The sequence below is a fragment of the Bidens hawaiensis genome, unplaced genomic scaffold, assembly GCF_021521415.1.
Source record: "Bidens hawaiensis isolate Kalapana, Puna unplaced genomic scaffold, B.hawaiensis_p1.1 tig00008796_1, whole genome shotgun sequence".
NCBI lineage: Eukaryota > Viridiplantae > Streptophyta > Magnoliopsida > Asterales > Asteraceae > Bidens > Bidens hawaiensis.
In genome coordinates this window covers 919,203-1,050,771 of record NW_027491634.1, presented here as the reverse complement: position 1 = coordinate 1,050,771, position 131,569 = coordinate 919,203, and the positions used below count along the sequence as shown (strand labels likewise).

Below are 131,569 nucleotides of genomic sequence, written 5' to 3'. Positions count from 1 at the left end.
AAATGGTCTTACTGGCATATTATTTTCAAAAAATGTAGGGCTAGCCTATTTGGTAGAGACATATGTCTTTTAAAAGAAAGTTCGTGTGTTCAGATTTAAATAAATTAATAGTTTAAGATTGTAAGTGTTAAATAGAGTTTGAGTTGCATTTGTCCTTCAGGAAAAAAATACAAAAACTATTAAGAATTGCATGATTCGGAGAAGGATAACAACGAAACAAAAAGTGAAGTTAACATGAATAAAACCTTGGTTGTTTTTATCAAAGTAAAACATTGATTGCCACTGGTTCAGCCAAACATCATTCTTTAAAAAAAAATTAACGTAGTTAATATATGAGATCACTGTCTGAAAAGATTGGTGTCAAGTGAAATTTTGGGATTAAATGCTCTATATACATTTGGTAGCTCCACCTCCCCCGATCACATAAAAACATATAATAATGCTTGCGGCTAGCTTGTTCCCATGATCTAGTGTCATAACCAATTGGTTAATCATATGACAGTTAACCGCCAATTATGGATTGATTTCGGTTAATATAGATTCCTTTGTTCTAGTTGGAATTAGTTTGGTTATGGTGTTCCGAACTTAATTATGGAGTTTCAAAGCTGAAATATGACGGTCCAAACTTTTGTTATGGTATTCAAAACTATGTTATAGATAGTTACAACAAAAATTTTAATGTTTGAAGTTAGATATAGAGGTGTAGAAGATTGAAATGAAGGTATAAATTTTGGGAAAAACTATAGACACGCAAGGTGTGGTTCCGTTAAAATCGGTAAACGAAGCCACATTAATCATAATCAAAGTCATCGGTTTTGTTTGATTATAGTTATTTCGGTTAACGGTTAATTCTCGGCTACAGTTGGGTTTTCTCACATCACGTAAACTTTATCACTTATAGGCTGCCAGCTTTAAACTTTGTTGGCCCAATTCATAAGCTCTTATTGCAACTCGGCCCGGCCCACACAGAAAATCATTTTTCGGCCCACTTCGGTTAACTTCTTGGCATGATAATGTAGTTAACTCAGTTAACAAAAGCAAGGGTCGGTTAACCTCTAGGCCCACACACGGTAAACATTTTCTGGCACACTTCACAAGTTCTTAGTAGCTTTTGCTAATTATTTTTTGATGTGTATACACGTTTTTGATTGTTACTCCATAGTACAAGCATAACTAGTGACGGTAAAATGATTATTTCTACTTAGGTCGGTAAACGAACGGCCGGAAGTTCGTTTATATATATTAATTTAATATGCAATTGTAACATGACCAAAAAGTTTGTGTTCATTTAGTAAAACAAACGAACATGAACACTTGTTTCGTTCGTTCATTATGTTTGTGAACGTTCACTTATTTTCGTTCGTATTTTATAAATTACATCACACTAATATGTTTTATATTTGTCCGTTGTGATCATTACGTGTGTTCATTTATTTTCTTTGTGTTTGTTTACGATGTTCATTTATGTTCGTTTAATCTTGTTCAATTATGCTCAATGAACATAAACAAACATGAACATGTTCATTTTTTAAACGAACGATTTGTGTTTGTTTAAAGTTAAATGATCGAACACAGACATGACATTGTTCATGTTCGTGTCAGTTCGTTTACAAGATATAATTCTACTAGTGTCACCTTTCAAAAATATATATATAATTGAATTCTGACACTTGAGAGTCAGATACAGTGACTACATACAAACGAATATATTAGATTATAACATTATAACATAGTAAACTTCTTTCCGATGCATGTATCATGTGATGCTTGACCCTTGTATCGTTCGTTGTATGTAGGTCACCTCGTCAAAACCGAATTTTAGCTTGAAAATCACTCACGACTTTGAATTGATAAAATGTTTGCTTTGTGAATGGAAAGACCGTTGAATCATGATACGTCTAAACTATTATACACCAATAAAGGTGGTTAACTGTCGTTGAATCGTGTCTAAAAATGTAACAGTGCTTTTCTAACTAAGTTTGAATGCAACAATCTCATTCTTAAAATACAAGATCAGAAAATACACTCTTTACATAATCATATTTATAGAAAAGTAATATGTTACATGTAATTACTATAAATAAGTGTATTTAATACAATATCAAGTAAAGTATAGTAAACACATGTAACATTCGAACTCTTTTGAAGTTGATCTATATAAATGTTTGATATAATTGTATATATTTGAACCAAAATATTAACAGTTTGTTGTATGAATATGTCAAATTGATCTATTTATATTCATATCCGAAAATGCATCTCGATTCGGTGTGGATAAGATAAAACATGTTAAAACAAAAAAACTTTTGATGAGAATTGTGGTGTCCATTATCGATTTATCGGGTTTGAAAACAGATTAAGCCAAAGATTAAACGAGATAGATAACCTAAATAAACCAAATAACTAATGATTGTTATGTAAGTTTTGTCATTTTGCCTAATCCACTTGCAATTTTAGCTTGATCTTGACCGAACTGGCATATTATAGTTTTATTATGTGGAAAACTTATATATTTCTTTTCGATTAAAACGGGAGTCCTTTTACAATTAGAAAATGTTGAAGATCAACCCTCAAAGCCGATTTCGCTATTGTTATTGAGCAACGATTGAATTGTTAACCAAAACCGATGAACCAAATTAATCGAAAATCGGTTTTCAGTTTTATTTTATTATTATTTTTTTGTATTTTATATCCACTATTTCATATAATTATATATCCATTTCATGTATTTCTAAGCATAATTTTAGACCAAGTTTAATCTTGGTCATTAACCGACCTGAATATAAAACCAACAAATTAACCGAATTAGCCGAACTTGTTTCTTAGGTGGATGGTTAATTCCGGTTTTGGTGGAGCGAAATAACCTAAGTGAACTGAACCAAATCAAACCAAACTGATATATGCTCACTCCTAGTCAGTGCTGTAAAAATCGCTAGTCACTAGTCGAGTGGTGAGGTCGAGACTAGCGATTAATCGGGATTAACTGGATCGAACTTTAATGTATATTTATCAGTTTTATATATACACGCACACATTCTTATATGTACGTTTCAGTTTAATGCATACAAAAACATATTTTGGCCGGAAATTGGCTGGAATCTCGCTGGAAACCGCTAGTTTTTGCTGGAATCTCACCAGAAATCACTGATTTGGTCGGAATCTCGTCAGAAACCGCTGATTTTGGTCGGAATTTCGCTGAAAACCACTGATTTTAGCCGAATTTGACAATCAACCGATTAATTAGCCGACTAGCCCAAAATTAATCAGTGAAGTGAGGATTATCGATTAATTGGAAATTAATCAATGCCTGGTAAAAATTTTTGCTACACTGCTTTTAGTTACATAAACGCATCAGAAGACATGCTGACAAGAGATGTGTTTCGGTTTGATTCTCTTTTTGTGTATTTCATTTTCAAAATGTATTTATTGTTTATTAAACAAATTTGGAAAAGTAGATATGAAAATGAATGGGACTTGGGATATAGGGTCGTAGGGGAGGATAAGTACAACTTTTTGTTGCAGGAGAGTACAAGTGATAGAATGCAGCATTAGCATTGTAGGCCAGGGCTAAATGGAAACAGAAGAAAGTATTTTTCTTGCATATATGAATATATGATACGACAGGCAGTCGGCCAAATCTGTAGAAAGTTTTGAGTAATAAAAATCATCTTGTATGTCAGCTAAAAAGCTAGTTAATTGGGGGCCTTTCTTGTACAACTCCCCATTTCCATTTCAGAACTCAGAACTAGCAAATCAAATCAAATATCAAATATATATAAAAATACTAAAAAAATAACACACCATTTCTAAACATGAATTAGAGTTTTATTTCACTTATTAAATGAGTAGTAAAGATTCCTCCAAAATAAAGATAAGTTGAATTAAACATCGATGCTTAAAATGATAGAAGTTGAAAAACTGGGTAAGAAATTGTCCCAAGGATGGTAGAACCTCACAAGGGTATACAGGTAAGAGTTTTATTCGGATACCATTTCCTTAGTAATAACGAAGAGGCGAACAGCCAAAAGAGTGCAAAGAGCCTTTACGTGCACACGCTATGATTGTAGACAAGGGGCATAATATGACGTTTGATAACACAATTTGCACTCTACACGCATCATCATTTGAGAATCGCCTTTGCATTAGCATTTAGATTGACATAGATAAGAACTTGTAGTTGGTAAAGGTGAAAAGGCGGTGTTCTTGCCGATGGTTGGCATGGATGATTGGATGGTAGGAACTTGTTTGGGGCTAAAGGTTTCTGCAGTTGCCTTGTTGGTTCGATCGTAGTTGCTGCTAAAAGTTGAAATCAAACCTGATTCAAATCAAATTTTGAATTGGACTCAAATTCGAATAATTGCTTTGGTTCATTCGAGTATTCGAACTCACGTATCATCTATTCATCACACATAATCAAAATACATACTTTTATAAATAATCAACGATGATACATGGCACGTACTTATGTAATATCTATAATGTCACATACATACACATCTAGCTTATATTTGTTAAGAACTTCAATCATCTTTTTGTTCCATCTATTTTTCACACTCAATTTTTCATCTATTTTAACATTTAAATGACCTATAATTCAAGTAAAAAAATATCAATAGGTAACCAATATCTAAATAACAATAACACTTTCAAAGAAAATGTTAAGCCATACAATTAAAAGGGGTCAAATTGCAATAATAAAGATTCTTCACAAAACACCACAACTTCTTCTTTCTTTGTTTTTTTTTTTACATTTTTCCGTTCATACCCGTTACTATTTTGGATCTTTTCTATTGATAGTAGTGCCAACAACATATTTTTGATAAACATAAACTAACTTCATTTTTTTTAAACTTTATTTTTTTTTTAATTTCTGACTATTCTACCCTCAGTTTAAACCAAAGAAAACCTCTAAACTACCATTTTTCACAGTTTCACAAACAGGACAAAACATCACTAGACCTTCACAATGTGTGCAACAACATAGATGCTTGCATGGCAACAATAGCACGCACGTTCTCCTCACGTGACACATCTTGCATACCATCTTCTCTTGTCTTTCTTTCCCATTATTAATATTATTATTATGATTATCACCATTACACACTGATTCTGCATCTTCATGTGTTCTTGCTCTAGCTTGTATAAGTTGTTTATTTAGGTCTGTCATGACTTTTTCACTTTCAATGGCCTTTTTCTCCCAAATCTTGGCTTCTTTTTCGGCCATCATTACATAATTTTGAAGCTTTTTTGCTCTTATTGTTGCGGCGTTTAAAACCTCGTCTTTTTTGTCGAATATCGCCTTCATCTTTGATTCATAATTATGCATCAAGATCAATTCTCGTTTTCTTGTTTCTTCATTTAAAACAGCCTTCAATTTCTCATTCTGCTTTAACAAAATCACAAGTTGTAAAAACACTTAAAAAAGAATTTTAAACATGCCCATAAATAAGGTTGTTCAAAAAGCTCGCGACTCACTTAAAACCATCTCGCTTATAACGAGTTGAGACAAGGACGGAGTCGTAGATGGTGTATAATAGATAAAAAAAATAACTTTGGGTCCCTCTTGGATATTAGAAAAATGTACTTTTTTATGTATATGCTAATAAGGAATAAGTTTTAAATTAATTATATGCATAATAAGTATAAAAGAAATTTTGGCCATCTTTAAAAATGGGTATTGTGCAGTCGTCCACCTGGCATGAGAGAGTCGAGCCGAGCCAACTCAATTTATAAACAAGCCTAGCTCGAGCCAAGGTAGACTCGTGGGTCGCTAGTTAGCCTGTCAGCTTAAATTAACACGTATAATATTTTTGACAGACATAATATAAAGAATATTGAAAATTGTCCTAGTATAGAAAATTTTAATATATAGAATCATGAGAAGAAAAAACCTAAACTTTAATATATATAAATTATAAATTGAATTTTTGTGTGTATAAATTATGAATTTTGTAGTTTACAAATTCTACATGTATGTTTTTTCATTTTATATACATGTGTTTCTAAAATTTAAAAAAGTTTAAATAATAAACAAGCCAAGTCAAGCTCAACATTTAAGCTTGTTAAAATAAACTCGACCTGGCTAGACTCGACTCATATACAGTTACTAAGAAAGAATAAAGAAACAAAGCCAACCTGCAAATGAAGAAAACAATTCATCTCCAACCTTTGTCTCTCAAGCTCAGAAGACAGATTTTGAAACCCAATGATCCCATTTCCTCTTGAATTCGATGTCGAAACAAGATTTCGATAACCCGAGTCATAATTCACAACCTTTTGAGAATCAAGCAACCCTTGGTCTTGTTGATGTTCATCTCCAAATCCAAAAACAGAAGAATTAGACATGTAACACCAATCTTGAGGCACATTAGAGCAACCCATGTTGTTATTATGATGATCAGAGTAAAACTGTGCTTGAACAGCCATAAGGTAATAGTAATAGTCTTTATTCAAATTCTGAATAATGGAAGAAGAGAGTAGGTTAAAAAAGCTAATAAGGTAGAAGAGTCATGCTCTTTATTTGTAGCATCAGAACAGAAGCATGATTTTCTCTCTCTAAAAAGCTATGAATTAATGGCAGAGGTTTAGTTAATAAGTTATTGTTTTGTTTTGCATTGCATTGCATTGCATTGCATTGCATTGGTATAGATGTGAAGGATGTTTTGTATGTATGTATGATGTATATATAAGGTTAAAAAAGAGAAAAGTGAAAAGGGTCAAAAGGGGACTTGGTGAAGAGTGGATTGTGCTTAGTTAATCAAATGGACTAAAAATAGTGGAGGGTAGAGAGAGCCTTTTGTTGTTTGTGGAACAATTGTCAAAAAGAGAAAAAGTCTATGGAGGAGAAGTCATGCATGTTTTGTGACATAAAGAAAGGCAAAATTGGTTGCATTGCATTCAATCAACATGGTAATATGAAATGGTCATAATCAATAACTTGTAAAGGACATGTTTTATGGTTATTGTTGGTTTAAATGAATGGGATATGTGTCATCATGCTGTGCTTTTTACTTATGTGTTACCAACAAATTATCTTTTTGTGATGAAATATTATAACACGCAACAACGATTCTCATAACAAATCAAAAATATATATGTAGTTCATACATATTAGGTTTTGATGCTAATTTGATCTATTTAATTTTGTGTTTTAGTTTTTTTTTATCTTTTTATAAATTCTAGATCTCTCATATTCTATAAGCATGTAATTAAAAAACATATTTTTCTATAATTATACATGTATCAACTTTCTTTTTATGGCGGAACATTGTGATACACGATAACAACTCACACAACATTTTCATGCATATAGTATATATTTATTAAGCTTTGACACTGTTTTGATTTACATATTTTTAATATTTCTAAAATTTTCATCTTTAAACTTTAACTAAAATTTATATAGTTATAAAAAAAAAGTGATGACTGTGAAACACAATTGTAACTAAGAACGAAAATCTCTAAAATTATAGTTTGTCTATACATTCTATTTCACTTATCTACTTTACTTGCGTACCATAGTTACTTTTTCCCAGTATTGACTTGTATGAACATGTGATACGTGACACCATATCTTGTATCAACTATTCATTTACGTGTTATTAACAAATTGTCTTTATGATGAAATATACATGACAACAACTGACCTATCAATTTCGCCTATGTAGTTCAAATTTATTAAGTTTTGATGCTATTTTGATTAACATGTATTTCATATTTCAAGTTTTTTTATATATAATTTTTATTACAAATACCCAAATCTCTATTCTATAAATATGTGAAAACGAAAATCTATATAATTATATCAAAATGATGGCAATTTATTGCAATTTTCAATATAACTACAATAAAAATTGACGACTTTTAGCAATGCTAAATGGGTAATTGGACTTTGCTTACATAGCACTAGGACGTAGGAAGTAGAAATAGGCACATTTATTTATAGTAATGTTTCATGACGTCATGAATCCCCAAATGGTTATCTTCTTCATTCTCCCCAACTTACAACTATTTTCTTCCCACTTTGCTATAAATATCCAATTCCATTTAAGAGTTTGAAAGATTTAGTTCGGCGGTCCTTAAAATTAATGTCCTAATATTTTATATGTTTTATATTCCATCAAGTTAGTCACCCATAACCATAAGGCTGTTTTATATGGTGGGGGCATTGAAGCCCCCATAATGTCATGTCATCGACACGTAGAAAATGGGGCTTCGAAGCTCTTCTTCATAACACCACGCTGTGGTTTAAAGTCTCTCGGGCGCCCAATACACACACACACAGGTATATGTATGTGTGTGTGAGAGATGGAGAGAGAGATGGCCCACCTTTACCCCTATTCCGCCCCGGTCGTTCCAAAGGCGCCCCCCCCCCCACCTATTGCGCCACTCGGCGGTGTTCCGCACCCTCCGCGCCCCATAGCATGGAGTCTGATTGGTCTAATGATTGACGGTTTCAAAGTGTTAGATACAACCATCTCATTCTATATGATTAAAGTTCAAATCTCGTGAGTGACAAAAAATGGAATATCTCATAAAATAGTAACTAACTTTTAAAAGTGTTCTAATTAGGTCACTGGTGCATATTTTTCCTAATTGTGTCACTAAATCTTCAAATCAAGTTTCACCGATATTTTTGTGCGTCCAGAAAGAATTGGATGATAAAATGTGGGGGTCGGAATTTGCAATATACGTAGTTAAATTAAAAAATTTTAAAAAACGTTAAGTATATTAAAATTTAAAAATAAAAAATAAAATTCATGTCGCCACTAGCGTCAACTTCAAAAAAAAAAAAGATAAAAAGATTTCCTGCGTGAAATAAAAAAGAAAAAAGGATAAAAAACATGTTAAAACCTTTAATTTAATAAAATATGAAAGTTGAGTGGCTTAATTGGAACACCTTTTAAAGTTAAGTGACCTAATTAAAACATTTTTGAAAGTTGGTTATTATTCTATGAAGTTGCACCTAGGGGTGAGCAATTCGCGGTTCGAAACCGCAAGAATCGGGGAACCGGAACCAAACCGCTAGATATGGATCTACTTTCTCATTACCATGTTCTATTTGTTCATTACTTAATTTATTATTACTAAAGTTATAAGTTATAGGTATTAATATAATAATATTTATCTTCTTCACAGATGAAGGCGTTTCTAAAAGGGGATGTTCTTTCATTTACATTTGGGCTAATGAAGAACTGGCATGAGTAGGTTAGGAGATAGTTGACCTGCACTGCAATTATCAAGTATTTTGCTTAAAGAACCTTGATACTTGATATGTTCTTTGGTAAATTAGCAAAATAGTGTTTGAAGAAACACTAAGTGACCCCGAGTAGATTATGGATAATCTGGGGGTTAAGTAATGTTTCCCACGAGGTTAGGTCCGGCAAAGAAGGATGTTCTTCAGATGACCTGCAAAACAGACACCGTGAGCTCGTCACTGAGAAGGGGGGGGGTTCCTCCTTGTGACCACCCTCCGGCGTGAGAATCAGACTAGATTGCTCTGAATATAAGTGTATATTGAGAGAAATAGCTAGTGAAGGTAAAATACAAGATGATCCTACCGTTCCAAGGTGTTGGAGTATTTATAGCCGAAGGTAGGTTTCCAAGCAGGTACAGCCAGCTGTATAATATTCATGTTCTACCAACTATGGGCTACGCACGTGCCATGCTGGTTGGTGGGTAGGCAGCGGCTGATAGTGACAAGGCCGGCTGTGTACTGTTCCCTTTCCACCAACGGCAGGCTATGTGCGTGCCACGACAAGGGTTGGTGAGTAGGCAGCGGCTAATAGTGACAAACAGTACTAGAGCATGCTCCTCGTACTGTTGTCGGTGAGCTGTCACCCTGTGATTGGTTCATGGGCTGCTTTGGTCAGATCTTGTCTATTTTGTCCATACCTTGGCAGGTATAGTACAAAAGATCTTCCAGAAGCATACGGACTGGCTCATTTGGGCGGGAGTATTCCCGCCTTGCTCATTCCTTCATGTGACACTGAATTATTGAGAGTTAGCGCCTTGTGCGTGTAGCCTTGCTATTAGTGTGGGTAGCCTTCCCTGATGGCTTGTATCCGCAGCTGCGGGGACAGGCGGGGTACTTCACCATTGGGAGGCTTTCCCTGCGGGAACAGCTGGGGTACTGCGCGTAAGGTCTTCATCTCTGAGCATGGTGGGTCCTGCGGAACCAGTTGGTCCTTGCGCAGACGTCCCTCTTCAAGGTGAGTCTTGCGGGTCCAACTGGGCTCTGCTGAGACCTACCTCTTCAGTGTTGGCGTTATAATACCAAAACTTGCCATAACGTGTTGCATTTTCTTTTGCTGTTATTCACTAAATGTAATGTTTTCAATGATTGTATCTAAGTTTTATTTCTTAATGAAAGAACATTATAATTACCCTCCCCGTCTCCTATGATCACAAAAAGTTTTTTTTTTTAAGTTGAACCATTTTGACTTGAACTTATTTTCAGTTGAACACCGTTTAATTCGAACACATTTTGACCCGACACCCAATCCAGCTCACTCGTCTTGATCCGAACTAGGTTGATTTTTTAAGTGGATCGTTTTCACCCAAACACACTCCCGAACCCATTTTAACCCAACACCGACCCAAACCCCTGCAGATCCAATTTATGTCGTGTTCCCGCTGCAACGCGCGGGCTGTTCTACTAGTATAGACACATGCATATACAAAACATTTCTTTTATAATCACATGTATCTTAAATTATGCATCATTAGTCTAAAAATATGGATTACTTGGCTCAAGTTATAACATAATACGAATCTTTGAACAATTATCAAAGACCTAAAATAAATCCAAAATAAGAGCCATTTAAGACAACTTCAAATGAATTTTTCTTCTTATTATTCATAATAGACACATTTACAAACAAACTTAAAAAAGGGAAGTAACATATTTTAAGATAAATAAAAGGCAAATCGGATTTTAATAATCTCATGTTTTGCAGTTAACTGATAAAAATTTCACATAGGAAAATAGATGCGTTGGTCTCACCTTTCACACTAACTATTTTCAATGAAGCTCCGTTAAAAAAAACTTAACGTTGTTATGTATTTTTTAAAATTTCAAATTGATATTTTTAAGGCTTTTGATCAGAGAGAGAACACGAATCAATTGATGTAAAACTTATCTCAAAACAGTACTGCAAACGACCTAGTTTTTGTTAATTGGAAGTTTAAATACCCGAATTGAAGCACTGTTTTGTCGTTTAGACTTTGGAGAATCATTTCGATGTAAGTTTATATCAATCGACTCGTATCTCCGTTCCGATCAAAAACCTTAAAACATCAATTTTAAATTTGGAAAACTTAATGACGTGAAGTTTTTTTTTAACGGAGGTCCAATAAAAACAATTAGCTAGTGTGAAATGTGGGACCGGGGCAGCTATTTTCTGAGTTAAGATTATTATCGGTTTAATTACAAAAATATGAGATTATTAAAATCCAATTTTTCTAAATAAAAATACGTTGGAATACACTATTTAGGGGCGGACCTACTTAGTAGGTTACGGGTTCACGGTAACCCATTGATTTTTGAGTTTTTAATAGAACACCTATATAAAAAAATGGAGTGAACTCACCTCACATATAAAAATGTACCCATAAACAAAGTGAATCATGGTCTAGTGGTCAAGACTCAGCGATAAAACCCATAGTCGATTCCCGTCCAAAGATTTGAATTTGATATTTTGATCGAATATGTTTGTTTATTTGTGGAAACTATAATGAATGAATCATGTTGAAATTATGGGTGCTCTTAGGTTTTTTTTTTAATCCAGGTAATCCGCTTATAAGTTAGCTGTTCGGGTCACATTCAGCAAATAAACGAGTCCAATGGGTTATGAGCCTATGATCAAAATTACCAAAATAAATTGATATTGGGCCGTGAAATGTTTGTGTATGCAAAATTCATGAGTTTTTTTTTTTTTTTTAAAACTAGTGTTGATGGAAAAACTATTTATCATTTTGGTGTTTATGAAAAACTATTCACCAAACTAGTATTATCCATTAGGGATGAGCAAAAATAGGTATGGTACCGATTGGTACCGGTAGGTTTTGAGTTTTCGGGACTGGTACGGTACCGGTACCCGTATTTCCTGAATTTTACCTTAAATACCGGTAACCGAACATTTCGGTACCAGATGTTCGGTTCGGTACGGGTACCAAAAATTTGTGATTTTCAGGATCGGGATTTTTGGTACCGGTACCGGTACGGTGCCGAGCTCATCCCTATATTCCATATATTTTTCACATTTTACTTTTAAATCAACATATTCATGTATTTTTATTTCTTATATTAGTTAATCGATTATCTAAGTCTATTTCATACTTCTTATATATTTTCATCTTATTAATCCGATGGCTTCTTTTTGATATATATATTTTTTTCATTCAACATTTTCTTATTTTTTCTAAATTTTTATTTTATTTTATTTTATTTCTTCTCTTATTTGTTTTCTTTTTGAGTTAATATATTTTCTTATCTTTATCTTTTTCTAAAAAATATATATTCATTTTACGGTATTTGTTTTTTGAGCTTAGTTCAGGTACTGTAACGAACCTAATTAATAAAGCTTTATTCGTGTCAAATAGTTCTCGAAACACATTGTTTTACCGATTTTTAGTTTTATTTTTTTAAATATGTTAATTTTATGATTTTATTTTTCGGATTTAGTTCCGGTACCGTGGAACCTAACCGATACCAACACGAATTCAATTCCATCATTAATGGCTAGGTTCGCTACAGTACCGGAATAAACCAAAAAATAAATTCGTAAAATATCATATTTAAAGAGAAAAAATAAGAAAAATACACCACGGGCGTTGGTAAAACCCAGGAATTGCAGCGACTATTCGACGCGAATTCGGTCAGCATCGGTTAGGTTATACGGTACCGGAACTAAACATGAAAACTAAATTTGTAAAATGAACATATTTAATATAAAAAATAACAACATAAATTGGTAAAACTCGGGTGTTGGTAAAACCCATACGTCGTGGCTACTATTCGACACAAATTCGATCGGAATTGGTTATGTTCGTTACGATACTAAATCTAAACCCGAAAAATAAAATTCATAAAATGATCAATATATTCTAAAAACAAAATGACAGAAAAAATTATATATTTAAAAAAATCATATAAAAGAAGTAATAAAAAAGAAAGATTTAGAATGAGTAAGTAAAGAAAAATACGAGAAGGTTGAATGAGAAAAAAAATGTATTGTATTGATCAAATGAAAATATATAAGAAAAATAAAATAAAAATAGATAATTAATTAACTAATAGAAGAAATAATTGGCTAGGAGAAACATTACGATAAGCTCTTTGGTTTGCCCAGCTTGTGGTAGTGAAGAGGAGTCGGTTGATCATGTTTTTATTTCGTGTGAAGTAGCTCAAAAAGTGTGGTGCTTGATTTCCCAATGGTGTAAGGTTCCCTCAATTTATGCCTTTAGTGTTCGGGATTTGGTGGAGTTACACGCATACTCATTATTTCGTAAAGACAAAGCTAAGGCGCTCCATGCGGTTTGCTTGGTTACGATGTGGTGTCTTTGGAAGAAGCAAAACGCATTAATCCATAATGGGACTCCGATTCAGATTCCTAGCTTGATGAAGAGATAAAGTCTATGGGATTCCTGTGGGTTAAAAATAGGTCCAAAAGGAAAGGGTTGACGTGGGAAGATTGGAGAAGGTTTCGGTTGTAATCTTTATGCTTTTGTCATTTGTTTGTTTTTGTTTCTTTGGTGGTGCCCTTTTGGGTTTTGTCGCCCGCGTGGTGACTAGGATGTATTGTATTTGGTGGTTCTAGCGTCTTGCTAGTTTTATTAAATAAATTTTTGTTAGCCGTTCAAAAAAAAAAAAAAACATTAATATGTTGATTTAAAAGTAAAAAGTGAAAAATAGGTGAAAACACTAGTTTGGTAAATAGTTTTCAATAAACACCAAAGTGATAAATAGTTTTTCCAATCAACTCTAGTTTGGAAAAACAAACTCCAAAATTCATATACACTTTAATGGGCACATTGTCTCAAACTGAAATAAAAATATACGATCTGGAATTTAATTCATACCCTTTAAATGCTTGTTAACTGGAAAGCGAGAAAAGTACTTAAAAATAAATTATACATATGAAAAATTGAAAATATTGAGTAACATTATAACAAACAGTTTTAATAAGTTCAAGGCTTGAACTTCAAATGGCTGTTGCAAATTAAGCCTAACAACCAACTAATAACGCATCATATAACATAGCAATAAATGTCAGGATTTTTAATAGGTTGTTAAGTTTCTTAGGTTAACTTGCAAATTGCATAAATCAACCCATAAACCAACTTGAAATTGCAGGCGGGTTCGGGTTGGCTTTCTGATAAAGGTTATTCGGGTCTTGGGTCTATTCGGCTCCAAAACTAAAACTAGTTACGATGTGGCAATTCAAATCAGGTTGGAACCGGTTTTGCTTGATCGGTTGATATCCGAACCCAGTTTCGGTTAAAAACCGGTTTTGGTTTGGGAAACTGTTTTTTATTTTGCTTATTGCCAACAGGGATATCTCCGAGAATCTCTTAAAATTTTAAGTTGTGGGACGAGCAAACAAAAGAGTCTCTGAAATCACATTTTTAATTATGTGATAAATAATTTGACAATTTTATTAATTGAGTTGAATACTTGAATTTCCAAAGCCTAACACGAACCTAAAATAACAAAAAATTACTTAAATAGCTTATATAGAACACACACAAAAAATATTTCATATAAACATAAAAACACCACCAATAAATAGAAATTGAACTCTAACATTTTATTCATAAACTGTTACTATCTTTAGTCATTTAGATTGTTCATGTTTTAAAAAAACAAAATTATATGTAAAACATGTATAATATTTTTTAAAAAATTTTAAGCCTATCGAGAAAATCGGCGTGGGTCCACCAATTTAAAGTAAACCAACAGGTCTGTTTGGTATGAGTTAATGAAATGAACGAATGAATGGAATGGACGAAGAAATGAAATGAATTATTACCATTCCATTATCTTGTTTGGTTACCATGTAATAATGAAATGAATAATCACTTTATTATTTTTTTTATTGATTAAAAAGTAAACTATACACACATATATTTCTGTTGGTTAATGAAAAATAATAATAATTATTTAAATTAATTCTGTTGGTTAATGGAACGGTAATAACATAACATTATATAATAATAAAAATATAATAATAATTATAATTTAATAATAGTTATATTACAACAAAATAATAATAATAATAATCATAATTGCTGATAATTTTCATTTAATTCGTTAGGAATGATTCATTCTATTATCATTATTTCATACAAAACACTATCTAAGGGTTATTCTAATTACACCCACTCTATTTTCCATTTGCACCGTAATCTACCATATTAATTATGTTTGACTAAAACAAACCAATAAACTAGCTTTAATGTCATTTAATCATCGATGATTAAAAATTAAATAAAACTTCGATTAAAAACTAAATGCATTCCAATAGTAATAAATTCTCTTCCTTTTTTACTATTATATTTAATTTACTAGATTTAATCCCCCTACGGGGGTTATTTTTATTTTTCATTTCTAATATTTATATATTTTTTTATTTTAATTTTTTATTGTAAGAGAGTTAATTATACACTTAGGGTTTGATAATAAAAGAGTTTCACAAATAAATAAGATGTTATAACCCGCTTAAAAGATATTTGGGTTTGATGAGACTCATGATCCGCCCCGTATTATGTGGGTTGTTTTATATTTTTAGTTTTTTAATATTTATGTTTTAGATTTTAATTTTCTTTATTGTAAGAAAGTTAATAATATATTTACGGGGTTGTTTTACATTTTTCGTTTTTTAATATTTATTTTTTGGATTTTAAATTTCTTAATTTTAAAAAAGTTAATAATATACTTAGGCCATGTTTGGCTTTACTTATTTGCACCTTCTTTTGACTTATATAAGATGTTTTCGATAAGTTACTCCCTTCAAACTTATCAAAACCTCCTTTTACCTTCTTTAAAAACTTAAAAAAGTCACATTATCCAACACCTTTTTAACTTATAAAAGTTAATAAGTTACAAGAAGGAAAAAATAAGGAATCCCAAACACCCCATTAGGGTTTGATGATAAAGGGTTTTAACAAATAAATGATATGTTATAATCCGTTTAAAAGCTATCTGGATTTGATGACCCATGGCCCGCTTATTTTTTTTACTATAAAATTGTTTATTGATTATAAATAATATCTTTTTAAAAAACATCCAATATTAATTTTTAGTATATTTCTATTTTATAGGATTTTCCGATCAAATATTTGGTAAGATTAATTTTTAATTTAATGAGATGTTATAACCCGTTTAAAAGCCATCTGGGTTTGGTGAGACCCATACCCGTGAATTCGGGTCAAATGCATGAGAAGCATCCATTTAAAAATCAAGCAATCTGGTGGCTTCCATAAAAGATGGGAGCGACCACATCGCGGCACGTAGGATTTTAAAGTTTTTTTTTTATATATTATATATTATAGATTGTTATTAAATATACATTCTTAAATACCATAAAAATTTATTCAACATAATAGCCTTTTAAAATGATTTCAGAAAAACTGTTTTTAGAAAAATAATTATGACGAGTGGCTAAAGATACATATCTAATGCAATGTAACAAAATAAATAAAAGGATATAAAAAATGAAAAGATATATAGGGGGATAAGATAAAGATACATATACATACGTGGGCCAGTTGACAAAAGTGCTATATGTACATGGCAGAATTTGAGCATGTCTACGTGTTGGTAGCCGCTTTGACTAAATATAGGAAATAACATAGCATAGCTTCCTCCGGCCGTTATAATACTTTGTATCAAAGACATTTGAAGGATGGAGAAACGTGTGCCTTACAAAAACCTCAAGCAGCTTGAAATGGTGAGTTTGGCCGAACAAGAATACCCACCACAACCACAAGCAAAAGTGCAAGAAGAGTGTAGTTTGATTACGTTGGTTTTGAGTTGTACCGTGGCTGCTGGTGTTCAATTTGGTTGGGCCTTGCAACTCTCCCTTCTTACACCTTATATCCAGGTAGAGGTGGACAACAAAACCGGTTCCTGGAACCGGTTCGGTGGAACCGAACCGGAACCGAACCGGTTCCTACCCGTTTTTCGTAGTAACCGGTTCGGTTCCGTTTCAACCCGACGATCCGGGACCGGTTTGACATTTTTGGAGGTGGACCGGGTAGGAATCGGAACCGAACCGGAACCGGTTCGACCGGAACCGGTTCGGAACCGGTTCTAGCCGTTGGAGTAGTTCTAGCCGTTGGGAAACGGTTTTATGGCCGTTTTTTGACCGTTGGGGTCAAAAATGGCCGTTTTTTGGCTCCCCAAACACCCCACTACTAGTATAAATAGGTATTTGGTGTAATGGGTTCATCACAACACTCAAAACGCAAACCCGAACGCAAAAAAATACAAAAAAACGCTATTACAACGTTCTGAGTTCTCTAATCTCTTGTTTTCTCTTCTTCTATATTCATATTTGTTGTTATGGCTGCCTCACAATCATCGGTTGGTCAAGGTTCCACCGCCGGACCAAGTTTCGTTCGTATTGTACCTCATAATCGTAATCAAGAGATAGGTGCAATTGGGATTTGGTTGAATTGAGTGACCATTCATTGAAGGCTCGGTGCAAGTTTTGTGGGATTTATTTAAACCCACTTTCGAATTCAAATTTGAAGAAACACATCGAAAGACCGTATTGCAGGGCGTTGAAACAGAACGTCGAGTCGCAACAAACGCAAATGGATAGTGAATGCGGAATATTTACATACCAAATTGATCGAGTTCAAGATCGTATGGCGAAGTTTGTGATTCAAGAAGCTTTGCCGTTTAGCCACTTCGACAACCCTCGCTTAACCGCCATGATTCAAGATACGCTTCAACCACAATACACTCACGTAAGTCGTCATACTCTTAAACGTTATTGTTTAAAATTGTGGAAGAAGGCCAAAGAGGTACTAATTGCATATTTTGAAAATATAAATACGGGAATAAACTTAACTAGTGATGTTTGGTCGGCTCCACATGGTCTACCCGAATCTTATCTTTGTGTCACCGCTCATTGGGTGGACCCGTCATCGTGGGAAATGATGAAACCGAGTTATGGCTTGGTGTTTTGGCTTGGTGGAAGGTAAAGGAAACCGAGTTTCCGATTCTTGCCACCATGGCCCGTGATTTACTAACCGCCCAAGCTTCTACGGTAGCTTCGGAATCTGCTTTTTCTCTTAGTGGCAGGGTAATATCGGTGAGAAGAACAAGACTGAATTCGGAGTCGGTGGAGATGTGCATTTGCTTGAAGGATCACTTGGACTCAATCGATCGTGTTCAACACGTAACCACTCTGGAAGACGAAACACCACTTGATGTTCGAGTGCACGACGAACAAGAAGGCGTTTCTACAAGTAATTCTGATGAATAAGTCGCCACTCAATAATTACGACGAACAAGAAGGCTTTTCTAGAAATAATATGTCACAACTTTATATTTATAAGTTTAATGTTTTGTTAGTTTGTTTTTGAATATTTTAAAACATGTAACCTTTTTTTTTTGAACTTCTTAAAGTAAATAAAATGAATTTTATGTTAATTGTTTTTTTTATTTAACATGTTATACAAATACGAATCGTATAACACCGCTCTTGATTATAATTCAGCATTTGACTTGCGTAAGCCAAAAGACTATAATACATAGCAAACTCAACAAATGTAACACGATACAGATTTAAGTTCACCATTACACGATACACGATACAGACTAATCAATTCAAACACGCTGACACTCATAGCATTAAGTTCAATATGTTGTTTACCATTGCTCTGTGGGTGAACAACAAAAGTAGCATGAGCCTCTTCAGAAATCAGAAGAACACAAATCATCACCTACACAAGCAGCGGAAACGAAAAACGAAAAAAAAAAATAATATTTTACACTGTAACCGGTTGGAACCGGTTACAGTGTAAGAACCGGTTTAGGAACCGGTCAGAACCGGTTCCACCGGTTCCGGGTCCGAGGGTTGGGGAACCGGTTCGGTTCCCTAACCGGTTCGACCATGGAACCGGTTTAAACAGTGATGTTGACTAATGGAACCGGTTCTGAACCGGTTCCGGTTCCTTTGACCAACCCGATTTGATCACCTATATATCCAGGTCACTATCATCATCTTACTTATAATTTCGTAGGGTAGGGTGTTTATGGTTCAGTTTTAGATCGGCATCTGTGTATTTTTATGGTCGTTTTTTTTTAATTTTGGTTGGTCGGTTTCAAAGTTTTTTCTTTAATTTTGGTCGGTTGGTTTCAAAGTTTTTAAAGTATAACAAACGGTTTGATATTTACGGTGCTATGTTTTTTGTTTTTGCCAGAAACCCATCTTATAAAAGCATACTGTTAAACAGTTGTAAGTTTTATAATATGCATTTTTAAATTTATTTGTTTTACCTATTTTGTAGTATAGTGTTTCTTTATATTTGTTTGTTTGTTTGTGTTTGGGAGTTGGGCTTTGCCCATTTTTAAATTGATTGTTAGTATTAGAGCTGATCCCATCGTATAAAAGCAAACTGTCGTATATAATATGTATTTTTAAATTTATTTATTTACATATTTTGTAGTATAGTGTTTATTTAAATTTGTTTGATTGTCTTTTGGGAGTTGGGCTTTGCCCATTTTTAAATTGATTCTTAGTATTAGAGCATATCAGCCGAACTTTTATTAGGTCTATATAATTACACTAAAATCAGCATATTTTCTTTTTTATTTTTAATTAAATAATATTTTTTTAATATATTTATAATATTATTTTTCTCTCCTCCATTCATCACTATTTCAAGAATATATTAGAAAATATACAGTATGATGTAAATGGTGAATTCTTTAAATAAATTTAACTTTTGTCACACATAACCTTTTCATTCTCCACTATTCACACCCACATTCTATAATTTACAAAACCACATTCTATAAAACGTGATGTGAATGTTCTAAGACTACTTATTTTCTAATGAAATATGTATCCCACAAATAAAGCTGGGGTAGCTTCTTTCCCCTAGATCATTACCGGTTCAATATTCATTCTTCTTTTAATTAGATTATATTCATCTATATTTTTCTATATAGATAGTTGGTTATTTTAAATAGTTCTTATTTTTGTATAACTTTCATTACTTATTTTACCCCATTTTTATAATGCTTTAACGGTCCTAAACCGTGAAACCAAACCGTTAATTAGTAACTGTGTTTCTATTTTTGATGGTCATAAACAGTTACTATAACGGCTTGATTAGTAGTCTTGACTAATTAACTTAATTAGCTAATTAAAGATTCTTTGTTGGATGCATGGATGCTACAGACACTTGGAATAGGGCATAAATTCTCTTCAATTATCTGGCTTTGTGGTCCTATCAGTGGTCTTGTTGTAAGTTATTATCTATTTAGAATTATTAATAATGTAATATGAAATGAATAATAATGTAATAATGTAATAATAATTTGTAGGTTCAACCTTGTGTTGGTATTTGGAGTGATAGATGCTGTTCAAAATATGGGAGAAGACGACCGTTTATTTTCGCTGGCTCTCTCCTCATATCGATCGCTGTGAGCAGAATCTATACATCATCTATTCTGTGAACCATATAATATTTGTAGAGTGTAACATTTAGCTTTTAAAAAAAATCTATGAATGATAATTCCTGCTTCCTAAACTATATCCATCTTTGCGTTTTAGGTTTTATTTATTGGCTTTTCTGTAGACATTGGATACTTGATTGGAGATACAAAGGAGCATTGCAGGTAGCTTTCTACTTAATTGTAAAAAAAAAAAAAAAAACTGAAATGATATTATAACAAGCCTAGTTAATTAGTAACACATACGCAGCACATTCAAAGGTACAAGGACAAGGGCAGCTATTGTCTTCACTATAGGATTTTGGTTGCTGGATCTTGCTAACAACACGGTTCAGGTAAGGTTTTCGTTAACTAAATTGTACGTACGCTTTCATGTATGTGTATGTCCAAATTTACAATTCTAGTCATTACTGTAGGGCCCGGCTCGAGCTCTTCTAGCTGATTTAGCAGGTTCATAAATCATAACCATACCTTCTTGTGAAATCTTTTTTATGCCTTCACTCACTTGATTACTTTTTTAAATTATTTGATAGGCCCTCATCAGCTAAACGCAGCGAATGCCATATTTTGCTCGTGGACAGCGGTTGGAAACGTTTTAGGCTATTTAGCTGGCTCATATGGAAGTTGGCACAGGTAATTAATGATATATGGAACCTATAATAAAAAGAAGGTTTTATAATTTACTATTAAAAAGGGCTTTTTAATGGTTGCATTTTTAATTTAGTTATCTCTTCTAAATTTTTATTCCTTCTCTTGGGATATATTTTTCTCATATATAGTCATTAAATGGCAGTTTGTTTCCCTTCTTGACAAGTAGAGCTTGTTGTGAGGCATGTGGAAATCTAAAGGCTGCTTTTTTGGTTGCGGTGGTAAGTTTATGATATCATATACTAGCTTTTATCCTCCGTATTACGCTGTCGTTTTACATTATTCGTTTCTAATATATATTTTTTTTGGATTTTAATTTTATTTATTGTAAGAAATTTAATAATATACTTAGTATTTGAGGATGAAAGGGTCTCACAAATAAATGAGTATTATAACCCGGTTTAAAAGCTATATGAGTTTGGTGAGACCCATGACCCGCTTATTTTCTTTTTACTATAAAATTATTTCTTGATTATAAATAATACCTTTTTATATAAAAATCGGATATCAATTTTTAGTATATCTCTATTTTATAGGATAGTGAGGTTAATTTTTAATTTAATGAGATGCTATAGCCCGTTTAAGGGATATCTGGTTTGGTGAGACCCATACCAATCGGGCCAAATGCATGAGTGGCTTGAGAGAATGTAAGCCAGAGAGCTTTTAAAGGTTTCGTTTATATATATTTAAGATTTAAGATATGAACAAGTGTAATAGTCCATGCATCTTTTAACTTCAGAAAATGATTCGCATGGTAGTTAAGCTTACATGTTGACTGCCCTATAGATAATCGATGTCCGATAAGATATATGCCTAAACAACGTTGATCCATTCAAGAGACCTTACACATCTTTTTATTTGTTATTTTCTAAGTATTCAGTTTTAAATCATTATCAAATCTTCATTTCCTAAAAACGAGACGTAGAATCATTTTGTTGATATAATAGTATTGTGTAGTACATGACACTTTCTACTGGTGGCAGATTTTTCTTAGTTTGTGCACACTGGTGTCACTCTACTTTGCAAAAGAGGTTGCATTAGCACCAAAGCAGCATCACCGATTATTGGATTCTGCTCGGCTTTTGGATGAGGCTGAGGAGTTGAAAGGGAAAACAGATTTTGAAACCGAGCATACTCCTACCCCTAACGAAGTGGCTGAGCAAGATGAAGTTGAAACTTTTAATGACAGTCCCGGAGCAATCTTGGTTAACGTAGTGACTAGCATACGGCATCTACCAATGGGGATGCACTCTGTGCTTATTGTAATGGCTCTTACGTGGGTGAGTTTAAAGCGCTTGGTTAACCATAACAATTTACAGTTATTCACTTATATTTATATTTTTAAACCCAAACGATTACAATAAAGTGGCAGACAGGTAAACTGACAACAAGCTGAGCCACGACCCCCCTTTTGAATAGCAAACCCGTTTTTTTCCTTTTTGACTTACTATTTACATGTGCGTGCAGTTTTCGTGGTTCCCGTTTTTTCTTTTTGACACGGATTGGATGGGCAGGGAGGTTTATCACGGCGACCCAGAAGGGACCGCTGCTGAAATTCACGCTTACGATCAAGGTGTTAGAGAAGGTGCATTTGGTTTGCTGCTGAATTCAGTAAGAACACAAATTTGACCGCTTTTATATTTGATATCATGCTAACGTCTTCCCACGTTAATTAATCTCATGTTGGCGAAGATTGTTCTCGGTATCAGTTCATTTATGATATAACCAATGTGTGACTGGATTGGTTCAAGATTAGTGTGGGCATTGGGCAACTTGATGTTGTTTGCTTGCATGGCAGCAACCGCTATCATTACCTTAATTTCCGTCAGACAATCTGCCGAACAAAGCATGCTTGCGATCAAGAATGCATCCTTGGTCATTTTCGCTATTCTCGGTCTTCCCCTTGCGGTAACTATCACCAATTCGGATTTACTTATTTACAACGCGTACTTTTGTTCATTGACCATCGTTTTATAGATGACTTCCATCGTTCCCTTCTCTATCACTGCAGAGTTGACTGCTGATACCGGAGGTGGTCAAGGTTCGTTCGCATGCGCAACTTTATATACTTATCAGTTTTCTTACCTTGATTATTATTTGTTAGTTTTTTGTTGCGTTCAGGATTGGCAATCGGAGTGCTAAATCTTGCGGTGGTTGTGCCTCAGGTACATTTTCTTTGCTTCATATACTATTATTGTTGTCATCGTGGTTATTAATATTATTATAATTATCATTCTAATTTCAAACATTGATTAGAAGTGTTTGATCTACAGATGGTGGTCTCACTTGGCGCGGGTCCATGGGATGCCTTATTTGGTGGAGGTAATGCACCAGCATTTATTCTCGCTTCCTTGAGCGCTCTTGCTGCTGGTGTCTACGCAGCTTTCAAGCTTCCAAAACCCTCCGCTGCTTGTTACAAACCAACAGCGTGGGTGACACATGCATACCACCTTTTAATCCATACAACCACAAGTGTTGGTTTACCAGACCACATTTAGTCAAACCATGTTAATGATTTTAAATTTTAATAACATGTAAATCAGTGTTTATAATTTGCTTAACCTGTGAGTCGAAGTTTAGCGGTCATAACACAATTAGTATAAGCTATGTTATGTTATTAAATGCCAGATTGTATTAAATGGAACTTGGTAACTACCAAGATGATGTGTCAAATAAGCAGGAGATTTTTAAAATATTAATAACGGGTTTAATTGCAAAAAAAAAAACTAGTTTATTCGTTTATACATATGATAGGTTTTAACCCACTGAGTTTCGGGTTTTGGATATGTTTTAGAATGCATATATAAAAAATTGGAACGAACACAGATAAAATTGTGGTAGGGGCTATGGGCTATGATCGAACTTTCCAAAATAAAATTGTGGTAGGGGCTATGGGCTATGATCGAACTGACCAACATAAAGTTGATATTAGGCCATGGATGTTAGCGTATGTAACACAAGCAAGGTTTCAAAAGTCGCCAGACGGACCCTAGGCAGCCAGCTAGGGGGTACTCAGTCTTAGCCTCTTAGGTGATGAGTATTAGGAGATGGCTTCCCGAGAACTCGGCCTAGGCGGGGATTACTCGTTGAGTACTTGGTGACTAGGCGCGATTTTTACAACAATGAACACAAGACATTGACCCGCACACATAATGGTTCGTGCCGGCGTTCCATCTGAGGGCTAAGGCATCAATGATATGCAGGTATGAATCGAGTGCATGATAATGAGAGCATGTACTGTAAAAAAATACTAGATTACAAATTCAACAAAATAGAGAATACATACATATATATATATCCACAAAAAACATCAAAACGAAACAATCTTACAAGCATCAGTAAATTTTCACTAGTCAAACAAGTCAAGAGTATCATAAATGTGTACCCTCCAAAAACATGTAAGAATCCAATCCAAGTCAAAAGGACTTGAACCAACAAACAATGGTTACTTCAACAGCAAAGCTCCTCAAAATCACCAAAACCATATAGCAAACTATACAAACAACCATTCATTAGCCAACCATCCAAAACCTCTCCTTTTCTCAAGCACCAGTATTTACCAAAAACTGCAAAATCTAATCAAAGTCAAAGAGTTGACTTTGACTAAATAGCCAAAAGTTTGACTTCACTCGCCATTAGCTATCGCTTGTTTTTCATTGGTGGGCGCAGCTTCCAACTTGAGCTTCTGAAACGAAGCTTCTTCGCCAAACACTTTACGTGGGACGCGTATCCATCTCCTCCAATCAGCCCGTCTCCTTATCTTGCCACCCTGCCATATCAAACCGCATTTTAGAATAATAATGTTTGCCAAAATAAAAACACTATAGGTACCTGAATCTCAACAGTATTTGAATATGCCAAAGATCTCAATATCATCTGCAAGTCATTTGTCAATTTTTTGACCTAAAACATGATAGAATAAAAAGTTAAAAATCCATTAATTAGTAAGGCAACAAAGTTATCTTAGTAATAGTATTACTTACTCTTTGAAAACCAGCTATTAAAGTAATAGGTACCCATCCTTCATCATACATATGTGATCTCAAAAAGGTATCTTTCACCAAATTTTCATCACTATAAACAAAGGAATCACATGAGACATTAATAAAAACAAAGTCCCATTTCAAACAAAATTTAAACAATAAAAGTTTAAAAACTCGCCTAAAATAATATTCAATTTGCTTAAGTATTGAACCATGCAAAGAAGACTCCCAATAAGGTACAGCTCCATGAGGAAAAAGAGGTACCGGGACATATACATACGACGCACCCGTTTCTGCAAAAACAATTCGATATCTAATGTTAATTTTATACAATAAACATTTAAAAAAACGGATAATATAAGAACTTACCATAACCTATATATGGTTGATAGGGAATAAAGGGTGGTGGAACAAATCCTCTAACAAGTGGGCCCGGTGGACCATGGTGATCGCGCCTTCCACTATATCCAATGTTTACGGGTCTAGACCCTAAGTTATTCCTTCGGGCCGGATTCTTATTCGATGATCTAGGTGACCAATTATTGGCCTTGAAAGAGGGTAGTGGGAATTCTGTAACTGCAGGGACCAAATTACCATAAATGTCAAAAAGTGGGAACGGTGGCGGCAATGGCGGCTGCAGTGGTGGTCGGTTGTAGTTTACAGATGCACCGCCGCGTCTGGTTGAACGCTGGCGGACATGGTTTGGATTCAAATTAGGCTTTACTTGTTTCTGAGGTGGTTGTGAAATTACAGGTGCCTATAATAAGCAATCAGCCAATCAACATACAATATTATAATTATAACAATATATTACACTTTACATATAACTTAATATAATGTTACTAAACAAGTAAACATGATAAACAAGAGTAAATAGATCAATCAAAACCCGAGAAACCCTAAAAACGAACCTGAGAGACAGTGGTTGGTTTAGACGATGACTCGGTAGAAACCGATAAAGCTTTAACTCCGGTCTGAGTTGACTCGGATAAAGCCGGCCATACCGAATCGTCCATCTCCGTAACACCATTATCCAAAGGTTTATTCCATACTGATCTCAATTCACCACCACCATTGCACCTATTACTACCATCAGATACCTCCGGCTGAGTCTCCACCGGCGCCGGAATATCCACTTCCGGCGACAGCTCCGGCAAAACTACCTCCGGCGAAATCACCGGAAAATCCACTTCTGCCAACGACGACCGCAAATCCGCAACCGGCGACTGAACCGGCGATATAACCGCCGGAGAATCCGCCGCCGTTACCGGATTAGTATAATCCGGCTGAATTCCACGGCGAACAACTTGTGTCCACGGAGTAAGTAACGTTGATCCGCCGGACGGACTACTGATGCTGCCGCCGGAGTGAGTAATGATGACGTCAGATGAATCGGCCGTCATAGAACTTAGGGTTTGAGTTGCTATAGAACAACAAACATAATTATTAATTGTGAAAACATTGCATGAATTAAAGGTAGACTGATCAAAAGAACAAAACTTATTAAACTAAAGTTAGATATTAGTATTTGTGAGCGTTACCGCCGTCACCATCACCGTCACTGTCGCCGTTAGCGTCGTTAACCACCAAAAGCTAACTTGTTCTCAGGCTTTGCACCAGGGTTTGAAGTTAAGAGAAAAGAGACATAAGAGAAGGTGGTTATATAGTTATACTCTTAGGCCCATTGTCTTTTTCTTACTGGGCCTGACCCAGATTATATCGTTGTTATTTTACTTTTTTTCAATTTATATTATTTAATTTAATGATAATATAGAATTGATTGTAAATTTAATGTGCATTGCTCTTTCCATTTATTGTTTTTGTTAATGTTATTAAATGAGAAATATAAAATTGATTGTAAGTTAATGTGCATGCCCTTTCCATTAAACGTTTAATACTTTTCTTGATGTTAATTGAATGAAAAATGGATTGATTTAATGCAAATTTCTCTTTCCATAAAATATTTATTTTCGTTAATACTGGAATAAATTTTGTTGTAGATTTATTTTCGCACATACATATACATAAATATACACACAGATACACCCATATATTTGCAAAGATAAGCCAATGTTGTATACATATAAGCTATATATATGCATACACAAATGCATATAGTTATACATACATACACAAAGTCAAACTAAGTCAACAAATGCATCTAGTTCTACATACTAAATTTACAAAAGGCCCTAATTAGTAGTTAAGTTAATACAAAATTCATGATTACCTGTCTAGGTCGTTACTAGTTAAGTTATTAATTAATATACAAACAATAAGCCACCAACTACTTAAACCCTACTCGATTTGATCCTAACCACCTGCTTGAAATTGAAAGTTGTAGATCCGGCATGGTCGGGTTTTCACCAAAACCACCAACTCAAGTTCCAGGTGGTCAAATCCATTCAAATCAAGGCTGTAAAAGCAATAACATAACCGTCTCAATTATAGAGCATCGACTTAAAACTTAAGTTAAGTAAAAATTGTGAATTCCACTAGTGAAAACCCTGGTATTAACGATTGCATCCAAAATCCAAGCCACTAGGAAGGCGTGCGTGATACGATGATGAGAGACGGTTGGGACGACGACGGGAGACGATAGCGGGAGACGAGATGATTGAATTAGGGTTGTAAGTTGCAAAGGTGAGGGGGTTTATATGGAGCCGAGGTAATTTAAGGGTGAAAATACGATGACACCCCTGAAACTAACGAACGTAACAACCGTTAGTTAACAGCTGGGCCCAATTGCAAAAAAATGCTGACCACAGGACCTAGGGTTGTTCAAAACCGGATATCCGGACCTTTCGGATAGTAGATTTCACTATCCGAGTCCAAAATTTCTGATATCCGATCGGATAGTGATTCGGATATCCGAAAGGAAAATTAAACACACATACACAATCAGTTTTAACTTTTAATCCAACAACCAAGTTTCCATTCCAACAACCTAAACAAGAAAATAGCATCTAGGTTTTCCAATCCAAGCAAATCCAAGAAAATAAGCAAATAAAATCAACATCAGGTTCATAATACAAACAAATAAGGAAATTTCGAACAATCCGTTGGAGCCGTGGTGGTGGAGCCGTGATGGATTTGATGCAGACTGAACAGTGAAGCGTCGAACGGTGGTGGTGACTGGTGACGGAAGAGTGCCGGAGGACGAAGATGGTGACCGGAGCATGGAGGTGGTGTAGAACAGCAGATGGATGGTGAAGGAGGAGCAAAGATGGAGATGAAATTGGGAAGGAAGCGGACAACTGGATGAAAGAATGAAGAATGAAATGGGTGTTTGTTTTGGAATGAGGGTTACATAACCACATCTAAGATATATAATAAAAATAAAAAAATAATAAATTTATATTTCGGATATCCGAACTATCCGAAAAATCCCAAAAGCAATTTCGGATATCCGAATCCGAAATTTCGGATAGTTCGGATACGGATAATCGGATAATTTGGATACAGATTCGGATTCAGATACTTTTGAACACCCCTAACATGACCCATATCTATAAAAATGGCACCATGGGGTTGAAACCTGCGCTTGGGGTACTACAACAGGGGCTATAGTTGCAAGTAACTCCTTTATTTTAATTGCGTTTTTTAAATAATATTATTATGTATATATTTAATACACAATATGTTTTCACATGTAGTTCAAACTCAAAGGGTTCCATTGTCTGATATTTCAAATAATACAAACTCCATGAATTATTAAGCTACACCAAATATTTGTTATGATGGGTATTCATATAACCACATGCCATATCGTTTTGTTGGTAATATTGTCCCAAGTATGTATTTTGTTTATTCCTTACATTGTAAATATAATTTAAGTTTGTTATTTTAACATTCACGTTTGTAATACAGGTTACACTAATACAATTGCTGGTACTTATAAATATAATATGCTTGGTGTTTCTCATATTCAAATTCAAATATGCATTTAACATATTCTTCATTCACCCCTTATGTCCATGTCATGTTTATTTTACATTTTTACATTTGTCGTTATAATTGAATTGCTAATAATCTATAAAAGTAAATCGGATGTTCAACACATTGCAAAATATTCCTATATCAAACAATGCTACATGGTCACAATCTGGTAAAGAGAATGTGTCTCCATCTATAGTATTAAATATCAAATCTACCACCTTAATTAACACCGATAAATTTTTAAAAACTTTTATATGCAAATTTTTGTAATACCAAGTATTCCTTAGAGATTACAAGTTTCTCTTTTAAGTATTTACTTTTTATTTTACCGTAAAAGTTATTTTTTTTTAAATATTTCTATGTCTTGAATATTGATTTTAGTAAGTATATGACAATACAATTTGGATGTTGATTTCACTATATCATTAAGTATATATTATCTTTATTTTAGTAAATATAACATTTACATTTTATTAATTGATATATATATATGTATGTTTGAAATATTTTTCATCTCTATGCAACACAAATCACTATTCTAGTTAAATAACCAAAGTCAACCAACTTAAAGATGGCTAAATCACTACCTAGGAGTACGTCTACACCCCATAATCAACACAACCCTCAACAGAGTAATGATGAAAACCATAATATGGGCACACATAAACATTATAATAGATAAAAAATTAAAAATCAAAGCTTTTCCTAAAACTAACAAAGTTTCATAATAAAGTCAATTGAATAATCAAGTAGAGTCAAATTCATCGAATAGCGAAATAGATTTAGCTACTCATGTCAACTAGATTGTCAACAAACTATAAATAACAAAGTTGATAACGAAATCGAAAGTAAAACTGGTTGTAATCAAACCACTCTTTACAATCTTCACTCCAAAACGTGTTGCTGAATCGAATGCTTTATAGTGAGTTAGAAGGTCTAAATGTTGAACTGCTCACAGCAACCGTCAAGTTGGATTAAATAACCCAAATCTACGGTTTCTCGACTTACCGTGATACAGATCGTACGATGTGATACAATATCACTACAACCGCCATTCACTTATGTTGTCCATCATTATCATAAAACCTCGTTTTAACTCTATATTCCACGTCTTATATGTTATAATCATACCTTACCAGCACACATCACTAAACCACACATCACCGCACTACCATTTTCCACAACCATTAACAAAACCCTAACTAATGTAACTTTATACCAAAATCTATGAAATGCTAAACAAAGGTTTGTAAATCCAAATGACTAAATGAGACCAAACCTATTAGGACCCCCATATTAAAGCTCTAAAACCAACCCATATAAGCGAAACACCACATTAAAATTGGAAAAGAAGAAGATTTGGGTTGATGTCAAGTTGAAACAAAAAGAGAGAATAAAGAGAGGGGAAGAGATGAATGTTCGTACTCCTTCGTAGTGTTACAGCGACAGTGACGAACGTATAATAGCTAAACACGTTTTTTACAATAGTCACGAGGGAATTTGATTAAAAAAGATAGCGTAAGATTAATTCGAATTTTCATTATCTTTTCAAATCTACCACATATTATCACATATAATTTTATTCAAAACTATCTATGTTGGTAATTTCCCTAAATAGATACAATTAATTGCAAGTCTAACTATGTCTAGTAACTAATGTGTACACATAAGTACATAACCACGTAATATACATTCCACCACCATATGTTTAGATTTTGATTTCTTGTTATTTGTTCACAACCACTAGTTTTTCAAGCATCTTCTTGATCAAGCTTTGTAGAGATAAATCCAAAAGAAAGGGGTAACGTGGCAATATCTTACGTTGATATTTCCTTGCACATATAAGTTATTGTACCTTGTAAACTTTCCTTTTCCACATGTATATAATAAATAACTTATGTTTGTGGATATAATAAAATCTTCTTACACAACTTTATAACAATTTCCATTTTCACTCATAAATCATGTAACGGTTTGTTAACTACCATCACCGACTTCATCTCTATCTAATATCTATCTCTGATCTATACACACTCTCTGGATATATGTACACGTATATATGTGTGTGTATGTAGGACTCTTTCTAGATATATATGCACGTATGTGTGTGAGACTCTCTTTCTCTTGATGCGATAACGTTGGAAGGAAGCAAACGTGTGACTAAACAAACTACTTTGGAACTTGTTATATTGTTGGAAGCCTATAAATACACAACATGCCTTTCAAGTCTAACCTTTCTTAATTTTCATGAACACGTTCGCATGTTGAATTCCTAAGTAAAAGATGAAGTTTTCCACGTTCAAGTTTCCTTCATTCAGAGTCGACGGTAAATGTTTATCCATTTCTTTTGTTATCAACATCATATCTGTTGAAATTTGTCTTCCTTCGCTTGGACATGTCTTGATACCACTTTGTTGGTGGCAGCTAGCATTATATCGATCATCAATGAATTAATTACACTGGTGTGAATTACTCATTGATGATCATAAGAGTTTTGACGGTTAGTTTTGGTGGCTGGCACCAATAACCGTTAAAAGGACCAAAAACAGTTACACAGTTAATCTACCAAAAACCATTAAAGTCTTAAATGCAACATAATATCTAAGAGGTTTTTATGTTTCTTTAGGTAAATATGATGAAGAGACCACAGGCAGCTTTATAAAAGAAACTGATATTAATGTTAACCAAGAATACAAGAACACCTTCAGGACACAATCCTACACAGATATATGCACCAAGGTTCAAACCCATATTCAGTTTGATGCTGAAACATCTTCATCATTGACTCATGATGGCTACATAGTTCATCTATGTGACATCCTGCTGGAACCACAAAGTGAAACCCTAGAAAACCTAACCAATACCTTCAATCTTCACTATCTACTTAATGACTTCTTTAAAGCCAGCCTACAATCATGGATGATATGTGAAGAGCTTCTTAAATCCATTTATCAAGTCAATGTCAACCATCAAAAAGTCAAACAGATTATCAAGCTAGCACAAATTAGGGTTTCAAATGGTATGAACATTTATGAAGAACTTGCTTCATATTCATCGTTAACGAATCCGTTATCTGAATTCGGTCCACAAAAGTTTCCCACATTACACATTAACCATAAAATGTTATTAAAGAAATTAACCACAAAACACTTGAGGATAAAAAGACGGCGAAAAATTATTAATTTTTTTAAAAAGGCAAGTGGTTGTGCACTTATAGCTTCATATACAGTTCTAGCAGTTGCGTTAGTGGTTCTCGCATGTCATGGTTTGGTTGTGACCGTGGCGGCTCCAGGGTTGATCCCGTGTTTGTTTGGGCTAATCAAGAATAATACAAGATTAGCCAAGAAAAAGGTTAAACCGAGTGAGCTTAAAAGGGTTGGTGCACAACTAGATGTGGCTGCAAAAGGGGTTTACACAATGATGAAAGATCTTGACACTATGGGTTGGCTTGTGAGAAGGTTACACGATGAAGTTGAATTTGGGAAGGCTATGGCTCGTAAATGCTTTAGAACCCGAAAGGCGGATGTGTTGGAGGAGGTGATGAGGGAGTTTAGGGTCCATGAGATTTGCTTGTTGGAGCAATTGGAAGAACTTGAAGATCATATTTACTTGTGTTTGCTTAATGTTAATAGATCAAGAAAACTTTTGGTAGAAGAAATAATACACATATCAGAGAACTAAGTTTACACGTAGCCAAAGGATTCATCATTTCATCTCATGTATATATCATACCTTTTGAATTTGGGAATTCATTATTTGTTTGTAGATGCATAATAAACACACTTGTAAATATATTTAGAATGAAGGTTTTAAGAACATTATCAGTAAAAATTTATCTAATTTGTGTATGCGAGAGCCTTTTTATTATACGCAATGTAATTTGTGTCGATCAGTATCATCCTTATGAAAGAATAATGGACACAATGAGGCAGTCTGCCAGTCTGGGATAAGTTACTAAGTTAAATATATATGTTTGAGTTTCTTGCACTCATCTAATTTAGTTGAGGAATAAATCTTTGGTCTTGAGCGAGTGTAACACCACGTATCATTGTTGCGTAATTAGTTTATATAATCGAATAAGCCTGGCCATGTGACTTCTGATTATGTGTGGTTGTTTAACTTGATTAAATGCTTGATCTCTAGGGTATCTTGGCCATGCATATCCTATATGTTGATGATGTTTGATCATAAATGATTGTTAATCAATTATGCATTTGTTTGTATATCCTTTTTGAACAAGGTGGTTACATTTGTTTTGAATTCTTGTATCATTGTATATGTGTGATTATAATTTACTGGCGTATATTTGTAATTTATATATTCGGGTTGATATTCATAAGTTGAGGAATTTTATGATCTCGTTTACATTACACAATTCGAAGTAGTTAGTATGCGTTTATCGTATTAACTTTCTTAAGGATTGTGAAATTAGCTAGCCTTGGCAATATCTTAGTCCGTCGATCTTTGTATTCAAAATAATTGTATCATTTGATATTGACAGCATGATCTTTGTCAACTAAATAAAATAAATAAAAAAAATAAAAAATAAATAAAAATCATACAACAATTCTTTGTCAACTAAATAGTGATAAAAGTTTTAGGAGCTCATCTATCCTTTGATCAATATTTAGTTCTTACTGATACTACTATACTATAGTTCTTACCAAAGCTATAAATTTAAAACTCAGTTATGTGGAAACCTTTATTAAAAATATATATGCATCAGCTACCGAAGGAGTCAATATAAAACTAACGGTTACATGCTTACACTGATGAAGAACAAGCAATCATGTATTGCAACTGAATGAAACAGGAAGTTGCTACTAACATGGATTTACATTTACCGCTGAAAGATGATAAGAAGATAGGACTAATACAAGTTATCAATGGAGGTAAACTTTAACATCAAATTCCAACTGATCGACAAAGAGTCCACTCACAGAAGGTGAAGCCGATACAAGTTGCCATTGAGTTGCAAGGTGGAAGTGCACAAAATCGGGTTTTCTAAGAACCGGTTATAGTTTTGATCAATAGAGTCAAAAACCAGGTAGAGATGGAACCATTTCCAGGTAGGTTTGGGTTTTTGACCAGTTTTTTAATGGTTATTGGCAGGTTCGGTTTGGTCTGTAACGGCGATTCAGGCAGGGTCAGGTCTGCTTCAGGTACGCCAAGTGTCCAGCACATGGTTTTTTGTGCACCGAAGGCCGAGATTTGGAGTTGCAACCTGTATACATAATAGTTTTCAGGTGTTAATATTTGCAGTATATATACCAGGCAAAAAGTGAACTATGCATAAGCTTTAAAGTAAAATTATAAATATATATTAACTTGACTACAATCTCATCATGAATCATTTGTCTACAAAATATGAATGTTTGTGTTTGGTAATGCTCGTCCCTTACAACAGTAATAGAACGCATACGCTCATATTCATCTGATAAAACAGGAGCTAACAAAATCGTTCATGAACAGCATTGACAAACAGATCAAAACCAACAAAACCAAGCCTATTATACCAACAAGAATTGCAATAAAATTTGAAAAAATAATGTAACCATCGAGAACAAAACTCAACTCAAAACTCGCTAGTCTAAGCTTCTACTGCAGATAACCAAACATTAATAAAAAACATATGATTCATCAAACTTGTGTTTTTTTTTCTAATCGCTGCCTTCAGCTGCCTGGTTCGGCCTGTTTGATCTGAACCCGTTACCCCTCCCACAACCACCGCGGCCTACATTAATCCAACGTAAACATATTAGCTTTGACCCATACCCATTAGTCACCAAAAATAACCGATCATATAATATATTCAGCTCATCGCACCTCGTGCTTGCATAGGAAAACCTTGATTGTACCCTCCCGCGTCTTGTTGATTATCCATGTATGATTCATTATTACAATGATGATTGTTATTATTATTATTATTATAAACGCCCCTTCCACGACCACGGAAATTACGGCCTCTGCCCCTGGGAGCTTCTTGATGATACCCTCCATCGTCTTGTTGATAACTATTGTAAGGGCCGTTATTGTAATTTCCCCTTCCACGACCACGAAAATCACGACCCCTGCCCCTTGGAGACTCTTGATTGTATCCTCCTGTATCTTGCTGAGCATCCATGTATGGAGCGTTATTGTAATTTCCTCTTCCAAGACCACGGAAGCTGCGGTTGCTACCTCGACCTCATCCTACAGGGTGACCGCCTGAGCCATCCCACCCCCCGTCATCATACTCATCTGGCGCATAATCGTTTCCTGTTATTATACACAAAAATTATTACTATTATTATGTGTGTATGTATCTATCTATGCGTGTCAGTGTGTATAGTGTTAAGATCAAGTAGAAACAGCCCTAACGTGAGAAACATACAAATAGCTAGAGTAATAATTATTTTTTGAGCTCGAGTAATTGTCATTACTCTGTCTCATTTTTGTAGTGCAATTACTCTAGTTCAAACTATAGAGTAGCAATGATTACTCTAGTTATAAATACATATGTGTATGTGTATATATATATATAATATATGGCAGGTGTGTATAGTGTATGCCTCCTTCGTAATTAAATTCAGTCGACACCTTCACCTGGTCAGCTGGCAATGGTGGTTGATACCTGCCAACAAGTTTGAGATGTATTTCCCTCATAATACCGACTATAAACAACGAGTGTTTAGCTCACCCGATAGATGATGTGTCTAACTCCACCTTAGAAAGGGTGATAGTTATCACTGAAACATGCCTTGTGGTCTCCAAACTGCAGCATACATAAAAGTATAAAACGGTAGCTTTATAAGATTAATAAACAAAAATAAATAAAGGGTTGTTCTTAGTTCTCACGGAAGTAATCCTTCCTCTAGGGGTTCCCAGGTGTCGGTTATGTCTGTGGATCCAATGGATGTAATTTGATGAAGACCAGCAATTCGCCTCTGCGTGTCAAACATACAAAAGCTATAAACTTGATCAAATAAACAGCAACAAAGAGTGAACAACAAAAAAGTTAATGATAAAATGTAAAACACGGCAATCCTTTATTAATTCCACGATTGTGACGGCTTGTTGATGGCTCTACCCATAGCTTTAAACACAATCTCTGATGAGCCTTTTTCCTATACAACAAATAGTTGAATCATTAACATCTAGATTACACTAAAACAATCAAAAGCCTCATATTAACCTGAAGCAAAGTCATAGCATAAGTAATATAGCTCCTCATTCTCCCCTGGCTAGTAATACGAATCTCATTCTCGTTAATCGGTTGCTCTGCTCTAGGCTTCTCAACTTTTTGGTACCGATCCATCTATCAAAATGAAATCAAGCAGAAAATTAATTAAAATAATAATAAAAATTACTCTAGAGTTTATTCAACAACAAAACAATGGCATTTAGAAAAAAAAATGGCATAATCAGCTAAGTATATCCAAATAAATAACTAGCGGATAAAACAACTCTATTCGCTATTCGGCAGGCTTATAAAATTAAATACAGCAAAAGTTAAAAGTTTTCAAGTCACTAAAAAAATCGAAACCGAAAACACAAAGCAAAACCTGAAACAGCAAAGAGCTAAAACATCAAATAATATAGGAAACCAGCTATACACACACAGGCCCTGAAAACCTAAGGCTTATTCAGCAATTAAATTATTCTGATTGGAAAAAATGTCAAATATATCCAGACACAATCACTAGCTAATGAACACTAAGTCTGTATGGTTTTCACATTACACCAGAAACAGAAAACACACAAGTAGCAAGCATAGAATAATGAATCAAAGCAGCATTAATTATTTGTAAAATAGTGAAGATTAGACTGTCCAAATTATGCCCTGAGTAATTTTGAGATGCAGACTGAAGAGGTAGGTCCCCGCAAAGCCCAGTTGGACCCGCAAGACACACCTTGATGGGGTACGTCTGCGCAAAGACCAACTGGTTCCGCAAGACCCACCATGCTCAGAGAGATGAAGACCTTACACGCAGTAAGCCAGCTGTTCCCGCAGGAAAGCCTCCCTTGGTACAGTACCCTGCCTGTTCCCGCAGCTATGGGTACAAGCTGAGAAGGAAGGCTACCCGCACTAACAGTAAAGCTACACGTATAAGGCACTAACTCTTAATACTTCAGCAATGTCACCTGAAGAAGGAATGAGCAAGGCAGGAATATTCCCGCCCAAAAGAGCCAGTCCGTATGCTTCTGGAAGATCTTTTGTACTATACCTGCTAAGGTATGGACAAAATAGACAAGATCTGACCAAAGCAGCCCATGAACCAATCACAGGGTGACAGCTCACCGACAATAGTACGAGGAGGAGCATGCTCCAGTACAAAATGTCACTATCAGCCGCTGCCTACCCACCAACCCTCATCGTGGCACGTACATAGCCTGTAGTTGGTGGAAAAGGAATAGTACACAGCCGGCCATGTCACTATCAGCCGCTGCCTACCCACCAACCACCAGCATGGCACGTACGTAGCCCACAGTTGGTGGAAAAGGAATATTATACAGCTGGCTATACCTGCTTGGAAACCTACCTTCGGCTATAAATACTCCAACACCTTGGAACGGTAGGAGGACAGATCATCTGATATTATCTTATCGTCTCTAGCTATTTCTCTTAATATACACTTATATTCAGAGCAATCTAGTCTGATTCTCACGCCGGAGGGTGGTCACAAGGAGGAACCCCCCCCCTTCTCAGTGACGAGCTCACGGTGTCTGTTTTGCAGGTTGAGAAGAATAACCATCTTTGCCGGACCTAACCCTCGTGGGAAACATCTACTTAACCCTAGGATTATCCTTAATCTGCCGGGGTCACTTAGTGTTTCTTCACAGACCTTCAGTTTGGTCTCTGTTCTGTTAATAAGCCCTAAACTAAACTGTATTATTATTATTATAAATTGGTTGTGGCTCGATGGTATCACCAATTTATATGGGAGATATGAGGGGTGACCCTGGCTTGTCAGGGTTCGAGTCCTGATCTCAACCGGTTTTACCGGCTCCTCACTGTCGTGCCATTTGGCGGGCGTGTTGGTCGGGTTTTATCCGGAGAATCCCTCAATAGGTGGACCGCTAGGGGCTCCGTCCGTCCGGACTCGTGGCCGGCTCGGACGGCTACCTTTAGCCATTGAGGGCCGCGTACGGAGTTGGTCGTTCAAAAAATATTATTATTATTATTATTATTATTATTATTATTATTATTATTATTATGCTATGGACTTCTCTGTTCTCTGTGTTTATGTTTATTTTAAGGATTTTTATATATTTCTCTTTCTTAAACTATATAAATTACATATTTCTCTAAAATACAAGTTTTTAATGCAAAATGTACAATGCTCTTTAAGCATGGTTTGAAGAAATATGTAATTTCAAAGTTTAGAAAGAAGAAATATGTAAATGTCCCTTTATTTTATGTATGTTATGTTAACTATGCCCTAAATTGTGTGAAGATTGAGAATAATTTGTAGTAACATAAACGACCCTTTAAAAAAATAAATAAAAAGATCATAACTCAAAAGTTAATAAAATAAAAATAGAAAATATTTTCACCGTCTTACTCGTTCTTAAAAAAAGAAAAACACAATGTTGATGGAAAAAGATCCATTGTGTTTTTTGTTTATCATTGTGTTTTATATTTATTTTCGTCATTCACTGTGTCTTTTTTCTTTGAAATTGTGTCTTTTTTTCTTGATATTGTGTTATATTACTCAACATCGTGTTATATTTTATTCGGCGCTATGTTATATTTTGCAATCGATTGTATCTTTGTTCATTTTCGGCATGGTGTTTTTTTTAACATTGTGTCTTTTAGGCAGATTTTTTTATTTTTATTTTTTGAATGAGAATAACTGGGAAAACATTTTAATTTTTAAAATTTTTCCGCTTTTTATTTATATTTTGAGTTTTGATTTTTTTATTTTTGAATTTTTAAGGGTTTTTTGTGTTAAAATTTTTTCTCACACTTCTTATTTTTGTATCCATTTGTATTTTAACTTTTCCCATCTAATTTATTATTATTATTATTATTGAACTGAGTTTGATTGTTTGTTAAATTGGGTTGGGCGGCTCAATGTGTGCTCAACTATTAAATAGATAGAGGTGTATAAAACTGGTTTTAAACCTAAATCGAACTGGTTTATAAACCGAACCGGTTGGTCAACGGATGGTCAAAACCGGTTTGACTCAAACCGGTTCGGTTTATAAACCAGTTTAGAAGCTAGATAGGCCGGCCTAGTCACGTCGGTCCGGTTTATAAACCGGTTTTCCTCAAACTGGTTCGGTTTAAAACAGATTTTGTAGATCTTATGAGAAACCGGTCTTGAAACTGACGGTTCGGGTGAAACCGATTTTAAACCCAAACCGATTTGGTTCGGTTTGCCTATTAAACATTGATGAAAGTACGAAATAAGTAATACAATTTGTTTGTAAGTAGGTTAAATCGAACATGACCTGCTTGATAATGTGTCTACCTAAACACGACTTGTTTAATAGATGGGTTAGCTTACTAGCCCGTTTAACGATTTTTACAAAAAATATATATGTTTGGGTTAACCTATTAACCCATTTTTAGGGTATTTAAAAAAAAACTTCTACATATAATATTTGTATGTAAACTGTCTGCAGATATGTAATTAATAAAAGAATATTAAAGACGCAAATAAAATTAAAGCTGAAAATTGTTGAGGAGAACACAACTAATATAAAAGCTTCAATTTGAATCTTGAACACAATATAAAACCAACATAAAAGCTTCAATCTTGAATCTTTTCATGTTCAAGTTACGTACTAAAATTAGTTCAAGGACTAATATTTAAAAGATTATTGAATGATTACCAAAACATTGATGAAGAAGAAAGAATAGTAGAAAAGGTTAATGGTGGGTGTCCAAGAATATATATTGTTGAAAACAAGCCGCTTTATCGCCCATTTATTAAAAAGGTGTGATAATTTAAACCTCTTTAGAAAAATATATGATTTACGAATTTTTTTTTCAGATTAACAATTTATCATTAAAATTAAAACGATTACAATAAAGTGGCAGGAAAACGAGCAACAAGCTGCGTCGCAACCCCCTTTTGAATAGCAAAACTAATTCTACTAAAAACAAAGCGTTGGGTCGTAGGAGACGACAAAGTACCATGAACGACAAGCTGAACCCTGTTTAGAAAATTCACGGCCTCCGAGGCCAGAAACCCAAATGTATCAAAAGCAAAAGGGAGAAACACGTGTTGATTTTCTAAACAGGCTTTCTTGTGTTTGGCAACTTTGCCCGATTCGGCCTTCAACGCAGTTTGACCCACAACAAATCTACGGTCCCTGAGCCCGACAAGAGGAGACACTCCTGTAAGGTCCACACAAGCGTGTTCCCCCCTGCCCACCCAAACACAAGAATATCAGCTGGTCGTAACGTGGGCCTCCCTTCGAGCGGATTTGTAAGAAAGTTAACTGGGGCCTCCTTTTTTGCAGAAATTCCTGCCCGTTTAAGAACATCGCACAGAACATCCATAACCAAATCATACCTATATTTAAAATCGGGTAATTCTTTGCAATGCACCGCATGGTCTCCAAAGGAATCCAAACAGACTTTGCGGCAAACTGGGCAAGGCTCATCAATCAAAAACATAGGGATCATTAACCGGTACTTAAAGATAACCCGGTACTCCAACCCCGACATGTGTTGACCTAATCCTTCAATAGGGATGACCGTTAGAAAATCCTGAGCCCGAGGAGCTCGAAGGCATTCAAACACCGCTTTTTGGCGAGGAGATAGATCAAACTTCGCTTCTAAACTCCGAACGATTCCACTAAATAAGGCACTCGCCAAAACATCTTTTAACGTTTTTAATTAAAAGTTATTAGCTATAAATATGTACCACTATAGTTATGTTAATTACATAGTGTTTGTTTCTATAACTGAATCTTCATATGGAATAAAACCTAGTGATATCGGGTCAAGTGACCACGTAGGTAATAGGCCTTTCATGTTATTTATAATATCTTAAGTTAAATGACCTCGTAGAATGAGAACCTATATCACAATCCGGCAATCCCTATTGATAAAGCATATGAATGTATGAAATTTGTTATCATTAAAAATATTCGATGTCTATCACTAGTTTTTCTTATACCCTCGGAGTGATTACAAAAGACGAAGGTTAACAAGTGTTTTACATTTAAAACCAAGGAAACTACTTTAGCCTATGTAAGATCAATCGGTTTTAGTCTCCATATAGTTATCAACTTGTTCTCAACTTTTAGTACCTTGTTCACTACGTATGCATTATTGTAACATGTAACCGTTCTCTTATATATGCATAGATAACAATATTTTAATAAGCGGGCCAACCGGTTGGATCATAAATACGTAATTGGTCTAGTGTGTGCATTTTAATTGCTTTCATTTGAACCGGTTGGCCTCTGGATGGTCTGTTCGAATTTCAAACTTTATTTTTTTTCTTTCCAAAACTATTGTTTAAATATCTATTTCTAATTTAAATTACACTTTTCATACCTTTACTTTATTAATATTGTAGGTCCAAAATAAAAGTATTGTTATATTTTATGTTAAATTCTTTATATACTTAATCCGGTTTTTAATTTAATTCGTTCAATTCGACAGGTGAACTGATAAGATGACCAATTTAACAATCAGTCTGGTTATAAAAATATTATTAAATAATCAAAAAAAATCTAAGCCATCTACTCGTACAATATGCATATTCACCGTTTTTTGTAATATTAAATATTGGTGGCACCACCCTCATCCTTTTTTTTCTCAGTAGTGTAAGATTACGTGTTTTTACTAGAAAACTTTTATACGTATTGAGTCTGGTCGTCCGTTTACGAATTTTTTAGTCCGGTTCCTTGTTTATGAAAATTTTTATACCCCCCCACCCTTGCCGTTTTTGTCTTAGCTTCGCCGTTGATTCTTTATTTCTTATATCTTTTATTACTTTTAAATAATAAACAAGACAATAGCGTGTCATTTAGAAAAAGATATATACATATAAATAGTGTCTTCATTTTAACAATGTACTTGAAAGATCTATTAAACGCCTTCATAGTAGTTACAACCTGTGTTTTATTGTAACTTTCTGTACTAATAACTTACGCACGTATAGCTGTTTTACAGTTTAATTTATATGCTAGTATAGTCCATAACTAATTCTTAGTCTTTATTGCTTGGATTTGTTATTTGTTTGAATTCTTAGTTGTTGCACATAAGTTCTTATGATATTTATTTAAATTATGATAAAAAGTAATGGTCAATTTCATATTAGTGATCTATAATTTCGGTTAAAAAAAACAAGTTTTCTATTCTATAGGACTACAGCTGGAGTTTGCTTGTAGTATCGTTGTTTATATGCTAATAAATTGTTGCTTCTGGAAAGCAAATAAACAAAATATATTTGTTTAAAATTAATGAGCTTCAAAGAAAATCTAAAACTTATTAACACGTAACATACTCATATTCTAGTTCTTGTAATAAAAATTTAGAAGTTGGGGTGAAGATTTAGCCTCATTGGGTTATATGGGAAAATTTTATTTTTATTTTTCCTTCTAATTAACTCACATATTTAACTAACCAATTGATCAAACATGTTATATTTTTTGGGTTTTATTTTTTGTTTGTTACCCCCATAACGGGTGGGTTTGGTAGCGTGAGCATGGGCGTTACATAATTAAAACAAAAGAACTAACACGTTTCGATATCTTTTACTTAGACTAAAACTATATTTTTTGGTTTTCTTTTATGCTTGCCATGGCGAGTAAATTAATATTGAAAAGTTTTACACCCTCTGCATTATTTAAGTAAAATTTAACCGGCTGTCTTTCAATAATAAATTTTCAAATGTTCTTTTCCTTTTCGTTTTTCACACACCGTAATAAACCGACCGATACCGACCAAATTTCCATCGCACCCCCTCCGTAACACTCGCGTTGAACACTTGAATCGCACTTCCACCAACTTTCATACCTACTTTGAAAGCTAGCTTTAACGTAAACCATAGTGGGCTAAGTATAAAATGAAAACCCATTTAAGTTGTGAAAACTCTAGAAATCCATTCTCAACCACATGTTTTTAATTAATGTTTAAATCTTGTGGTCCACAATTAAAGTGAATAGAAAATGTAAATATAAATATAACTTTTTCTCGCTCTTGAAAACATATATAAAAATTAGTAAAAAAATGTTAAAAAATAGCAAAACATTTTTTTTTGATGTTTCGATGTTTGTATTAAATGTTACAACATATATTACATGTAACAAAAAAAAACTGATGTTACATAGGGTTTTCGCGGGTTTTCACAACTCAAATGAGTTTTCATTTTAACCTTACCCAACCATAGTGAATCACAAACCAAATTTTCTAGTTTAATTACAAAATTCAAAAACACTTTGAAAATATCTAGTGGTAGCCGAAAATATGGTTTCTCGGACAGTATTGGCACGGTAAAGCCAAATAGTCTGACCAAAATTTGGTAACAAGATTTTCCAAATTAGAAAATACGACGTCCTAAACAAAAGAAAGAAAAGTGTCATTCCAATAATAATAATAATAATATTTTTTGAATATTAATATAAAATGAAATAAATTCTATAAATCAGGAAAACAACCAATCATTCTTTAGACTCTTCCCCAGATGTATACCAACTAATTAATGTACTTTCCTATATTTACTCCATGGGCCCCACACCACCCAGCCACCTTTAAAACCCTTCATCGCCGACTCCTGTTTCATTCACATTCACATTCACCCCAACCATCAACACCACCATCAGCCCCCATGATCCTCTCCGTCATCCTCGCCCTCTTCCTTCCCTGCGCCGGCATGACCGTCGTCTTCATCGCCTACATTTGTCTCCTCTGCTACGCCGCCAGCCGCCACCACCAACCCGATTCTCCCGCGAAACCCGCCGCCGTAACTGGGTTATCTTCCGCCGAGCTTGACAAACTTCCGGTGGCCGCCGGCAAGGATTTGGTGTTGGGGGCTGAGTGTGCCGTGTGCTTGGATGACGTGGAACCCGAACAATTGGCTCGGGTTGTAACCATGGGTTTCATCTGAAATGTGCTGATACGTGGCGAAGAACCCGGTGTGCCCGGTTTGTCGGAATAAGCTTGATGATGGTTTCTTTGATCCTGAAACAAACCCGTGTTGATAAAGTAGAGATTGGTGATTGTTATTATTATTATTTGTTATTTAATTGATTATTATTGGTATTGATTTTATTATTGGTGTTGGATTTTGGTTTGAGTATTGATCGTAGGCCTGTAAACGAACCGAACGAATATGATCATGGAATGTTTGTGTTCGTGATCAGTTAACGTTAGCTGAATATGAACGTGAACATTTTTCTTGTTCATGTTCATTTGTTAAGAAAATGAACGTACACGTGAACATGAACATGTCCATATTCGTTTGTGTTTGTTTGTTAACATTCCAAACGAATAGTTCATGAATGTAAACAAACAAATACAATCATGTGCAAACTTTTATAAACTAAGGGGGTGTTTGGGATTTCTTATTTTACCTCTTTATAACTTTTTATTAAATTAATAAGTAAAAAAGTATAATTTATTAACTTTTTTCTCTCACCAATCTCAAACACCTTATTGAAGTGTAGTACATGTTTAATTATTTTTAAAAATTATCAGCTTAAGTAGTTAGGTGGGTTAAACAAACATAAATGCTATATTCAATTAAACAAACAGGCATAAACAAACGAACGTAAACAAAAAAAAAACATATAAATAAAAGAAGGTTCACAAATGTAAATGAACAAACATAATATGTGTTTATGTTTGGCATCGGTTTCTTTGCTCCTCCTAAAACAGACCCATGCCAAAAAGTCGAATTTCGATCGAGACATTGTACAAATCAGCCAGTGATTATTTGGTGGAGTGCTATTAATTTTATTTTCTGGTATTGAATATTGGTTTAAATGGTGTATATTGTGAATAATAATAATAATAAGAGTTAATTGCCCGTTTGCCCCCTGTGGTTTGTCAAACTAGCACGTTTGCCCCCAGTGGTTCCGAAATAGCACCATTGCCCCCTGAGGTTGTTTTTTTAGTACCCCGGGTGCCCCCAAACATGAACGTCCGTTAGTTTTCACCGTTTGGTGTCAGAAAGTTAGGGTATTTTCGTCTTTTAACTGCATAAAGATGGAGGAATGCTCTTATACTACTACATACCCAGCAGCAGCATGACCAGCACTTTCACCACCATCCCCAGCAGCACCAAATTAATGTTCCAAATTAATGTTCCAGACCAACTCGTAACCGCCAAACAAACAAGACCCACTTGTTTTCAAACTCTAATTTCGTGCCATAACTTCAATTAATCAGAACCAAAGATTGGGGTAAACGACAACCGCCAACTCCGGCCACCACCATCGGAGCCGCCCGCCGATCTCGCTACCCCCAACCATCAATTCTGGTTCCCCAACACAATTTTCGTCAAATCCAATACCCGAAATCAAAATCAAAATCAACATTCAAGTCCAAATCGTGACGGTGGTAGTTAAATGGTTATAAAATTGCAAATCTATTCCCGATTTTGCACCCCACCACTTAAAGCGTCTCTCTTTAACACGATAATGAAACTCAGGTGGTTCAATCGATCATGGTAGCGAGCATTTGTGTCGGAATCACGTGATGGCAGTTGTTGGCAACTGAGGTGATGGGGCTTTAGCCGGCTGCTGTGGTGATGTGGGTTTCTGGTTTGGTTTATTGATCATGATTCAAAGGTTTGTGGGTGAAGATGGTGGAAGACCGGGAGATGGTGGTGGTGGAGTACTGCAGAGGGGATTAAAATGAGAAAGAGAGTGATTGATGGATTATCATAGTAATTCTAAAAGACGAAAATACCCTAACTTTCTGACACCAAACGGTGAAAACTAACGGACGTTCATGTTTGGGGGCACCCGGGGTACTAAAAAAACAACCTCAGGGGGCAATGGTGCTATTTCGGAACCACTGGGGGCAAACGTGCTAGTTTGACAAACCACAGGGGGCAAACGGGCAATTAACTCTAATAATAATAATAATAATAGTAGAGAATCAGAAACAGAGGCAGTACACGTGAGGTTAACGCGCCGCTGGAAGGGTGAGTTTTTGAATGAGGGTAAAACTGTAAAAGCGATGGGTAGCATAGCTGTGAATGGTTGAGCAAAAGGTCGCATTAACTGCATAAAATATCTAAGCGGCACAATTAAGTAACTACATGCTGTTAAAAGAATATCCAAGTAAATATTCTTAATTGTGGTTTAGGCTATGGGTATATTCTAACTCCTCGTCTAAGCAGTTAATGCGGAAAAATATCGGATATCGGTCCTTGACCGATACAGGATATATCGTTTTTCACGATGAGATATCGGTTATTCAACATCATGTATAAATTTATATTTATATATATTGTATATGCAATATAATGTTAATTTTATAACTTTTATGTATAATTTAGTAAGTTTGAAGACTAAAGTATAAAATAGTAAAGATAGAGTGGTTAATTATTATAATACATAAATTGATTTTACACCGTTTATGTAAACTAGTGAAAGAAAGAGGGGCTAAATGTGAAAAATAACTTGATTAAACCTAAAAAACAAATGAACACCCATTCACAGCCGTCACTTCCTTCTTCAACATTTACCACCCCTTCATTGTTGTTCGGCAGAATGGACAGCGCCGACGTCGGAATTGACGTCAGAAATATCCATGAAGTAGATATCTTATCTCGATGCACCATCTTATAGTGCAAATCGTAGCTATACAAGCGAATCATGTAAGTCAAAACATAAAAATGGCCTAAACCGAAAAAATCGGTGATACAACTGATATTATTGAGCAAATATAGGCAATATATTGGCCATTATCACCGATAATATCGGCACCGATATTATGACCGATATTTTGCACCGATATCTTACCATGGGTCCGAGAACCGATATATCCGTGATATATCACCGATATATCGACCGAGTTAACTACATAGCTCCTCGTAACTTTACATAAGACCATCTCCAATGGGTGATGTGGCAAATGTTTGTGAGGGTTTTTCAAGAAAAGAAGATGACGTGGAGGTGAGAGCCAGAAGATAGAGAGAGAAAGAAAAATCCTTGATGAAGTGCATGCATTTATACAGAGAGAATGGTGTTTGTGAGTAGTGTAGTATTAAATGAAGAAAGAGAAATGAAATAAAATGAATTGATAAATGATATGGCAAACACAAATGGCAAGGATTTTTAATCTTGTATTGGTGATGGTCTAAGCATCACATCACTTATTTTTTTAATCTCACTCAAAGAAAATGATTTAATTCTTTTAGTTCCATCTCATCCCTAACAATTGTTAATTTAATATATTATTCTTGCCTTTTAACCCGTAAAAAAACATAATCCATGACCCTTTTTTAACATATAAGCATATAACATAAGTGGAAGGTGGTTTAATCTATCTTTAAAGTGTTATATCATCGTAATTTATCGTAATTTATGTTGACGTTAGAGTATAACCCATGGCCTTAGGCTTCAAATTCGACAATCTTTTTTTGTAGCTAATGAAAGTAAGTTGGGTTTGCTGGGTGAATGGCTTTAAACTTTGTTTTACTAGTTACAATTGAAAGACCTTGTTAGGATGATATATGAGTATATACAAATTTGTTTAATGTGTTATGCTAGATGTATCACATCCATGTTATTTTTACTGAACACACCATTAAATCACATGCAACTTTCATCTACATTTACAATCTACCGGTTATAAAATTAAAATTATTTTTTATTTAAAAGACGAGATTATATAGTTGATGAGTGAGTGTGACCCCACAATGAAGTGTCTTGTAGACTTGTTCGTCCGGACCATCAGTTGTTTAGACCATCTCCAACAGTTTTTGGTTTAAACCAGTCACATCACTGCCACATCAGCTTTTTTAAAAAACCATATTTTTACTCCAACAATATACATTCTCAAACCATCTTTCCATTTCCACATCATCACTTACTTTAACATTTATTGTAAATAAGAATTTCGCAATACTATTAAATATTTAATTTTATAAATTTTATTTAAATTAATGGCGAAACACGGGTTGGATAAGTAGGACTTCTTGTAACGGGTTTTTTTTTTTGCTAGGACTTCTTGTAACGTTTTTTTTCCTAAGATTCTTTGTAATGTCTAGGACTTCTTGTAATCTTTTTCTAAGACTTTTTGTAACGTGTTTTTTACTAGTACTTCTTGTCATGTTTTTTTTATTCGAATTAAGCGTTGTAAAACAGATAATAAAATCGTTGGCGTTTTTAAAAAACTAGCCGTTAAATAATTTAACCATTAAACTAGCTGTTACATAAAAAATAAACAAACAAAAAATACATCATTTTTGAAATAAATATAAAAATATGTATAATATTTTAATATATTTTATAAATATAAATATGGGTGTATATATATATATGTGTGTGTGTGTGTGTGTTTTGTGGTGAAAGATGTGTGGGACGCACAATAGGTGGTTTTTGATGGTTTGATTTTTCAAACCTCAAAACTTTGATTTTGGTTTGAACCAACCACTCTAATGATTGGGGTTGGTTTGAACCAACAAAAACCAACCATTGGAAATGGTCTTAGTTGGCGATGCATGTATGAACCCCGTCTTATGGATGCTATAATGGAATTTAAATGAAAACGTGTGTCGTGTAAGAAGGAAAAAAAGGAGGTTTGAAATTGGTGCAATGTAGATAGCTGTAAGGATGAATGGATAGTGATTGGTGGGGCTTCAAAATAGTTTTTATTTTTAATCTGATATTTGAAAAGTTTTTTTCTTTTTTTTTTGGGATAGATAAATTAAACAAATGACATTTAATTTATAAATTACTAGCTTTTATCCTCGTATTATGAGGTTGTTTTATATCTTTCGTTTATAATATTGTAAATATATTTTTTAGGATTTTAATTTTATTTATTGAAAGAAATTTAATAATATACTTATGTTTGACGATGAAATGTTTCACAAATAAATTAGATGTTATAACCCGTTTAAAAGATATATGGGTTTTGTGAAACACATGACCCGCTTATTTTATTTACTATAAAGTTGTTTTCTTAATTATAAGTAAGGATTATGTATAATAGGAAGTATAGTTTTTGTAGGAAATATAAGAAGTAATCTTGGCCTTTGACTTTGAACATGGAGGGTTGAGATTACTTTAGGGGGAAATCAAGTGTGAACATAAGGGGAATAATATAAAAGGAATAACACATTTGTTTACTTTCTCTCTCTACATGCAAGGCACATGCCAAATTCCCCCATCATTTTAAAATGTCCATAACTTTTTTATGATGTTTTTATTGGAAAACAAATTCACCGTAATAACGAGTGTCTTTTTATCTTTTATATAAGTACCATATTGTAATATAAAAGTTAAAAACAATTAGTGGGTTTTTTACAAATTGTGTTTTACCAAATTGTGTTTTACAAAATTGTGTTATACAATAGTATTTTTCATTATGTTTTCTTTTCATTGTGTATTTTCCATTGTGTTTTTTATATTGTGTCATACAATTGTGTTTTTATCATTGTGTTTTTTTTTATAGTGTTTTTTTTCATTATGTTTTTTACATTGTGTTTTTCATAGTGTTTTCCATTGTGTTTTTTCTGACTTTTCCGACGAGGCGGTGGCGGTGGGGGTGGGTGACGGTTGTGGTGGCGGTGGGCGGTGGAGTGGTTGTGGTTGTGGTTGTAGGAGATGAGTGAAGATGTAATTGGGTTTAATGTAAGTGGGTTTTGAGATTAAAGTAGGTGGGTTTTGATATTAAAGTGTTAGACTAAAATACCCTCCTTTCTAACCTTCTTAGGAAAATCAAACTTCTTATTTGAACCTAACCCTTATAAGTAATATCTTTTTTTAATAATCGGATATTAATTTTTAGTAATATCTTATTTTATAGGATTTGCATATCAAATTTTTGGTAAAATTAATTTTTAATTTAATGAGATGTACTTATAATTTGTTTAAGGACTATCTGGGTTTGGTGAGACCCATACCCGTGAATTCGGGTCAAATATATTAAAAGCCTCAATTTACAAATTAAGCAATATGGTGGCTTGAAAGGAGACAAGGAGCAATCAGAGAGCTTTTAAAGGTTTCGTTTATATATATTTAAGATAAATATGCTATTTTAATTAAAATCATACCTTTTTAAGAAAAATCTATGATATATATAGTTTGACGTCTAACTGCTTTTTTAAGTTAAATAATCATTCAAAAGATTTAAAGTTTGCTAATAGAAATAGTCTCAGGAGAAATTCAAGAAAACATGTTTATTATAACACTAGTTTTAGGTAAAGTAGTGTAAGATCGATAATCACTTGTATGTAATACTTTTTAGCTATATATAGTGGAAGTGACAAAAATAGATGACAGTTATATAAACGCCTTATGTATTGAACTTAAAGTATTGCATGCGTGTCTTTATTCGTTTTTCGTAGTCTATACTTTAATTTAGTTTGATGTGAAATAACTCACCAAGTCAAAATACATAAATACCCGATGATTTTAAGTCCTACACTATATACATATATTCACTTCAACGCTTCAACTCAATTAAGTATGTCGTAATAATGCTTATTATAGATTTTACAGAGACTAAGAGACTATTTGGTAGCCTCTTTAATTGAAAACTACCTCTGAATCGAACAGAGGTGGAACGTATTTGGTTCACTTAAAACACACATTTTAATGAGCCTCTTATTTATTAAGTTTTAAAAAACATGCCGATTGATTCAAAATCTACCTTTTATGACTCAACACAAGTTTACCAAATAACCATTAATATTGAAACGATTGAATTGCTTGGAGTTGCTTTCGGATATTCTAAACCACTTGGCTCCTATTTATACAAGCATCAATTCAATCTAATTTAGTTTTGAAAATCTTATAATACGACAACACTTTATTTTTTAAAATTCCAGTAGGATATGATGGGTTCTTGAATCATACTATTCATTCCTAAAAAAAACACAAACATCTCATTTGATTAGACAGATAAACAATGTTAGGAACATGCTACACCCTCCATCTCCACTTTGAAACAAGTTGATGGAATCCGCCAGGACAACCTATGACCAATGTCTGCTCCAAAATAAAGTAAAAACATTATTGTACTTTATATCATCTTTCATATTTTGAAATACCTCTTGCTTATGCTGTTAAGGAACATAAGATGTTTTTTACCAAGTAATTTCTTTTCCTTTTTGAACCGTAAAGTAAGGAGTTCCAGTCATGGTCAAATTGACGGGCTGATGAGTTTCAAGTTGATTGGTGAACTCCTCAACTCGACCTTGTCCATATATTTATCATGTCTTATTGGACCCCACGTAAATTGTGTCATGTTCGAAACGAGTTTCAGGTACAATTGTTATATGTTCATTTATGATTATGAGTAATACTTAGTGCCACAATTTAAACAAATAACTACTCCAACTCAAATAAAAATTTTCTTGTAATTGTTTTTGTTTTTTTTTTATCTCTCATTCTCAATTAATATATTAACTTGGGCTTATATATTCAATTTAAGGTTAGAAGAAGCAAACAAAAAGAATCAAAGGATGGATAGTTAAAACTAAAAGAAAAAGAATAAAATTGTTGGAAATGAATAGTTGAATAAAAAGTTCAAAGATGAAAATTAGTTTCGTTTTTGAAAGTTCTAATGACATCGTAATTTTACTATGTGTTTTTAAAACTATCATATCTTTTAATCATGATAGATTGATATCGTATTTTATGATGTTCTCCAACCGGATCTGTCCAAAATTCTAATGTTTGATTGTGAGAAATTTGAACGCCAAAAAAAGGTGGGCGCGTAACAAAATAATAATGGGTCCATATTTAAGTGCATCTTCAAAAAGAAATAAATTTATAGAATGAACGTACTAATGTTTCTGTGCATTCAATTTTCTCTAGGCCATGATACAAATTTATAAAATGAATTAATGTTTCTGTGTACTGGTATACGGTTGTTCTACATAGTGGGCATGAGTTGTTGGTAAGAAGCCACCGGGATATGCATTCTGGATGAAACTTGTGCGCACACTTGGGAAATATGCCAGCTAAATTCCCAACCTCAAAGTCCTGTTTGAATCCAATAAAATGCGTTTAGCCAAATAATATATCACTAAAAAGACGTTGCATTCATATCATATAATCTATGTACTGAACCTGAAGGCACACGGAGCAACATGTTTTGTTTCCACAGGGGTCAAAGATGTTCTGTTTTGATATTTTAATCGTTGCAAGATTAATGAGCTTTTCGCAACATGCAACCTGCAAGTAAGTAACGACGCGCTTAATACAAGTATCAAACATGAATACGGCCCGCTTAAGTTTAACTATTTTATATGTCATGATTATAAATCAATTTTAAGTTTCATGTATCAGTAAGGAGAAATGATTTAACCAAACCTACTAATTTCAATTATTTAAAAGAATAAAAAAAGCACACACCACACATTTTCGATTAACATGTATTAGCGTGTTTTAGACACGTGCCCAATTGATTACCCTAGCCCGGTAATACCATTTTAAAGTTTATTTATTTATTATTTTATTTAATAAAAGCAACGCAAATTTTAGATCTTTGGAAGCTTAATGAGCTTTTCCCAGTTTCTTTTCCCAGTGCTAAGTGTTCAATCCAACTTGCTTTTTCCCATATTTCTTTTATTTTACCTTTCACCTATTTGTAATATATAAATTTACAATTTACACACTTTTGAGCCAAATTAATTGGGTTAAAAAGGAGAATCGGTTTCCATCTCATTGACCCTTTTCAACCATATAGTATCTCAAATTATTGCTTTATAATTACTAAATTTCATAAATTACTAACCATTTGATTTATATTTCCTTTATTAACCCATGAAATACACGGTTTTTAACCTAGTTAAGGAATTCAAAACTAAAGGCAATCAGCACACCTTGCATATATAAGTAGGGATATTCTTAGGGTTCGTTTTTCAGGTTTCGGGTTTTTCGGGTTTCAAAGTTTTAAATCTTGACCCGAAACCCAACCCAAATCTCTTACGGGTTTTTCGGGTTGGGTTAATCGGGTTTCGAGTATCCTAGAAAACAAACAAAACAAAATAAAAAAAACACAAAAAAAGAAAAAATAAAAATTAAGAACGACAATGCTAAAATTAAAACAACATATTATTCTTTGCTTATAACAAAATAATTAAATAACAAACCAACATAGCATGATAAAACAATTCAAAAGAAGAGTAAAACTAACTCAAGCCTTAATCATATTCAATCGGGCGTGATTTGGTTGTTCGATTTCGGTTGCTATTAGTAATAAACAGAAAACATAAATTAATAATAAACAATCGATCCATAATAGTTAGAATGACAACAGTCAATTAGAGCTAGATTATGATAACTTTAGTGGCTAAGATTTAGCTTATTATACATAAAAATATATTTAATTTTAAAACTAGAAGTTTATTCGGGTTTTTTGGGTTGACCCGAAACTTATAAATCAAACCCGAGAACCAACCCAAATTACTTCGGTTCGGGTTCGGGTTAGTCTTTTATCGGGTTCGGGTTCTTCGGGTCGGGTTAGTTCGAGTTCGGGTATGGGTTTTTCGGGTCGGGTTTCGGGTAAAAGTGACAGCCCTATATATAAGTTTAAAGTTAACTCAAAGGTTAATGGTCAATTATAGAATGTATGCCTTAAATGTTGATCTAACTATATTGGTCACTAGGTTAATATCTCATGTAGCATACAAGGTAAAAAAATAGAAAACACCAAATATACGATTTATATGAGTTAAGTAATGAATATTAATGAATGGGTAATTGAATATTTCTTAAAATTCATAGATTAGTAAGAATAATTTGTATTTGTATTTTAAAAGAAAATCAAAATGAAGGTTGAAAATCTATACTTATTAAGAAAAAAATAGTGTTACCATCAAATTATCTTAGTTGAGTTGGTAAGCTACAACCAAAATAGATAATGAAGTGAAATTTGTGAAATTAGAAACTTGTACACTTGACATCCTATGTGAAGGTCCTAGTTGAATGACATGTGGATGATAACTCATTTTTTAATAGTATAGTTAGATTATAATAGATTATTTACCTTGGTAGTTAGGAAGATATTATCCTGGTCACGTAGAGGTTTGGGTTTCAAATCATTTGATATAATATCAACCTGCAACAATGTATGCCATCATGATCATCATCTTTTTGTTAAGTGAAGTTAAAAAATGTTTAAAAAGTAATATAAATAAAGACAAATTTCATGCATGATTTAAATAATTACCAAACGAAGGAAGTAACCGTACGAATTAGCATGGTCAGAATGCCGAAAATGATCGAAGGTAACCCTGAAGAGTTTATGTGACACAACTATCCCTAATGCTGCACGCTTAAGTATTTGTAAGAAATTAATTTTGTTCAGCTTGAAGCCTATCAAAGCTCCAATAGCAGCCCCGACTACATACACACACAGTTCTTTAAAAGGGTAAAACCATAACGATATAGTATATTTGAATGTATGCCCACATGTTTGTATGTGACCATGTGCTAATGTGTGTGTACATGTGACCATGTGTGTGTATTTGTATTATATTATTATGAATATATAGGACTTTGATCAAATACGAATGAAATTAAAGTGTTAATTGTGAGAATCAAGCAGAGTGATTATATAATTACATCATAGAGTAATTACATAATTACTCTATGATGTAATTATATAATTACTATACTTGTATATATAATCACTCTACTTGATTCTCACAATTAGCACTTTAATTTCATTTGTACGTTAACTTTTCCCTGAATATATATATACTGACCTATACCAGAGTAGAAGAGGAAGATAAGGAGTACGTAGAAGAAAACTTGAGAAACTATGGAGGTGAAAAGCCGTCTCATCCGATCACCATAACGGTATCCATTTTTGAAGAATGAAGAAGAAAGCATACTAAGTTTGATGGAAGATATAAACTTGTGCATGATGATTTTTGAGAAATGAATAGTTAAAATGGAATTTGGCTTTTTTTATATAGTTGAAGAAAACAAGGGATGCCTTGACTGGAAATTAGTAGAAAGAAGAACGTTAGAAACTTCCCAAGTGTATATTGGTCATAGTTGAATATTCTATTCTCATCACACGGGGAATTAGTTAGGACTTAGGAGATGCACATTTATTTATGACTTCGAAATACTATTTCAAGAATTCAAGATATTTATTCGTAGGTGAGATGACATATATGATGACCCAAGGGTTATACTAAAGATACCCTGTCTCACTTTTACTTAGAATACTAGTAATGCTGTATCTTTACAAACCGTCACATTACATTCTAAACGTTTATAAAAAAACCTTCACTTTTTCCCGAGCATAAAACCTTCACAAACCCATTAAAAATTATTATAACTATATATATTTATTGTTGTGAGAGAGGTGAGCTGATGTGGCGTCTACATCTCGGTCTACAGCCACAAATTTCGGCTTTGCAGAATGCTGCTTACAATGGTAAATTCAGGTGGCACACGATTGTTGAGGGGCAAACCCCACAACGGACGAGACGACGTTGGTTCTCTTATTCTACTCCACCAGCATCAAATCTTTTGTCCCTTCATTGATTTTTTAAAAGAATTTATGTCATAGGTTCTTCAAAAACACCCCCCCCCCCCCCACCCACCACACACACACACCCCACCACCTTAATATCAAACAAACACATCCATTTCTCATTTGGAATATTTCTTAAATAATACGTTGTGGTTTCCTTGTCATTGATTGAATTTGTGTTCCTAAATTTCTTCCATCCATTAGTGATCATGATCGTAACTAAATATACTTTTATATTGGTTTACTATAACAACATTCTTCTTATATCGCATTAATTATTAACATGTACTTTGAACCCCAACCAACCCACCCCCCCCCCCCCCCAAAAAAAAAACCACTCCGTTTATGAAAACTTTAATTTATAAGTATTGACTATTGAGTCTACCCACACTATTTAAAAATTGGCCTAAGACAACCTTTAGATCATAAGAATTTGAAAGAAATTCTAAGGAATGGGATTTTAAATCCCATGAATTGATATGTTTGTTTCGTTAAATGAAAGAATGAGAATGGAAACTAAATCCCATCAAATCCCACATTTCATAGGATTTTAAAATCCCACATATTTTATAAGGATTGTTATGAAAAATAAAGGATTGTTTTATTAACCCTAATAAGTGACATAGGGGTGGCAAATGGGTTGGGTTGGGTCGAAACGGGTTATGGTCGGAATTGGTCAACTAAAAAAAGGGTTGTTTTGGTTCGGTCGGAACGGGTTAGGGTCAAAAGGTTCGGGTCAGAACGGGTCCGGGTCGAAATGGGTCAAAACGAGTTTCAGGTCGGGTTTTTTTTTTTGAAGAACAAGGGCAACGACGGAAACGTTTTAGTTTTTTTACATTTTTCATTTTTGATTTACATTTTGAATTATGATTTTTTTATTAATTTTTTTGAATTTAAAAAAAAATTCAAAAAAATTAATAAAAAAATCATAACTCAAAATTTAAATAAAAAAAAAATGTAAAAAAAACTAAAACGTTTCCACCTTTGCCTCCATTCTTCAAAAAAAAAAAAAAACCTGACCTGAAATTAGTACCAAGGTTCGGGAAATGCTTTGTTTATCCAAAGGATTCAAATAGCTTTAAACAATGATAAATACATTGTAGCTGCATAACTATTTTATATCCATATGAACAAAAATGCCATATAAAACCAGCCATGGCAATCACGTACCGAACCACAACCTTTGTTTTCGTTCCCGCCGTAACACTCGGGCTCTGTTACTAGTCTTATATATATTTATATTATTTATAACGTCATCCGGGTCAAACACCGGTCCGCCCTCCCAGGTCGGTCCGACCTTTGACCCGGTAAGGCGTCCGGGTCAACGTCCGGGCCGGGTTTGAAAACATTGCTAGTGTCAACCCGCTTTTCAAATTTTGTATCAGAACAACCGATAGTTTAACTACCTTGTACAAAATTCAGTTTATTAAGATAGAAGATCAATAAGGGTTAATTATCAAATCGTCGAATGTTTACTATAGCATGTACAAGGTAAGCAGGTTAGGAGAGCATTTAAAGCCAAAGAACTATTATGTCACGCCATGGGCAGTTCGTTGATAATTGATAAAAAAAACTTGTCGATATTCCGTCGTCAAAGTATCCATTTATAATCTGTCGAAAATATGTAAGCATTCAGGTCGAATTTACAAAAACCATTGACGTTCAATTACCCACAACCACGTTGGTATTCTGCAGTAACAACGTTTAACACTTAGTTAAACGGGTTTACGCTGCATTTTTAAAACTATATTTACAAATAATAAAAGAATTCAATTTATAGTCGTTAGATTGTTGAAATTTCTATTAAAGACCGAACTCTCTTTTTTTTCTTCTGTTAAAACCGAAGGCGTGGGATATAACTGACTAATTACGTGACATATGCTAAAACGAGACTAACACAAGTTCGTCACTAGATATGTTAATACTGAGCCGATCGAAACATAACTTTTTCACAGGAATTCATTTTAACTATTGTTGTGTTATAGTTAAATTCAAATTTCAAAACTTGTATTAATTTTCAGTGTTTATAATTTGTTTTTTATTTCTAGAAAATAAAAATAAATTAATTTTACTTTTTGTTGAGAATAACCTTACCGACAGGTTACCGTGGGAAAGGGCGTTGGTAAAAAAATCAAAGGTATCGTTGGAGCCTTGGCTAGATGGTAAAGATTGAGAGTGAAGACTATGTTTCAAAAACTAGCATGTGAATAATCTTGAAGTAGTTTAGGAGTAAAAGTAGGAACAGACGGGTGTGTGTAGCTGTTAAAAGAAATCGTTGGTGACCCACTTCATTAATGGCATGAGTCATCCGTAAGTAATACTCACTTCTTTAATACTCCACCATTGACATATTTATATCACTTAAATATATACCAACTAATAGTTAAAATATTTTTATTCAATCGTTTGACAAATATATATATGATAATGTTAAAAAAGGTAACATCTATTTACAATTCATACTCTTTTTATTGTTTTTATTTTGTTATGTTTTAATGTAGTGTTTATATTTTTTTGTATAAACATCAACTAATTTCTTCATAACTTTCAAACCAGGTAATCGATACAATTGAGTTTTTACTTCACTGAGAAAACCAAAATACAAAACTGAATAACCAAGATCATATCATCACCATGTAGACTCAAAAGAAGTGGACAAACCACTTGTACAACAAAATACACATTTAGAAAAACTACACACATAATTACCTCCAATATTAGAGGCAGAAGGACCCTGATCATTTTTATCCAACAAACCTAACAATCTTGAAATTTGCTCAGAAGTAAGAGTAGTCATATTAGAGTTGGATGATGTACCAGACTTTCCATTATTAGAACTATTACTATTATTTTTTGATCCTTGATTTGAAAAATTATTGGTTTTAGGTTTTGAGCCTTGTGGATAACCCACAAGTTCAAAACACCTCTCAACAGTATGACCAATTTTACCACAATGAGTACATTTAAAATTCGAATTAGGTCCCTTATTAACGCCTTTCTTATTGTCAAAAGGTTGATTAGCCTTGGCAGCAAAACCAAGATTTTGAAAATGACTTTTGGATCCATTGGCACTTATGTGAGATTCTTCCCTTGAAATAATAGCAAAGGCAGCCTTCACAGTAGGTAATGGATCCCTGGTCAACAAATTAGTCCTAACAGGCTGGTAAACATCATCCAATCCCATTAAAAATTGCATCAGCTTAATCAATTGGCTAAAATCATTAAAACCCTTTGAAGCTTGACAAGAATATGAAGGCAATTGAACCATAGCATCAAATTGCTTCCACATGAAAGACAACTTGTGATAGTATTCAGAAACTGTTGTACCATTTTGACTTAGTAAATTTATGTTTTGATAAAGACCAAATACAACAGATCCGTCTACTTTATCATAAGTGTCTCTGAGTTCTTCCCAAACATCAAAGGCTAGTTCAGAAAAAACTTGACCCACATAAAGTTCATCACTAACAGAATTTAAAATCCATGTAAGCACAATAGAGTTACACCTATCCCATTGACTAGCAAGCACCTCATTATTAACAGGTTTTAAACACTTACCATTAACGAACCCAACTTTATTTTTAACTTGTAAAGCAAGTTTCATAGCATTAGACCAAACACGATAGTTCTCGGTTCCTTTAAGTTTCACATTAATAATTGATAAGGTGCATGAGTCACTGGGATGAAGGTATAAAGGATCACTAGTTTCTAACTTACTAATCAAGGTTTCACTACTAGAAGAATCAGAATCACTCATTTTATCAAAACAGTTTACTAACACAGAATTGAAAGAAGCACACACACCAAATAAACTAACGATTGATGATGCAGCAAATACCTATAACAAACTCAACAATTGCTGGTCCCCCTAACCCAGCCAAGTCATGCCTAATGCAATACAAAAACATAAGCAATAACAGTAAGTAAAGAAAGGAAAAGAAAAGAAAGGAACGATCTTTTCAAACATAGGTCTATATGTTTGAAAAACTGGGAATGATTGATATGTTTCCAGCTCACCATGATTACTTGTTTTTTTGGGATATTCTTTTCAAAAAAAGGGATATAAGTTGTGGAATTTAGAAACTAAACAAGTTTTTTTCTCTAGGGATGTTAAGTTGTATGAAACTGTTTATCCATTTAAAGATAGTATTTTTCAAAATGATTTTGAAAAAATTAGTGATGCTTTTGTTAATTATTTGAATTTTTTTGATTTGTTTTCTGAAGATACTTATTCTTTCTCAAATGGAAATACACCCGATGATGATGATTGGGGGGGGGGGGGGCGTCAGGCAGTACTTGCACTAGTAAACAGCCACTATTGATAATTTTCAGATTGAAGGCGGGGTTGTAGATCAGCAACCTCCCAATCTTGATGATATCCCTAGTGAGGTAGTTTCTAGTGTAGGCACAAATGCTGAAAATATCACTCCTGAGGGTAATCAAAACGTTTCTCAGAATAATAATCAAACAAATATGAGGAGATCGTCTAGGGAGTCGAGGTTACCTAAATCCCTAAATGACTATGTTGTTGAGGGAAGGGTTAAGTATGGGTTAGAAAGAGTGTTAAATTACTCTAACTTGTCAAAAGAAAATTTGTGTTTCACTTCTGTCTTAAACAAAACTATTGAACCTAGAAATTTTTGGGAAGCATCCTCCAACCAAAATTGGATTGATGCTATGAATAAAGAGATGGATGCTCTTAATAGGAATAATACTTGGGAAATAGTTGATCTCCCTAGGGGGAGAAAACCCATCGGATGTAAATGGGTTTATAAAATTAAGTATAGATCCAATGGTGAAATAGAAAGATATAAAGCTAGGCTAGTCGCCAAAGGCTTTAATCAAAGAGAAGGGATAGATTTCGGTGAAACGTTTTCACCAGTTGTGAAAATGATTACTGTAAGGACGGTAATCTCTTTAGCTGTTAAGAATAATTGGTCTTTATTCCAACATGATGTTGATAATGCTTTTTTGTATGGTGATCTGTTAGAGGACGTTTACATGACATTACCTGAGGGGTATTTTTCTAAAAATGATACTAAAGTGTGCAAGCTAACTAAGTCTTTGTATGGACTGAAACAAGCCCCTAGAATGTGGAATGAAAAACTTGTTGGTGTTTTATTTGATATTGGTTTTGAACGAAGCAAATTAGATCATTCTTTGTTTGTTAAAACCTTAGGTGATGATGTTATTGTTCTTTTGGTGTATGTTGATGATATCATCATCACTGGTACTAGTACAATAGAAATTAATAACATAAAAGATTTGTTAAAGACCAAGTTTCTTATTAAAGATCTTGGTAAACTTAAATATTTTTTGGGAATTGAAGTACTTTATACTGATCATGGCATTTGTCTAAATCAGAGGAAGTATTGTGTTGAGTTACTTGCGGAGTTTGGCTTAACAGGAAGCAAACCTGTAAATACTCCTATTGAACAAAATCACGTTGTTACCTCTATTTGTGAAAAAGACAACTCTCTTTTAGAAAATGTTTCAAAATATCAAAAACTAATTGGTAAACTCATTTATCTTTCTCACACTCGTCCAGATATTTCATATTCTGTTCAGTTTTTAAGTCAATATATGCATAGACCAACAAATTCACATTTGAAACTTGCAATGAGACTTTTAAGATATTTGAAAAAATCTCCTAGACGAGGTGTTTTCATAAGTAAAGAAGGTAGTTTTGAGTTAAGCGCGTTTGCAGATTCTGACTGGGCTAAGTGTTTACACAGTAGGAGATCCGTGACGGGTTATTGTATCTTACTGGGAAACTCTCTTGTTTCTTGGAAGAGTAAAAAACAATTAACCGTGTCGCGATCTTCAACTGAAGCTGAGTATCAGTCAATGTGTGCAGCAGCCGATGAGGTTGTTTGGTTGGTTAATTTGTTAAAAGAACTGAAAGTAAATGTGATGTTACCGGTTAAATGATTTGTGACAATTCGGCTGCTATAGATATAGCAGCTAATCCGGTCTTTCATGACCGAACTAAACACTTTGAAGTTGATTTGTTGTACTTGCGAGAAAGAATCTCAACAGGAACTATTCAGGCTATTAAAACTAAGACCGGAGACCAGTTAGCTGATGTTTTTACCAAGTGATTGTTTCCAGCTCACCATGATTACTTGTGTGAAAAACTGGGAATGATGATATGTTTGAGTAATGAATTGAGGACGGGTGTTAAAAAAGATAATATCTATTTACAATTCATACTCTTTTTATTGTTTTTATTTTAATGTAGTGTTTATATTTTTTGTATGTCGGTCATGAGAGCATACTTTGGTTAGATGGTGTAGGCTTTCTTATGGAATGTGGGCTGCATCTAATAAAAGGAGAAGTCAGGCCCAGGTTTGGCCCATATCAGTTGCTGCTATTATAATGAATATAAACGGAAGCAGCAGTATATAGAACGAAGGTTTTATAATAGTTTTTTGTTACTTTCTCTCTAGTTCTCTGATATTCAGAATTAGGGTTCGTCTTTCTATCTTCAGGTTATAGATTGTGTTTGTTACAGATAACTTTAATAGATAATTGTTATAATAGTATTTTCATTGAAGCGGTTGACAAAGTAAACGAAGAAATCCAAACCATAGGTCTATAGAGTTTTTACAAGTGTACATTGTCTATTAAATAAATATTAATCACACCAAAATAACCATGAGAACCAAACAGCCAGCGACACAAAACCATTATGTAGTCGTAGTCTTGAAACAACAGAATTATTTTTTAATACGTGACAAATTAACAAACAATAATGACAATTTTAATTAATGCACTTCATTTTTTATTTTACATAGCAATTAATGCAGCTAATGTACTGAGGTATGCATGGGCTTTTTCTTACGAACTTTTTCAAGGATGGTGCTCAAGTTCTAATCCTGCTATCCTGGTGTCTTATGTGCACACTACGAAATACAGACAATACTATGGTTGTCATTTTTATCCGCAGCCAGAAACCCGATTATCTAACTATATATTAACCCGAACTTGAAAGTATCCATACTCATAAAACCCGAACTTGAAAGTATCCATACTCATAAAACCCGAACCCAAATCTTAAAAACTCGAACCCTTCCAGTACTAATTTGAGTCAAGTCACGAGTAAAAATGGGTTTCGGGTAAACCCGAATGCCCTGTTTGACCTAGTTGACCATAACAAATACTATTATATCCCGATTCATATTATGCTCTGTTTTATGTTATATTACCGATTCTAATATCATTGGTAACATATTCTACTCCAATTCCAGCGTTCCAACCCCATCAAATCGATTGCTATTCTAATATACCACCTACTCAATAGATATGGCTATTTACTAGATTCAACCTATCAGTTTTTTATCATTGGATTTTTTAAGTTTACTTGTCTAAAGATTGTGCATTTTCGATTATGTAATTTGTTATTGTTTAAGTATGTTAAAATTTGAAGATGATATGTTTTTCTTGAATTTTAGCATATATATATTTTTTAGTGTTCTAGGTCAAATGCTCGAAACCCAATTAAACCATACTCATAAAATCCGAACTATAAGAACCCGTGGGAGATTAGGGTCGGGTATGAGTACTAGAAATAAAGTTCTCAAACCCGAGGAACTTGACTTGAGAAACCCGAAAGTACAACCCAAATAACACCCCTAGACAACACCACTTTAAGGGGATTCAAACTTGAGTAATGTGAGTTATATTCAGATAGTAAGCATTTCGAAGTCCCTCGAAGACCAGCTGGACTTGGTTGTTAAAAAAATTAAGTTGTTGAACATAGACACATAGTAAAGGTATGTTTATGTATGTACTGTGTACCAAACTTTAAACGATATGCATATCATGACATAATTACACAACATGATACACTGTTTTATCCGATTTTATGTCCCAACACTCTCTAGAACTTGATATTAGACAATGATAAAAGCACTATGTTACAAATCAAATTAAACATCGTGGTAATGATAGCCACATGCACATTTTAACTATGCGTGCAAAAGCAAGCATCTGCGTGTGACGAATGGCAAAGTTTTTAGGACAGGACGAATCTACCAACGAATAAACTTCGTGATAGAAGCCTGCAGCTAATATTTCCATGCATTAATTAGCACATAATATATGAAGTGTGAAAATAACATTCATGTTCAAAGGAGGGACATGACTTAAGATTACAGTCAATTCTATACGATATGATGTTGTTAATCATTACCTTACTGAATCCCATGATATTATATTGATCTCCACGAAGTATTTTCACCAGATCTTCGTTTATAAGCTTAACCTTGAGTACAAATTAATCATTTAACAAAATAAACAAACTGTTCTTGTAAGATAATAATCAAGCATTAACAGATTGGACTGGTATGTATATATATATAGGAGAAGTATAGTTTGAAAACCCTCTTGAGTTGAGAAAACCAGTGAAAACCCTATGCAACATCGTTTTTTTTTGTTATATGTGATATATGTTGTTACATTTAATACAAAACATCGAAAACATAAAAAAAATGTTTTGCTATTTTTTTTTTACATTTTTTTAGTAATTTTTATATATGTTTTCAGGAAAGAGAAAATGTAAATAAACTTTTACATTTTTTATTAACTTTAATTGTGGACCACAAGATTTAATCTTTAATTAAAAACATGTGGTTGAGAATGGGTTTCTAAAGTTTTCACAACTCAAGTGTGTTTTTATTCTAACCTAACCCTATATATATATAAGGCTCAGGAGAGAAGTCAAGTTATTGTGAGAAGTGTGAGAAGTTAATACTAGCCCTTGATTAAGATGGATGAGTGGTCTAAATCTGTCGTGGCCTTTATGTAATTAATCTGTTAGAATTTTAATGTAGTTTTTAATTAAAAGGGTAGAGTTGTATTTTTGTATATGTACGACTCGTTGAAACTCGCGCTGACCAAATAACTCCCCCATCGCCGCTTCATTTACACCTGTGTTTCCCAAAAATAAACATACATAATTGAAGCAAGTGTATTTTAGAAAATCTAAATAATTGAAGCAAGTCAATGTGACGAAATCATCAGGCGATTTCATAGAATCATCCGTCATCGCGAGAATCACTATAAAAGGGGATTTTCTTTTGATTATCAAAATGCCAGGGTGTCTTCAATCCGCCGTTTTTGAAGGAGATTGCGATTGAATGATTTTCTTGAGCACGATTGGCCAAGGATTCTACACCAAAGAAGGTAAGGTTTATATAGTCAGTTGTGGAGTGGTTGGAATTTTTTATCGAGTTTAAGATAGGATATGTAGGCGTTGTGTTTTTGTTTACAATCGTTGTTAGTTACGAAGAGTGTTGTGAACCGAAAGCTTTGTCTTTTGTTAATTGAGGCACGAAGAAACATAAAATTAAGGTGACGTAGGCCAGGTGATGTATTTTGTTTTTGAAGTAAGTGTAGGAAAGTCAATAGTTGATGTAGGAACCCCTATTTTGTAAGTAGTTGATTCATGAATAATAACAGGTTTACGGATGAACATGTAGGAATACATATATCTTGAAGTTAGTGACTCGCGATTGCTTTGAAGAAATATATAAAAGATGTTGATGTAGGAATACATATTTTTGAAGTTAGTGACTCATGAAAGCTTTGTGTACAGTCCTCGATTTTGAATTGATTGTATATTGGTCAGTCAATTTTTTTCTTTCTTGAGGATGGTCATGTAATAGTTGATGTAGGAACGTAGTTGTGTATGTAGGTTTGTTATTTGAGTTGTTAGGAACTGTTTGAGTTGATTTTTTGTAACTCCACAATGATGTAGTTTTTCTTGATGTATTTGTAGGTGACTCAAAATTGAAGGGTAAACTTGCATTGAAAAAATGTATAGCCCGTATTAGTTTAGTTGTGTTGACATTTGATATCTAAATCATGTAAAACAGTATGTAAATTTTTATTTTTTTTTGTATTGTGCAGCTAGAAGTAGTGAAAGGATCGCATTGAAAACCTCTTTCTCAAAGTTTACGAATGTTGCTGAAAATCCTGTTGATGTCAATACGGAGTCAACGGAGGTTTCTAAAAGTGGGGGTACGTTAAGCATTTGGTTTTTTTACGTTGTTGGTGATTGGTTGCAGTTGTTTGTTAATGTAGGCAATTGGCAATGATATGTAAGGCATGTTTGTGTAGGTATAAGTAATAAATGAACATCATACATAAGTGATGTTTGTGTATTCCAATATTTGTGTTTTTTATTATGTGTGGGTCTATGCTAGTTAATATGTTTTACACAACTATGAAGGTTAAAAATATCTTAAGTTGAGGTAATTAGCTATAGACTAAATGTAGTGGCAACTAGTATTCGGATTGTATGTTAAATTTTATCTAAAATGATGCAGGGGTTGATGTTCACAAAACTAATGTTGCCAAAAATGATTCGACTAGCAATCCTGGTAGCAAGAGAAGAAAAGGTATTTTTTTTAAAGTTATGCTAACAAAATTTCCGTGTGTTGTTTTTTATGTTTATTTTGTTTTTAAATTTTAGTGGGGAGTTTAGCAGAGAAAGTGGTGGACAAGCGTACAAATGAAGGTAATTTGTGAATCTTTTTGTTTATGTAGGATAGTATGTTTTTTATTTCGAGTGAAAATCAAGGTATGTCATCGTAGTTGGTGCATGTTGGTGGTAAGTAGGAATAGTAGTTAACTAAGGTTCCTGGTGAATGTTATAGTTGTCGAATGTGATAATTCGAAAGTTACTTTGTTCAGTCGATAGATGCAATGCTGCGATGGAGAAATCTCATATGCTCTCCAACTTGAAAGACCTTCTCTTCCCCCTCTTGGAAACAGGCTAGCGATGAGGAGAAAAGATGATGACAAACGAACTGAAAACTGCGAATGCTTCTAATTCATTGAATCTTATTTTAGAATCCAATTTTATATATATATATATATATATATATATATATATAAAGCAGAGTGATGTCTTTATGACAATTCGTCAAGTCCGATCGAGAAACCTGCGCCCAAAGTGCTTACGTAGCCGGTCACCGTTTGGCTAAGATCCTTGATGACTGATTCATAAACCACTCTAGCTTGATTTCAGTCTTGTGTTTAGTGTTCGCATAGCGACTCAGGTCCAAACAACTTGATGTCAGACTGTTCAACATGAGGGACATCTAACTCCTCTAACACAGAGAACATAAAGACTAGGATTAGATGCTTAACACACGCAAGTCGGACTCTCTTTTCCCTTTTTTCAAAAAGAAGCCCCGCCCAACAAGGGGCCCCTCTCTGATAAGGAAGAAAACGAAAGAATATCAATTTTATGACAAATCCAGTCCGATGGCTGTTCTCCACTAACCACAAGGATATAGGGACTCTATATTTCATCTTTGGTGCCATTGCTGGAGTGATGGGCACATGCTTCTCAGTACTGATTCGTATGGAATTAGCACGACCCGGCGATCAAATTCTTGGTGGGAATCATCAACTTTATAATGTTTTAATAACGGCTCACGCTTTTTTAATGATCTTTTTTATGGTTATGCCGGCGATGATAGGTGGATCTGGTAATTGGTCTGTTCCGATTCTGATAGGTGCGCCTGACATGGCATTTCCACGATTAAATAATATTTCATTCTGGTTGTTGCCACCAAGTCTCTTGCTCCTATTAAGCCCAGCCTTAGTAGAAGTGGGTAGTGGCACTGGGTGGACGGTCTATCCGCCCTTAAGTGGTATTACCAGCCATTCTGGAGGAGCAGTTGATTCAGCAATTTCTAGTCCTCATCTATCTGGTATTTCATCCATTTTAGGTTCTATCAATTTTATAACAACTATCTCCAACATGCGTGGACCTGGAATGACTATGCATAGATCACCCCTATTTGTGTGGTCCGTTCTAGTGACAGCATTCCCACTTTTATTATCACTTCCGGTACTGGCAGGGGCAATTACCATGTTATTAACCGATCGAAACTTTAATACAACCTTTTCTGATCCCGCTGGAGGGGGAGACCCCATATTATACCAGCATCTCTTTCAGTTCTTCGGTCATCCAGAGGTGTATATTCCCATTCTGCCTGGATCCGGTAAATTGTTATAATTAGGAGATTATGTGAAAATGTAGGATTAATAAGGGATTTTAACTAGTTGGGTGCATGTACGATAACGATTTACATATTGCTGCAGATGTTGAAGGTGACAACTCTAAATATAATACAAATGAGTCAAGTAGCAAGTGTTCTAAAAAAAGAAGTAGAGGTAAGGTTGGTGATAACACAACAGTAGTTGGGAGAGGAAAACAAACTGCTCAAGCCGATGATGATTTTGTAGTAAACCGAACAGATGTAGGGAAGGTAGAAAATATTAAGAGAAATAAGTGTACGGGAAAAAGCGAAGAGGGTGGAATTCCTAGTCTAAGGACGCGATTGTCACCGCGCTCGTTGTGGAGTGGGATGCAAAGTTTGTCAAGAAAACAGAGAAATGCGGTTATCGAGTGGGGTTTTGGAAGAATGGTGCGTCTAAACGTTGTCGAGCAGGTATCCTGTCGATGTTAGCGTACTATGTTGTTGATGCATTCGATAGTGCAACGATGAGCATAAAAGTTGAACATGGTAGCATCGACATAACAAAGCAGCGGATACATAAGTTGACAGGTTTACCAATTGGAGGGGTTAGAATACAGAAAGTTGAAGACCGAAAAGGTGATAAATTTGTTAGCAAGATTTGGAGAGCTGTTCATAAGGGTGTGAAGGAAGTGAGTGCAAAAATCATAGCCAATAGACTAGAAACGTATGTTGACGTGGATTGGATGTTCAAGTTGGACTTTGTGATGTTGTTCATCACAACCATGATTGAATGTCAGAAAAATGGAAAATGTATGATGTCCTACCTTCCGTTCTTCAAGGATAATAGAGAGTTACAGAAATTGGATTGGTGCGGGCTTGTGCTCAAGAGTCTGAAAGAATGTAAGGATAAATGGAAAAGGGATGATCCGGAAGATTACTTCCTAGGACCACTGACTATTCTAACGGTTAGTTGAATGTGAACAGTAGAATGTAATTTACTTTTAGTTTGATATAAAGTTTATTTTCTCATGTTTTATGTTTCCTTTGTTGTAGTTGTTTTATGTAGACGCAACTAGTTGTAGTGGTATAAGCGGTGTGAGGACAAAGGTGGCGTTAGAAGAATGGAATTTTGAGAAGCTGAAAGACAGACAGGATAAGGAACTTAACTCTGGTGGCTTTGGAAAAGGTAAGATTAGAGGCCTATTTGGTGAAGGGCCGGAGATGAGTAATGAGATTGATAAAGTGGGTGATGTTGTGGGTGTTGCCATCGGTGATGCGAATGTAAGAATCTGTTAAAATTTTCTTTTGTTTTGTTATATTTGAAAGCCGTTGATGTAATAAAATGCAATGCATATGTGTAGGAAACACTAGGTAACGAAGGGTTTGAGGAAGGGGCTGCGAAGAGTGGTGGGAAGGCTATAGAGGCTGCTGATGTAGGTTATGCAATGTGTGTGGTAAGTGCAGGCTTGTTTTTCACTTGCTAATTTGTTACATGTATAATATGAGTTCTTTGTTAAATTTTGCACTTGCAAACCGTCTTGGTTAAATTCTCTTTTTTTATATTATATTTGAAAGCTGTTGATGTAATAAAATGCAATGCATACGTGTAGGAAAAACTGTGTAACGAACGGGTTGAGGAAGGGGTTGCGAAGAGTGGTGGGAAGGCTATCGAGGCAGCTTATGTAGGTGATGCGATGGGTGTGGTAAGTGTAAGCTTCTTTTTCACTTGCTAATTTGTAACACGTATAATATGAGGTCTTTTTTTGTGATGTTTTGCATCTGGTGTAGGGACAAATAATGAATCAGGTTGTTGATGAGGGGAGTAATGAAAGAAATGATAACGTCATTCTCGATGGAGGTGTTGGTGTTGCGGGTCGTAATGTGAAGGTAGGGATGTCGTTTTCGTAGGCTATGTAACTTCATATTAGTCACATCATGTTGTATTGGATGAAGTTTGTATGTGAAGGAAGCTTACGGGTGTTGGTAATTCTGTGTAGGAACAAGTGAAACGAATGGAGTATTTGCTGAAGGTGATTTCCGAAGGGAAAAGAGAGTTCGAGGACATTGTCGGTGATGTGATGAATAACAATTCAGAAAATGTTGACGTGATAAAATTGTGCGAAAGGTACAAATCTTTGGTCGGGAAACCGTTGAGTGCCCCTTAAGAAGAGTTGTCTCAAATTTGGCACGACGAGGAGTGGCTGGAACAGGTGTTTAAAACATGTGACGGGGTACAGGAGAAAAGAAGTGACCACCTCATACTCCCAAAAATAGTAATAGATAATGTTCCTTCATTTAGTCTCGGGTTAACCCAAAAAGCGGGGGCTTCTCACGTACAACAGGGGGCTGATGTGGTTGGGGCTTCGGGCGATGTTGGAGGTAAGATGGTGTGTAGGACACCTGATGTAGGTGGGGTAGGTGTAGGTTATGACAGTGACAGTGATGAAGTACCACTAAATGTTCTGGAAAGCAAGCTTAAGGGGAAAGCTAATGTGGTGGAAAGGCCAAAAAGGGTTGCACGAGTTGGTTACGCTGGCAGATCGCCATATGCGGATAGGCTTGTTGATATAAAGAAAAAGGAGCAAAAGTCTGAGACCGAAGTTTGGCGATACCTGTGGAGGATCGGAGGGCCAGAAATGTAATTGACTGTCTTAGTAATGTATGTAACCGATAAAAGTAGGTTTATTTCATGTTTTTTGTAGGGAGATAATTTTCTATACCAAAGAAGGCCGTAGTGCGTTTCGATCATGGTTTGAAAGCTTTCAACCAAACATGAACATTAATAACAGTATTGTGGAATGCTGGTCATTAGTGCTAAACCATGAAGAGGATAAGCGCGGGATTGAGTCACCGTACAAGCTGTTTTGTGGATGCGTTGTTTTAGTAAGTGAATATTTAATTTTCTGTATTTAGTTAATGTTTTAATATGGGTGAGTATTATATGGTTGAAGTTGTCTTGTTATTTGTTTGTTTAATAGACGGAAGGAATGTAGGGTTCGAGAGAAAGTAGTTGAAGCTATTGTGAGAGACAACATATCGTGTGTGATGACGGGAGATAGAAGTGGAATGAATCTAAAGCCGTATGAGATGATATTCTTCCCAATAAAAGCAGTTGATCATTATTATCTCCTTTGTTTTGATATAAAGAATATGGAAACGGTGGTAATTGATGGTGTTAATCCGGACAAGAGAAAATGGAGGAAAATAGCAATGAAGGCTAAGGATGCCGATTACTTGAACGACATGATGAAAACAGTTTTTGTTTTGGTAAGCATCATTTGCGTGTGTGAATATGTTGGTTGTTTATATTAATCGAATACCTGTTGTCTAATTTTGATATTATATGTGGCAGAAACGGGCTTTTGTCAACTACCTAAGGGGTGTCGGACTTCCGAGAGCAGGGTCGATCAATTCACTAACACCCACTAGGCTGGAGATGAAATGGCAGACAGGAAACAAATATGAAGATGCTGGAATATGTCTTATGCGGTATATGGAGACATTCATGGGGAAGAAAGATTGGGATTGTGGGCTGAGTGAGGACATTAGGACACAAAAGAAGCAGGTTGAAAGTTTAAGGGTTAAGTATGCAGCGAAGATCTTGTTGTCAGACGTTAACAAGAAAAGGGACGCCATTTGGGAAGTTATAAATTCTGAGTGATGTGGGTTTTTTATTTGTTTGAAAGAAAAAACTAGTGTGAAGGATGTTTTGGTAAAATGTTGGTGTCGGTCGGTTTGTTTGTTTTTTATGATTATCTAAGTTTAACTATTTTTGTTTCGGTAAAACGTTGGACGAATCGTACAATAAAGTTTTTTTTGGTGGGAACACTATGTTTAATATATATGTTGGTACATAGATATGTTGCGAGCGACGTGGTTCATTGTGTTGTTAAAGTTATCCTTAGTTAAAGTGATGACGTGTTGCGCCATATTTCGTGTATGTGGACAATTTTTTTTGGACAATTTGTTTCAAATGCAAAGTACCTACACAGGGTTATTTAGTATGTTTTGTTTGAATGATGTTGTTTGTGACTTACTGCTTCTTATCAAGTTGGTTTCAATGTAGTAGGATTATCGTACACACCTAGTGTTTAGGTATGTAGGAACGACTTAGGTATTTTTTTGTTGACATAAAGTTTCAAGGGAAAAATAGATGGAAAGTGCCTACACATGACTTGGCATCATGTGTAGGTATATCACCAACAAAAAGAAAGAAAACGAGTTAATACAAATTTTTTTTCACAGTGCTTACACATGACTTGGAAAAAAGGAAGGAAAGTACCTAGACATAACTAGGCTTCGTGTGTAGGCGTAACACCAACCAAGAAGGATAACGAGTTAAATCAAAGTTTTTTTTTGGATAGTGCGTACACATGACTTGGAAAAATACGGAAAATGCCTACACATGACTTGGAATCGTGTGTAGGTATAACACCAAAATAACGTTTGTTTTCCACATCGTGTGTGACTTGGCATCCTTTGTACTGCTTCGCTGCCTTAAAATGGTAAATGAGAAAACATGTTTAAGGAGTATTATACAAGTACCAAACGTTCTCGTAGAAGATAAAGTTTGTAAATAAACTTTATTGTTTAAAAATGTGGAAACAAAAATGAATATAGTCTATGCCTTAAAAAGGGGCTACATTAAGCTGATAAAAAAAGCACACGACTTGTTGTTTTACCAAAGCTGATAAATGAAAACAAAAATGACAAATTAATCAGAACTCGACGAGTAGTATTCCTCTCCCTCATCTTCTGAACCGTCTTCTTCATCTGTTGTTCCGTTATCGTCTGAGCTGTTGATGACCGTCGTTTGAGTCATGCAAAAACCTAATTAACCTAAGCAGCTAGGGTAAGTCAGGTATCGTATCCACCAGGAGTATGTGGTCAGCGTGAAGTGAAATCAATTCCTAAACTTATGAAGTAATTCAATTAAAGTGTTGATCACACTAGCAAACGATTTATATGTTATAACAAGCAACCAAGTAATCACGTATTCAATCAATTAACAAACACAAATCACACCCGGGAATTCAAGTAAGTAACTAACAGCAATCTCATGCAACCTAGCAGATTAATTATCTCGTGTCAACTACAGACTGACTAACCGGTTAAACCTTAGGCATCCACGCTCGCTAACACACGGCACTGGTTATCAAACGGTCCCTGCCAGTGTGACTCAACTAAGGGCAAACGTATGCTTTATTGCAATTAACAGGTCAAACAATCCTATGAGCAATTATTATAGCAATCGACAAACTAATTGTTCTGATCGAAATAAACCTAAACCGACTGATTGTACGAACATACTAAAATCAATACTCATAGATTAACATCAAAACAATTACAATTAGTTGTTCCATGAGAAATAAACTGAAAGATTACAAACTATACATCCCGGGTATGACTCGAAGGAACTAGCCGCGCATCGGCATCTCTCAGGCCTCGGTTATAATCTGGTAGGCCATGTAGGACACTTAGAGATGATTGGGGATGATCGGGACTTGCTCTTCTGCTCTGGAAATTGCCTGGAAGGTGAAGAATGCCGTCTAGGGTCGTCAAAACGTAATATAAAACAAAACCCTAACTTTCACGATTCTGGGGACCATCACGTAGCGCGATGGCCTCCTCTCCTGGTCCATCGCGCTAGGCGATGGACCAAAAGTCAACGCAGACATTTACAGGGCATCGCGTAGCGCGATGCCCCACCTTCAACACCCATCGCGTAGCGCAATGGGTCTCCTTTCTCAGCAACTTCACATGATTGCCTCGGTAAGCGTGCTGGACATCCCGGGTCTTCATTCCATGCTCGTACAGGTCCAAATTAAACGCGTTAAGTACATGTGACCTGAAACACAACAAACACGTATGAACTACCAAAGTTTCTAAACAAAACACGTAAAACAAGTACGTTAACACAAGTAAATATGTACAAATAAACCGAACATCAGCTGTCTTCGTAAATGCCTTTTTCTCTCCGTAATTTCCTTCTCAATTCCCTTGCCTTTCGAACTTTCTCACAGTTGCGAGAATCATGGTCGCGCACCAACTTTTTACACGTCTTACACTCCCTTATGTGTTTCTTCCTGTTTTTATTTTTACCCTTTTCTCCAGGCCCAATCTTACGTCTGCGTTTACCCGAACCCTTAGTTCGTATTCCCTTTGGTGCGGTTACAGATATAGTTTCAGGTTCTGTCACTCCAAGCAAATCTTGTATTATGATTGACTTGTTGTTACATGCAGGTTCATTGGGAATGTTTTGCCAGATTTTTGTCCCTCATTTTTTTCATCTGGTCAACCATATCTTGAAGTACGCCTATGTCCCCACGTGCACGATCAACGCATAGGTTGGTTAAATTGAGAAACTCGTGTCGTAGTTTAGACTTTTCATCAAGAGGAACACCGTATCGGTATTCAATGTTGAACAAGTCAGATGTTAGTATGTCATTCTTCCAGCGCGTATGAATGTGCCTATCGGGTATTTTCTCAATAAGATCTGTCTTGAACACGCAAAATACATGTCTGCAAAGGCAACCAATTCGAGTAAACAACATACACGAACATTTGAATGAGTTTTCTTTGTGTTGTTAGTTACCTACAAAAGACAATACGATAGTTATTGGTACAGTAAAACATGAGAATGTGTAAATATGAAGAATGGTTAATGTTTGTAGGACAATACCTTAAACTCACCAACCAATCTTTTATCTTTGTCGGTATGCTTAACAAAGTGAGTCTTCGTTTCGTTAATAGACTCGACTCGCTCACGAGAGCAACGATAAAGCCCTTCGTAGATCTCTTCTTGAACGTCTTTGAAAATAGTTTCCGTGTACACTTGCGAAGCATGAAGTTTAAATGGCAACTGGGTCAACATCGGAGGTAACGTTGTTGTAGTATCGTACTGCAGTTGTCGTTGAACAAAACGTTGAGCGTTCACAGCTTGTTCAAAGCAAAGCATGAACTGAACAAGTGTATTGTCTTCACTAGAATATACTTTGAACTGTGAGTTACAACTCTCACATCAAGATGTGGTTTTCATCAAACAACACATCGGTAACTCTCTGAAGTAAGCAGGGACCCATTGGTGACGTATAGCGTACATGTCGGTCAGCCACTTGTTACCAGATAAATCATAGTCGTTGATCATTTCATGCCATCTTTGTTCAAAAGTCTCTGGCTTTATGAAGACGTTCCATACAAGCTTATGGACACGAGATTTAATTTCATTGTTACGCTCCATTTCTCCTTTAAGCTGTGTATGAAGAAAGTTAATGTTAATAAAACTTTGAAATGAGCTGGAGGAAAACAAAGTTATTAAAGAGTGTCTGTGTAGGCTGTTCCAAAACCAACAGTTTATCATGTGCAAAATGACTTGATATTCGAAATATAATGTGATTACAAGTTGCAAATTGAGTGTTATCAGTCAATATGTGTTTCCTACATTCTGTATGTTCCTACATTTGACAGTTTACTACATAATTTATGGTTTTGAAAATCGTTTATATTGTCTGTCAATATTTGTTTCCTACATTCTGTATGTTCCCACATTTGACAGTTTACTACATAAATTGTGGTTTCCTACATTCTGTATGTTCCTACTTAAATGGTGGTTTTGAAAATCGTTTATATTGTCTGTTAAGTTGAATATGTTGAGGCTGCATAATCTAACTACCTTCAAAGGGATTTTATCGGTCACATGCCATATGCATAGTCTGTGATGTGAATCAGTCATAACGGCAGACATAGTCTGTTTCATAGCCGGATGTTGGTCTGTCAAAACCAACTGAGGCTGCTTGCCATGAGCCTTGAAGAAGACCTCCAATAACCATTTATACGAGTTAATTGTCTCGTTAGATATCAACCCTGCCCCAAACTTCACACATTTTTTATGGCAATCTACACCCGTGAAGGGGACAAAAATCATGGAATACCTACAATAATAAATAATGCTATTAATAAGTTAATTAATGGAAGCAATTGACTCTATCATACGAAATAATATATTGAAAAAGTAACATGTTAGTATAGTAAGTAGCGTCGAACGCTAAAACATCGCCAAATAACTTGTAGTTGCTTCTGGATATATCATCCGCCCAAAACATATTTCTTAGCTCTCCATCTTTAGCAAGGTACTCGAAAAATTTGTTTTTGAAATGGAGGCTGCTATTAGTTAACTTATTGATAACCATCTGCGCGTCCCTGTCTGCAATAAAACACCTAACATCTCGAATATGGTTCTTCCAGTCATCCTAATTAGTTCCTCATACAAGGTGCTGGCCACCCTTCAAAGAGCTTTGGACACGATGAGCTTTTGTTGGACCGAACCCCATTGATTGGAGTCCTTGAATGAACTCCTTATCTAAGAAATCCAGCTGTCTTTTACCTCTAGTTAGGTCCATATTATGCTCACTGACAAGCCCATGATTATGGGGCTCGTTAAAGTGATATAAACCGTATGTTTCTAAGCCCTATACGACTTTAATGTTAAGTCTTATACATGTACCGCAACCCGTACGTTTACTCTAGGTGTTGCGTTGCATTGAAGATGATTCAGCATTTGAAGGGTCAATTGGTTTGAAACGCCGCTTGCCACTTCTCGAGCAAACAATGTACCTATGCGTAGGAACACCATTTGTGTAGGTTTTTGTTGAGATCCTAATATCAAAACCGGCTTTCTCTGCGGTAGGACTTGTACATGGTGACAACATCTTCCCAACAGTTAAATGTTGCGTCTTTTTTAGGTTTTAAAGCTGTGTCGACCCTCGGGATACAGTACTTTGTTCCGTCCGGGGAGAAGTAAAAACTAGGTTCCACCGTCTCTAAAACATTGGGAAATAATTAAAAACAATTAGAATGATAAGTGTTAACTATTGTAAAAAAAACTTTGAGTTCTGTTCTTACGTTCGTTACTAATATCTTGCTGCGAGCTTGTGTCGTCGATGGATGCATTGTTAACGTCTGGAGAACTTTATATGGTGTTGGTAAAAACCGTAGATGCTGTTGAGATTGTACAACAAAAACATAAAACCAAATAAAAATATCAAAAGACATAAATTTAAAAAGGTAAAAAAAAATTACCAACTATATTCTGGTTTTATTCCTATGGAATAAATACACACATAGTCACTAACCTACATCTAATTTACAAACATCAACAATGGGGTCATTAACAATAACCTAAATACGCTAGAAAAACGTCAACAACAACCTACAAAAAACGATAAGGAAACAAGGATATGTAAATAACCTACATACGAATAATCACGAACCTACATACTATAAAACCGTCAACAACCAACCTGCAATTACTATAAATCAACAACCTGCCCTTACTACATTAAAACACTAAAACCTTAATTACAAAAACATAGTGAACCTACATATACTATAAAAACATCAACAAGAACATGCACTTACTATAAAACATCAACAGTGGCCTACACAAACCCATAACCAAACAAGGACATTATGATAACCTACACAAGCGTATATAACTAACCTGAACATACTAGAAAAACATAAACAATAACATGAGTAATGGTAAACATTTAAACAAACAACAAGAAATAAACTACAGAAGCTTGTATGACCATTAATAAACTATTATCATCGTAATTTCTAAATTGAATTGACCAACGAAAAAACCTTCACAATGTGATGTTGACTGACTCATGGACAAAGTCTGTTTAGAGGTTGATGGGTTATCCATTGCTTCAAAGAAATTTAAAAATTGTATAATGCAAATAATGATGTATAATGGAGGTAATGGATGGTTTATGTAGAACATGTTCAAATTATTAGTTTTGATCCTTCACAAATAAATTCAAATTACGTTCATAAAATTAATGATACTCAACAAGTAATGGAATTGATATAATATCATTCTAAAAAGGAATAAAGGAAAAAAATCAGTATAATGAATAAAGAAAATCATGGTTTATTATTCTCATGGTTATTATAAGTAATTGTGAAGATTTGAATTAATTAGGATACAAAAACCTAAATTATCATGTCAATCTGCGCCTAAAATAAGTTTAGTGAAGACATTATTTGATGATAACTTGTGGTGAATGAAGATGGATTTCAATACAATCGATCGGAAAACATGAACGGGTCTTAATGTAGGAAGATTGTTGTTTTGAAGAAGATGATCTGGGATTGATTGTTTTGAATGAAAACTGATGGACACGATAGGAGAATTGATTTTTGTTTCGATTTTGATTATAAATGTGGATAAAGATCTGGGAGTTTGTTTCAGTATATGATCTTGATTATTGTTACGTTAATAAAATAAATTGGTTGATAATTAAAATAGTTTCCATATAAATTACATTTGTCCATTTACTATACTACCCCTATATTTAATTAAAAGAAAATAAAAAAAAAACAAAAAATCTGATTGGCTGAATGGACTTCTCACACTTCTCAAAATAACTTGACTTCTCTCCTGAACTATATACACACACACACGCTTTTGAACCCGTGTATTACACGGGATTTATCAAACGATAAAAATAAATAAGGTTCGTTATTTCAATTGTGATTCTCAAAATACTTATGAATTAATTTAATGTAGACTTAAAGGAAAAAACAAACGGGTTAACGAAAATTACCAAAATAGCATGGTTTTAGAAACGCCGGGTATGAATTTGTAAGAAATTAGAAAAATGTACTAAACTTGCGTAGTTGGTCAAACTTTAGGTATGAAAATGACACTATGTTATAAAATCCACACTATGTTATAACCCGTTTGACAAAATGATTTTGACCCATGACCCATGGATAGCTAGAATGAATGAAATGAGAGATTAGAAATTAGAAGAAATGTAGGCTTGACACCTAAGCTTCAACATTTTCTTCTTTTATAAGATAAGATAAGATAAGATAAGATAAGATATAACTGACTCACCAGATGTTTAAGGAGAACACGTTCATCATAATCATCATAATGCAAGTAATCAAAGATAGCTTTAATGAGCTTATATGACAAAGTTGTCCCTAATGCTATCACTATAATTATGCCTTCCTTAAATCTCTAGTTATTATTCCATCCTATCACTGCTCCTGCAATTGCTCCAAGTGTAGCCCCCGCTGCACCCAAACATATATATTCACAAAACAACAAATTGATATAAAATTCATAGATCAACTAGCTAGCTAGGAAAACATTATAATGGTACTTACCAACTCCAAACTCGAAGACGAAGAACACAAAGAGTAATTTGAACACTACTGCAGAAACGATAGAGCAGCACACCTCTCTCATTTTTGTTTCAAGTTTTTATTTGGATGATTCAAAGCAAAGACAATGGTTAATAAGTTGTATGTATATTTATATATGTTGTATTTGGACTTTGGACGTTGATGTAATTTTTACTTTTTAGGGTATGAATGTATGCTATGTATTTATAAATATTGGAAAATCTTATAATATGATTTTGGATACCAATATCAGAGCTGCTTCTAATAATTTATTCAGCAATGCAATTGACTCAAATTTTTCTTGACGTCACTCATCATGTCATCATAATTTAATTTGTTGCATATTTAAACACAAAAACGTCGATTACGATAGCGCTAGTGTTGACCTCTACTCGACCGGTTAGTGGTGTCCGATCACTAGGGTTTCGAACTTCACTAATTGACCATACGCTGGAGATTTGCGGATAGGGTATTGACTTGGGTTCAATCAGATGTTTTTAACCGACAAAGTGATTACGATGGGATGGAATCACTCCTGGGTTGTTTTTTTACTTTGTTATGTAGTTTTTGTATTTTTGTTTGTTTTAAACTTACCATTTATAACCTCAGTGGCTAAAATCGCAACCAAAATCAAATGTACCAAAATCAAATGTGACAATTAATTCGCCATAAATTTACATTTTGGACTGAATGAATTATATGAATAATTTACTCTAAATTATTTATTTTAGTATTATACGGTGTAGACGTGTGGTGTGAACACGGTGTGGAATAGAGTGAACTACCAAAACCTACCTACCTACTGAAATGAACATAAAATCTTTTAATTAGAATAAATAAAATATTGTGAAGCACCTCTGTTCACATCCTGCTCATTTGATCACCACCATTTATGACGTATGTTGAAAAACGTCATAAAAACTACCATAGCAACTCACTTCTTTCTAAAATTGATTTAATCAATGTGACAATCTTATTGGTTTCATTGTCATAAGACAAGTTAATATGAACAAGTTATATAAAAAAACTAAAATACAAACATATCATGTATAGGAGGATGAAAAGAGAGCATTTCTGTCTCTTCACATTGTTTTTGTGCAAAAGTTAGAAAAAGAAAAAACCCTCATAAATACAACTGTGGAACATAGGAGGGTTTGAGGGGGTCTATTGACTCTTCGGCGAAGCAAAGCCTTCTGTTAGTCTATGCATTCAACAAAGATTATTTTTTAACTTTACCCTTTAAATTAGTTCTCTTTAGAAGAGTAACGAAACACACAATAGGATTTACATTGACGGTTCGTTAAGAAAATATTGAAATGAAATGTTTTTATATAAGTTTAATTCATTGTTTATTATACTTTATTTAAGTATATGTTTTTAAATCAATGTTTTAGCAAAGAAATATTTAAAATCTCAAAAGAAAAATTAAAATAATTGGATGGTTACTTGGTTATAAATAAAATGGTTGAGGCATGGGCGGATTTATATAGAAGGGAGGGCATGCACGAGCACGGGAATCCCAAAGTTTCGAAAATATAGTGTAACTTTATATATATAAAATCCGGAGTGTACCCTCTTATAAATTTAGAGTGCAACACCTAATTAAACAAGTAAAGTGATGGAGTAGCTAATGCATTGGTTGTTAAAGTGGATGTCCTATGCTCAAATCTTCTGCGTACTTTTTTTCTTTTTATTTCTTTTTTAACATGGTCTAATTAAGAGGACACGATTTCTCTTGAAATATATCAGCAAAAAAAAACAGATAGTTTCATGTAAGAAGAAGAAAAACCTTTATGTAATTTCAAAGGTGAAGAATCTTTCTGATATGTAAATTTGTAGCACCATTTTTACTGTTTATTGTTTTGAAATGAGTTTAATTATATTATTGTTAATTTGTTTTTATGATAGCATTACAAATTAGAACATTATTATAGATTAGTAAATTGCATCATTCACATTTGTTATTTGCTAATTTGTTTCTTATTTGAAATTTAGAAAATTGTTAACTTGTTTTTCATTAGAACATTATTATAGATTAGTTATGATGCATGTTATGATAATTGATATTTGTTATTTGAATTTGATTTATATTATGTGTTTTTCAATTTCTAATGATGATATCTTTTTTATTATTTTATCGTATTTTTATTATGTGATGAACCTTACCCAAATCGAGCCATCGAAGTGACCCGAACTGTCGAACCGACCCAAATTTTTATATTAGGCTCCATGAAATTTGAGCGTCTAAAAACAGTGCATCCGGGCTAAGGTTAAAAGTACTGTTTGGATATGAGTTAAGTTGCAAAACTTTTGTTGGATTTAATTCACACATTCTTTTTCCATAATTTCATTGTCAGTTAATTGACATAGTAAAGGTAGGATGCACATAACTTAATTTAAACGATATATACAAATGCTAATTATAGTAAAGGTATGTATTCGATCACATAACTTTAAACGATATACAAATGACATGATTACAACATAAACCATGATACACTTTTATTCGATGTCGTGTGTACCCTCCAGAAACTCAGTGCTAGCTAGAATATGATAAAATTAAAGGACTATGTTACAAAGCAAATGAAACATGTTGATAATGATGGTCATCTGCATTCAACTTAAACATCTAGGTGTGACGACTCACAATGTTTAAGGTCAAGCGAATCTTTACCAATGAATAAGCTTTGCCCATGGAGCCTGCTGGTAGATCCATGCATTACTAAGAGTATGACATATGCTGATAAAGTGTGAAAATAATAGATACATCACAGTTTATCTTTTATAGTATATTTAGCAAACTACATATTTGGCAACCCAAAGTGATCATGCTGAAAATAGGGACACAAGTCAAGATTATGATCAGTGGCGAAGCTTGGACGAGTTCGTCGTGGGTGGGGGGGGGGGGGGCTCAAATTTTAATTCTAAAGCGGGTAAATTTACACTACGTAAAAAAATTTTCGGACGAAAACAGGTAAATTTACACAACTGCGAAAAAAATAGGGGCCCGGGCCACACCGGGCCCTCACTAACCTTCGCCCATGATTATGATCCATTCTATACAATATGATGATGCTAATTACTTTTTTGAATCCCATGATTCTATACAATATGATGATGCTAATTACTTTTTTGAATCCCATGATTTTATGTTGATCGCGACGAAGTATTTTCACCAGATCTTCTGTTATGAGCTTACCCTTGAGTACAATTGAGATAAATCATTTAACAAAATATCGAATACACATTCTTGTACGACGATAATCGAACATTAACCGATGGAACTGGTAAATATAATTAGAACTCGAATAATCGTTTGTCTGATTCAGAATTCATACAATCAAATTAGATTTGAAAATCAAATTCGTAGCTCGGTTCGAACAATGGCACAGTTTAGTTATTCTAAACCCGAATTTATTTGTTACTCGAATTGAATTCGAATTGGATTTTGATCTATTTTTTATTCCAAATGAATAATTAAGAGCAAAGACCTCACAGAGTACAAACAAATTTTGTTTGATTGTGTCATTGTGTGCATGATGTGGTTTGGGCTTTGGAATAATGGGTTAGGCCTTTAGCATATATCTTTAATCTTCTATATGCAATGCGGCTATACGCCCGTTACCAAGTTATCAAGTGTTTTGTCTTGGGCCACATATACTGGAGTCGAAAGCATGTCACATCCTGATGGGCCGGATCTTAAAATGGAGAAAGGCCCAACCTTGAGGGCCGTAAGACGTAAAGAAACGACCTGGTCAAAAGGGGTTGAACTGAATTTAGCTAAAGTTATTTCGTTGCATCAAAGTAATCACTATTCAAGTTATATGTAGAGTATGCAAATCATGTATCTTACTAGTTTATTCTTCTTTAATTCAATTAATCCAATTTCCAAAGAGCATCACTAGTCACTAAGATGTACCTTTTCACATTGTTTAGGTATGAAGTGCCATGTCTTTAGCTAAACTTCTCTAATTAATTGAGTTTTGTAGCATATAATTTTCGAACATACAAGGCTCGAGCCACATGTAACCTACTCGAGATTTTCAAGTTAAAAACTTGGTCGACCTAAGCTTAAACAAGCTAAAGCTTAAAAATAAGCTCATTTAATAAATAAGTTAAATCTCAAGCATCAATTATCTAACTCGAATAACTTGCAAGTTCTAAACAAGTCAATTGTTTAAATAGTTCATATGATTTATATTTAACGTATTAAGCATATATTTTACAAAATAAGTATTATCTTATGTTAAATTATGATAAAAATAACAAAATAAGCTATATATGTTTTATATAATAATAATAATAAGTATATGTAAACTATAAATCTTTAACTATCTTTTAATTTAACATTCATACCTTTTTTTTAAATAGTATAAAAAAGCCTTTTATGTGTTAAGTGGCGGCTTTTTGTTGGCTAAACAATAAAAAAGAAAAACAATTTACAAAATTTTGGTTCAAAAGTTGACAATTTAGAAAAGATAAAGGATTCAAAAATAATTCCAAAATATGTGATAAAGAAAAGAAAATAAGGAAATAGGAGTATTCCACCTTAAAGAAATAAGGTGGGTTTGTCCCATTGGTTGAGGGCCGCGTTAGTTTGGAAAATTGAGGGATTGAAAGTGAAAATTTTGAGTTTTGAAATTCATCAAACTACGCGACGGGCAAGAGACAAGCTCGTCACGATACGCGATGGAATCTCATATAACCCTATAATTGAGCGGTGTTGCGCTACGTGACGAACCAACCCAGAAGGTCGTCGCCATGCGCGACATAACCTCCACAACGAAGTAACATGTGTGACCATGAAGCACGACGTGACAGGCCACATGGCAGCCTCTCGTTATGTTGAGTCATCGCGCAACGCCATGGCCCTTCAGAAAGGCCATCGCGATAAACTATGGGTCTCAAAATAAGCCTGTAAAAGGGTGTGATTGGCTCATTCTCATTTCACACCAAAATACACTTTCACACACACACTTAGCATCATGTTGTGTCCCAAGTCTCATAGTGCGTGCCAAGCCCCAAAGTTTCGACGGTTTAAGCCCTAGTACGCATTATAAAGTAAAATTGTTGCTAGTTCAAGCTTAGGCATTTAAAACTCCAAATACCCTTGTAAGGTAGATGTTTCGGTTAAGTTATTATCTTATTATTATATTACTATATGCCTTAGACCTTTGTCGTGGGTAGCTCAAACCTTAATCAAATTTAAGCTTTACATTAGGGCTGTCAATTTATGACACAGACCTGTTAACACGACACGACACGGGTTTTTAACAGGTTTGGGTTTGAGCCTGTTTAAGACATGTTTAAATTCGTGTCCTCACAGGTTAAAGACCTGTTAACCTGTTAGTAACATGTGTAGATTTTTATTTTTAATATATATATATACACACTCTTAAAGTCTTAAATCTAAAGTCATACTTACAAACGATATTTCACTAATGCCCGTCAGAACCCGATAATATACTTTTTATGGATGTTATGATTTGCATCTATGGTTTTTTGTTTCAAGTTTGTTATGTATGTGCATCTTTTGTTTCTAGTATGTAATGGGTTTGTGGTTTTTGGTTTCATATATGTTATGAATTATCTATTAATTAAGACTTTTATGCTCGTTTTTGAAAATTTTGGTTTCGTCACACATGTATTATACATTGTCTTTAAACATGTCTCTTAGCAGGTCTTAACAGGTTAACCTGCTACTAAACAGGTTTGTGTTCGTGTTTGAAAAAAATGACACGATTAGTTATCGTGTCGTGTTCGTGTTTAGCACAACAGGTCATCGTGTCTTATCGTGTCGTGTCCGACATGTTATGACAACCCTACTTTACATTAGGGCTGTTCAAAACCGGATATCCGAATCTGAATCCGAAACCCGGATATCCGAATATCCGAAAAAAAAACCTGCTTTAACACTCTTAACAATAATAAATAAGCAATCTAACGAATCAGTACCAAAATCTGAAATAAGTAAAAATACTTGAAACAGATAACAAGTAACAGTCTATAATACTATAATACTTTATGAATTGGTACCAAAAAAGTGTGAAAGAAGGTCCGACGAAGAGGTTTGAGCCGTGGAGGAGCATTTGAGCCGTGGGTATTGGTCACTGGGTGGAGCGTTCAAGGGTGGAGGGTCGTTGGAGGTTGGACGGCCGGAGGACGGTGGACGGCCGGAGGAGGGTGGAGGGCTGGAGAGTGGAGGTTGTATGGATCTAGGAAAGTGTAAGGGTTTGGACTCTGGATTAAAGAAAGAAAAGAGGCGGATATATTGAGAAATAGATATAGGGTTTTTAATATAAAATAAAATTAAAAAATATTAAAATTATAATATCGGATAATTCGGATATCCGAACTATTCGAAAAATCTGAAAACTGGTATCCGAATCCGAATCCGAATTTTCGGATATCTGGGATTCGGATATCCGAAAATTCGGATAGTTCGGATACGGATAGTCCGATAGTTCGGATGCAGATTCGGATACGGATAGTTTTGAACACCCCTACTTTACATATACAAATGTTATAATCAAATGTTGTTTCTTCAAGGGGTATAGTCTAAATATGTTTCTTCATGATTAAGAAACGTAATATTTTACATACAATGATTATAGTTAAATTGATGGTTCTTCTTGAAGAAAAAACATAATATAAATGTTTCTTCATAAAGAAGAAACGTAACACATGATTGGTAAATAATTAGAAAGACTACATGCCTAAATATTTTACTCAAACAAATTATCTATCAAGGTTAAAGCTATGCAAAACAGACTAAAAGTCTGAAGCTAGATCGTTGATCTAGTATTTATAAAAGGTTATTCTCGTACTATAGGTCCGAGGCAATGTTTTCATAACCGGTTCGGACACTGAACCGGTCGGGTTACCGGTTCACCAGTTCAAGCGGTTGAACCAGTCGGACCGGCCATACTCAAAAACTCTAAAAAATGGTTAAATGTAAATATATATAAAAATTCCATAATAAATCGGTTCAACCGGTTTGACTGGTTGAACCGGTTCGATTGTTCGGTTCCGGTGAACCTGGTTCGGACCGTCCTTTTATTTGAGAAGCGAGTGAACTATATCGAACTGGACTGGTCAGGTGACCGAATCCCCGTGAATAAGCCTGAACCTTTATGTTACTGGGAGAGCACATTCCACATGTCTAATTTTGGTTGGTTCTAAGGTGGTCCATGATCACATTCTACTAAATCATGTTTTTATGTGAAGGCTCAACCTGATACCATCCCAATTGGAGGCATCCGTGGCCTAGGTGACGTCGTCCTTGCAACTTGCAAAGGGTGTGGGGTGAATTTTTGTTACTATTTAATGATTATACTTGAAAAAAAAATAATTACGAAAATGAATTTTTCTCACTATATATTATTACCTTCTACTTTAACATAATTAAAAAAAAATTCCTAAATAATAACTAAGGTTCATATTTTTTTCCATTTAGTTTGTTTAACTTTAAAAGTTAAGAATTAAGAAAAAAAAATCCAGATTAAAACAAAAGGTTACGTTCTTCAAGGAAAAAAAACCCGGAACATTCTCAACCCATCTTCTAAAATTGTGTGCCTAAAATTGTGTGAGAACAGTTTGCAATTTATAGGATGAGGTTATGAATGGTTGTGAGTGTAAATTATATGGTGAAAAAATAAAAGTAGTGTTTTTTGTAAATTTGGGGAAACTTTGTTTGCCCCTATTTATTTTTTAATATTTGTTGAATTAGTTGTGAGTAGAGGAGCGATAAAACTGTAATACTTAAGGTATAAAAAATATTATTTAATTGAACAGTATAGAGAAATGTAATGTTTTTTAATGTAATTATAGAGATGGGAATGAGGGACGGGCCAAGACTAGTTTAATATTAGTGAGACATTTGAAAAACTTGCTTAATATCATATGTACTTCTCATTTAAAAAATAACCCTTAGTTTTAAAAAAAATCAAAATGTTTCCGTTTTATAAGAAAAAGAGGTTTACAAAATACAAACAAAAACTCAACCTTTCATGTTATCTTAAAGTAATCCAATCCTTGGAACAAGCAATAGAAAGTAGAAACTGTTGCCAAAATCAACATTTCACACGTACAAGCTAGCCTAGCTTGGCGTATAGCATACGGTCCCCATAATCACCTCCGGAAGCAACTTCAAATCAAGAAACCTACAAAAACAAACGTGTACAACCAAAAAGAACCAACACATAAAACAATTAGCAAGCAAGGCACCTTTAACATCCAATCCACTTCAAAAGCCTCACAAAAACACAAAACTATCACCAACCCATTTCACATCTCACCTCAATCTCAAATGGGTATTTGTTGGTCTTTACTAAAACCCCGCAGAAACCACCCGAACCAACACCACCAAATCCCAATCCAATCGCCATCGCCTACTCATGATCGCCCTGCCGATGATCATGATCGTTTCACCGCCCCTCAAGAGCGAACATACTACCCCATCTCCACGAAGACCGACACCCGAAACCATCCTTGAAAAACCAAAGTTCTATTTTAGGAAAGGAGTATGTTGACCTACATGACACTTACTATTTTGGGAAAGAATTAGGGAGAGGGCACATATCTTTGCACTGAAAAGGCCACGGGAGTGAAGTATGCATGCAAATCGATATCGAAGCGGAAGCTTGTGACACCAAAGGAGATGGATGATGTGAAGAGGGAGATTATGATGTTGCAACATTTAACCGGACAACCGAATATTGTGGAGTTTAGAGGTGCATATGAAGATGAAACAAATGTGCATTTGGTGATGGAGTTGTGTAATGGTGGTGAGCTTTTTGATAGGATAACAAAGAAAGGAAGTTATTCTGAAAAGGAGGCTGCAAAGCTTGGGAGACAAATTGTGAATGTGGTGCATGTTTGTCACTTCATGGGTGTCATGCATAGAGACTTGAAGCCTGAGAATTTTTTGATGGTTAGTCAAGATGAAGATTCTCCATTGAAGGCTACTGATTTTGGGCTTTCTGTCTTCATTGAAGAAGGCACCAAGTCTTACTAATATTATTAGATTTATTGAATATCTTTTGATCAAATGCTTAATTTCATGTTAACACAACCTACACCAACTTATATTGAAGTTAATTTGTAGTTCTATCTTATTTATACCAAGTTCGGTTAAAAACTTGGTGCAGCGGTAAGAATCTGATTCCCCATAGAGGATTTTAGGTTTGAATCTTGTTTACGTTATATCATGCCATGACTTCTTGAATGCCACATATATAGTACAAATTGCAATTTACCTAGCATAGCATTAAGTATTAACAAGGTTTAAAAAGTTTCCTAGTAACGAGTTCTCGTAACAAGTGAAAAGAAAAAAAAAATTGCATCTTAAAACATGTTTAAATACTATAGATTGATAAAATCATAAAAAGTAGATCTACAAAGACGTTACAATATAGGGTACTAATGAAGATTATCGATTTTAATTATAAAAAATTGTTTTGAAACTTTTTTTATTAAAGTGATAAAGTAGAATGTTGCAAAGTATAACTAGTTGGAACTTATCTATTGGCTCACGTTAGGCATAAAACAGTGTGGTAGTATGTATAGCATTTAGGAAAATATATTATGTTGCTCAAAAGTTGCAATATCCCCATTTTAAAATCATTTAAGTGCTTGCTCCAATAAAAATTAAATGGAATGTAATATAAATAAATAACGTCCAAAATAAAATGATATTCTAATGAATTTAGGAAACGAAATTTTGTTATAAATAACGTCCAAAATAAAATGACATTCTAATGAATTTAAAACACTTGAAAGTCGAAACTACAATTTCACTTTTATTCTTCTTTGTGTTATATAATGATGCAAGTATTATTTTCTTACTAGTAAAAATAAATTAAATAAAACTACACTTATTTAAAAAATATGGATATTTGATCAATAATGAAATGACAAGAAAACAGGTGTAGTGCACATCGGGTCAACAAGTAAATGGTGAAATGACAGGTCAACAGCGTCAACGAGGTTTTGTCTTGGTGCCCTTGAATGTCGAATTTCAATATGCACACATCACAAATAATCATGTTGCCATCACCACTTTGGTGGGATGGTAAAGGCTTTGACCTTTGGGTGAGAGGTCTAGAGTTTGACCTAACAATTTGCAATCATGTCACAAAAAGAAATGGACACATCAGACTAAGATATTTACACACATATGACTGTATGAGGGCAACATAGATAATAGGCGATTACGATCCATGTTTTCGTAACCAGATCGGAAAGTGAATTGAAAGTACGGCCGGTTCAACTGGTCGGACCGGCCGAATAACTTTTTCCTAAATGATAAAGTTAAAAACATGTTAAATTAAAAAATATTTTTTTTCCCATCGTAAACAGGTTCAACCGGTCCGGCTCTCCGGTCGAATCGGTGAACCGCTCCGAACCGGCCGGTTTCTTAAGAACCGAACGAATGGCATAGAACCGAACCGGTCACGACTGATTCCCGGTTAGACTGGGCCGACCGGTCCAGTCTCAGAAAACTTTTATTATAATTATAAATCGAGTCTACAAGCACACTTTAATGAACATCTCTGTATGCATTTACGACGACATGTGGCCACAACTTTAAGACGATGTCATTCATATAGTTTTAAGATCATGTAGGAATAGGACGCTCGTTAACTTTTCACTTAAAAACGCTTAATGGTTTAACCGAACATATATATATTATTAATTTTTTTTATATAAAAATGCGAGTGGGATAATATGATTAGTTGGAATTGAATCTCCGGTTATAGCCCCACCTCTTGAGCCTCTTTGCCCGTTAATGCAATATATATATATGTGTGTGTGTGTGTGTGTGTGTGTGCGCGCGCGCACGCGGGTGTGTGTCATATATATTTTAACGAATTGTAAACGTCAGATAATCTATTATTATTATTATTATTATTATTATAAGGTATTACATTGTTAATTTAATTAAAAGAACCCAACATATAAAGACAAATAGAGAAAAATAACAATTTAAAACATAATTCTAAATTATGCCACATATTTCTAACTTATACTATGAAACAAAAAAGTCATATTAGTTAAAACTTTATCATCTACTAAAGTCATATGTTATAAACTATGAAGCGTAAACATGTAGATGTTGTAATATTAGTTGTGTGTTATAAAAACTATTTTTATTTAAATTATAAAACATTTAAGTACACAACATAAAAAATGCTAAACATATGAATATAAAAATGAAATATAATTATAATTTTAATTAAGCAGCGCATTTAATAAAGTAACAATATAATCCAAACCTCGTGACTTAAACCACCATTTCAATCCAAACATTCAGTCCAAACATTCAAAAATAATTTCCCAAAATCCAAAAAAATAAAATAAAATAACGTCTCAAAATTTTTAAAAAATAACAATGAAAATAATTAATTGTCTTTATTACTCAATAAATGATGATTATAACAATTTATTTTAAAACTTTCTTCAACTTAAGAGTTAATGTTTAAAATTAATATTCAAATTAATATGTGGAAATTATATAAATGAAAAATTGATGAGCTAGAAGTCTATGTGAACATGCTAGTTGAATGTCATGTGAAAACCTTGTATTGCTTTATTAGTATAGTAAGATGGGGGTTGTTTCCATTTTGGCACCTTAGGTTGCGGGGTTGTTTTTGTTTTGACGGGCGTTAGTATGCCTATGTGACTTGACAGCCACTAAGACACTCAAAGCACTCCATGACTTATGAAGGCAGGAGTGACTCGAGTATAATACAAGAACTTAAGTTTAAGATAGTTATTTGAAATCTTAAATTAATATAGTACTTGATTATTATAAATAAAAATTTAAAGAATGTAATGGTTCATAATAAGGTTGTTCGCTATGGGTGGTGTGAGAGGACCATGTAGGGAGAACATCGCAGAGGGGTGGTATAAGGGGGCAATGTAATGAAGGCCGGAGGTAAAGGGGAGAAATGATGGGACCATTTGTCTCTCTCTCTCTCATACACACACATACATATATATGTATATGTATATGTGTGTGTGCATATATATATATATATAATGGGGCGAGAAGGAGGCTTTGAACCGTAGCAGGACTACATAGTGGGGTGGGGGGGGGGGGCTTTAATGTCACAACCCTCGACCCCATACCTGGGGAGGGGAGCCGTGAACGTGAACGATGGTATCGATGTTTATTAAAATAGTTTGTAACGGAATATTTTATCAGGACCGTAGTTAGGAAAAATTATCAGAGTTATAAAAACACCATGGTTTTTATTTCATAAACTGGGAATAAAATTCATTTTTATACAAACATAAGTTTTATAGGGATAAACCCTAATTTACATAATTTACAAAACACATTTTTTTATTCTGGTGACAAGCCATTTATTTAAGCTGAAAATCACCTGAAACATGTTTAAAAATAATTGATCGGCAGGAAATACTGGTGAGTACATTCATTTATAAAAGGCATATTTTTACGATTACATCATTAAGATGTTTTTACATCTGTTTGCTTACAAATTACCGAAAGGTACTTGTCACTCAACGGAATCTATGACTGTGATCATATTAATTATTGGCTAACACTTGCCCAATAAGTAACAAGTAATGGCCTATTAGGCAAGCCGTGTATACAAAACCTCACAATACCAGTAGTAACCGTCTCGTAAGTCTACATATCCTTAATTACTATAATGTAATTAAAATCTTTTGAAAAAATTTAAAAAGCATTTGCACTGTATGTCATGAGTTTAATAAGTTTTCAAAATCATCATGACCGTATTGGAAAAACAATTATCTCACACAAATGTGAGTTGCATAAAAACTCGAATATCTAACATGAAAAGTTTACAAATAAAGAGTTTATTAGTATTAAGCATCTAGTTAAACATAATATAGTATATCTAGATTTGTATAACTTGATAATCACGAGATAAGAAACTTTACACGATGGCACAAAGTCTTACCTTGTTCAGGCAGAGCTTTTGGATTCGTGTACTAAGCTTCTTTCAATCAGAGTGGTAACGACTACTCGAGGTATTATACCAACACCTTAATTATATAAGATTTTTAGAGAGAGAATGATTTTTGGATGACGAATGAAGGTCTGATTCACACCGCTTTTATAGCTAATTTTTTGTCTGCTTGCATATCGCGATGAGTACAAACAAAGGCCGTTGCGTAACGCGAGCTTCGCCGACACAACCCTAGCGATGCCACGTGCCATTTCAACGTAACCTCTACGTACCGTATCGCGATGGATTACTTAAGTGTCCATCGCATAGCGCGACAGCCACATAAGTATTTTAATTTTCCACAATATTAAGGCGGCTCTCAAGAGGCGAGACTAAGGCAGCGAGCGTGCGAAGTGCAAATTTGGCCATCAAAGCGTCACATTGCGCCCGAGCCCGTGCGTGTCGGATCCTTCACACCCTTGCTAAGGCCACTAAGTGTGTATTGTCATACAAGAATATTATCATATGATCTCTCTTTCTTATAAAAAGGACATGCTTTCTTATTCATATCAAGGTGGAATGATTCTATTTTCTTCCTCCACTCATATGGGACGAAAACTTCCATATTCTACTCTTTATCTATTTATTTATTTGTAACTTGTTACATTTAAAGCCTCCGATGCCCATGTGACAATGATATGACATTTTGGAGGGCTTTAAGCACCCTTTATAGTGAACAGCCTAAATGATTATTCATCATTTCTATTTTACCTATTTTTAAACTTTTATGACGGATTAAGTGTAGCTAAATAGACTATTTTATAAAACAAAATCAACTTGATATACTGCAAATTAAAAGTAATAATAATAATAAAAGTAATAATAACAATAACAATAGTAAAACATAATTTACTTTCTCTATTAAATCCTCGTCAATGAATACAGTATCTCACATTATAGTATTGATTTCTTTTTACAGGAAAAGTTTATAAAGAAATAGTTGGAAGCGCATATTATGTGGCACCGGAAGTGTTACATCGAAATTATGGGAAGGAGATAGATGTTTGGAGTGCCAGAGTAATTTTGTATATTCTTCTTAGCGGTGTCCCTCCTTTCTGGGGAGGTATAATCTATAATTCACTGTGTTATAGTAATTTATTCTATTGATATCGTGGGTTTGAATTCCTCTCATGTGTCATATTCATGGATTTTAGCCTAGGAGAAGAACCATTAGGTGGATTAGGCCTCAAGATATAGAACCCCCTAGAGCTTTCCAGGATTTTAGCCAAGTGCTAATCGTTAAAAATAATAATAATGATTTCAAAGAGTTTTATTTACAAAGTCAAAGTTTATGTTTGTGTTTAATCTGAAATAAAGACGCATGAAACTTTTTCAGAAACAGAAAAGGCTATATTTGAGGAAATATTACATGGCAAACTCGATCTCGAGAGTTCTCCATGGCCAACTATATCTGATGGTGCCAAAGATTTAATCTCAAAGATGTTGACAAGAGATCCTAAGAAGCGTATCACCGCAGACAAAGCTCTGGGTTAGTATCCATAACAAACATTTATATTCACATTTGTACTCGTTACATATATGGGTGTTCAAAACCATTAAATCGTTTGGGCTATTTAACCCGAGGTAAATCAACCCGCTCAATAGGGTCATGAGTGATTTGGTATTTTGGTTTGACCTACCGTCTACGATTAAAAAAACTTGGTTTTTAGTATAAGTACTTTTTATTATAAAACATATATATATAACTAATTCCGTGCTATTAAATGTTGGGAAAAGTTAAAATACAAAGGGAGACAAAAATGAGAAGGATGAAAAGGATTTGTGGCCACATAAAAAACTCCTCAAAAAAAATTCCAAAAAATTAATAAAAAAATCACAATTCAAAATATAAATAAAAAATAAAAAAAACAAAAATGTTTCCAGCGTCATTCTCGTTCCAAAAAAAAAAACTCGAAAAGACACAATGTAGAGACAAAAGACACAATGACGAAAATGAATAAAAGACACAATTATAAGTAAAAAAAGACACAATAAATCGCAAAATATAACACAATGCCGAACAAAATATAACACAATGTTGACAAATATAGCACAATATCAAGAAAAAAAGACACAATCAATGACGAAAATGAACACAAAGCACAATGATAAACAAAAAGACACGATGTTCTTTTCCTTCAACATTGTGTTTTTTTTAAGAATGAGGATGACGGTGGAAACATTTTTGTATTTTTACTTTTTTTGTTTTTTTATTAAATTTTAAGTTATGATTTTTTAATTATTTTAAAAGGGTTTTTTTATGTGGTTATAAATCCTTCTCATTATTTTTATTTTTGTCTCCATAACTTGACCCATTAAAGGTTTCACTTTTTTGGTAAACCGTTTAATACCAAAAGGTAAAACTTTGGACCCTTTATCAAACATATAAAGACAAAGTTACCAAACTTTTAAAGTGTTGCTTAAAGTAACCCAGTCCAGTCAACCCAGCTGATTCAGTTTACTTTCTAACAAAACCACACTTATTAGGCCTAAAAATTACCATGAACACCCTTAGTACGATCATCATGAAAATAGCTATAACTTTGAATCATTAATGTGTTCAGAACATCCATGGCTCAAAGAAGATGGTGAAGCCTCAGAAGTACCTATGAATAGCGCGGTTTTGATTCGAATGAAGCAATTTAAAGCGATGAACAAGTTGAAAAAGCTGGCAATAAAGGTATGCGTCCTTAAAAATCAATTTGTGTTCATTTTGATCAAGAATATATATTATAAGTGGCAAAATTCAACCCCATGTTTAAGTTTTAACAGCAAATTGGTGAAATAATTTGATAACAAGCAGTTTGTATATTAAAGGTTATCGCGGAAAGCCTAGATTCAACAGAAGAGATCAAGGGCTTGAAACAAATGTTCAACAACATGGACACAGACGGAAGCGGTTCCATAAAATATGAAGAACTCAAAACCGGACTATCAAAGCTCGGATCCAGGCTCGCTGAGGCAGAAATACTACAACTCATGGAAGCAGTAAGCTCTTGACCACATGCTTACTTTGATTTGTGAGATCAGACTATCTACTTTTAAACTTAAATACTGATAGTTTCGATTCAATTTTCAAGTAAAAGTTTATTACAATTTACAATTAGTATTTGATACATTCATTAACATAATAATCATATTCTTTGATAAGAATCAAATAATCCATACCAATTTCAGAGTTGAAAACCGGTTAACTTGACCTTAGAAGTCAAAACATAAAGCATATCTAAACTTGTTTGGCTTCCATCATTTACAGGCTGATGTTGATAAGAATGGAACAATTGACTACATCGAGTTCGTGACCGCAACAATGCATCGACACAAACTCGATAAGGATGAGAATCTACACAAAGCATTCCAATTCTTCGACAAGGATAATAGCGGGTTTGTTTCTTTTAAGCAACTTCAAATGTTATATAAATTATTGCTTGCTTAACATAGTTGGTTTCTTTACAACAGATATATCACTAGAGATGAGCTGAAACATTCCATGACTCAATATGGTATGGGAGATGAAGCCACCATTGATGAAGTCCTTGATGATGTAGATACCGATAAGGTTAGCAACAACCGCATTCAAAACCTAATAATTCCTCTATTAACCCATCAAACCGAATGCATTAACCTACAATGCTTTTGACTTATTGGACATTTTGATTTATTGTGATTTTGGTTGATGTCAGGATGGAAAGATTAACTTTGAAGAGTTTGTGCAATGATGAGGAAGGGGGCAGTTGAAACAGGTGAAAATGTCAAAATACAAGAATTTGGTTTGTAGTGAGTTAATAATATAACTCCCAAGGCTTTGAGGTTTAGGTTTAGGTTTGGGTTTGGGTTTGGGTTTGGGTTTGGGTGAGTATTGTGTGGTAAATAATTAGCCGAAGGGTAAAAGAGTAACTTAACCCTTTGTGCTTTGCTTTAATCATAAACATGAGTGTGTATACAGTACTTCATGTGTATAATATAACCTTTCAAATATGTATGTCTTTAACTTAAAAAGTATTTGCTTTTCCATTTGTAGCTTATAACAAAAAGAGAATACATGCGCTTTCATACGGATGGTTTTCGCTTTTCACTCGAAGGAAATACACGTGTAGGTTATAGGTTGCATTTTAGCTTCCAAAATTATACATTTTTTCCATGACAGTAAAAAACTTCATCCTTAAATAATGTATAAATTACTCGGTTAGCGCGGTCCTATTTTCAACTACAATATTATACTAACCATCATACTTTATCTGACAAGTTCTTTACAATATCCACAAATCTTCCTGTCAACTCTTTAATAGCAACGTGCATCCGGTTAAAGAATAATGTATGATCAATTAACTAGAAATGTTACCTCATGGAGAATTCATTTTGTAGTGAAGAACAAGATCCTCGGACTTTTTCCATATAAAAGCACGCACAGTAGCTAAGGTCATGTCAAGTTTCAAGACCTGGATCGCAATACAGTATCAGAATAATTATCTTTAATAAACTAATAACACCATTCTGCACACGATCACCACTAGCCGTCATAAAAACAAGAGTAAATTACGCAGATGGTCCTGCTGGTTTTCTCTATACAGGGTGACTTTCTGGCGTTAAACCCATGCAAATTTACCTTTTTACCCTTGCACGTAAAATAGAAAAGTTAACCGGTTTCAAATTATACATACTCAAACCGATTTCAAACTGGCGGATTGGATCCAAACCGGTTTTTGGGTCGGTTTAAGAACTGGTTTCGAATCGGGATCCGGTTTTTTTGTTCACCTCTACATTTGATACTTTTTTTTTTCAAAACGGCCCATTTCAACACTGGCCCATTTTGGCAGGACTCGTTTTGACTCATTCTCACAATCCGACCTGAGCCGACCGTGTTTTGAGGCTTAGAATTAGTGAAGAAATGAACTTACTTGATTATTGCATAAGATTTCAATAGAAGATTTAAGCGTTTGCCAAGGTTTCAATCCAGATCTAGAAGATTCATCTCCTTGTTCATCACTACTCAAGCTATCCAAATGTTTGTCCAAAACCAACTTCTCCACAAGAGATAATTAATAACCTAAAAGGGTATATATAATCAAATAAAATTTACCTTACTTTAAGTTTGACAACTTTAATATATTATATTATACCATTTGTATTCTAAAAACAGGAGGTGCAGTCAGCCTCCCTGGTATCATGTTCGGTATAGTTGAACCTTCACACGGCTCCAAATAAAAATGACACCTGGAAACAGAAATAATTTAATTTCCTGATAATCAGACCATCTTTGTAAATGCAAATAATATAATAACAAAAAGGTAAAGGATTAATTACATAGGTTCTACGCGCAGGGGGCATCGGTTATGCAAAATGCAATCTAAAACCCACAGAGGCAAGTCTTTTTCATCTTCGGTACCGTCCATTTCGGTAATTTTCTTCCTCCACGGACCATTGTGGGAGTGGGACCCCTCTGTGATAATTGAAGGAGGGAAAGTGGTTGAGAACTCAAATGGAGGATAAACTGTGATATCATTTTCTGGTGAAGCGTCCGCCTCAACGTTTGAAATTGTAATATTTTGAGCGGATGGAGTTTCTCCGTCTTGAGACCCACTTTTATGTTTTTTCGTCGACAGCCAATGAGCAAATAGTCCTTTGAGGGTTTTGTGTGCCAAGTTAACCTGTTTATCATATAGCACTTATTCTTGTTAGAAATACATATGCACACGCATGTATATTAAGTCATTGTACTGAGAAAACACAGGAAAAACGCATACCTTGTCTTCTTCGGTCTTCTTGGTAATGTTAAGATCAGCAGAATACTCCTCGGCAGAAAAGCACTGCGGGGTATCCAAATGCACAGACAAATATCCAAGCCTACTATCCAAAAGCACAGACAAAGTTCAACGAGAAGTTACATAAAATGGTACACTGTAGTACACATACCATCTCAAATAGTGCTTCCTTCTTTTTCTCAAACGAAACCTGAAAGCACACAGTTTGAACATGAAATTGAATAATGATGATAAATTTACTAACAAACATGTTATATAAATTTAGTCAAAAAAAAAGTAACCTGTCCGTAGTCCTCAATCACAACACCTCTGGTGATCTCCCAAAGCTTAACCAAACCAGCACTATCCTATCAAAAACACATTTGATTTTTTTAAAAATAATATTAAGCGATAAATTAAAAGTAAGAAAATCCAAAAACTTATTGTTACCTTAGTCAGAACATGTCGTTTGTTGTTCAAAATTTCATACTGTACTATCCTTGGAACTCCATTGATACTGCAAGTTGGTTCTTTATACAGAGGAACCTACATGATGGCAATTTCATAATCAAAAAACTAATTAATTTATTTAAAAAAAGATGCAACCTTTAGAGCATCTGCAATGTGTACAAAAGTTCACTATTTTGATGTAAAATGGTATCTTTTTGGAATATGCTTACGCCAAACTTATTTCTACTCCTATGTATGAACCAAAATTTTACACCAAATTCTTTCACATTTGGTATAGGTTTTGCCGATAAACTTGTTTTAATTAAATTATTCTATTTACACAACAAATACGTTAGATTAATTGATTTTATTTCAAATACAAAATAGATATAATTATACTTGCAAAATTAATTTTATGTTGATCAATGCTGTGGTTTGTAGGCCCAGATTCACACACACAATAAGATGGATCAACGAACAGGAAATAGATATATCAATTAACCAATTAAACTAACTAAACCAAACTTACTTAAACTCAAACTCTTAAATAAATAAATAAACTAAAACCCGATAACTCTTAACCTAACAAACCAAAGTAAAGTACTAAACCGACTTTACCTAATCTGGATTAACCCTTCATAGTTTATTATACTTTTATGTTCCAAACTTTGTAAATTATTATCTACACAATTATTTAAAAGTAATTGATATTTTTAAACAGAAATTATAAATGAATAATAAAAAAAAATAAGTGCCAACATTCAAAATTGAACTCATCTTTAGGCCCCATATGATAAGGTAGACAATAATCAAAAGGGTTAAAATTAAAAAAGATGACTCACAGGTGCAGATCCTTCTAGGGAAGCCCTTGCTCTTGAAAATGACAAACTGCCAGCTATGAAAGAGCCACCTTTTTGAAACACCTTTTGTGGATTATGGCTTTCAATTGACCATCTATGAACAGAAGAATCAGTGGTTGCAACCCAAATACCATCATCATGCATTGCAAGTTGCTGAATAGGGTATTCATTTGTGCAAAGTAATAAACTCTCTCTTGTTGCAAGGTCTGTTATGTACAACTACAAAACAAACAAATATCACTATAAATTTAACTATAATGACTCATATAAACATTGCCCACTTACTGAAAGATCTCTTCCACCACTATAAACATGACTGAAAGTTGGAGTGCTAGCAAGTGCCCAAACAGAATCTGTATGAACTGCATACGAGTGCACACACCGCTGCTGACCAAGATCCCATAATCTAGAAAATAATAAGAAAAGATATGGTTTAAAGTCCTTTATTGTCACACTCTTTTTTATCTTCAGAAACATTAATAATAGGCCGGTAAAAGAACTGAACATCCAGTGAGCTTTTTGTGAACCGTTTGGCAGGAACATGAACGCAAACTTATGTTCATTTAGTTAATTGAACGAACATGCAGACATGTCCCGTTCATTCATTATGTTCATGAACATTCGTTTATGTTTATTCGTTTACGTTCATATGAATCATATAGGTTCATTAGTTTATCTTTCTTTAAGTTAATTTTAGGTCTATAACAATTAGTCTACTTTTATAATTGGCCATTACAACTTACTCTAGTTTTAATAAAATTTTAGGCCACATAGACTTATGTACATGATTACTTTCATTTGCTATTCGCTCATTTATGTGCTCTATCCATGTTCAGTTATTTTTGTTCGTGAACCTTTTTTTATACCTTTAGCGACCGAACATAAATGAACACGAACAAACTCATTTTCTTAACGAACATGAACAAGAAAACTCCATTAGTTTACTTGTTTATATCTGTTTGTTTGGTTAAAGTTAAATGAACGAACACGGGCATGCTCCATTCGTGTTCGTTTGGTTCATTAACAGGCCTAACTAACAATCGCTTTATGGTCTATATTACCATTTCAACAAGATGTTTACCTGATCATAGAATCAGAGGATCCTGATAAACAGAATCTCCCAGTGGAATCAAGAAGCAAAGACCTAATATTATCAGTATGTCCTCAAAGATTCATCTTCTTTGAACCAGTTCTCAAGTCCCAAACACGTAAAGCCTATAAGAAATCAACGGTTTTAAATGATTAACTCATTAAACTATGATTTATAAACATTAAGAGCTACATAATTTACCTTTTCTGTTCCACCAGAAACCAGAAGATTTCCAGTATCATTCATTGCTAACGCGTACACAGATTCTTTATGTCCCTTAGCAGAAATAGGAACATATCCATTGGTGCCAGTTGGACGGTCCTTGACCTCGTCAACTGCCTCGCTAGGCTTGGTTACCGGAGCAAGTGCAGCTTCAATATCCCATATAAAAATCTCACCACCCAGCCCACCAGAGGCCACAATATTGCCCTACAATCATAAACAAAATTAATAAATAAATAAATAATAATAAAAAAATCTGCCAGGATCAAATACAAAATAATGTTAATCTAAAAAGTAGCAAACAATATAGGCCCTTGATCAATTCAGTTTAATGATTAAAATTAAATCAATGGCAGTTCTTAATTAATTGGAAGTTAATTAAGGCTGGAAGGGTGAAAGAGAGATGTTGCCCCTTGTGTTGATTTTTTTCCTTCCACCAATATTTTAAAAATCATACAACTTTTATATATATAATAAAATCGAGCAATATTTTCTCTTTAATATGTGTCTAACACTGATATATTTTTTATATAAAAAAAGAGTGCCATTTTTTAAAGTGTAATACACTGCCCATATAACGGTGCTTTAATACCAATATATACAGTGCTGGAACTATGTTTTATTACAAAAAATAGGGTTATGTTACCCCATTTACGTGGTGTTGTTATGTGTAAGGCCTGGAATGTTTTTTATTACCAAAACAGGTTGTTATACCACTTTCTATGGTGTTGTTATGGATGCCAGAAACCTGCATTCATAAATGGACGCAAAACCCTCACATACATGTGTCGCATATCGCATCCACATTGGCTCATACATTTTTTAGGTTAACAGCATTTTGCACAGGAACCGGACTAAACTCTAATATCAGATATATAGAAATTGGAACAACTTGAACCTATTTGAAGAATAAATATGTCAGAAATATTACATGTTTTTCTGCTGCAGCAAGACAAGTGACATAGTCTGTGTGTTGACGGAAAGTTCTAGTGCAAGTTCCTTCAGAAAGGCAATCCCATGTCTAGTAATACAACATGACATAAATTAGTTCAGATTTTTGTGTATAATGCTAACTAACATCTATAAATTAAAAGATTTAGCCTTACACTGAAAACAAACCTTGACAGAAGCATCTGAAGAACAGGATACAAGGGTATTATTATCTCCTACAAGGACTGCATCATTGACCTGTAGACTTGATGTTTATTGAAACTGCCGCTAAATATTAATAAAAACAAGTTTTCTTTTTCATACCCAGTCAACATGAGATTCAAAGGTTGCTGAACAGGTGGCAACATCTTCATTCAATTCCCATCTCTTTAGTCTGCCATCACGGCTCCCCGTGAAGAGGTAACTTGAATTATCTGGTTTTGATGGTTTTAATACAGCCAAACAATTCACACCTGCACAATGCTGCAAAAAGGATTTCTTTAACTACTATAAAAGAGCTCAAAATCAATTGAGACTACAGCTTCAATTTCAATTTATATATTGGATACAATACAAAGAGTGTCTGAATTATTTATTTATTTTTTTAAGATAAAGTAATATTAAAAAGTAGTGGTTACATCGAAACGACACTGAACTACAATATAACTTCACAAATTTCCACAAACTATCTTAGAAGCAAAAGTAAAAAAACATATGCATTTAAAGTAAAATCAGCTAAAAAAACAAACATAGACCTTTGTGTCATCAGCATCATTCAATACATAAGTAAATCTCTTATCCTTATGAGTGCGGGCTGAATTAGAGGCACTGCGTGTGATACCAAAACCGTGCATTGCCAAATTTCCTGAAGCAAGTTACATCGAGTTCAGTAAATTAATCGCAATCCATGAACAAACATAATGAATGGTGCCATTATTTTATAAAAAATTTAAAAAGCATGTATGCCAAGGTGATACGGAATTTCAAACTATATCCCATCACGCTATATCCGCTACGCCACTACTTTTTTAACACCTATGTAGATTGGATGGGGCCCACTAACTCTCTTATCACATACCTAAATGCACTCTCCAAATATGAAATTTTAAAAAGCTATGCGCAACTTCTCAAACCCATACAATGTATATTTAGCAGGAGTTTTTACAATACTATGACATGAGCTGACAGCGACATAACATAAGCGAAATGTCTACGATTATCAAATAATAAGCAAAACTGAAAATATTTACATAAACGCATTATATTCTAACTGGCATTCTTATGCACTTCCAACCATTATGTTTGCTGATAAGATTATACATTTATACCATTCTCTTCAACTCCAACTTTGTCATGTATCTATTTCATAACCTACCTTTATTCATAAATACCATGACATAACAACCATTTTCTTCATTCCCTTAAATTTTTCACACTTCAATAAACTCATGCGACTTACAAAGTTTGTTCCAAACTAATTTTTCACTCTCTTAAAGAACTTGCACCCTAAAGAAATTTCTGTTGGCTTCATTTTTGCATGCAAATAGCTAAATAATATCATTTCACAAAGACTACAACATATAGTCATGGTTCTTCCTACTTCCTAGAGATGAAAAAGAAAATTGAATGAATTTAACAAATATCAAAAAATGCAGACAACATTGCCCTGTTTGTGATGCGCACATATAATGCATATATGTGTGAGCCCTTGGGTGGGCAAAAGTGAAATTGCACTAATTTTGACGTTATTTTACTAATTTCGTGAAAATAGCGTTAAAAGTGGCGGAAGGTTAATCAGGCATCATGTGATGGCGTTGCTAGCCGAAAGACAAGGGTACATGCACCAATCGGTTGGGTTCCTGATGGTTGAGTGTTATGTGCCTTATGTCCAAGGCTTGATGCAAAACCACTATCGAGTCGGGGTCTCACTGGAAGCAGCCTCTCTATTCCTATGGAGTAGAGGTAAGGCTGTCAACATTTACCCTCCTCAACATTTACCCTCCTCAGACCCTACCATAGCTTTGCTATTGGTGGGATATACTGAGTACGATGATGATGATGATGATGAAAAAAATGCAGAAAACGTAATTGTATCTGTTATTGAACTTCTGATCTTCTGCAGCGACATTCTTAACTCTTAATTCATATGGAGAAATTATCACAATAACGTTACAAACCTAATGGACAGATGCAAACAGATAGAGAATAGGAAGTAAGAGAGAACTAAGGTCATTCGTGATTCGACCATTTCAAAACAAGCATTACATCTTTTGGTGTTATTAAAAGGAAATCTCATCGTTATCGCTAGTGCTGACAACTTCTGACAGTTAACACAACACAAAACGATACAGAGCTAAACAAGTTTTGGTTCGGGCTTAACAGGTTCGTGTCTTAAACAAGTCAACACATTCAAGACTTGTTTGTGTCTAAACAGATTAAACGCATGTCAACTTGTTAATGACCTGTTTAAACCTGTTAATATTTTTCTAATCTAAAAAAATAAAATAAAATATAATCCCTACTTAACAAACATTACATCTTTGGGTGTTATTAAGAGGAAATGAAATCTCATCGTTATAGCTAGCTAGTGCTGGCAATTTCTGACAGTTAACACAACACGAAACGATACAGAGCTAAACAAGTTTCGGTTCGGGCTTAACAGGTTCATGTCTTAAACAAGTCAACGCATTCAAGACTTGTTCATGTCTAAACAGATTAAACGCATGTCAACTTGTTAATGACCTGCTTAAACCTTTTAATATTTTTCTAATTTTAAAAAATAAAATAAAATAAAAAATAATATAATCCCTACTTAGTGGATGTTATGATTTACTTTATTAACTTTTAGAAACTTTTGTTTCACTACATATGTGATATTTATCGTGTCCCTAAACAGGTCAGTGTAGTGTCACTTATTTCTAAACAGGTTCGCGTTTGCGTTTGAAAATAAAAATGACACGATTAGCTATCAGCCGTGTAAATGTCTTATCGTGTCGTGTTATGCCAGTCTTATAGCCCTAATTACATATTTCAATAAGCAACTCAGTATTTGCACATAACAACTAATTTACAGACTAATTAAACCTTTAATTCGCCTCCTAATACATGTTAACTACATAATAACTAATAATAATAAACCCTAAGCAGCATTATCATGAAATAAACTTACAAAACAACTGATCGTTCACAATTTGAGTCTAGAATCTTCATGAAGAAACGTGGATCTACTCACTAGTAGCAGATCTACTTTCCTCGGGTGTGATTAAACTATTTCACCGATGGTTCTTCTGGATCCGAGTTCTTCCACCTACAAAATGAACAGCGCCGTTACTTACCCCTCAGAAAGGGACAGAAGGGTCCTCTTTGGGGTAACCCTCCGGCGTGAGAATCAGTATCTTTTTGAGAAGATAATAATGTTGTATGTAAGTGAATCTCCAGAGTATTGCTGAATCGCTGAATACCCTTGATGATGTGACTGTGTGTCTTTCTGTAACTGACTGTGAGTGAGTATGATTCAATATGATTGAATGTGATATCACTGCTTGTAACTGTCAATGATTGAGTGTGAATGAATGTGTCATCAAAGTGGAGTTGATGCTGTATTTATAGTGCTAGGGTTTCCACTGGTTGGGCTCAGCCTCGTTGGCCTCCTCCAACCGCACTGCGCCATGTGTCCTCTGGGACACCTGGCGCTTTCTCGTTGGTTGTAATCATGTGGTAGCACATGTGTCATGCTGAGTTGTCGACCTTTCATTTGGCAGCTGTCAACATCAGCATATTCTTACTCCTTAAAAAGATGCCTTCTAGAAGATTGTCTGACGTGCACAATCAAGGTTGCCCTAACCCTGATTTGGATAAGGACGAGGTTGATTATGTGCACGTGTGATATGCGCCCATCCTGAGGATGCGCGAAGTCTTCTTTTTATTCTCACGCGCAGATATTTCATGCGCAGGTGTGATATGCACGAGCGTGTGATATGCGCCGCGCGCTGGTGCGCCACGCGCATATGTGACGCGCGAGCATATGTGATGTGCAAGAGCATGCGATATGCGCCGCGCGCATATGTGATGCGCGAGCATATGATGCCTGAGCATGTTTTGTATGCGCCATGCGCCTGGGTTTTGGCTTTGTGCCTTCATAATGTCTTTATCTTGCGGGTTGACCCGCCTTGATTGGTGTTGAGGCGGGTACATACCTCTTCAAGCCCCCCCAGTCTAATGTGTGTCTTATCTCGCGCGAGCGCGGTAAGATAGATATTAGACTCACTGAATTGTCCTTTTGTAGGGGGTTTTGTCGTTTTCTTGGTTGTTTCCATCGTCGCGCGAAGTTCTATCCATTTGGTTGAAAACGAAAGGTCCAAACACGTGGTTGGTTGGTGATGACGTGCGCCGTAAACGTGTCAGACTTTTCGTGTGCTCGAGGTGCTACAGTTGCCTTTCACGTCCCCTCACAGCTGTCTTGAACACGTGTCGCACTCGCATTGGTTTGTACCTGCGAGTGAGGGCGCGTGTCTGTTCCGTGGCAGGTCGGTTACATCTTTTTGTCCCCTCACACAGCTGTTAGGGACACGTGTCGCGCCTTCCTTGGGTTGCCCCTGCGAGTGGGGGCGCGTGGAATCCGATCAGCTGCCACTTTTCTCTCTCCTGGTCCTATAAAAGCAGGCCCTTAGGAAATTTTTATCTTCATCTTCATTGTTTCTAAAATTCAAATTTCTGCTTTCAATTTCTGATTTGAGTGTTTACATCGATTGGAATCCTCGATTATCGGCTATTATAGTTGTATGTCTGATAGTTCATACTCGTCTAGCCCTTCAATCACCTCCGTTGCCTCTCGAAGACGCCGTGTGAAATCTGTGGTGATGTCGACATTGAAGCAAAAAGGAAAGGGGAAGAAGGTTGTTGAAACCACATCGGAGGAAGTAGGGAGGACCAAGGCCACCAAAAGGTGGAATGAAATCCCCTGCAAATTGAAGCAGGCCGATCTCGACAACCTCATCGCCTCTCAGGGGTTTCCCACCCTGTTTGGCTGCATGTTGCCTAGGTCCGGGCAAACGGCGGCGGACCCGCCTGCCGGCTATATATCCCTATATAGCCACTTTTTCACCCACTGCAACCTTCGTCTCCCGATGACAAGGTTTGTGGGTGCACTGTTGAAGTTCTATGGGATTCACATATCCCAAGTCCATCCGTTTGGACTCGTGCGCGTGACTCACTTTGAGTTCATGTGCAAATCCCAGCGCGAGGAACCCACTCCTCGGCGCTTTCAATATTTTTATAAGGCCAAGATCCAAGACAATTGGATCTCTTTTATTCCTCGCAGTCAGAAGGTGAAGTGCTCCACTGTTTCATTCAAGAGCCTTCATGACTGGTCTGAGAGGTTTTTTTACATTAAGGCCGGTGTGATCCCCATCCGTATGACCATGCGCTCTATCACTTCTGCGCCTGCGGATGAGGATGTCCTCAAGAACCCAACTGGCGCATGGGTTAAAAAGCTGACCGCCGAACCATCCCCCGCGAAGAAAATTTGCGAGGAGGCGCTGGTTGGGGTCGGGATGAGCAGGCTCTGGGCCGACAGCGCGCTTGAGCCCGTTATCCAAGTCGACGGGTTGTGTAAGTGTTTTTGTTATTTCTTTTTCGCGCGTTGGTGTCACGCGGTATGGAAGTATGAGTTTAGCCATTACATGTCAGCTTGTGTTACTCAGATATCCACTATGGTTCCGCGCGCGGCGTCGACCTGAGACCTTAACATGATATGGCATGTACTTTGCCTTAGTTTTGTTTAAGGATTTTTATGATCAGGCTGCGCGGGGTGTAAGATGGATGTATGTGAGTGTTTTGAGCTAAGGCTCTTTGTTTTGGGCTAAGGCCCTGACGATTTTAGAGTTAAGACTCATTAACGTGTTTGAGCTAAGGCTCGTAATTTTGGGCTAAGGCCCTGACGTTTTAGAGTTAAGACTCTTTAACGCGTTTGAGCTAAGGCTCGCGCATGTATGTTTTACTTCGCTTTATTTTGTTTTGAAGTCAATATAATGTTGTCATATTGTTCCAATTTAATAAAGGAAGTGTGAAACATGTATGCAAAGGTAATAGAACCAATATTGAAAGATAGCGCGAATCAGCATTCATGATGGCTTAAAAGCCTTGATTACAAATTTGAACTTTTTACATGAAGCATTTTCTAAGTTGTGCCGCGTTCCACGCGCGCGGTATCTTTTTTCCGCTCAAATCTTTTAAAGCGTACGCGCCTTTCCCCAGATCTTCTGAAATTTGATAAGGTCCCTCCCAATTGGGGGACATTTTTCCTGGGGGTATTGCGCGACTAGCTTCATTGTTTCGAAGGACAAAATCATTTTTCTTGAAGTGGCACTCTTTAACGCGCTGATTATAATACTTTTCCAGCTTTTTCTTGTATCTGGCCTCAGTAATGATAGCCGCTTCTCTGCGCCCTTCAAGCAAGTTAAGGTCCAATCTTCTTTCGCGGTCGTTATCAGTTTTGCTCATCATGAGTACCCTATGGGATGGGCATCCAATTTCCGCTGGGATCATAGCCTCTGTCCCATAGGTTAGGCTGAACGGGGATTCGCCATTGCTAGTTTTGCTTAATGTCCTGTGCGCCCACAAGACATTAGGTAACTCTTCGAGCCAAGAATGGGATTCTCCCTCCAATCTTTTCTTCAGCCCATTTAGCAAACTTTGATTCGCGCGCTCCACTTGGCCATTCCCCTGAGGGTGGTAGACGGACGTGAAGATTTGGTTGATGTGCAATTCTTTGAGCCAGCTTGACATCTTCCTGTCAGTGAATTGTTTGCCATTGTCGCTCACAATTTCCATAGGAAGGCCAAAACGGCAAATGATGTGGCTCCAGATAAATTGCTTCATCGCCTCCGCTGTGATTTTTGCTAGTGGCTTGGCTTCAACCCATTTTGTGAAATAGTCTATCGCCACTACCAAAAATTTCACTCGCCCTTGCGTTTGCGGCAGGGGCCCCACAATATCAATGGCCCATTTGTGGAAAGGCCATGCGGAGGTGACTGGAATCAAGTTGTTCTTTGGACGCATGGTGTTTGGCGCGTGGCTCTGACATGCCTTGCATTTTTGGATTTCTTTTAGCGCATCCAAGTACATGCCTGGCCAATAGTAGCCTGAGCTCATCGCCTTGGCAACCACCATGCGCGGACCAGCGTGAATTCCACAGATTCCTTCATGAATCTCCCTAATCACATAGCTTGCTTCTTCCGCATCCAGGCATTTCATGAGCGGTCCAAGATAAGAGCGCCGATACACTGTACCATCAAGTAGTTCATAGTTCTGTGCCTTGTGTCTTATCTTTCTCGCCTGTGCGCGATCATCCGGTAACTTCCCCTCTTTCAGGAATTCCATTATTGGAGTTATCCAGGATGAAGGAGTTGTATGAATTACCAGGACCGATTGCGTTTGCACTGACGGGCTGCTCATTATTTCCACCCTGACATCTTTGCCAAAGTGATCAAAATTAGTTGATGCCATTTTACTCAACGCGTCTGCGGACTTGTTTTCGCTTCGCGAGATGTGTATGATTCTGAAGAAGTCAAACTGCTCAACGAGCTTTTTTGCCTGCTCTAGATACAGAGGCATTGTGTTCTCCTTGGCGTCATATAGGCCGTTGACCTGAGCAGCTACCAAGTAAGAATCAACATGCGCCTCTAGTCTTTTAACCCCAAACTTGCGCGCGATGCGCAGACCAGCCAGCAGGGCTTCATACTCAGCCTCATTGTTGGTACTCTTGAAGTCCAACCTGATAGCATAAGTATATTCATGATTATCAGGGTCCACCAGTTTGAGACCTGCGCCAGACCCTTCGCTGTTGGAGGCTCCATCAGTGAATAGCCTCCAAACATCTTCTTCATCATTTGGTCGCGGAGGGTCTACCTCGCGCTGAGCTTCTTCAATCTTTCCCTCTGGGATTTCCGTGATGAAATCCGCCAAAACTTGACCCTTTATTGCTGGACGGGGCTTATAAGTGATCGTGTGTTCACCTAATTCCAGCGCCCACTTTGTCAGCCTTCCGGAGAGCGCGGGACGTCGCAAGACTTGCTGGATGTTGTAACCAGTCAGTACTTCAATAGGATGACCATTGAAATATCTATGTAGCTTGCGCGACGCGTGTGTTAGTGACAAAACTAATTTTTCCATGATGGAATAGCGCGTCTCAGGGTCTGTGAGCACTCGACTCACATAGTATATTGGCGTTTGGATCCCCTTGCGATCCACCAATAATACTGCGCCAATGGCGCGATCTCCAGCTGACAAGTACAATGTAAGGGTTTCGCCAGGAAGTGGGGCTGTGAGCGCGGGCAGCTTTATGAGACATTCTTTTATCTCATTGAAAGCTTGCTCAGCCTCAGGCGTCCACTTGAATTGGCTCTTCTTCAAACAGTTCCTCAAGGTGTTAACGAATGGAGTAGATTTGCTGGCGTGGTTCGCTAGGAACCTGTTGATTGACACCAATCTACCATTCAGCTTCTGAACCTCTTTCATGGTGGATGGTGAAGGCATGTCAAGGATGGCTTCCACCTTCTCAGGATTCACCTTGAAACCCTCCTTAGTGACCATTACACCAAGAAATTTCCCCTCTTCCGCGCCAAAAGTACATTTGCTCGGGTTGAGCTTCATGTTAACTTCCGTTAGGCGCTGAAGAGTTTCCTCGATGTCGTTGAGCATTTGTCTCTCCTCCCTGCTCTTGATCACCAAATCATCGACGTAGACTTCTAGATTTCTTCCGATTTGTTCACTGAAAACCGAATCCATAAGTCTCTGATAGGTTGCGCCCGCATTCTTTAAACCAAAGGGCATTTTTGTGTAACAAAAAACACCCTTGTCGGTTCTGAAGGCCGTCTTGTCTTCATCCTGTGGTGCCATTTGAATCTGGTGATAGCCTTTGTAGGCATCCAGGAAACATTTGAGCTTGAAAGGCGCCACGGAGTCCACCTTTGCGTCGATGTTTGGTAGTGGGTAACAGTCTTTCGGACATGCTTTGTTGAGGTCCTTGAAGTCAATACACATCCTCCATGACCCGTTGCTTTTCTTTACCATCACAGGATTGGCTACCCACGTCTGGTATCGGATCGGGCGGATAATGTTTGCGCGCAACAAGTCCTCAACTTGCTCATTCATGGCCTTCGCCTTTTCATCCCCCATGATTCTCTTCTTCTGAGCAATTGGCTCCACCGACTTGAACGTGTTAAGAGAGTGTTGCGCCAAGTCTCGCGGGACCCCAGTCATATCGGAGTGTTGCCACGCGAAGACCGACATGTATTTTGTGAGCAACCTTTTCACTCTCAATCTCGTGTCGTCTGAAATGGTAGCGCCAATTGTGACCGTTTGGTCGGGGAATTTTGGGTTTAAAATCCACTTCTCTGGCGCATTGTCCGCCGTTGGAAGTTTCATTCTCCCTTCCCGCGGCGTGGTTGTCACTGCGCACAAATGATCGCGGTAAACAAATGCTACGCCTGTTGGTGTAGGGATCCCCAATGCGCCGTGCGCTGGCGATGGTACAGCATTAAATTGGGCAATTGTTCCCCTACCCAGGATCATATTGTGGCATGACGTGGTGGGCAAGACCAAGAAGTTAACAACTTCGGCTCGCTTGTGCTCATCATCCCCCATAGTTAGTTCAAATTGAATCTGGCCTAGGGGATGTATGATTTCATTTGAGACACCACAGATTGGTGCGTTCACAATTTCGAGCCGAGCTTGGTCTGCCGGGTCTAACTTTCTGAAACACTGCTCATACATAATGTCAGATTCGCTTCCAGTGTCCACCAGGACCTTTGACACTTCGTAATGAGCAATGTGTGTGGTAATAACGAGAGGACTGCTTATTGAAGGGCCTCCCCTGATTCTTGGGAAGATGACTTGCTGCTCGCGCCAATCTCCGTGAATTTGCGCGCTTCTCTTTCTTGACGTCTGCCCTTGTCGTCCCCCCTCAGCCACACAGATTCTTTTGTACTTCTTGCTGGCAGAGGCTCCCTCCGGTTGCTCATCTTCTATTCTTTGGTTTTTCACCAAGTGAGCCAGCCTGCCAGACTTTACATCCTTCTCGATCGCATCCTTTAAATGATGGCATGCGTCGGTGTTGTGGCCCGGGGACCTGTGAAATTCACAATATTTACCACTGTTTTGCGGCCCCTTGTAGTGTAGTTGCTTGGGAGGCTTGAATTGGACATTCTCAGTACTTAACACCTGTGAAGGTGTTTTAGTGAGAGGAGTCCATATTCTTGGCAGAGGTCTGCTAGGATCTCTGCCGCCCTCCCTCTTGTCACCCTCCCCGTGTTTACGAGCATCCTTTTGGGGCTGGGGTGAGCTTGGTTGCGCTTGTTTTTCCGCGGAAGAAAAACTTGTTGGCTGCAACCTGGACCATACAGAGTTCTGTTTGGCCCTCTTCTCTTTGCTGCGCGGTGATTCAGCCTGATGCGCTCTTTCTCTTGCCCTATCTTGGGCAATCTGTTTCTCATTTCTCGCGAAAACTCGCGATGCCTCCATTAACTTGGCCCACGTGGTGGGCATACCATCTTTGCTTACGAGAGCTCGTCGTAACTGATCACTGCGCGCGCCTTGTATAAAGGCCACGCGCAGGAGCTGCTCAGTTATGCCCCCGATTGCCAGGGACTCCTGATTGAAACGAGTGATGTAATCTTCAATCGTTTCATCATTCCTGCGGATGCAGTGCATGATGTCATCAGGATCGCGCGTGTGCCTGCGCTGCTGTACGAAGTGGGCCTGGAACTTTTCTAATAGTTCCTCGAACCCATCAATTTGCCCTGTCGGCAAGCTCTCGAACCATACTCGCGCTGCGCCCGTGAGGCAGCGGGCAAACATATGACACCACGTTGGCATCGTCCAGCTCTCTAGGTTTCCCGTGTTATAGAAACCTTGCAAAAAGTCATCTGGATCTGTCGTGCCATCATATTTCCCCAGACCACTTGGCATCTTGGTCTTATGCTGGATGGGAGCCTGCGCGATGCGCGCAGTAAACTTTGAGTGTTTTACCAGGATGGCTGGTCTGTAGGGTGTGGTTACGTCCACTTGCCCTCTGACCGGTGGGCTGTATGGCATGTGCAGATCCGGATCTGCTCTGGCTCCTGGCGCCATGTTCACAGGCGCGCGGAGCTGCGAGCCTCCTGCATGAGTATCCCTTGTCTTTCTCATGCTATGCACCTCTTCATCACTGAACTCTGTGTGTGCAGTGTGAACAGAATGCCCTTCTTCCGGCGCGCGCGGCCTTTTTGTGGGCTGCTTCTCCATCGCTTGCCTTTGTGTTTGGTCGGCTAGCTTCTTCTGTTTGATCATTTCAGTGTACTTTTCCATCAGACGCCGTTGCTCATTTATGAGCCATTCATTCGGATCGTCTGCTTCATCTTCTGGACCCATTGGTCCCTTCAGCTTCGCGCCGGCCATATTTTGTAACGTGCGATCGTCTGGAGGAGTTTCAGTCTGGCCGTGAGGGGTTGTGACGAAGGGACGGTTGCTGGTGGTACGCGTAGAATCACGCGGAACCCTCAGAACCTGCTGTCCGTCGTTAACACCCTCACGTTCAATATCCTCCAGAGCTTGATCAACGTTACGAACTCCAGAAACCATGGTGATTGAATTTTTTAGATCTGGATGAGATCTGATTGCCGTTTGTAACAGTGGATGGCGCCAATGAAGAAACGTGGATCTACTCACTAGTAGCAGATCTACTTTCCTCGGGTGTGATTAAACTATTTCACCGATGGTTCTTCTGGATCCGAGTTCTTCCACCTACAAAATGAACAGCGCCGTTACTTACCCCTCAGAAAGGGACAGAAGGGTCCTCTTTGGGGTAACCCTCCGGCGTGAGAATCAGTATCTTTTTGAGAAGATAATAATGTTGTATGTAAGTGAATCTCCAGAGTATTGCTGAATCGCTGAATACCCTTGATGATGTGACTGTGTGTCTTTCTGTAACTGACTGTGAGTGAGTATGATTCAATATGATTGAATGTGATATCACTGCTTGTAACTGTCAATGATTGAGTGTGAATGAATGTGTCATCAAAGTGGAGTTGATGCTGTATTTATAGTGCTAGGGTTTCCACTGGTTGGGCTCAGCCTCGTTGGCCTCCTCCAACCGCACTGCGCCATGTGTCCTCTGGGACACCTGGCGCTTTCTCGTTGGTTGTAATCATGTGGTAGCACATGTGTCATGCTGAGTTGTCGACCTTTCATTTGGCAGCTGTCAACATCAGCATATTCTTACTCCTTAAAAAGATGCCTTCTAGAAGATTGTCTGACGTGCACAATCAAGGTTGCCCTAACCCTGATTTGGATAAGGACGAGGTTGATTATGTGCACGTGTGATATGCGCCCATCCTGAGGATGCGCGAAGTCTTCTTTTTATTCTCACGCGCAGATATTTCATGCGCAGGTGTGATATGCACGAGCGTGTGATATGCGCCGCGCGCTGGTGCGCCACGCGCATATGTGACGCGCGAGCATATGTGATGTGCAAGAGCATGCGATATGCGCCGCGCGCATATGTGATGCGCGAGCATATGATGCCTGAGCATGTTTTGTATGCGCCATGCGCCTGGGTTTTGGCTTTGTGCCTTCATAATGTCTTTATCTTGCGGGTTGACCCGCCTTGATTGGTGTTGAGGCGGGTACATACCTCTTCACTTCAATTGAAGTGAAATGATCGATTAGAATCACATTCATCTGCATCAAACGGCGTCGTACTGTGCTAATAACACGTGAAGGCGGAAACCGAAAACCGTATACTGCGGCATGAGTGTGTTGGATTTGCATTGTGTTTATTTATATACCGTTCGAGGCTAATAACAAACTTTGCGAACCATTTGGATTACCAAATCACAAACTCGTAATTTCATATATTACATAAAAATAATAATAAGTTAAGCTACCAACTTGTGTTCGCTACAACGTACGTTTAGGTACGGTAGCTTGTCCCGGACTTTAATGTTCATTCGTTTAATAATTGAGCGAGCATTAATAAGAAATTTTGTTTGATTAGTTAAATAGACGATTATGTTCGTGAACGAACATGTAATGTGTTTATGGACGTTCGCTCATGTTCATTTGTTATGTTGTTTGTGATGCTTTTTGTACGTTTATTTATTTTATCTAAACATTTTATATTTTCTTAATTTATTACCTCTAACATAAAATAAGAAATCATATGCTCACATCGTTTTTGCATTATTCGCATTTCCTTTCTCATATTCACATTAATGAATACATCGATCTCAATCTCCAGGCTTCACCGATTTTATTTGTGTTTGTGACCCGTTCGTGAACGCATCATTTCCTTAATGAACGAGCACGAACATAAAATCTCGTTCGGTAAGCGTTCGCAAACCGTTCATGAACACATTATTTTCTTAACAAACAAACATGAACAAGGCCTTGTTTGTGTTTGTTCGGTTTGTTTACAGCCCTAGGCACGGCCCCAGCCGGATAAACTTAATTGTGCTTGCACACGAACACATCATTGGTTACGAGTTGTGGTCACTCACCTGATGAGTTCAAGATAGGATGAAACCAGTAGACCTGGATTATAAGCCGAATGTAATGGTTGGCCTTTGAACTCCACACAATAAGCTCATTGTGAATAATGTTACTTGGTCGTTACTTTTATAACCAAGTATATGTTAAAACTAATAAGAACGCTATATATGATGTTTACAGTACGCTATATATGATGTTTTAAATGTGACACGTAGAAACTAGGGCCGACCCATGGGTGTGGCTGGGTGGTCGACGGCTATAGGCCCGACACCCCGCTAGGCCCGAATTTAAAAAAAAATTATATGTATTTTTATTAAAAACAATACGTATATTTAATGTTTAAACACAATTACATAACTACTTGATTGGTCGAATGGCAAATGAGTATTACTCAAAGAATCAAGAGGTTGTGGATTATACCCTCACTTGAGATATGTTTAATCTTTTTTTATACAAAATTTTTTTACACAACCCAAATTATAACCAAGTAAACCCATATAAAAATTATACCGTTTAAACCCAACAAAATATTTCTTTTACTTAAGGCCCAAAAAAATTTTCGCAGTTGGCCCAAAAGTCTTTTTACTTTCTCGGAGCCGGGCATGTAAAAACGGTTCGTAACTATTCCGGCTATCTCTTTCTCGTTACTTTGATTATTTTATATACACAGTATGCGAATGTATCTAGAGTATCATGCGATATTGTGCCATAGTAATATAGGATAAATAATATATAAGCGTAAGCCTAACCCGCATAAAGATATGTTAACACACATGTAATGCCTTAAATATTTAATGAAGTTTAGCCCACATGCAGTGTTTTGAAAGCAATTGCATGACTTGTTAAACAACTAAACAACAACCTTATCTTTTATTATTTTATCAGTAGTTATAGTGTTACCATGCTAATCGGATGATTGAATTTGCTTATAAACCAAAAAAGAAATAAATATTGATACGAGTTATTACTCATTCAATATTATAATGACTTTGATATTAAATGAACTCTATAACTATGGTACCATGACGAGGTTTCAAGGGGCGGCGTTCCTTAATGGGACTAGGGTCTAAGAGGTAACGCACCTGGCAAGGAGTTGTATTGTTATTGTTCGGTAAAAACTTGGTTAGTAAAGTCTAGTAATGCGGTTAAAGTTATTTAGCATCTTTAGAGTTCAGTAGTGAAACTGAAAGTCGGTAGCAACCTTAGAACACCAATAGTTGCTGAGTTTTTTTACCAGGTATAGTTTCGGATACCAAATTGCAATGATTACATGTCACATGCCAAAACTATTTGTAATATGTTACACTGTTTCACCTCAATTAGTGTGTTGGTTCAACACATGTTTAAAGAAGTCATTTGATCAATATATCAAATTCAAATTTTGAATTTCATATAAAAGAACTTCTCGTTTTTTGAAAATTAATTTATGTCTTGTATATTTATTTTGTTACACTTGAAATACTTTAATTTGAAAATGAACTCTACCTAATTCATAAAAACATAACTCTACGTTTCACGACTATATTCTATAAAATAGAAGTGTTTTAAGTGCATAAGATTTTCATAACTATCATATTAATATGAAAATTTCTTAATAATTTTCTTGTCTGTTCATCGAATCAAATTCTTACATGTATACATTTAAAAGATATCTATATAATAGAAAAACGATTGTTTTTTACATACAAATGGCAGGCCTTTTAATTTTAGGGAGCCAATGTGCGATTACGCCAACAAGCTCACCACAACTCGAAATATAAATGAGCGAGCTTGAGCTGACTCATCTATTTACGAGATGATTACTAATGAGATTATCTCGGGTGAGTTTTAAAAACATAAGCTATTTATAAGCCATATCTTCATCTTACTTCACTTCATCCAGCCAGGTTGACCTACGAAAAAACTAGGTATGGTGCAAAGTAAGGGGATATTTGTGATTGCTTATTTTCACTAACTTATAACTTATTAACTTTTTGAATAGTTATAAAGTGTTTTGGGATTGTTTATATTGTGAGAGGAAAAGTTTCATAAGTTATACTTTTATAACTTATTAACTTAATGAAAAGTTATAAGAAGGTAAAATAAGGAATCCCAAACACCCCCTAAATGTTATTCACTACACTTCTTTTCAACAAAGTTGCATTGTTTCGAACCTACACAAAAAGGCGTCAGTAGCCATATATTTCTAACCCAGGGGTTAGATTATATGGAGAACGAGGAATGATATTATTTTTAAAAATAAGTACACTCTCAAATAGTTGAATATCTTATGGCTAGCTCATTCATATCGGTATTATATTTGGGTGAAAACGTCTTCATTAGTTTAGATTGTTGAGTTACTTTTAGTTTTGTAAATTTCAAGCTATGCGGATCCGTATTCCTCATATCTATCTAAGTTCAAATAAACAATACTCTCTTATTCGATTTTTTTTTTATTTTTTTTTTAACTCACGACCACTTATAGAATTTATAAAGAATAAATATAGAAAATGAATAGTGAGTCACTGTATTTAGGAAACTACTACTCATTAGTGTAAAGGAAGATTGAATTTAGAACTTTGTATTTTTCCCTATATTTTATAAATGAAGATAGGGATAGGAAACAAATGTGAATACTCTAACTAGTTTATATCCTTATAAATATTTTTCAACGAATGTGATTGTTTGTTCTTTTGCCGAACAACGTTGGAGAGTTTGGAATTAACTTTACCACCTTCCTGTCACGTTCTCACACTCACTCAAGTCAAAGAGTGGAAGGAGATAGGGCTGTAAACGAACCAAACGAACACGAACAAGGTCTTGTTCGTGTTCGTTCATTAAGAAAATAATGTGTTCACGAACACTTACCGAACGAGATTTTATGTTTGTGTTCGTTCATTAAGGAAATAAATGTGTTCACGAACACAAACAAACACAAATAAAATCGGCAGAGCCTAGAGATTGAGACCGATGTATTCATCAATGTGAATAATGAGTCACAGTCTGTAAACGTATCGAATTAACATGAACAATGGCATATTCGTGTTCGTTCATTTAACTTTAAAAGAACATAGATACTTAATCGAACAAATATCTATGTTCATGTTTATTTATTTAAAAAGGGACATTTGTGTTCATTTGTTTAAAATCTAAACGAACATAACTGTACAAAGATAAAAGAACATACATGAACAAATGTAAATGAACACAAAAAAACATAAACAAACTTAAATGAAAACACTGAAATGAACACAAATTAACAAATGTAAAACCTTTAAGCAGACGACATATCTAGATAATATTTAATTAATTTCTATTAATACATAAACGAACATAAATAAACAGATATAAATAAACATAAACGAACGTTCATGAACATAAATGAACGAGCGGAACATGTGTTCATGTTCGTTCGATTAATTAAATGAACACAAATTTTTGTCCATGTTCGTTCGTTTATTAAATAAACAAACATAAACGAACTTCCCACCGAACAGTTCACGAATAGTTCATCAAACGTTCGTTTCATTTACAAGCCTAGAAGCAGATACGAGATATCTACATCCATTATATATATATTAATCGTGAGATGTTAGTTTACTCACAAAATGACACTATTCTCCTGCTCATACTTTTTATGCATAGATTACAAGTCTACAAAGCATGCTTTTATCTCTCTCTTTCAATTACTCCCATCTCTTTGATGATTATAATAACTTACATATTGACTTTTCAATAGAGAAGAAAAATGAGTGGTTCTTAACCATAGATGCATTAATGTTGGTTTTTCACACTATATCCATATTTCTTTCTTAGTTTATCCCTTTGTAAATAAAAACACTTTCATATTATCCAATGACTTTTGTTAATATTTTCTTTTATATTTAATTTTTTAAGTTGTGTTTTGGGATATTTTTCTTCCATTATAAAATTTAATTTGAACTAATTTTGTTGTTCTATTATATCCTTGAAACACGTTTATTTTTATATATGCTTTCATAAAAGTTTGTTAAAAATAGCTCAAATATGATAGTTTTTTCCTTTCTCATGCGATAAAAGTTTTGTTAAGAATCAAGCAAGTCAAATAATTGAAGCAGCAGAGTATTCCGAATATACCATTTTCGATGTCCAGGTCTTCAGTTGCTACAACGAGTGCCAATACAATGACGTAACAAACCAACACCAACCTAATTCCCCTGCGCGGAGCGCGGGTATCCCTCTAGTTGTTTATAAAGTCCATATGGGACACAACAAGTTAACTATATTCAAAGATTCTATTCAGTTAAGGGTCCTGCTAGGGACACCGCCCCACCACCACCCTAGGCGCCGCGTATAGGCCTATACGCGGCGTTTTAGGGTACGATTTGACGTCCTAGCCTGGCCTGTCATAGGGTTGTCGGATAGTACAGGCTATATTTTGTATATTTTTGAAGCCCGGCTCCCTCCCTTCCCTCTCTACCATTTCTTTTTTCCTTTATTTTTTTTTCTTAACCCTCACCCTCTTCATTCAACCAACACCAACAACCATATATGTTTCCGGAGTCGGAAGAGGAGATGCCGGACGGGTAACGGTCAGTCGGAGTTAAACCATGTATGTTTCCAGAGTCGGACAAGGAGATGCCGGACGGCGCTAACGGTCAGTCGGAGTTAAACCAGGTTTCGTTTTATCTTTATTTTTTACATGTTAGGACATAGTTGTAGATGTTAGGACAGAGATTTGGTGAATGGTTTACCTTAAAAATTTGTCTAGGCACCGACCGTTTAACGGTAACCCTAGTTCGCCGGGCCTCCTAAACTTAAAATAGATTTCCCGTATTGTTACCGTTAGCGCTAAAATTTTTATTATATTATTAGTATTAAAATATTAATATTATTATTAAGATATTGTTGTTATGAAAATATTATTGTTAGTAAAATAAAATACTATTATTGTATTTATTAAAATAGTATTATTATTATTAAAATAATAATATTTAAATACTATTTAAATATAAATTATTATATTTTTATTATTATTAAAATAATTATAGTAAATGCTATTAAAATATTAATTATTATATTATTATTATTTTTATTCTAAACATATAATTATTAGTATTAAATCATTTAGTTTTGGATTATTATTAGTACTAAAATATTATTATTATTAGGTATCTGATGTACGCCAGATAGTCAAATGTCGGGGTTAGGCGGCGACAAGACTTTCGGAGGTACGTTTGTATAGCGTATTGTATAATATAATATAATAATATTATTATATTATTATATTATATTATGTTATATTGTATTATGTTATATTTATGTTAGTGAGTTTTTCTAGAAAAGCCCACCAGTGTTATCTTATTATGGTTTTTTTTTCCTTTTTTTATTTCTTTTCTTTTCTTTTGTTATTATTAATGTTATTTATGATTATTATTAATATTAATAATATTTAATTATCAATAACATATTATTATTGGAAATTCGATAAAGGGCGTTTAGTAGCAGGACTTATTTGGGAAAATTGATAGTGCGAAACGAACTTTTAAATTATTGGCTGCTTTCGTTATGGGCATCCTCAATCAGTTACAGTGGCTTACTTGGAAAAACTGGCATTTCCAAACGAACTTTCAATTTCTTGGCTGCTTTCGTTATCGACATCTCAAATCTGGCTCTTCGATTTCTTCGACTCCAACGGTCTTAACCGCCGGTCACCACTGACAACCGTAGTTGTGTTCACTCGAACACATATCAGTCATCACTAAGCTTAAGCTTAGGCTTGTTATTAGTTTTATTTTTAGTTGGGGGTATTCTAAGTTGTCCATGTTGCGTATATTAAAGAATTATCGGATTTTATATATACGTATATATATATATAGTAGATGTGCGGTATAAGAATTCATTGCGTCGAGATAACCAGCACCAGATCGAGACGCTAGTTTGATGAGTTTGAATATCTCGGATCCGCGGTATCCGCTAACGGCAGCGAGAACGGGAGCCCCTACTTTGGACAGATAGGTGGAAATTCGGTCATTGCTCCAACATAACAAGCACCAGATTGAGATATTAGTTCGCACTTAGCTGAACCGGTTGACACGTATGCAGACGTGGGTTTAGGTTCGGTGCTGACCCGGATATTAACACGTATGTTTACAGCATTCGTTGACACGTTTGCATAATACACAATGAAAGCACAAACTCAAACAACAATCCATACAATAGCAATTGTCTTCGTTATTTTTCTCTTCTTCTTGTTTGACTGATCGTTGAAGAGAATTGCTACTGTATGGATTGTTGTTTGAGTTTGTGCTTTCATTGTGTATTATGCAAACGTGTTAATATCAGCGCCAGCACTGAGCCTAAATCCACGTCAGCATACGTGTCAACTGGTTCAGGTAGGTCTCGGCTAATATCTCAGTCCGGTGCTCGTTGAGCTGGAGCAATGACCGGATTTCCACTTATCTGTCCAAAATATGGGCTCACGTTCTCGCTGCCGTTAACGTATACCACGGATCCGAGAGATTGAAACTCATCAAACTAGCGTCTCGATCTGGTGCTGGTTATCTCGACGCAATGAATTCTTATAACGCACATCTACTATATATATATACGTATATATAAAAGCTGATAATTCTTTAATATACACAACATGAACAACTTAGAATACCCCCAACTAAAAATAAAACTAATAACAAGCCTAAGCTTAAGCTTAGTGACGACTGATATGTGTTTGAGTGAACACAACTACGGTTTCCGGTGGTGGCCGAAGGTCAAGAGCGTTGGAGCTTGAAGATATCGAAGAGGGTGATTTGAGGTGCCGATACCGAGAGCATCCAAGAAAGGGTTCGTTTGGCACTGTCAGTTTTTTCCAAGGTAATCACCGTAACTGATTCAAGATGTCCATAACGATAGCAGCCAATAAATTGAAGGGTCGTTTTGCAATGTCAATTTTCCCATATAAGGCCTGCTACCGAACATGCTTTGCCGAATTGTGAATAATAATATATTATTCATAATTAAAATAATATTAATAATAATTATTATAAATAACAAAAAAAAAAGAAAAAAGAAAAGAAAAGAAAACATAACAAGACAAGCGGGTGGGTTTTTCTAGAAAAGCTCCCCTATCGGCCGCGTATAGACCTATCCACGGCGTCTTTTTATGACTAAAACGCCCCGTATAGGCCTATACATGGCGTCGTAGTTGGATTACAACCTGCCCTGCAAAGGCTGGGCTAGGTTGTCAACTCGTACCTTAGACGCCACGTATAGGTCTATACGTGGTGTCTTGATGTTGCTGAATTATTGGAGGCCGTCTCCTCTCCTTTCCCTCCTTTCCTTTCTTTATTATAAATGTTGGACACTATGTTTCATCGTTCAATGAAAAACAATACAACATTTGTACTATATATACCCAGAATGTCTTGGTTTAACTATTTATTTCCAGAGGAAGACCCGGGTTACGCTGCTAACGATCAGCCTGGCACGTCGTGGTTACCCGACTTGAACCAGGTTTCGTTATATATTTATTTAGTATGAATTTGGTAGTTTTTTTTACTAGCACATGCTGCATTACGTTTTGTTAGGAGTATGTAGGGTATGATACCCAGCCCGAACAGTTTTATGGTAACACTGGCTCGCCGGGCTTGCCAAACTTGAACCAGGTTTTGTTATACAGTCTTTTTGTAAATATACGGTTATCTTATTATTATTTTAATATTCTTATTTATTATTAAAATATTATATTTTATATTATTATAGGTATTATTATTATTATTATTAATTATTACCACTGGCACTGTTGTTTGAATTTCTAACTTATGTATGGTAGGAGTACTTCGTGTCGGATTACGGTAGACAGCTTTCGTACCCGTCATCTGTCGCCTGGTCGGATTACGGAGGTCAGGCTACGTCATCGTACCAGCCACCAGTAGCAAATGATCCGTTTTATGGAATCGAGTCTTCATCGCACCATGGGCGAAATGATTATGCCGGGCCAAACCCAAATAACGAAGATGGGTACGATGACGACTACATACGTGAAGTGAAGGTTTCGTATAAAACAGACGTTGTAAGACACCGTGTGTTTTGTTTAAGTTAATATTATTTGTTTGTATGTTATTTAATAAACGGCTTAAGAATTAGCGTAAAACTGTTTCAGATTTTTGAGAGCCGCGAGGAGCTGGAGAAATGGGTAAAAGTTAGAGGACGAGAGCATGGGTTTGTTGTTGTGGTCCAGCGGTCAAGGAAAAATGCCCTGGACCTTGCATGCAATCGTGGAGGCGAACCCAAAATAAAGGCGACGGTGAGACGTATCGGCAGCATCAAAAAATGATGTCCTTTTAAGATCCTGGGCAGGTATGACTCGAGGGGTGCATGTTGGAGGGTTCAAGTGGTAAACGAAACTCACAAGCACGATCCCGTTGAATTCGAAGAGGGGTGTGCGTCTTTTAGAAAAATGAACACCGACCAGCTGGATATGGTTGAGAGTTTACACAGGGCCGGCATGAAGCCGCAAGAAATCGAAGCAGCCCTCCGCGAAAAGTTTCCTGGTGTGCAACCTGTATTAAAAGATATATATACAACCACACCGCCAAGATTAGGAGGGATGGGCTACTAGGCGAAACCCCTATGAAGGTAGTTCAAAACACTTGTAGTTTTAATGTGTAATTGTCATGCTTGTAATATTTAGCAAAGTTTTATTTCATCAAATGCAGGCGCTGGAAAACTTTCTCGCAGGCAACAGTTTCACGTTCTATACCCGGGAGAGTGATACCGACGACAGGACGGAGGAAATTTTCTTCTGTCATAGTAAGTCGCATAAGATGTGGCATGCGTTCCCCGAGGTGCTGATGGTTGACACGACGTACAACACCAACATGTACGACTGGCTGTTGGTTTAGTTTATCGGTGAGACCTCGACATCACAGTCGTTTTGTATCGCCGCCGCATTTGTGATCAGGGAACGGCGGAGGAACTTCGGCTGGGCTCTGGAGAAACTTAAACAAATGCTTTACGACTGCATGGAGCCACGTGTGATCTTGACTGATGCGGACCAGGCCCTCATGAACGCATGCGACTCGGTCTTCCCTAATGCCACAAAAAATTTATGCAGGTGGCACATATCCGAGAATATAAGGAGAAAATTTAAGGGCCTATATAGCATGAAAATGGGGACGGACTTTGCGTACTGGTGGAAGGTCCTGTATCAGTCGCCGACGATTCAGGAGTACGACCACCGTCGCCTCAACATGGAGCGTCATTTGATACAGGACGATAGAGCCGGTGAGTCCTTCGTATCACCTGACAGTTTTTAATAGCCTAAACATACGTGTTAATAACGTTTCCTTTTATTTTTCAGAGGTCTGGTAATACATTCGCAAGAGTTAGCTGGATCCATACAAACACAAGTTTGTAGCCTGCTGGATCGACGAACGCCGAAACTACGGCGAAACTACGACGAACCGAGTTGAGAGCCAGCACGGAAATCTGAAAAGCTACCTCAATGGAAGCAACAACTCGCTCGACACAATTTCCAGGCAAATCCTTAAAATTGTCAACTCGCAGATGAAAGAAATCGGTAAATCTTTTGAAGCCTCCCGCTCGAAGGTCATGGAAGGACATCGACAGCACGTCTGGTTGAAGAAGCTAATAAACAGGGTGTCGATTCACGCTCTGGGTCTACTTGTGAACGAGTATGGGTTGATACACAAGATGCGTGACGGCGGCGCTTCATGCGACCACCATTTGTATTCTTCTTCGGGGCTGCCATGTGCCTGTCGGATTGAGGGATACATAGTTAACGACACGTGTATCCCAATAAAGGATGTTGACCCGTTCTGGAGGAGGCTTAATTTTGATCCAGCCTGTCCGCCGAACGAAGAGCCAGACTACGCAACAGGTATACGGGACATCACAGATACGCTATCGTCCATAGATGACCCTAATCAAAAGAAAAGTTTTTTCGCCAGGCTCTTGTCTGCTATTCCAGGGAGATCTAAAACGAAGGAGCCAGAAAAAATAGAAGATCCTCAGGGGCGTCCCAAAAAACCAGATCCCCCGAGGCACAACGCATACACCCCCGCTCCAGATCTCCCCAGACACAGCTCCTACAACCCATCCTCGTCACAGGGGCCCAGCCAAGAAAACCCCACCCCATCCTCGCTGAATCGTTCGTTGTCCCAGTCAGCGTCGTGGTTTAAAACTCCTCGTGGACGACCTATGGGAGCTCACATCAGGTTTCCTTTGATGGTTTCGCCTGCGCAAGTATCGGCGATAGAAACGTTTAGGAGCGTCATTCCTAGCTGGGCCCAGCCGTTTGTCGCAGACATCAAAAACGTATGCCCAGACGGTAACTGCGGTTTTCGATCAATTGCAGTGGGTTTGGGGATACATAAGAAAGTTTGGCCGGATATTAGGCGGGCGATGCAGAACGAGCTGGAAACGAACGAAGGGTGGTGGAGGGCGATGTTCAACAAAGAGGATGACAGATTGTACGGCTGGGTTCATTCCAGCATTCCGTACTACAACACGGTCAAACCGGCGCCGCCGAGTCGTTGGTTCAGCTTACCCGGTCACGGGCACGTGGCTGCTCAGATATACGCGTGTGTGTTAGTCAACCTAGTTGGAAATCAGACCGAATCTCACTTCCCATTGAGAATCGGTCCTGACTTGGTTCCGAATCCACAGGTTATAGGCATCGCTAACTGGGGAGGTGATCACTGGATATATATAAACCTGGTAGGGGATTTCCCAATGCCTAGGCCAAACCCTAATTGGGAAAGAAGCGTCGTACCGGCGGCGCTCGAATGGAAAACACGGTTCAGACAGCGTTTGAAGGAGTACGAAGACATACGCCAGGGTTGGCGAAGAGAATCCTCTAACGTAGATCTAGACAGCTTATAGAAGACATAGTATCAATGGACAAAAAAGTCTATAATAATAATAAATATTAAATAATAAATAACAATAATTTTAATAATAATAAATAACAATAATTAAGTAGCAAACTAATATTAATATTAATAACTAAATAATATAAAAAAATAATAAAAATAATAATAACTAAATAACAAATTAATATTAATATTAATAACTAATAAATAATAAATAATAATAATTAAATAAAAATAATAGGCCTAAGACGCCACGTATAGGACTATACGTGGCATCTAGCACCCCTTATATCAGCAGATGTCTGCTCAGCTACCAGACTTAGGCCTAAGTATAGGCCTATACGTGGCGTCTAGGAACCCATATTATTAGCAGACGCCTGCTCAGACGCGCACTTTCAAATTTCAAAACTCCCGCGCGAACGACCGAGCATCCACACACGAGCCTATATCAGACGGCGACCGGAATACCAAACGAGCCTACGAGATTTCACCCGACACCAACACCAACATGATATGGAGGTAATTTTTTAATATTATATTAGTGATGATGATTAGGTTAACATGATGATTAATATGTGTTGTTGATGATGTGATGATGTTCATTATGTTGTTTGGATGGATAAAACTGTCGGCCGGAGTCCGACGAGGTCCGCAATCCTCCACTATGCTACAAATACAGCACGTATAAGGTCCACAGTCCTTTCCTATGCTGATGCCTATCTATAACACGTATAAGGTCCGCAGTCCTTAACTACGTTGTCGTCTATTATCTGTAACACGTATAAGGCCCACCGTCCCTATCTACGTTTACATCTATCATCTACGTTACGTATAAGGCCCGCAGTCCTTAACTATGCCATCACCTGCCAAGTCTATGTCCAACAGAAGTTAGAGGGATTCGCCATCCTAACTTACTATGTCGAACGTAGGACTCACATACCATTAGTGTACCTGTACACACATACTTCACATATACAATAATTACATTATAGCTTAAGAACACTCTAGGCGTTCTTTACATCATTCATTTAACAACCAAACCCCTTGTCGATACGTGCAATATCCGAAGATCGTTCACGCCCCGACAAGTATTCATTTGTAATGTTCATACACCTTCGATATATAATATTCCTACCTTTATTTTTGACCTGACAGTACGCGCAATATCCGAAGATCGTTCGCGTACCGACAAGCAATCATTCATATCCATCACATATATCACATATGGCATACACTTATCACTTAGGGTAAATGTATTAACAACACATCGAGTATGCACACAGCCCCGAAAACATAACAAGGAATGGGGCTAGAAACTCACCTGAACTCTGCTTCTTCCTCCGATAGTTGTAAATCCCTTCTTTAACTGAGCTCGGCTGACTGTATAATTTACACGTATCAATACTCCCCTGATTTAATCTGGCGGCCTAGTATTAGCTTACTTTTACTTATCGTTTATAATTTATTTTCTAATCGAACTCGACTTTAGGCGAAGTTAAACCTTAGGCGAACTTAGCTTTAGGCGAAGTTAAACCTTAGGCGAACTTAGCTTTAGGCGAAGTTAAACCTTAGGCGAACTTAGCTTTAGGCGAAGTTAACCCTTAGGCGAACTTAGCTTTTAGGCGAAGTTGTCATCAGGCGAACTTAGCTTTTAGGCGAAGTTGTCATCAGGCGAACTTAGCTTTTAGGCGAAGTTGTCATCAGGCGAACTTAGCTTGCAGGCGAAGTTCATCAGGCGAACTTAGCTTGCAGGCGAAGTTGTCGGCTGCAGCTACTGTTCGTCCTTAAATCCTTCGTTTCTTAACCAAATAACTCGATTTAGGTATCCACGTAATCGTCTGACCAGCGCCTACAAACCCCAATCATCAAATCGGCCTAACATCGATGTTTAAGGGGTGCGATTTAGGCATATAGGTTACGGGTTCTTTTAGGTTAACAATTAACCTATCAAATGCTAATCAATTCCAGTAATATTTGTTGTTTTAGGTTCGTTTATAACAAACTAACACAGATCTATGATTTCCCAAATCAAACCGAACCTATACGAACGATTTCTAACTATAAACGTACCTTGAACGAGTCGAACTACGAACCCGGTTAAGCCTTGATGTTGTTTTGGTCCGTCACGACGTTCCAGCACCAACAAGCTCGGGTTTTCGCCTTCGGAACTTGATTCGGGTCGTGTGTTTTGGGTGTGTGCTAGAGAATAAGATGGAAATGAAATGATGGTTTAGGGTTTTAGGTTGGTTTAGGGGATATTTATATCCCTTAAAACCCATGGACCTAAGGCCCATTCTCATTTAACCCATCTTAATTAATCTAAGTCCATGATCCGTTCTTTACTCGACATTAACTAACAACGCGAAATCACTACGTAACTTTCTTTATTTAACATTATAAATTTTAGGATGTTACATTTGTGATTGATTTCGAATAAGATCATAGGAATAATAATTATTAATTAAATAAACCTAAGTGTGCTGCTAACCTAAATAGCTGCAAGGTGCTAGGTTATCGATAGATCTTTATTATTTGATCTTGCTAGATTTAGTTCTTCGTAAGGAATCCGTCTAGGTTTGATTATTTAATTATTGTCTATTGAGTCAATTGCATATATTAGACTGCCTTTGATTTACACGCTGTAAGGTAGGATTTCGTATAAAGGAACTAAATTATAAACAATTGAGTGACCGTAGGCGAACTTGATTTTTAATACTGGTGTGTGTTAAAACTTGTTAGAAATCCATAGGTTTTCTCTTAAGAAGGGTCAGGGGTCCTATTTGGTTTTTCTTTTAAGTGTCTATTTTACGATCCCAGTCCATAACTAAATATTTTCCCGAGTCAATTTATTACCGAAATTTAGGGGAGTCTAGCCTAGGTAATTTTTTCATCATCATCTTATTTTCATAACAAACTTTGTTTTCGTTTAATTTACTTGTTTTCTTAATTAGTTTTAATTATAGTATTAATTTAGTATTTTAAATAAAAACCCCCTTAAACAAATATAAATAATAAGTCGTGTTTTGTAGTTGAGTCTAATTAGCTAGTAAACGTAATTTAAAGAGTCTCTTGGGTTCGATATCCGGACTTACTTAGCTATACTAGAGTCGACCGGTTCACTTGCCGGTTAGTAGTTTAGTTAAGTTTAAGAGTCTAGAATTTATTACTTAGTGTCTAGATTAACGTGTTTTTATATAGCTACTTTTAGCACATCATTACTCAACAATGTGTCATATTTTGTTCGCCATTGCGTATATTTTGCGATCTATCGTCTGTTTTTTTTTGTTATCATTGTGTTGTTTGTTCATTTTCGACATTGTATCTTTTTATCGGCATTTTGTCTTTTCATCGTTTTTTTCAACAAAAATGATGGGGGAACATTTTGGTTTTTAAATTGTTTTCTTCTTTTATTTATATATTAAGTTATAATTTTTTAATTATTTTTTAAAGTGTTTTTTTGTATTGCCATAAATGCTTTTCTCACGTATCAATTTTATCACCCTTTGCCGTTTGCATCTTAACTTTACTCTGTAAAAGCATGGGCTAAAGTGCTAAACTACGGGCTTGTCCAAAAAGAACTTGGGGTAGGTTTCGATCCATATTTGTTGGTCAAATATATTAGGCTGGTCAACAATCAACATTGCTACAATATCTCCCTCCCTATTTCTTTCGTTTTCTAGCTTTTCCTTTTTTACGATAGATTATGAATCTCCTTTTCATATAATATCTATATACCTATATATTCTAATAAAGTAAAATAACTATAAACACGTGTCAGTTTGTAATTTAACCTCATAACTTTTTTCCTCCAAACTAATAACTATGTCATAAATCAATAATTATTCACTTTTCTTTTACACTTCATTTATATTATATCTATAACATGATTAAATTATTCACTTTTCTTTAAACTTTATTTAACTATATATACTATACATTTTTATAAAAATAAATAATATTATAAATTATAAATATATATGCTTTAAATCTATCCATTTATTTTTTCAGTCAATTTACTAAACTATATATATGTTAAAATGTAATAATATATATCATTCACTTTCTTATATAATGAATTTTATCATAGTTAGTTTCTCGGTATTTTAATCAATTTCAGGTTTTTGTGGAACCTAAATTTGATTGTTACCGATCAAAAGTTGGTAAATAGATTGTGTGGTACAAGTTAACTACACTTGGTTCAAAATTTGTTACGAGCCAAAAGGGATAATATGAGTATTTTTAAAAGTTTGAGAATGCAAGTAGATTTATCATCAATTTGTTTTCGGTTCAGAGTTTTGACTTGAAAATGTCAAACAAATGAAAGTTAGAATTTTAAACGTGATTTAGGTTTCGAATTTATTTTCATTGACATTTTTGGAAATAATGAAAAGATTCGGGATTTAGCTAATTGACTATTTTTCCCACAACTATTAAAATTTAAGAAAAGACGGTGAACATTTTCGACATGCTACCTCTAGGCCTACCAATGCTTCTAACTTTTATCAAATTTGAAACATTTGTGTCAGCATTGGCTTTTCCTTTAATGGTGATTAAAATTATAAAAAGTCACTTTCATGGTGTAGCTCAGAACTATTATTGTATGAAAAATCTTTTTAAAAATTGGTTCATAACCAAAATTCTTTCAATTATATATACATGATACCGAGAATCAAATTTCCAATAGATGGACCGTTTTCAGGTATGTTTTTGCACTTGCGCTATTATTATTATCATTATCATTATATATTATGTTTATTTTTTTTGGAAAAAATCATTTTCTGATATAAATAGAATCAATTTATGTACACATAGAATAGATATAAGCATATATGTAATCATTTTTTTATATACAATATGTACTTATTTGCTTTATTTATAATTTATCATTTGATTAATTTCGTGTGTTACACGATCTCTAAAACTAGTTATATTATATATGAAAGGAGAAAGGCTGCTGCAGTGATGAGGGAGTGTAGGTCCAATAAGTGGCTGCTATGTGACAGTTACTAAGTTTCTTTGTTTTTTTTAAATATTTCGGAATCTTTTTTAGTATTTAATATTTGAAAGTAATAAAAGTAACAAACATGGAAGTTGGTGTGGTGGTAGTGTAGTGTTGTAGTGAATGGAGGGTCACAAGTTCGATCCTCAGCTCATAGCTGTTTTTTTCTTTTATTTTGGGTTCAATTATTTTTTATTATTATTTTTTAATAGAAATAGATTTTTGTGTTTATAGATTTCTTACTAAATCAAGTAATGGAAAGGGTGGTGTGGTGGTGAAGTTATCATAATGTACTATGTTTCATGTATGTTTGAATCATGTGACCGGTGCGATTGTTGCAAGGTGAGAGATAGACGATAAGCGTTGGTGTTAAACGTACACCAAATTGCTTAGCTAAACGCAGCACCATAAATGGAAAGAACTTTTGTAACAATTAATAAATCGCACCCACTACCTAGCTAAACAGAGAAACAACTACAACGAAGGTACATCGACACAATCCCCCACCTAGCTAAAAGGAGAAACAACTACAACAAAGGTGTTGCGCCGGAATAACTCCTTGTATTTATGTTATTAACCGGTAAGTTTCACCAGAACGTTTATGTGGAAAAGTCTTCGTGTGTAATCAAAAGAGAAAACAGAATTTATGGTGAGAAAAGTATCACAAAGCTTTCGTTAACACACCTGAACAATTATAAAACTTCCTATTTATTGACTTTTTCTATTTACAACTATCTACAATTTTATATTATACTTAAATGAGTCCTTGACCTAAGTTTATGCTTATTCCATTCAGGTGAC

General features: G+C 35.5%; 7 protein-coding genes and 5 pseudogenes across 10 annotated transcripts; 5 read left to right on the top strand and 7 right to left on the bottom strand.

Annotated features, from left to right (window-relative positions):
* Positions 1-4,885: 4,885 nt before the first annotated feature.
* Positions 4,886-6,426, bottom strand: LOC143529963 (E3 ubiquitin-protein ligase BOI-like). Its single transcript, XM_077025629.1, has 2 exons — positions 6,136-6,426; positions 4,886-5,383 (listed from the first exon to the last, which is right to left on the bottom strand). The coding sequence occupies exons 1-2, from the start codon at positions 6,424-6,426 to the stop codon at positions 4,886-4,888; spliced, it is 789 nt and encodes a 262-aa protein (XP_076881744.1).
* Positions 6,427-16,907: 10,481 nt separating this feature from the next.
* LOC143529962 (sucrose transport protein SUC3-like) lies at positions 16,908-23,841 on the top strand (annotated as a pseudogene).
* Positions 23,842-24,968: 1,127 nt separating this feature from the next.
* Positions 24,969-26,729, bottom strand: LOC143529961 (la-related protein 1C-like). Its single transcript, XM_077025627.1, has 6 exons — positions 26,238-26,729; positions 25,692-26,083; positions 25,505-25,639; positions 25,327-25,417; positions 25,175-25,246; positions 24,969-25,112 (listed from the first exon to the last, which is right to left on the bottom strand). The coding sequence occupies exons 1-6, from the start codon at positions 26,727-26,729 to the stop codon at positions 24,969-24,971; spliced, it is 1,326 nt and encodes a 441-aa protein (XP_076881742.1).
* Positions 26,730-29,086: 2,357 nt separating this feature from the next.
* On the top strand, positions 29,087-32,946 carry LOC143529960 (UPF0496 protein At1g20180-like). The gene is made up of 3 exons (XM_077025626.1): positions 29,087-29,105; positions 29,197-29,217; positions 31,892-32,946. The coding sequence occupies exons 1-3, from the start codon at positions 29,087-29,089 to the stop codon at positions 32,944-32,946; spliced, it is 1,095 nt and encodes a 364-aa protein (XP_076881741.1).
* Positions 32,947-35,452: 2,506 nt separating this feature from the next.
* Positions 35,453-36,562, bottom strand: LOC143529958 (uncharacterized; annotated as a pseudogene). Its single transcript, XR_013134761.1, has 6 exons — positions 36,440-36,562; positions 36,283-36,371; positions 36,103-36,191; positions 35,945-36,019; positions 35,817-35,878; positions 35,453-35,523 (listed from the first exon to the last, which is right to left on the bottom strand). The product of XR_013134761.1 is annotated as an uncharacterized LOC143529958 (transcript).
* A 7,354-nt stretch (positions 36,563-43,916) lies between these two features.
* Positions 43,917-44,415, top strand: LOC143529957 (E3 ubiquitin-protein ligase ATL23-like; annotated as a pseudogene).
* Positions 44,416-52,140: 7,725 nt separating this feature from the next.
* On the bottom strand, positions 52,141-55,272 carry LOC143529956 (NEP1-interacting protein 2-like). The gene is made up of 6 exons (XM_077025625.1): positions 55,113-55,272; positions 54,575-54,747; positions 54,392-54,463; positions 52,471-52,575; positions 52,259-52,383; positions 52,141-52,150 (listed from the first exon to the last, which is right to left on the bottom strand). The coding sequence occupies exons 1-6, from the start codon at positions 55,270-55,272 to the stop codon at positions 52,141-52,143; spliced, it is 645 nt and encodes a 214-aa protein (XP_076881740.1).
* A 3,199-nt stretch (positions 55,273-58,471) lies between these two features.
* LOC143529955 (uncharacterized) lies at positions 58,472-59,651 on the bottom strand. The gene is made up of 2 exons (XM_077025624.1): positions 58,604-59,651; positions 58,472-58,557 (listed from the first exon to the last, which is right to left on the bottom strand). The coding sequence occupies exons 1-2, from the start codon at positions 59,649-59,651 to the stop codon at positions 58,472-58,474; spliced, it is 1,134 nt and encodes a 377-aa protein (XP_076881739.1).
* A 14,487-nt stretch (positions 59,652-74,138) lies between these two features.
* On the bottom strand, positions 74,139-76,082 carry LOC143529954 (protein FAR1-RELATED SEQUENCE 5-like). The gene is made up of 6 exons (XM_077025623.1): positions 75,910-76,082; positions 75,566-75,824; positions 74,994-75,145; positions 74,576-74,876; positions 74,450-74,488; positions 74,139-74,393 (listed from the first exon to the last, which is right to left on the bottom strand). The coding sequence occupies exons 1-6, from the start codon at positions 76,080-76,082 to the stop codon at positions 74,139-74,141; spliced, it is 1,179 nt and encodes a 392-aa protein (XP_076881738.1).
* An 11,252-nt stretch (positions 76,083-87,334) lies between these two features.
* On the top strand, positions 87,335-96,277 carry LOC143529997 (calcium-dependent protein kinase 29-like; annotated as a pseudogene). Its single transcript, XR_013134770.1, has 9 exons — positions 87,335-88,094; positions 93,016-93,159; positions 93,433-93,585; positions 94,661-94,776; positions 94,914-95,084; positions 95,353-95,480; positions 95,556-95,655; positions 95,780-95,839; positions 96,118-96,277. The product of XR_013134770.1 is annotated as a calcium-dependent protein kinase 29-like (transcript).
* Positions 96,278-96,385: 108 nt separating this feature from the next.
* LOC143530005 (uncharacterized) lies at positions 96,386-104,598 on the bottom strand (annotated as a pseudogene). The gene is made up of 16 exons (XR_013134773.1): positions 104,559-104,598; positions 102,145-102,254; positions 101,714-101,872; positions 101,579-101,647; positions 101,391-101,480; positions 100,439-100,666; positions 100,229-100,362; positions 99,433-99,553; positions 99,130-99,366; positions 98,288-98,383; positions 98,140-98,205; positions 97,841-98,048; positions 97,401-97,744; positions 97,217-97,310; positions 96,995-97,143; positions 96,386-96,535 (listed from the first exon to the last, which is right to left on the bottom strand). The product of XR_013134773.1 is annotated as an uncharacterized LOC143530005 (transcript).
* Positions 104,599-124,441: 19,843 nt separating this feature from the next.
* On the top strand, positions 124,442-125,779 carry LOC143529953 (uncharacterized). The gene has a single exon (XM_077025622.1). It carries the CDS (start codon positions 124,442-124,444, stop codon positions 125,777-125,779), a length of 1,338 nt encoding a protein of 445 aa, XP_076881737.1.
* Positions 125,780-131,569: the final 5,790 nt, after the last annotated feature.

Bases quoted from the DNA above. Each gene is read 5' to 3' on its own strand.
- LOC143529956 (XM_077025625.1), bottom strand. From the start codon at position 55,272: ATGCACAAGTTTATATCTTCCATCAAACTTAGTATGCTTTCTTCTTCA. The intron at 54,748-55,112 runs GTCAGTATATAT...GTGTGTATGTAG, and splicing joins CCTCTTCTACTCTGGTATAG to TCGGGGCTGCTATTGGAGCT. The intron at 54,464-54,574 runs GTAATTATTTAA...ACATTGTTGCAG, and splicing joins ACGGTTACTTCCTTCGTTTG to GTTGATATTATATCAAATGA.
- LOC143529954 (XM_077025623.1), bottom strand. From the start codon at position 76,082: ATGGTTATCAATAAGTTAACTAATAGCAGCCTCCATTTCAAAAACAAA. The intron at 74,877-74,993 runs GTACGCTATACG...AGTATATTCTAG, and splicing joins AACAAGTGGCTGACCGACAT to TGAAGACAATACACTTGTTC. The intron at 74,394-74,449 runs GTATGTTGTTTA...TGCGTGTTCAAG, and splicing joins AAACTCATTCAAATGTTCGT to ACAGATCTTATTGAGAAAAT.
- LOC143529961 (XM_077025627.1), bottom strand. From the start codon at position 26,729: ATGACGGCCGATTCATCTGACGTCATCATTACTCACTCCGGCGGCAGC. The intron at 26,084-26,237 runs GTTCGTTTTTAG...TGCTTATTATAG, and splicing joins AACCAACCACTGTCTCTCAG to GCACCTGTAATTTCACAACC. The intron at 25,418-25,504 runs GCGAGTTTTTAA...CTTTGTTTATAG, and splicing joins CAAATTGAATATTATTTTAG to TGATGAAAATTTGGTGAAAG.
- LOC143529953 (XM_077025622.1), top strand. From the start codon at position 124,442: ATGAAAGAAATCGGTAAATCTTTTGAAGCCTCCCGCTCGAAGGTCATG.
- LOC143529955 (XM_077025624.1), bottom strand. From the start codon at position 59,651: ATGAGTGATTCTGATTCTTCTAGTAGTGAAACCTTGATTAGTAAGTTA. The intron at 58,558-58,603 runs GTAATTATGTGT...TTGTTGTACAAG, and splicing joins TTCTGCCTCTAATATTGGAG to TGGTTTGTCCACTTCTTTTG.
- LOC143529963 (XM_077025629.1), bottom strand. From the start codon at position 6,426: ATGGCTGTTCAAGCACAGTTTTACTCTGATCATCATAATAACAACATG. The intron at 5,384-6,135 runs GTTGGCTTTGTT...TTGTTAAAGCAG, and splicing joins ATTGTTTTCTTCATTTGCAG to AATGAGAAATTGAAGGCTGT.
- LOC143529960 (XM_077025626.1), top strand. The intron at 29,218-31,891 runs GTACTTATAAAT...ATGTTTCTTTAG, and splicing joins TTACACTAATACAATTGCTG to GTAAATATGATGAAGAGACC.